Here is a 122,037-nt window from a genome sequence, read left to right as displayed (position 1 = left end):
ATGGGTTGCCCTCCATTTTTTTGGTCACTTAAAAAGAGAACTAGAACTTTTAATTTTCGTTTGAATGAGCCCTACCGCGATATCCTAGGACCACTGGGTCGATACGATCACCCCTGGAAAAAAAAAACACGCTTCCGTGATCTTTCTTCTGGCAAAACATGCAAAATTCCACATTTTGGCAGATAGGAGTTTGAAACCGCTACAGTAGGGTTCTCTGATACGCTGAATCTGATGATATGATTTTCATTAAGATTATATGATTTTTAGGGGACGTTTTCTCCTTTTTTCAAAAATAAGGCAAATTTTCTCAGGCGCGTAACTTTGGATGGGTAAGACTAAAATTTATATATTTAAAATCAGCATAAAAATTTGATTCTTTTAATGTATCTATTGGTATCAAAATTTCGTTTTTTAGAGTTTCAGTTACTATTTTTTTTATATTTATTTATTTATTACCCGTCAAAATAAGGTACAAAAGACGGAGTACCGCTAAAAAAGAAAAAACACACGCAAAAAACAAATTACAACACATTACACATAAAGACGAGAAACAAAAACTCAATGATACACTGCATTGCAGGTACGTAAGAAATTTTACTTTTTAAACTCCCAAGTACTGAAGAAACATAAGCAATGTAATTGATAACTTCAATTCAACTAACCTAACCTACAGCAAAATACTTGATAACTTCGATTCAAAATCAAGAGACTCAATCAACTAGTCTAAATATGAAGAGACGGTAAAAAGACTAAATATGACAAGAGATGTGCAAACAAAATTAATGGACAGCGATTTACTGTCTTAGCAAACGTTACCTAGGGTGGGAAGAAACTTTCTCGTTGTACCGTTTAATTTGTTCAATTATAGCTGCCGTCGTGTCCGCAATTTTAAAATTTTTAACAAGGTGCGAATTTCTTGTCCACGGCGGGAGCCGCAACAAGAACTTCGCATACTTAAAAAAGGCGGATCTGAGCTTTCTTTTCTCTGGCTCGGGAAAAATTCTCCAAATTCCCTCGGTAGGACAGCATCACGTCTGGTGTATATTCAGTGAGGGCTCGACCATGGCCAGGAAGTAAGAGTTCAGCCTGTAGGTGGTCGCACATGTCTTTAATGGGTAGTAGGATGTCCTTCTGTACACCTCTCTTTCCCATATGAGTTGGTCATAGGGAAGTAAGTCGTAGATACGGCAGATGTCATTTAGACCTATAACTATGGACTCCTTTGATTCATCAGCGTCAATCAAGACTGAAGCCAAAGATGAAATGGCGTGGCCGCAATAAAAACCCCTCTGATACCCAAACTGGGAAAAGGGAGTCCAGCATTTTTCCTGGATTCCATCAATGACCAAAAGTTCGAAGATTTTGCAAAGCGTTGGTGCTACTGTGATCGGTCTGAACGCAGCATATTCCGAAGTACATTTCCTTTCTTCGGGACTGGCCTAAGCGACCCAGTACTGAATGCCGATGATACGATTACAGTGGTGAAGATCTTCTAAAAGAGAAGAGTTAGGTGTCCCATGAAAGTTGGGCTGCAATGGCTAAGGTGAAGGGCGGATACACGGTCAATGCCAGCCGACTTCTTCTTTTTCAACCGCCGGATCGCGGACGCCACCTATGATTGGGTAACTAGGAAATCTGTATCTGGAATTGATGAGAGGAGGGATGAAAGCTTTTCTTGAACAGAAATGTTAAGATCCTTTTTTGGGGCTAAAAACTCATCAAGGTAAAAGTTTATCTATGTTAAAGATGTTAAACATTTTCCATAACAGATTAGGATTTTTAATTACTTTTTCAGAAAGCTCGGATTTCAACTGCGCACGGTGACGAGCAAGTTCCTTTCCAAACCAAACCTACGATGCAACTCTAATCTCTTTAACTACTCCTGACTGTGATCTACCACATTCTTACTATGTCCCGTACCAGAAGGTAGCTCAGTCGCATGCTAATTGTAACAAAGGGTTAGAAGACCATCCCTTTTCTTGAGTTTTTTGTCTGGCACGAGACTTGGGCAATCCCTGAGATTTGGCAAACAGAAGACCATGGGTCAGTTCGGCGTAATAAATATTAAGACGTAGCCGCGCATCTCTTTCATCACGATGAGAGAATTTCATAAGTAGGTCAAATGGTACGCAAATTTTTGACAGAACAAAATCACAAGAATCTTGAAACTTTTCTTTATCATTTGTACGCCAAACCGGAACCTCTTGCAATTTTTGAGTAAATACCGACAAATTGTTCGCAGCGGAAAACGAGGTGGGTCTACTGATAATGCATTGAAATTGGAAATGATCCAAAGTTAAATTATTTGCAAGAACAAGAACCTCCCGTACTGGCAAAGAACAAGAACTAACAATGTGGTCTAGATTGGACGTAGAACCAGATTGGTGGATATACGAAAAGTCCTGGTTCTTCCGGTGAATAGTAAAGCGGTTCTCAAGTACCCCTATTAGAATGCAACAACGACTATTTTGGGCACTAATATCAGTTTCTAAATTACAGTTGAAGTTACCCACTATTATGCACTCAAGGGACTCGCGCTCGGCTTTTTTAAGGCAGCGGGCTAGTTTGGCAGCACTTATAGCAAAAGCACTATCAGATTTGTCGTCACGGTAATTAGTTGGAAGGTACACATTTATAACTAGCAGGTTATCCAGTCTAGTTGAAAGAAAATTGTCACTGTTTTCGTATACTTCGCACGCGAGACGATTGCTAACCAACGTGGCAATACTGCTAGACGGACGGCCCCGCAGAGATGAATGTTTTGCATGCGCGAAGTACGCTGAGTAGGATGACCTGAGATTTAGTAGTTTTAGGCCGGCCTCTGTAATAAAATGTTCTTGCAGGCATATCATATTGTAATTATTCACAAGCTGGTCAACCCCAAGAGACCGCTTGGAAAAGTTTCCGTTTATATTCCAAGAAAGTAGTGAAATGTTAGAGATTTCATTGTTCATCATGTTAATGAGTTGCCTTTTGCTGGTTTTCCGGAAACTTCACGCTATAGCAGGTATGACCCGCTTTCTTGCAGGAAACGCAAAACATAGCACGAGCCCATTTTTCTGCATCGTCCTTTTTGGAGACGTGGTTAGGCGCACCACATCTAGAACCGATAATGATATTGATGTCCTCAGCCGCTAGGTTACCTTGGTTAGGCCGCGGGTTGCAGCGATAAGGTAAGAAGCGGAATTCTTCAGTGGTAAATTTTTCGAAATAGATCTTCACAAAGTCCTTAAGAAATTTATCCCAATCCAATCGACAGCTGAAAAATACTTTGAACGTACGGGAACTGCTAAGCTGTTCAGGCTTCGTAGCTCTGGGGATCAATGCAGTTAGCTCATCCGATGATGCATCAGAGAGGACTCGTTTCACTGCACCAATATAGTTAGGGCTCTTTATGGCAGCAGAAATCTGCGGCTGGTTGGTCTTGATTGACTCAACAATGGATTCAGGTGTGTTTTTCGAACGAATCACTAGTTTCCAGTCCGATTTGACTTTCCGCAATTCAGATATGTCACTAGTATCCGCACATACTGAATTTACTAACCTCTTCCTAGCACTCGGGGTATCAAGCGACTCGGGCAGATTTTTCAGTACGATTGCATAGGAGGGCTTATCAGGCTGGTTTTAAGCGCTTGGTCATTCGATCGGTTTGTTGGGATTAATAGCAAAATGGTTCTTAATAACTCGAGACAATTCATTCACCTTAATAGCTACGGTCGCTACAGTAGCTTCACTAGTAGCTGAGACTGAGCAGGGAGAATCAGTAACAAAGGTCGGCAATTTGGTCTTCTTGGCTTGAGCTTGGTCAATCCATCTGCAAATGTCCGTAAAATTCTCTTCATCCTTTGCGTGAGTTTTAAAGCGTGTTGTAAACTGCATTAGTTGATGGAGCGATTCTTTTGCTTTCAGAATTTCTTCTGGTGTGAAAAAGCCGACGCCTGTATCAATTATTCCCTCCAGTTTTTCTCCTCTTTCCATACTACGGCTCACGAAGTTCAACACAGTATTCAAGAATAATTTGTCCTCCATTTCCGTCGACATCCCGAAAACAACGCGGTACTGTCGAAGCACCTTGAGAAAAGGTTGATAATTGCTTACAAGATTTGTGTAATAAAATCTTCTATTGGCAGCCTCCAATCGGCAACACTGAGCTAAAATAATTGTTCCCAGGGGAAATCACAGTGGTCAAAATAAACAAACCATAGATAAGCCGATTATAAAAAGTCTTCAAATAAGTGTCCACTGGGAAATTACTCACAGTGTAAAACAGGGTTTTATCCAAAAAAGAGTTCTTTACACCATAAGCTCTAGATCAAGACTGAACCGACTCGCTCCTTACTTACAGTTCGTTACCAGGAACTGCATAAAAAGGACATATTTTGCAAATTTATGACATAAAATAGAATATTTTCACGCTGGATATATTTTTTGTAAAAAAAAATGTCATTTTTCATCAAATCAGTATTAAAACTAGCCTACTTGTCTAGCACTAAATTTATTTAAATACTTATTTTCTACTAAATTCGTACAAAAGTCATTTTTTTCACAAACTTTATTATTTTTCGGATTTGCTTGCTCTTTACTATAGACAATAATCTGCAAATACTCTTGAAATTCTTTAAAAGTTTGTATTCTTTAATCCATAAACGATTTAATTTCTCCTTGCTATTACGTTACAGTCAAGATAATAGACAAGCAGGCACCTTTTTAGTTAAAAATCACTTCTGGGTTCCAATAGTCAAGCAAACACATATATCTATTTATCAAGTATTACTAACTGAAAATGAAAAGTTAGCAAAAAGAAAAAAAAATTAGATTCTTGATGATCTGGAATCAATTTTGATATCAATAGAAATACCAAAAAATTAACTTATTGTGCTGATTCCAAATATATAATATTTTTTAAGTATAGTGTTACCCATTAGTGGGCCTTTGGAGATTTGCGAAATTTTCGAAAAAGGTGAAAAACACCCCATAAAAGTAAAAAAAAAATTAATGGAAATCACGCCATCAGATTCAGCGTATCAGAGAACCCCACTGTAGAGGTTCCAAGCTCTTTTCTTTAAAAATAAAATTTTATAATGTTTGCCAGAAGAAGCATCACGGATTCGTGTTTATTTGTTGTTGTTGCTTTATCCAGAGGTGATCATCTCAAACCAATGGTACTAGAATTTCGTAAGAGGGCTTGTTCAAACGAAAATAAAAGATCTAGTATCCTTTTTAAGTGACCAACAAATTGGAGGACAACTAGCCTGATCAAAATTTTGAGATAGCCATTTTGTTCATTATGGTTGAAAGGTACAATAGATATGTCTTTGGAGATGAAATGACCCCTCGGAACCACCAGAGGAAGGGCCGCAAGGTATGCAATTTGCCATTGTTTACATATAGTATTTGTTATAGGGAAGTATACCAACATTTTCCAAGGGAGGAAGGAGATCTTTTGGGGGTGGATTTTCTATAGGGAGAATTTCCCATTGGGATAGAAGTTTCCGGAGGGGGAAACTTTACATGGGGGGTATTTACCAGAATTTGTATACAGAATGTTTGTTATTTGTCTTTTTTCTCGTTGTTGATCCCATTGTACGTGTAAAGACACTCTGAAGGAACTCTCAGGGGGAAGTTTTCAGCGGAGTTGGAATTCTCTTGGGTTTTTTTTTGGCGGGGGGGATTTTCCACAGGAGAAATTTTCATGGGGGAATTATCACCAGGAGAAATTCCTCCATGGAAAATTTCTGGGGGATAAACTTTCCAGGGGGGGGGTGTTTTCCAAACAGGGATATTTCCCAATGACCTTAACAGGTATCAGAAACTAAATGAATACAAGTTTTTCTTCAAATAAAAGTATGGCAAGGAGTATTTTTCAGGCAGAATCGTAAGCAAAAAATTTTCAGGGAAGGATTCGCAGTAGGGATGGAATTGTCCGGGTGTAATTTTCTGTCAGAAGAATTTTACATGGGAAGCACTTTCTACAGAAAAATGTTTCGTGAGGAATTTTTCCACAGAGGGGATGGATTTCCTGGGATTATCTAAAAAACGATCAGAAATAAATACAAAAACTAGTTTTTTCTACCGAAAATAAGGAGTGACATTAAAACTTAAAACGTACAGAAGTTATTCCGTATATGACGGGGGCCACTCGTTCCTCAATACCCCCCTCTCTACGCTAATGCCTGACCTTTTATCTAATTTTTAAAGAGCGATTCTTGAAATATAAGGGCTGTTCCACCCTTGGAGTAAGTCTCTCAACTCCTCCCTTGACGGAGAGGGGTGGAGCCACCCCCTCCACACACGTATTCTTTCCCTAGATGCATCTAACATAAATTTTGTGAAAGATGGTCCAAAGAACATATGACAATGCCCTCAGCGTTTACGCAACCCATAAGAGCCCTGGGACAAGGGTTGTAAGTTATGCCCCAGGGTCATATAAGGTTTTATGGAATGGGTAGTCGTATAAACTCCAGATGGGGCTCATTTAATTGAAGTTTAGTGCCCTTTATAAAAGTCAAAACTGATTTGAGGGCACCCCCCCTTGTCTATCAGTTCCAAAAACCAGCATTCAATCGGAATTTGTAGACATCTATTTTGTTCAGCATTGTCCAAAGGTCGAGTAATTATGCCTTTGGGGATGTAACCCCCCTGATTGAAGGGCAACCCAGCTTACCTAGGACTCCGCAACGTGGCTTGATTCCTGGATTGTACCTTATGACCTGCGTAAGAAATACTCTGAATGGCAAAAAGCTACCATAAGAAGTGAAAATGCTGACCCTCATGTCAAACATACCTGTTAAGTGGAACTCTCGAAGGAAGATGAGTCTTAAGCTCCGACAATTAGTTTTTTTACTGTTTACATGTTTTTATGACTTTTGTGCTTTCACACCAGTTCATTTTTTATGGTTGAACTAAATGAATCTTTTATTTTTCATTATATTCGATGTTAACTGACCACTTTGAAAGAGGTTTACAAGTCGTAAAAAACTAGTATCTGAGATTTCAAGATGGACATATTATGGACATATTATAGACAAAATATGGACATAATTTGGCTGAAAAGGACACATTTTTGTATTCTCAAGGGACATGTTCATTGACCTAAAAGTTGGCAACTCTGATAACTGTTGAAAAATTGAAACATTAGCAGTAAATTTAAAATTTAGGAACGTTGCTAGTGGGCTAGCAAAGTTAGTTTAAAAAGATCTGCCTAAAACGATTTGTTAAGATGCAAAAGAAAAAAGTTTTACTGATGGGAAAAAGTGGCTCAGGAAAAACTAGTATGAGGTCAATAATATTTGCAAACTACATTGCCAGAGATACCAGAAGACTTGGAGCAACAAGTAAGTTTATACTGGCTAGTGCATTCAAAACTTTTATAGAAGATTGTTATGATAAAATTGTAGACAAGCTACTTTTTTCTATCTTGGAAAGGGTTTAGGTTAGGAAAATATATTTTTCAGTTACAAATCCAAGACCAAAAACATAGGCTACTCCAGGAAGGTATTGTCAAGCTACTATGTTAACCCTCTTCTGCTTCCTATGTTGTGTTAAATTTGGCTACTTGACAGGTATGTAGCCAAGCCTAAAGAATACCTTTAGTTTTCATCTGCAGCCCAAAATAAAGGCTTAAATGGGGTTTTAGCCTAGAATAGGCCTACTTCCTAACCATGGCCTAGGACAAGATGCCAAGTAATGTTGACAGCCAATCAATGTCTCAACAGTTAGGGTAAGACACCCAGTAGTCGGCCACCTGCCTATTCTCGGACAGAATCTTTTATACTAGGCTATTTTAATAACTAATTTACAATGAGATGTTTGTATGTCCAAGTTTAGGCAGAATTGTCACTTGTTAGTAAATTCAAAAATAGGAGGAACTGTACAAGTGAAACTATTTGAATTAGTAACCTACTTGTTCAGAAATTCTTCAGAAATTTTTTGATACAAAAATTAAGTTTCTAGGTGGTATAATACAGTAATTAGAGTAGTTTAAATGTCAAAAAGTTTTCAGAGTGATTAAAGTGTCCAACTACTGGGTGTCTTACCCTAAATCACTGTAGAAAACATCACACAATGCCTTTTCTTATTCTCTTTCATAGTTCAATAATCATTTCTGAGGGAAATTCTATTTTGAGTCCTTAATGGGGCCCCAGAAGACAAAATAGGCCATAGTAGGCTAACCAAAAGTAAAAAAAAAATTTCAAAAAAATAGCTAGTGAAAAAAAATTGCCAGGTAAATTTCTAGGTGGCACTATAATTTAGCTAGGATGAAAGTGAAACATCATTTGATGTCCTTTTTTATGCTCTTACATAATAAAATAATTTATTATGTTGTAAATAACATATTGAGACCTTGAAGGGGCTCCAAAGGTATCTTATATTAATTATGAAAGAGCATAAAAACATCAAATGATGTTTTCACTTTCATCATAGCTAAATTATATGGCCCATTACAAATTTACCATGAACCCCTCACATCTTGTTACCAAAGAGGAATAAAGCATAACACATATTAAATATGTAGCCTAACCTAGGTACCTTTCCCTCCCCCTTAAACTCCAATAAACAACAGTTTAAATATTGTAAACACAATAACAAATTTCAAACTCTTGAAATTATTAGTTTATTGACTTACCTACAGGGACGTCTTTTTGGAAATACCAATTATCCTGTTTTTATGTATATATTCTTTCATTTTTATTCACATTTTAACAGAAAGCTGATTGTCTTCTGATTCTAAAATTGCAACTTTTATTGATTAATATTTATTTTGTACAAATATCAAATATACTTTTTTTCTTTCCAATTGCTTGTCAAAACAGAGACCATATTTTGAATTTATGATGACAAATTAATCCCATTGGGCTGGCTCCAGTGAGAGATGATTAGGTCTACACTTAGGTGATTGGGTCTTTACAGGTCTGTAGTAAAATAGGGGCAGTCCAAAAGCCCATCTCTATTTTTTTGGAATGCCAAAGAAAAGAGGTCTTTCCAAAAATGAAGTCTTTTACCCTAATTGTCTCCAAATACAGAGAGCTAATCTGGTTTTTGTCAGATCATACAGAGCAAACTTCTCAAGTGTGTTCTGTATAATACATAAGTACAAGACAATACTAAATTGTTCAGAGTAGGCTATATATTACCATCACAAGAGAGGGGATGGGAAATAGAAATTTTCAGTGGAAACAAATGTTATATTATGATTCAGGATGAAAATATACTTCTCAAAGACAATTCTATTTATTAGCTATCTCAATTATCTGTGAATCCAAAATTTACCCAAAATTCTGAATTTTCAGGGTCACTTCCAGCATAGCCCCATCCAGTTATCTAACCCAGCACTATAGACTGTACAAGGAAACCAGACATAGAGACCCATCAAACGGGTATTTGCTATCTAAATTAATTGCAAAGCATGATTTCTCAGTGTGTTTACAATACTTAAACTGTTGTTTTTTGAGGTTTAGGGGGGGAAGGTACCTAGGAGAGGTAAGGTTACATATTTAATATATGCTATGGTATACCCCCACCCCCCAATGTGCAAATATATATCCAAAAATTGTTTATAAAATATTATATGTTAATAATATTTTATTTCATTATAATTAAAAAAATTTTAATTATTTTGTGTATATTGACGGTTTATATATAATGCACCAGTACCCTTCATCCCTTACTTATCCCCTTAATTATTTTATATAAACCTCGTCTTTTTTTTTTTTAAATTTAATTTGATTATTTTTTATTATGAAAAATATTCTACTGAGAAACAAGGAAAATATAATAATTAAAACAAACAAATGACATTTTTGGATACAGCTTAGGTGTATATCCAGATATTAGCACATAAAGAGAGTTATACTAGATACAGTATACAACACATAAAGTTAGGATACAGTTATACTGGAAACAACTGTGACAATGCAATAACTAGAAATCTTCTAAATGTAATGTAGGCTAATTAAGTAGGATTTGTTTTATTATTGGACTAGCTTTTTGTTCATAAAAGAAATCTTAAACCAAAACTATCCACTGATAAGAAGTGGTGGCACTAAGATTGTTTACACCCCTGTGCACTAGATAATATTCTGCCACTTTTTTTTCAATTTGCCCCTAGAACTCTTTTCCCCTCATCCATAGTTTTAGGCACAAGTGAACCCATATCTGCTTTGTTGAGGCAGAGAAAAAAGAAGCAAAATCTTACCCTAATTCCTCTGTATTAAATTATTCCTTCCCTTGTCGTCGGATAAAAAACATTGGAGTTCTACTTTGAAGTCGGTCATTTTTTGGCTCAATCTGAGATAACAGAGAAATTGGCGATGACAAAATTTTGTCAACCAATCTCTCAAAACTGGCAGCTGGAAAACAAATGCAAACCAGTTTTTCACAACACCAGACTTCATTATGCCAAATTTGAGGGGGAGATTGCTTTCAGTGTTGCCAACAGGGTACAATTGTACTATTTTTGATACAATTTAGAGGTCCTGGTACAATGCAGTACATTGGGACTTTTTCAGTACAATCAAATTTTCTGTTATATATTGGTTTTGCTTGCTTCTTTTTTACTCAGATATGTGTTCCAAGTTTTATTTCATCAATATCTTTATCTTGTCATGGGAAGTTTTTTACCTGCTGTTCAGATGGTACAAAGTAGTCTCTTGTGGTAAAATTTTAGTCAGAGAACTGGTATAGTTTATTTCAAAGCATTGGCAATGCTGATTTCTTCTCTTTTTGTTGCGCTTGGTTAAGCTTACTGAGATGTAAACATCTTCTGATTCTGAACATCTTCTTTTGTTCTGAGCCACATGAAATATCATATTTGTCCTTTGAAAATAATTAAATAAAAGAAGTTTTTCAACTGAAAGTAAGGATCAACAGTAAAACTTAATACAAACATAAATTATTATATATATGACAGGGGTTGCCCCCTCCTCAGTACCTCGCTCTTTACGCTAAAGTTCAACTTTTTGTTCTGATTATTTAAGAATGACTCCTGATACACTAAGACCGTTTAATTAGAATAATAACCTTTTTACAAATTAGTTCATTACCACAAACTGTTTGATATCAACTTCTTACGGAATATTAAGAGGGACATCATTTTAATTTTTGTTTTGGGGCAGGATAGGGGGCGTTTCCCCCCAATATTCTCCCCTAGATTTTGGAAAATACCTTATTCTGGTATTTACATTGAAAACTGGCTGTTTTTGATATTTGCATTAAAATAATTGAAAAAAGCAACAAAATTGCCCTCTCCCTGCTATCTTTTGAAATGGCACCACTGAAAGTAGATAAAGTATATGAACTATGAAAAGAAAGTAAAATTAGCAACTACAACTCTTAAAGTAAGTTAGGATATACATAAAAAACTCTTCCTTTTGGCAGCTTTATAAAAAAATGGCAAGGCATACAGAAAAAGTAAGGGATATTGTACATATTTCAAGATTTGGGGGAATAGAGAGAGGGTTCCACCATCTAGGCAGTGGCGGCTATACCCTCTCTTGCTCACAGGGCAAAATAGCCTATTGATTACCCCCCCCCCCCTGTCTCTCAGAATTTTCAAGGCAAATGTTAAAAAAGAATTTCCTTAATTAAAAAAAAAATTTAATTTATTTAAATTTGACTTTTCTTACTTTAGCCTCTGCAAAATTATTAATTTCGACATCTAGTAAAATATAAACAGATTGAATACAAAATATTAAAAAAAAAACATTAAAATTAATCAAATTCGGTCTACTTACTTTTATTTTCAAGGAATGGTGGTGAAGATAATCAATGGTAAAAAAAATGAAAATTTTCGATTCAATTTATTTGTACTTTCTGCCAACTCTGCCCTCTACTTTATTTTAAATAAGTAAAATTTCAAAATTACAAAATGACTATAACCGTCACATTATGTATTAGAAATTTTGCATCCCTGAAATTTCTGACCCTGGAGCAAGTTCCCCCTCTGTCCCCCTAAAACCACCTCTGTATCTAGGCAACCCATGCTGCTATGATAGCGACTGGAAAAAAAACTGTTTGCCTAAACCATTGTGGCGAATTGCACTAAAATCTCAACTTAGAAGTTGAAAATGTAATATCGAACCATTCTCCTATTTCTAGATTCTTACAAAAAGATATAAAAAAAAGGATTTTTGTTCAAAAGTTTTAGAAACGTTTCAATTTTCCCAAATCAAGTGAAAATGACAGTGAAAACTAAAAAATGGGTGATATAGTGCCATAAGGGTAAAGATATACTAAAGAAAACTGACCTGTTTCCGCGGATGCTTGAATTGTCCCATATCAAATTACGCCCCTGGTTTTAGTCAAAATATAGATAGGAAATACAAATATTTTTTCTTCTAGATATGAATTGAATAATACGAAATTGTTTTCACAGTTTTCAGATGAAGAATCCAATCCATTAAATCACAATTTTTTATACCCAATAACAAGGCCACACCCAGTATTTTTTGGAGGGGGTTTTACTCAATTTTTTTTTTTGGGGGGGGGGGATGGGGGCTTACACAAAAAAAATAAAAAAAAGCATACATAATTTTTTTATGTCCATTTTTGTTACGTTAAAACACGTCAGACAAACATTTCGAGGGGGGTTCAAACCAAAAGATGAAATATAAAAAACGGCCGCATTATATTAAATACCTAACCAAAGTACCAACTCTACTAGGTCAACTATATATTAAATTACACCTTATTTTCCACTGACCCTAAGCTAGGAAAAAAAAAAAGTATTCAATTGAGCAAAATTATGTAAAACTCAAACCTCTACATCTTGTTACCAAAAAGGAATCGAGAAGGATTGTATATGTCAATGAATAGCTAAAAATCTAAGCTATGCATCAATATGGTTATTATTAAAATTATTTAAGATCAAACACTTGGAATTATTAGTTTATTGACTTACCTACAGGGACCTCTTTTTGGAAATACCAGTTATCCTATTTTGATATATATATATCCTTTTAGTGTTTTAGTTTTATTCACATATTAACAGAAAGCTGAGTTTCTTCTGATTCTAGAAATGTAACTTTTGTTGCTTGATATGTAATCCATAAATCACAAATGTTAAATATTATTTTTGTTTTCAATTGCTTTTCAACACAGAGACTGCATTTTTAATTTATGCTGACAAATTATTGGTGAAAATTTGACCAAGAAGGCAGGTTCTAATTACTTCCCTCACATTCCATCATGCTTTAGTAAAAAGGGGTGGTCCAAAAACCCATTGCTATTTTTCTGGAATGCCAAAGAACAGTGGTCTTTCCCAAAAAGAGGTCTTTTACTCTATGAAAATGAAATACTTTTGGGGCTCCTGTAAGGGCTCAAGAAGGAATATGCATCAGAAGTAATTATTTTATTATGAAAGAGCATAAAAAAGGCATCAAATGACATTTAATAGTAAAATGTTGTTTTGAAAACAAATTTTTAGGAGTTTTCTAAAAGACTCTGAAAACCCTCATAAATGGCATCAGGGTAAAACTTATGTATTTTAAGTAAGAAATTGGATTATCAATGCTTCTTGACTACTGAGGTCCTTGCATCAGCCCTGTAGTGTGTTGCTACAGCTGGATTTAATCTCTACCAAGCTGAGGTCAAACCTGCTGCAGTACCATAGGACCAGTAACCTCTTATGTATTTTTGAGAGGTCTCTAGCTCTTTTTGAAAATTCTTGCAAATTTGTTTTAAAAATAACATTTTAATATTAAGGCTAAGGAAAATAATAAGGCAGTTTTTTCTCACTATCCAGTTTTCATTATAAACATGTTTTTAAACTTTTGGTCATTTTAACTATTAACTCTTTTAGGGCTCAAAATGTAATTTAAACAGAAGCAATTATGAAATTATGAAAGAGCATTAAAAAAAGGCATTAAGTAAGAATTATGAAAGAGCATTAAGTAATGTACCGTAAACTGAGTAGACTTTGTACCACTTTCTGGGGTTTTTAGCTCACAAATTCTCTAATTTTGGACAGAAACAGCTAAAACTTTCAGAAAAGATGCAACTAAGTCTCTAGAAAACATGAAGTAATGAAAAAAAAAATTTTTGATTTTTTTTCTATCTTTTTTTTTTAATTGTTTATGGTCCAATCTCACCCCAATGGTCGGGGTGACATTGCACCAGCGTATCTTGCTAATGAGAAACCAAAGACGTGTGTAAACAGGGTTTACTTTGGTCCACAAACTTCATTTAAAAAAAAATTAGCATAAATTTGGCATTGATTCTGGAACTTTGGGATTAAAGTAACTTCTCATCTTCACATATAAAAATAGCATAAATTTGGCATTGATTCTGGAACTTTGGGATTAAAGTAACTTCTCATCTTCACATATAAAAACGCAAACTAAGCTAAATAAAATTTGACTGAAGAACAGAAACAATCTCAGAAGTCCACAAATATAAATCTGGTCAGCCTAGTTGAAGACACACCAGGAGCTGGCTCTGGCTCTTTGAGTATTTTCAGAATGTCGGTCACTGGGTATTCTTCAATATTGTCACGGTCAGGCCATTTCCAAATATTGGGTCTGACCATTTGCATTGACATGATTTTGAAACTTCTGTTCTTTTCTTCAATGATCATGCCAGGGAATTTCTCCCCTTCATAAACAAACTGAACATAATTTCCCACTTTCAGTTGAAGATTCTGGTTCAGACTATTAGTTGTATCACTGGTGCTCTTCCGCTTTTTTGCACAACTTTCCTTGCCCTGTTTTTCTAATATTCTGAGAAGCTCTTCTTCATCAGAGCTATCACCAGACTGTTCATTGGACATCCCGCCTGTACCGGTAATATCTTCAACCGAATAGCTTCTTCCAGCAGGGACGTTTACCTTTTTTCGTTTCGTAGTCTTTGCTGACTCATGTACGTGCCTTAGCTCCTTCAGATATTCTATCACAGTATTGTTCAAGACTCGAGTTGTGTTGATTGTTTATGCATTAAAGCATGAGGGAAGGGGCTGAAGAACTTTGTTTCTGTTCAGAGGATATATTCCACACTTTTTAAGACCACTTGTCATATTGTCTGTTCCATTTCCTTCTTCTAGACACTGTAGCACTTTTTTCAGCAATTTCGGAAAATCAGCCTTTCGTATGCCAACTGACGATCCATTCTTTTTGGTTTTGTACCTCAAAAGTATTTGTCACCATTTTATTTTCATTGGTCGAAAATATGCAAGATCTAAGGGTTGCATCAGATGCATTGAATTAGGCAGGAGTGAGATAAATGCAATGTTGTTCTCTTTGCAAGCCTTGAGAACATCAATGCTGATGCGGGATGAAAGGTTGTCAGAGATGACAACTTTTCTGCCTGGCTTTTTCTTTAAGACTGGCATGAGTAACCGAAGAAAGTAGTCTTCAAAGCAAGTCAGGTCAATCCAACCAGACTTGGTGCGATTATATCGAGAACCAGCTGGTCCTCCTTCGACCCAGGATGTCCACATCCCCTCACTTTTGTAAATCACATAAGGTGGCAGCAGTTCACCAGCAGCTGTCCCTGTTATCATGATCGTCGTTGAGGCTTTTGACGAATTTAGCACCCACTCTGGGTACTTTGAACCTCTTTTTGTCAGAATTTTTTTGAGCCTGGGTCGTTGGTTAAGTTTGTTTTGTCAAAATTGATTATATTACCTGGTGGAATGCTATCTAATTCCTTTTCAAGGTGGTCAAAGTAATTGTTGAGCACTTCAGGTCCAATCTGCACTCTTGTGTGCTTTATATTGCTTGCAAATCGTTCAGTTAAGTCATCATGTCTGAATATGAAACTCTTGGTCCACTCTTCTCCCGGCAGATTGTCTTTAAATTGCCTCACTTTCTTCCCAGTCCTGTCCAAATATGCCTTCACTAGATAGCAGAGGTCACTGCGGTCAAGAGGAAAGCTTGCCTCTGACATGGTGATCACAGTATGGACAAAATAACTTTCTTCTTGGGCAGACAGCTCGGTTGGGCCGCCAATTTTACCAGTATGCTGCTTATGAAGTTTGTTCATCAGGGTGGTTCGGGGTATTTTGTACTTTTTAGCTGCATGGCGTGTCGTCATACGGTTGTGCTGTATATCGCGTAATGCTTTTTCAAGTGTTTCTGTACTATAGTCAACATACCTCCGACTTCCTGGCTGTCTTTTGTGCTTGCGTGGCATCTTCAGCTCTTAACCTACAAAGAAAAGGCAAATGTTAGGTAAAGGTTGTGTTAGTACAAAGTTATACCATTTTGACTTCTGGAAATAACCATTTCCAGATTTTCTTCTCTCACTGGTCCTCATTCAGTGATAGGATTGATTTCTTTGAGTTTTTTTGCTGACAGCATGTCCAGGAACACGCTGACCTGAAAAAAAATAACACCATTCAATTGATAAGTCCAGAGCTGATGCAATTTGTAAAAGAAAGTAAAGTTTGCAAAAACTTCAATTGTAACACATTTTTTTTTAAGCCAAACAACTTAAGCAAATTCAAAAATAACTGGTGTAAGACTTTACCTTATGAACTTTCTTGCTTTAGAAAGAAAACTGGAACTCCAACTTATCAGATTTTGGAGCCCAAGCCATTTATATCTTTTTTTTTCAGCTTTGGTCCAAAGTTACCTCCTTGGTCCAAAGTGTACTCAGTTTACGGTATTCAGTTCATCCTAGCTAAATCATATGTAAACTACAAATTTCCCTGTAGGTTTATGTCATTTCTTTGAATTGGTATATCTTAAACTATTTCAGCCTCAATGGTAAAGGTCAGGACTAGTTGCTCTTCAGAATTAGACATCCTAGAACAAGAAGAGACACATTTATGATGGTGCTTTTAGTCTCATCTTTATAATTTTATTTGTATTTTTGGCAATACATCCCCAACCCCCTTCTAATGGTCTTATACAAAAAGATAACTAACCAAAACATGAAGGAATTCTTACTTTATAATATGTAGCAAGTACCAATAAATCACATTTCCTTGTGCTCCCCACTTTTATTTGTTTTTGAATCAGTTGTCATCAATTATTATGTTTTTTTTTCATATAGCCTAAGGCTATATGGGACCATTAGAGTTGGATAAGGATGAATTGTCTAAAATGTAAACAAAACTATGTAAATAAGCCTAAATTATCAATCTAAAAATATGTCTCTTTTTGTTCTAGGATGTCTCCTTCAGAAGAGCTGCTATTCTGGACCTTTACTGCCACATTTGATGCTAACAATCTTAAATGCTTTGATATTTAATAGTTGAGCCCATCACAAAAACCCACTAGTTTGACCCAATTTGACATATTCATTTGGTTTCCATTTATTTCTATATTCTGTAGGTTTAGTAATTTTTTTACTCTTATAATAATAATAATAATTTACTTTTTGACCCGCTAACATCAGTGGCGTAAATTCAGAAAAATTCTGGGGGGGGGGCAAGATTTTTGCCACCTCACGGAAGAAAATTTGCAAATTTTCACTTTTACTTTGTGAGGAAAGTAAAAAACTATGCTGATTATATTATGTTAAAAAAAAAGAAAAAGTTTGAATTGGTGAAAGTTTCTAATTCAGAGCGAGTGGATGGCTTGGAAAGAGCATTTCCTGCCGCGAAGTAGCGGATATTTTTGAAATATTATTAAAAACTGTATTATCCCTTATATTGGACCTCTTAGACTCCTTTTTAGGGAAGCAAATTACTTAAAAACATATATTGTTCTGTGAAGGATCTAAGCCAAAAAAGAAAATTTAGAATTAGGAAATGTCATTTTGTTTTGTTAAGAATTGAATTGAGTGAAGGCCTAGAACAGGGTTTTCTGGCGCGAAGCGCACTGGCGGAAATGAAAAAAAAACCTGGGGAGGGGCAAATTCAATGTCTCAATAGGCAGCCTCAAGTGGGTTGAATTAGCAAAAATCCAAGGGAGGGGGAAATCGAGCCAAATTAAGCGGTAGCCAACTTAAAATTATTTGGATAAAGTTTAGAACACAATTAGATATACAAAAATTCAAGTACATAAACACAATTAAGCAAATAAATCATAAATTTGTTTGCATCACCACTGAAGTGTCCAGAGAGAGCCACTATTCTAATGGGAAACGTCGTTGCTTCAGGGAAGCAAACTTGTCGACGGCAATGTTATAATCTATCTTTTTCGCTTTTTCCGGCTGGGTTGCTATAACTAACAACTCGCTATGTCGCTCATCAGTCATGGTTGTTCTGAAATATTTCTTAACCCTCTTAATCGTTGAAAAAAATCTCTCGTTAGAGGCAGTTGAAAGGGGGAGCGTCAAAGCAATTTCGAAAGCTTCCGAGATGACAGCAAAGGCGTCTTTTTTCATGTAGAGGTAGGCAAGAGCTTTTGATGGGCATTCTTGTTTCATCCTTTGTAAATAAGATTTTGCCAAGGCTATCTCCAACCCAAACTTCAACTCACTTACTAATAATGTAGAAAAGTCACGTACAAAGTCTTGTATTAGACATGCATCCAGGAACTTCGGGGAACTTGGCTCAAACGCTTCTAAGCCTTGGATTACTGAGGAGTTTTCACCAAACCTTTGTCTCAGCTCCGAAGTTACCCGGTTGACTATGAAGTTAAAAATGTCCGACCTATAAGTTTGAAAAATGTCACGATCCTCTTCTGTTCGATTTCTTGCTCTGGCACCGACAATGGTTTCGACATAAAAATCGAGAAGGCGTCTGCTTATAGCAACCGAGCGTCTAGGCTTTTCTATTTGGATTGAGAACTGCTTGCATAAGCTTTTCGTTGCTTCGACCATCTTAAACCAACGCTCTTCAGATCGGAGCTCTAGAAACTGTTGTTGAACTGCTTGAAGCCGAGAATTTACGCCTGAAAGAACGAGGCTCTTGGACTGGAGTTGTCTGGATGCAATATCTATCGGACCGAGGATCTGCTCATTATTTCAAGAATGAGCAAGAATTTGGCATCAATTGTTGCCAGCAATCCAGAAGCTTCAGAACGGTCCTCTGTTGAATTGGCTTCATCCGAAATAACCCTTAATGTTTCGAGAATAGCACCTAAACGTGTCCAGATCTTCTGAATTGAGCAAAACCAATAGCACCATCGAGTGTCGGCTAGCCGCTCGAGCTCAATCTTTTTTTCTCCGCGTTCTATTTGGGTTCGAAGGAAAAGTTCGTGACGTGGCGCACTTCCGCTGAGAAACACATATAATGCCTGAATGCAAGAAAAGAAGTTTCTAACCTCCGGACAAGAAGCTATTGACTGCACAAGCACAATATTTACGTGATGGGCGTGAAAATGAATATACCTAGCTTGTAGTGCAAATCCTTTAAGAAAAGCCTGAACACCATTACATGTACCGCTCATGACACTCACACCATCATAGCATTCAGCAACACAAGTACTCCAATCCAGCTTGTGCTTTTCAACAAGATCCTTGATTGCATTAGCAAGGGATGCAGCATCTAATTGTTCAAGATGTGTACTTCCGACAGATCTTTCGTTTCATCTGCGCAGATTGCCCAATATTTCTTAATAGAGCATCTTGTTTGTTCTCGCAAGAGGTCAGCCAGTATGCTTATGAGACTATTTTGGTAGTCGGGACTCAAATAGCTTCATACCAACGTTTTAGTTTTTTCTGAAGATCCGGGTTTCCCTCTGTCATAATTTATAGTATTTCTATAAAATTACCTCGATTGTGTGAGTCGTCGTGTTCATCATGAACTCGAAATGGGAGCCCATGGCGTGCTAGGGCACATGCCACTTTCGCCAGTGTGACTAAATACAGATGATTTTCTGCTATGGCTTCCTTCCGATTTGAATAGAGAGTTGTAGCTATGGACTCAGATGTGCCACACTCAATTGCTTTATATTTGGTCCAGCTACGATTTGCTTCGTTATGAGCTTTCTGAAGCCTCATGCTTTCCAATCCTTTCGAATAGCTTTTTCCAGTTATTCATTCCTGTGTCGACAAACACTACATTATCAGAAGTATTTCCATGATTTCTTGTTAAGGAAAAGTGCCGAGAGCAAAAGCAGTAAATGGCGTCTTCTTTAATAGAGTATTCTACCCATGGTTTTTTCTCATAGGCTTTAGCAGAAAAACGGCGACCGTTTGTTTTGGGGTAGTCGGCTAGCTTTGGCTGGTTGGGTGCCTCCCTTTTATGGTGGGAGATGTCAAGATTGCCTCTCAATATTGTGTCCGATGCATCGGCTACACTTCCACCCTAGAAAAAAATCCAGTGCTTTCGCTTTTAAACGTTTTAACTTTATTCAGAGGCCGATAGCTCTGAAAGAGTTGTTCCCTTAAATAGGTGTCTAGGAGACATAAGGAATAATAGACTTTCTTAGTAAATATTTCTAGAATTTCCAACGCTCCGCAGCAAAAAATACTGTTTTCAAGCCATTTATTTCCTTTTATACAGAAACTTTCGCCACTCTAAACCTTTTTTCCGTCTGTACAGTTTTGGTTTTGTTGTAAAACTCTCGTCGTGCTCGCCCCCCCCCCCCCCCTAAAAAAAAGTGATAGTGACGCCCCTGCTCCTAGCTTCTAATTAGCTTTTCTGCTACCGTTTAGTGTTACGTATTGGAATTTTGCCCTTAATAGTTTTCGTTTTTGTTATTTCATGATTAATAACGGGGTGGTCTATTAAATAGGGTGCTTTTTCTCTCATTTATAATAATAGCTTTATTTCCACCAAAATTGACGATAGCATACAAATATCTTTCGATTGATCATTTAATACGCTCTAGCATCTTCTGCATGTTTAAGCGCCTCCAAATGCTCAAATTCTCAGATTTTAGAATTCGGTAAAATAGTATAAGATAGTCAACTGAAATTTAAAAGGGTTAAAACATATATATCGTTTTTTGTCAGTTTAACTACGAGTAGAATTTCGTAAATTAAACGGTAACATAATCCGAATAAGAAACTTAGCAACTCAATACAACAAAGTTCTCGTACTTACCTAGCTTATCAGCAAAATCTAGGAGGGCAAGTCGTAAATTTTGTTTTGGATGAAGCACGCTGACGTGAAGCGAATGCCTCTCAATAACAGCCGATTTAAATTTAAAAAGTAGAATTTTGTCACGAAGCTGCAATTTTTATTTATACTAAAACTGTCAATTCAAATGTATTTTAGCTCTTTTTCATTCCCTTTTTGTGCCATACCCAGTTTCTAGGATGAGAATATAATAAGAGGTATAAATAATGGTGAGCGGCCGCCTAGCAAAAATGGCTGGGCCTTAGGAAAGCATTTACTGCTCTTTCATTCTCTTAAGCTCTTCCAAAACTCTTTGTCATAAATTATGTCTGATAACTCAGGCTGTTGTCCCAGTAGTCATCTCTGACTAGATGACCAGTATTGATTCAGAGTTCAAAGTGTACGCATCTGCTATTAAATTGGATATTTTTAACCAGTACGCTTTTCAGTGAATTCTAATCTCAGTGAAGCTAGTTTAGATTTGGCAATGTTTTCAGGTTTCGTCAAAGGATTATGATTCCGAATGAATTGCCTAGCGTATCTTGACTACCTGAGTTAACAAAAAAAAGGAGTTATTGACTCGTAACAAAAAAAGAAAATAGGCCAAATTACTTGGTTAGATTGCGCAATTAACTTTTCGTGAAAAAATCCAGCTGATTTAAATACGAGGGATTGCTCACTCCATACCACCATTGGTGTTAACACGCTGCATCCTGAGCGTTGATTTGCCTAAATTAGGACCAACTTGATAACTATAGTGCCGGAGCATATGGCTGGCACATTCTAAGGTAGGCCTTTGCAATTTTAGTAGGCATTTAGAAATAGAACTTTGAACTATATATCTATCAATTGAGTGATTCCTTAGTACCTGGAACAGTAAGGAAAGACTCTCTGTGTATCTGACCCAATAAGTGAAACATGGAAACACCTATGCTGCTGGGCATCACTGCTTTTAAGCAAGTTATCAAAATGAACCCAAGCGAGTAAGACCTTTTTATGCTCGGGGAACCTGTTTTGTGGATTAACGAGTTTAGCAGTGGCGAGCGAGAGCATCTTTTTATTAGCAAGGGTCTGACTGCGTTAAATTGATCCGTAACCAAACAGAACATATTTTTTTTTTTTTTTATACGCAATGGGCATAAATATAATAGTTCTTCTAAAATATGGGTATATGCAAGAGATTAATTTGTATTTGTCTCAGGAATCTACAGAATCTAGCAATGAGAGACACGAATTAAAAAGTCAATAAGATAATTTCAGCAAAATCTTGGAGATTGTTACTGCAAATAGCTCTAAATTGGATGTATTAACAACTGGGTTCAGAGGCCTTGAGGATCGTGTTAAAAGCCTAGAAACTACAGTAACTGACTCGATATCGATAGTTTCAGCGCTAGAACCGAAAGTTGCTGCAATTGAGAATGAGAATAAAAATATGACAAATCAAGTGAAAGTCCTCGTTGATGAAAATCAGCTTTTGAGATCCGAGTTGACTAGTATCTCGACACGAATGATGAATTTAGAAAGCAAGCCTTCAGAAAACAATATTTTGATTTGGAATATTAAAGCAAAGGATGAAATTGAAGGTGCTACAATTTTCAAGGAGATTGTTGTGCAGGGTCTGGGTTTAGATGATGTTCCGTCATTTAAGATTTTGGACTTTAAACCAGATAAGAAATTCTTGAAAGTTGACTTATTTTCGAAAAGCTCTAAATTACTACTGCTGAAGAACGCGAGGAAACTGCAAGGAAAGTCTATTTGTGGTTTTCAGAATATTTATATATCAGATGATGCTCCGCAATGTGTTCGAGAAGCACGAAAAAAGCTGATCTTGACTCGCATGAAGCTACGTGAACGCGGCATAGATAGTTGGGTCTCTAAGTCCGTGCCCCCCTGCTTGTTCATAAGGCGTCCAGATGGCTCAGTTACAAAGTACAATGCTGGAGAATTTGTACAGGAGCTTATTAATCCCCAAGATGGTGAAATGGCGACTAGCAGTGAGCGTATCCAAGCTGGTCGGAGAGGCGCTAGAGGTAGTGGAGTGGCGTTCTGAAATGATATTAGATGAAATTTCCCTTAGTCTGTTTGCTAGTGAAATATAATAAGTGAATATTATTTTATGATGAAGTTAATAATCAGGGTCCCTGAAGTTAACATACCAGAGTATTAAAAAGTATGTGTTTTGACAATAAGCATGTTTTCGTTGTATCTTTTCGTTATTTTAGTTTTTTCTATGGTTCTTTTGTTTTTTTTATATTACTTTCGTTCCGTTATATGATTGAATATTTGGGATTTCTGTTGCTGAGTACAAGTTCTGCCCTACAATGTGCGTTGAAATTTGATAATGGTATTAAATAATGAGAGACTGGCGCTGCTTGAGAATAGTCACGTAAAGTTTGCGGATCGAATGAATGAGACGTTAAATCGAGAGTTTGATGGAGATGGGAATAATCAGTTTTGTTTGGAAAATTCTAAGTATGTATTTGCAAGTGATCTTAAGGATTATGTGACGCGGCGGGGGCCACAAACTCTGCATATATTACATCTAAACTGCCGGGGGTTAAATAGTTCTCTACATTATATTTCAGATTTGTGTTCGGATCCGAATTTTGATGTGGTGGCGTTGACTGAGACATGGCTTCGGAACGATAATTCATCTTTGTTAGATATTAATGGTTATGAATTTATTAATAGGAATAGGGAGACTCGACAGCATGGAGGATTAGCAGTTTATATTAAATCAGGTTTTGCAGTTAAGACTAGACAGGATATTTGCATTTATCGCGAAATGATTTTTGAGTCAATGGTGTTGGAAATAAGTAGAAATGGATCCAAGTTTTTGGTTCTTATTTTGTATAAGCCGCCTTCTGCTTCAGAGATAGAGTTTTTAGAGTTATTGGAGCAGCAATTGGAAATGTTGAATGTATCAGGTTGCCCAAGTTTCATAGCGGGTGATTTTAACATAGATATGATGGTACTTAGTAATCGTGCAACTACTAGTTTGTTAAATTTAATGTCTAGTTTCGGATTGTTCCCAGGTATAAATATTTGTACAAGGATTTGTAACACGTCAGCTAGTTTAATTGATAATATATTCACGAACGTGAATTTTTGGAAACCAGGAGTGCTGGTAAATGATGTTTCAGACCACTGTGGAGTGTTTCTTTCTGCTGAAGTGGACCATAATTATACAGCTGGGAGTTTTTGTAGCCCAATTGTACCGACTGTGGACGCGGATTCTCTTGTACGTTTTAAGAATGAATTAGAGTGTATGGATTGGGAGTTTTTGAATGCAATAAGTGATCCGGATCTTAAATTTTGTAAGTGGTATGATCAATTGTGTAGTAGTCTAAGAGAAAATTGCCGGATGCGTAAAAAAAAAACAAGAGTAAATATGATTCTGCAAGAAAACCGTGGATTACCAGTAGTCTTCTTAGATCTATGAAAAGGCGCCATGAATTATATAAAAAGAGTATAATTGAGGCAAGCGTACTAAACCAGCAAATTTATCGTAAGTATAATGTTGCTTTAAATAAATTATTGAGGAAGGCTAGAATTGAGTATTTAGCTAAAGAATTTAAGAAGAGTGAGGGTAACCCGGCAAAGACGTGGAGTCTCCTCAGGCCTCTTATTGGCAAGAGAAGAGTTACGTTGCCAAATCTTCAGTCAGATCAAACTCCAGTTCAACTTTCCAATCAGATGTGTGATTATTTTTCTAGTGTAGGTAATAATGTTGCCGGATCTATTTATTGTGATAGGAGTGATGGTACTTTTGATCAATATCTTCCTCCCAGTTGTGATACTTATATTTTAATGACTAAAGTGACGGAAAGTGAAATAACAGAAGTAATAATGGCTATGAAAAATAAAGCTTCAGGTGTTGATCTAATATCTATAAGAGTGCTAAAGTTTGTTCTTCAATGTGTTATTAAACAACTGGTTTCACTAATAAATGGTTGTTTTAAAAGTGGTGTGTTTCCAAAGTGTTTGAAACGAGCGAAGATTGTTCCAATATTTAAGGGGGGTGATAAAAATGATATAAGTAATTACCGTCCCATTTCGCTGCTACCAGTTATTGCTAGAATTTTCGAGAAGCTAGTGTATATAAGGCTAGAAAAGTATCTTGAAAAGAATTTGTTTTTTTTATCAAAATCAATTTGGTTTCAGAAAAGGTTATTCTAGTGAGCATGCAATGTTGTTTTTGACTACATATGTTAATGATGCATTAGACAATAACCTTAAAGTTGCATCAATTTTTCTGGATATTGCGAAAGCGTTCGACACTGTATCTTATGATATTTTGTTAATGAAGTTAGAAAATTGTGGTATTAGGGGAAATGCTTTGAAGTTGTTAGAATCATTCTTAAATTCAAGGTCAATGTTTGTGGAGGTTAATGATGCACGTTCTGACAGTAGATTTATAAATTGTGGAGTTCCCCAGGGATCACCCCTAGGCCCACTTTTGTTTTCTATTTATATAAATGATTTGTCAAGTGCAGTTGATGGGTTGTATACTATTATTAAACCTCCTCTAGAGGCACTTAAACCTAGTAAAGCCCTAGTTATGTTTGCTGACGACACGAATTTAACCGTATGTGGTAGGACTGAGAATGAATTGATGTCGCAATTACGAGAAGGTTTTAAGAATATAGAAAGGTGGATGAGAAGTAATGGGTTAAAACTTAATTGTAATAAGTCTAGTTTATTGATATATAGCAGATCTCCAAGTTATTACCCATGGGTGAATAATTTAAGTAATGGTACATCAATGATTCCACGAAGGAGGAGTGTTAGATATTTGGGGATTATTATTGATGAAACTTTAAGTTTTGTAGATCATATTGATTGTGTGTCTATGAAACTTGCACGTAATGTTGGAATTATGCGTAAATTGAAAAATTTTCTCCCAACTAGTATATTAAGATTATTGTATTTTTCAATTGTACATCCATATCTATTATATTGTTCTTCAGTATGGTCGTCTACTTTCGGAACGCATCTTCTGCCCCTGCGTGTACTACAAAATTCGGCAATAAGGCTTTTGATTGGTAAGGATAATAGAGGATCATCTGTTCGTAATGAGTTTATGACGCTGAAGATTCTACCGGTATCGGGTCTTTTTAAATTTTATAAAACACAGTTCATGTTTAAGTATCTTTATGGTAGTGTTCCTGTTTGTTTTAAGGGAATGTTTGTGAATGGGGGTGATGTTCATGAGCATGGAACTAGAAATTTGGAAGAATTTCGAAGACCGATTCCGCAAGCGACAAGATCATTTTTTTCTATCCGTCATGCCGGTCCGAGTGCTTGGAATAGTCTACCAGTGGAACTTAAATGTGTGGATGACCTGCTGCTGTTCCGTAGTTTATTGAGATCGTATTGTTTAGTAATTTATTATTTTTAATGAATTGGCTAAAAAGGGGGGGGGGGGTACGTGATTATTGAAAATTGGTTACGTATAGTATGTTATTACTAGTTTTTTAGTTGTAGGGCAGAACTTGTATTTGTATTAATATTAATTGAAAAGAGTTATTATTTTGGATCTTATTTTGTTATTATGATTTTTTATGCGTCTAGAAGGGATTACCCCCGCACAAGCTTGCTTCTGGGGGTATTTTGTTTGTTTGTTTTTTATGTATATAGTAAAATAAATCCCAGTTATAAATTGAAATTGAAATTGAAGTCCTAGCCTGCCCCCCCCCCTCCTTGAATGACACCTCTATATATAAAAGTGTTTGTTATATGCTAGGTTATATTATTCTCCCCGCAAAAATTGCGATTTATAAATTAATACAAAGTTGTAGCACGAAATCAAGATTTTACTTCTGTAGGCTAAGCTTTAGTTCGCATGGAATTTATTGCATGAAGCAAAGGCTATAAGTTTATATTAGTCAGACCATAAATGTGAAAATTACAAGCCTCACTTGGGCCAGCTTCTGTTGCTGCTACACTATCCACCAACTTAGCTTTTTTAGCTGGTTGACTGGATTTAAAAATATCGATTATTTATGTCTGACTATCGCACACTTATTCAACAAATTAATTCACAATGCCACAATGCAATGCTTTTAACAATGCTAGAAAAAACACGAGGCTCCGGGTTACGCGTCATTTCGTATAAGATTTTGTATTCGATAAAATTTGTATTTTTTATTTGGATGAAGGATAAATAAGGGTATAATCTAAAAAATCTGGGGGGGGGCAAAATCAGGTCTGGGGGGGGGGGGGCAAAACGAGGTCTGGGGGGGGACAACTGCCCCCCCTGCCCCATAGCAATTTACGCCCCTGGCTAACATTATAAAAAAGTGGAGTAACAAAAGAAAATAGTAGGAAAAGACATACAAAACAAACACATTCAAAACAATATCAATATAAAGAACTACAAATGCAAATCAGAACAATCACACAAGAGGATGAAAAAAACCCAACTGCTTGTAGGCCTATCTTTTAACTTGGAGTCCAACTTATTATATGATGTCAATATGTCAGTTGCATTAAATATTCAAATAATCTTATGTTTTCTATACCAACAAGGCAGATACAAAAGATATTTACAATAACAGAAGTACAATACTCTAATATTCTGTATGTCACTAGTATTAAAAAATGGGTGCAAACCTGGTAGAAAAAGAATGGAATGGTTGCAATATGTTGAATAGTTTTTAGCCAAGGCCTTTCAAGAATGTTAGACACGATTTGGGACAATGTTAGCATAACCTGCTTTAAGCTTATTCTGAATATCTGCAAGTGCACTAACATGGATAGCTGAAACAGAAGATCAGATACTAATTCTGAGGAACCAGCTTAACTGAAAAAGAACTACAACTCAAATCACTATTTGGGTTTTTAGCATTGAAAACTCACATTTTTCAGCATTAAGCATGAGGCCAATTTTTTTCAAAAGCTTACAAACAAACTGGTTAGACTTAGGGTGAATTTTGAATGGCTAATAAGTAATAAATTATCTGCATAAGCAATATAAGATAAATTAGTTAGACCTGTAAAACATAACAGAAAAATATGAGAAAGCACAAGGTATAGAGAAGCATTAAAAAGGTATGGTGCCCGACCCCCCCCCCCCCCTGCCTAAGTCCAGACGAAATAGGAAAAAAGACCTCTCCTGACCAAAGTCAAACATATGAATTTGCATACCAAAAATGAAGGACACATAATAGATGAATTCACTCCAAGCTGGGTAAGAGAATATCATAGTTGGCTGTGACAAACCAAGTCAAAAGCTTTTGAAATATCTAGCGCACATAAATGGATTTCAGATCCATCTTTTTGTGCTTGAATTAATAAAGAAGTAAGAAATTGATGCACATTTTGGCATCCTATATTTGGTTTAAACCCAATTTGATTGGACACATAATCAACTTTTGGAAGAATCTCAGGAAGTAAGACATATTCAAAAACTTTGCTCAGCAAACAGGCTATCGTAATATGTCTATAGATGCGCATTTAGTCGGGTCTTTCCCATGTTTAAGAAATGAAGTGACAGTCCCACACAAAAAAAGCATCAGGCACCAAAGATGTACATAAACAAATTTGAAATAATGACTGAAAATGGTAAATCAATTCTTTCAAATCAATATGAAGGTGAAAAGCACTAATGCCATCAATATCACACGATTTAGATTTTAAATTCTTAACACAACAAATCACATGGTCAGCAGAAATGGGAGGCACATGGTCTTGGTAAATTCTCACAGGTAATACATAAGAACAGAGGCTAGCAAACTGAGAGTGAACCGCATTATTTGTAATATTAAAAATCTTATTATAATGATTAATCCAAGAGGCATTAGGGATCCGATCAGCATTAGGAAGTGAATCAAATTTCTTAATATTAATCACTTGTTTCCATTGACTAGAGGTCTTCAGAAATTCCACACCATTGTACCTTACTTTACGAAGATAACATTTAAATTCCAACTTCGTTTTCTGTTTAATGTCAAAACGGTGACCCCTTAAAGGGTGGCCACAGGCTACTCAAATTCTAAGCCACAATTTTGCACGATTTTTCACAACTTCTAAATCATGGTCAGATTTCCGTATTGAAACTCTAGTTTTAAGCTTAAAACGACAAAGCAGAACAGCCACTTCTCCGGCTTTTTTCAGGCAGAATGCAATCTGGCTGTAATACATTTTGAGCTGAACTCGAGCATGTGGGGATATAACACTGTTACAGAGTAAATTAAATGGAACTTTAATCGTAGACAAAAGAAGAGCAAGGGTTGATAGATATAGACGCCAATCCACTTTATTCCAGACTTTTTTGGCTATCCACTTTTGGTAATTAGTACATAAGGTCTGTTCAGCCCGAGTTGTATTGATGGTGATAGTGCCTAAAAGGGGCAGATGGTCATAATCACGTTCATCCTGGTCAATGTGAATATTGCTAATAGAAACACCAGAAGAAACAACACAGTGATCAATATCAGTCAATGAACCGCTATTACGTATGTATGAATGGGAGAAATCCCATAGCCACTAGGTAGCAAATCCAAAAATAAATCAGTCCGTGTTGAGGTAGAGTTTATGTCGCAGTTCATATCGCTTAACAGGGTCCAAATTACTCTCAACACTAACAAGAAGGGTCTTTAGTGATGCACATGCTTTAGTATACTTTGTTAGAGAGGAAAAAGATCTTTGGTCGCAAGGGAGGTATACCTTAACGAGAACTAGGCTAGCAAAACGGATTGCAATGAAATAATCACATTCACGGTAACGCACATGGGATAGTGGGACTAGTTTCTGTTTTGATAAACAGGCCAGCCCGCCTGAAGGTTGTTCGAAATTTTTTTGGGCACTTCTAGCGAACATCAAGTGTTCTTTACTCCTGCGAAGGGAATTCAAACTCACCAAGAGCAAGAGGGGTTCTTATAGAAACAAAATGTCGAAATTAGATAGTTTCTGGTTCAAAGAATCATCCTTATCCTTTGTTCCTTTAATGTTGAATGAACATATAGAAAATTCGATTTTAATAGTCATTTATGTAGCTGACTAGAACGCTTAGCTACTGCATTGAGAAGGATTCGGCATTTTAGAGAAAATGAAACATGATTGCCATGACAATTAGCAGATTTAGGGGTAGCTTGGTACTGGGAATTGCGTGACGATTCATGCTCTTCTGCACAGCGGGAGCAACGTTTAGGGTTATTACAAGTGGCCTTCAGACGATTAGGCGACTGGCAATTATAACAGCACCTCAGTGGACGCTGGAACTCATGAACACGGAAAATCTCATAAACCAACTTTCACACCAAGCTTCAGTGCATTAGCAAGAGCAATTGCATTTTCGAAAAACACTTTAGCAGCAAAGGAATTTCCAATTCGTTTTGCATCCTTAATATTGCTGCAGCCAATTAGCATGTCCACGTCAAAGGCATTTGATAAGCCTTTCATAATACTGATATTATTTGTTTCATTTACTTTGACGTCACAGTTGCTCATTACAGAGGGAACAGAATTGCAAGTCCTTAGCAGCAGCCTGATCAATCCGCACCACCAATTTATCGCTGGAGGGCTTTATGCTATGAATACATTCATGACCAGGTATTAGGTCAATCGCTTCACGGTGTTTTGCCGCATTATTAAGGTGAGATGGAACTTTTGAAATGACAATAATGGCATGCTTGTCAATGATTGGTTGGGGCCTGGGGTCACTAAGAGGAGGGAAATTTAGATCATAAGACACAATTTTCTCACGGATTTGCTTGAGTTTGGAGTCAATGTTAAGAAGCCTTGATGCGAGGCTTGACTATGTAATGGCTGGAATGACAGGAACCTCGGTAGGCAAAATAATCACATAAGTAGGCAAAATAAAATCATCAGACTCACATTTCTGAAACGTCTCAATTATATCCTTTATGTGACGGTAATTAGCTAGATCACCTTGCCGTCAAGGCACACGTTCGCCCACGAACACTCGAGACCATACGTCAGTTTTAGCTATCATAATAGACTTATCATCAAAAAAGTCAGCTGCATTTTTGGCAATAATTCCATTGTCCCCTCCTTCATGAAAATTTGACTGCACGAAGTTTAGCAGCGCAGAATGCACAAGCTCCATCATAAACATGAATATATTGAATATATACCACATTCATCCATGTAAGTAATAAATAAGTTCAAGTCTAAACTAGTTAGATTTGATTAGCACCCATCTCTATTCAATAATTGGACAAATATTCACATACAATTTACTGTCCCAAGAGAATTTAAAATAGCCAGCAAAACGGTAATCCGCTTATAAAAATAAATCCAAAATGAAAGTCCACAGGGAAATTTCACAGCCTTAGCAAGGTTATATATATAAAAAAAACTATGGTGTTAACACAATGAAGTCTGAATACCAGCTAGTGTGTTATCCCACACTAGCTCTTACATTTGCAAATTGGAAATCTAACATAAAAGTCATTGGACTCCTTGCATAATTCATTAAGCATTTCAAAGTGTTGTTACCTAAAAACTACCTTAGATTACACATGCCAGTGACAGAATGATCCTATAGTTGCTGGTCAGTAAGATACTATCTTGGCAGGTGAGTCCAAAACTGTTGACCAGAGCCAGTTACTCCACTTTTGCAAACTGGTCATTTGAATGAATCAATGGTAACAGAAGAACCTTTATCTGGTCTAAAAAGCTCCACAAATTCACCACTTGGTGAATTTGGGTACTAACATATTACATCACTAGCAGAAGTGGCAGTATGGCACCTGTGCCAATAGAAAACAATCTTGCTTTTCACATAGCTGTTCCTCTGTTTTGGTGGCACCCAGGGTCCCACTAATTACAGCCCTCCCCCCCCCTTTCTCAAATGTAAGCAAAAAAGCCAAATCAAAGTAAAAAATTTGCTCAAAGTATCCAGATTAAAATCTGCAGTGCCTCCCAGTTGCAGCACCCCAGGGCAGCTGACCCCTCCTCTTATGAACAGCTCTACATGTAGTTATCTTTTGGATTCCTTGTTACCTTATTGTTTGCTGATTTGATGTTGTTTTTTGACCTATGATAATTTAGTTTTTAATTTGTAGTAAATTTTGGAATTTACAAATTTGTAGCTACCTACAATTTGCAAAGGATAAAGCCATTGTATGCTGTAGTACTAAAAAATTGTCCACAAAACATCAGGAATGCTCATGACCGTAAACAGTTTATTGCCAGCATATGCAAAGAGGCTTCAAATGATAAACCAGATCTTAAATGATTGAAGAATGACTGGAAAATTATTGTGCACTCCAAATCAGCAGTTAACAAATAGTTGAGAGTGTGAAAGCTGCTCAGCCATCTATAACTGCTTCTATGAAAGAACAAGTCTTTGCAGCCTTTGTTTAGCAAGTCCCCCAATCCTTAGACAGTTCTGACCTTATGCAACTAATCCCCAAAAGCACAAAGATAAGCCAGTGTGGTGCTTCTTGCACCTTTAAAGTGCAGTTCAACACTTGTAGTGACCTTGACTTTTTCCTAAAAGAATCAGTGTGCATCGGTTATAAACTTCTACCTCTTCAGGAGTTTCTCTTCCTTCCCTGTTGATGCTTTAAATGTCACAAGGTAGGTCACACAGCAATGAATTGCCAATCAGGTGCTATTTAAGGTCAATGTGGTTCTACCAATCATGTATCTAATCGTTTAAACGTGTGCACTGCTAATATGTTCTTTGTGTTATGCAAGGCTGCTGACCACACCTATTACTGCGGGAAATGTCCAAATAACCGTCCAGACAAGATTCAGCTTAATATACGTGGCCAAAGTGCCAACAGTCAGTCATAATATCGATATGAGGTGCTTACCTCTAAATATTAAAGATGGGTCTATCCAAAATCTTCAGTTCTTGATTAGCTTGTGTCAAAACATGATGTGATTTGCTTAAAATAGCATCCTTAAAGTCAGTTCAGCGCTAGTCTTTTGGATGCTAGAGATAAATTTTACTTGCTATACATCTCCTGCAAAGCAAAAAAGAGCTGGTGGTAGACTGTTGGGCAGTCTTGTGACTTACATGAATTCCACTTTACATTTGCTGCTTGTAGAATCCTGTGATTACTTTCTTGCTGTTAAAGTTGATAATATTTTCATCTATAATGTTTATTTGCCAACTGATTACCATAATGATAACTCTAAACACCTTTTTGCTTTTGCCTCTGAAAACTTATGTAGTAGCATTTCAAGTATTATTTCTAGTAATTCTGCATGTCTAATTGTTGGAGATTTTAATTGTAACCAAACTGCTCCATCTGCCTTCTCTTCTCTGATTGGTGAAATATTTGATAATCATTTTTATGTTGTTGATAAAGATCAAGACTTCACATACATTCACTATTGCTCATCCACATCCAACATAGAACACGTTATTGCTTCTCCCTCCTTAGGTGTCTCTCAACCAAAGGTTCTTTGTGATTGCTTAATATCTAATCACCTGCCTGTATCATTTTCTTTCTCACCTAATCAAATTTCTCAGATACAAATCAAACTTCTCAAATCCATTGTATATACGTAATTGGGCATTAATCAACCCAGAACTATATTTGGATAGTGTTTATACAGTCCTTTCTAAGATTAAGTTATTGTTAGTCCTGCTAATCAAGCATTCACAGCTGCCCACTGAGGAAAAACGTATTCTCTTTGATATTTATTGTGCAGAGATATGCCATGCTTTACAATCTGCAGAATCTTGTGCTGTTCCATTGAAGCATTGCCATCCAAGAACAGTTCCCAAGTTACATGAAAATCAAAGTCTTTCCCAGTCCTTGGATTCAGCAAAGTTTTGGCTACATCTATGGATTGAATACGGATTCAAAACCCCCATAAGAAAATCACAGAACTCTCAGCACAAAAATCAAAGATAACCCTCATTTCCTTTAGTCAATACTCTGTTCAAGGATCCCCAAAACTTCCCTTTCTGCTGCTGATGTTGATGAGGCTGAATCCTCTCCACCAGACCCCCAACTTGAACACAAATATTCTGAAGAGCCTGACCAATTTTTGTATGCATTCTGTGGCTCTGATTTTATAGTGTCTGTTATGTCCGTGGCTGATGCTATGATGCACCTTAAGCCAAAAATGTCACAAGGCATAGTTGGAATTCACACTCTACATATCGAAAATGGGGGTCCTTTGCTTTTAGAACATCTCACGTTATTGCTGCAAATGATTTTTACACAAGGTTTTGTTCTGTCAACATTCTACATAGGAGATCTTTCTCCTATTCCAAAAAGCGAAAATCCTCCAATCAATGCTCATCTTTCAGGCCCATAGTTGTTTCAACCAGTTTATGCAAGCCTTATGAACTACTGTTTATAAAGAGCTTGAAGAAAAATGTTACACGCCTCCACATCAATTTGGCTTTCAACATGGCATTTGATGTGCAGACGCCCTTGCAGTTCTTGCTAATGCTCTGCTTGATGCTTTTTGTACAGGTAGTTCACTCGTCTTGACAACTCATGATGTTTGCCATGCCTTTGACTCCCTGATCCACCCCCTTATACTTTTAAGGGCTGATAAAAGAGGAGTAAATCTGGCTATCATTAGATCCCAAAGGCATATGTATGCTAAGCTACGAGTCTGTCTTAAAATCCCTCTTAAGCAAGATGAAAATGCAAGGCCACTGGATAGAATTTTACCAGTTAAGAGAGGAGCCAGGCAAGGTGCGATTACCTCACCTTGTTATTTCAATAATTATGTCCTCAAAGCTTAGGAGCAGTGTGAGACGTCTTGCATTCTCTCTGGCCTCAATATCTCCTTAGTAACTTATGCTGATGACATTTATAGTATTAGACGAATTTCTGGCCAAATTTCTGAAACTTTCCAAAAACATCAACTAGAATATTTAAAGTCTGGTCTTGAATTTATCGCTGCAAAGTCTGACATAGTGCTTTTTAAATGGAAATGCCAACTTCCTCATGAAATTGTACTTGAGAATCCAAAAATCTGCCCGTCTGACCAAATCGTTTATCTTGGTATTCCCATTGAAATCCAGCTTGCTATGCTTCCTTAGTCTCTGCTAAGCTTCTTTTCAATTGCCAATATCTCGCAACGCTGTACAACCCTGTTGCTCTCTCCCACATCCTCTACATTGCACCCTTCTGGAAGATTCTTATACATGTTGATGAATTGAAAATCTGCTCCCCTTTTTTCCATTTTGCAAAATACCAACTTGGACACGCAATTCAAAACTCATCAACAGTCTTCACATAGCAGATCATACTATAACTGTTGCTAAACGTATGGAGAAACACAACCACAAGATTTCAAGACATGCTTGGAGCCAACTTCTTCAACTATTATTACCTTGTCATAGATGTATAGTGATATTTTGCGTTTTTTCTTTTGTTTCTTTTTTCTTAGTAGTGCGCCATCATTTTCTTTTTGTACCAAGACGGGTTTTCAATAAACAATAATAATAATATATATATATATATATATATATATATATATATATATATATATATATATATATATATATATATATATATATATATATATATATATATATATATATATATATATATATATATATATATATATATATATATATATATATATATATATATATATATATATATATATATATATATATATATATATATATATATATATTAAGGTCAAGGTGCATGTATACTGTAATGCGCATTTACTAGTATGTCTTGGGAAGGACTGTGCTCAGTTTCAGCTATGTAGCTAACCTGTATGGTTCTGTTCTGTGGTTTCGAAATGTTTAAGGCTATCAAATTGCCTGCCACATGAGAGGTTTGCTCAGTGATACTATTATAATAATAATAATAATATAATGCGAAAACATGCTTGTGCCTCTATTTACAAAAATTTAAATAATCAAATGCTTTTTCACTATAATAATTGTCAACTTTGTTGTTAAATGCATTGACTGAATCTGAGTTGACAGTGTCTGATGGTAGTGCGTTCCATTCGGAGACACTGCGGTTGCTGAATGCCCATCTACCAACATCTCTTCTGAAACGTTCTTTGATTAGCTTAAACTCGTGACCTCTCAGGTTATTATTCTTGAATGTTATTATCTCTTCTAGAGGGATGTTGTAGTAGTATCTATTGCATCTTTTATATACTTCAATAAGATCTCTCAAAAATCGGTATGAGAGACTTGAGAGCGATAATTTTTTCAAATGGTCTTGATATGATAAGTCTCTAAATGACGGAACAAATTTAGTAGCCCTCCTTTGGATTTTTTCTACTGCATTGCTTTCTTTTTGAAAAAATGGTGTGGTTTTTGTATGGCTGTATTCGATCATTCGTCTCACTAACGATTTGAAGAGTGTAGAAAACAGTGTTGAGTCAGTAAGAGAGAAATTTCTTCGAATAATTCCCAAGACTTGTGCTGACCTATAGATGATTGACTCGTAGTGCTTGGTAAAAGTCATGTCACTGTATATTGTCACTCCCAAGTCTTGCTCTTCTTCTTGTATAGATATCTGTTATCCTTCAAAGCAGTAGTGCCGAGAAATGTGTTTTGGGCCTAGCCGAACATGACACCTTTTTTCTGTATTTACTTCAATGCTCCATTTTTTCATCCATTGTGCTATTTTGTTTGAGTCTTGCTGGAGTATTTCTGTATCTTCAAAGCTTGTTATTGCACGAAAGATTTTCGTGTCGCCTGCATAAAGCAGTATCACAGAATCAATGTTATTTGGGAGATCACTTATGTAAATATTGGATAGTAAAGGCCCCAGAACACTACCTTGAACTACTCTGCTCGTGACTTTTGTCTCATTGCTGCTTAGACATCCCTCCAGTCTCACTCGCTGAGATCTTCCTTTCAGAAAGTTGAGAACCCACTTTAGAATAGTATCGCCAACACCGATAGACTGTAGTTTTCGAAGAAGTTGACTTTGTGAGACTTCATTTCTGAGAGGCTTTTCTGAGGTCTAAGTATAAAATTTCTTCCTGCATCCCACTATCGATATATTTTCTCAAGGCGTTTGTAGCGACAAGTAGCTGGCTTTCTGCTGGTCTTTTCTTGAGCAATCCAAACTGTGCGGGTGAAATGAGGCTTCTTTCTAGTAGGTACTGTAATATACCATCGTGGAGTAAAGATTCTAGTATTTTGCCTGTGATACAGGTTAAACTGATAGGTCTGTAGTTACTTGGATCTGATTTGCTTCCTTTTCTGAAGAGGGGTATCATTATTGCTTGCTTCCATGTATCAGGCAGGTTCCCTGTTTGTAGTGACTTTACAAAAATGTAGTGCAATGGCGCTGCAACTTCCTGTGCCAGCTCTTTGAGTACTCTGGGGTGTAGGCCATCTGGACCTTCTAATTTGTAAGGGTTTAAATTTTTTTTTTTTTTTTGTAGACCATTTGTATTTTCAGTTCTATTTCTTCAAATTTGTCTGTGACTAGTGGCTGTAATTCTTATTTACTTTCATATTTTTCACTCTCTGTTGTGAAAGATGTGGAAAACTGCTGATTTAGTAGGTTGGCTTTAGCTATTTGGTCACTGATTGTTAAATTTGTTGCTGAGTTTCTAAGATTGGGAATAACCGGCTGTTCTTTTCGTTTCGAATTCACGAAGTTCCAAAACGCCTTGGGGTTGATCTTTGAGTTTTCGGCTACTTTCCTCTCCTTTTCCTACAGTCCTGATCTTGTGCTGAGTAATTACCATCTGTTCAGATGATAATCAGAGCTGGTGGCAAGTCTTTATGAAGAGAGTATTTTAAAATTGGCTGAGAGGTATGATAAGTGTTGAAACAAACTTGGCAACTATGTCAAATATAGAGTAAAGTTTGTACTTTCTGAAAATAAATTTACTTTTTTGAAATAACCTGTTGTTGTGTACTTATGTTCAAATAGACCTTATTTTAAAAACATCCCTGTGGATGCTGAAAAACATGTGGAAAACAGGACGCTGATACTGCTTGTCATGCCCTATCAACTTGCATACTCTATCCAAAATTGGCATTTTGTGGTGGTGTCTACTTTAAACCAGAGAAGAATGATCTCTAGATCATACATATGTATGGTCACTGTTACCACGTGATATTAAATTGTATCTACCCAGCATTCTTCTAGTCAGAAGGTCTGTCACTGGGCTGTAAACACAGTGACAACCCTCTTTTTTTTATTTGTGTAAAGTGTTTAAATAGTTGCCAACTCAACAACAAAACTAAACAGATCCAACATAGGAACTTGTTTTGCTCCAAAGCGCAAATTATGGTAATATACCAGCGTAGGTAATTTTAATTTCTCAAGCTGGGAGGGGTAAGAGAAGTTGCAAGAATCTTTTATGCATTTTGTTGTATGGCTCTTAACTGATTCTAGGGTTGTTTCGTCAGATTTTTCAATTTTCTTGGCAATACACATATCAAACTCTGGTTCTGGCCAAATTAATTATTTAAAAAGCTTGATAGCAACTGAGCAGAAACATCAACTGAAAGCTCTTTTAATTTTACCAAAAGTTTCACTAGTCTTTGCAACTGTAGTCTGAGCATATAGGTAATTTTTGCACAAACATTTCAGTCAATCTTTTTTTTGGTGATTTTGTTTTTGCAAAATTATGAAGGCAGCAAAGTTCTAAATTTTTATCACTTTTCAGCTGAAGATTTTACAAATGAACATTAGATTGTCTTTTTTCATAAGTCTATTTGTTAAAAAAAAAAAATTTCGTAAGCAAATATCTTTTAAAAAAAAGAATATTGTGCAATGAAGACACCAAATCTAATTCTGGTTTAATTATTTATTGATTTCCTCCATAACCATTCAGCATTTTTTGGTAGAAAATATGACCAACAAACATTTGGAAAGGAGAAACAAAGGCCAAGAGGGGGGAGGAGTAAGTGAGGGTCTGTAGAGCACAACTGTTTCCTGACTCCTTGTGATTTATGCTTTTGTTGTTTCTTTCAGACTGTCGTTTGCCTTTTATGATGCTTTTTCTTTATTTTTTTATTTTATTATTGAGAAATTTCCAGGAGAAGTTTTTTTTGTTGCTTTGTATTTTTTTATTAAAAAAATACCAAGTTACTGTGGAGGTCTGTTTTGGTTTAAAATATTTTATTGATGCTTATGTATTTAAAAAAACTGACTGTATTTAAGGGGATGCTGGGACCCAATTGACACTGCAGTGATTACCATATTTGAAAGATTATTCCTAGTTTTAAGAAATTAGAGGTGAGCAATATCATTTGTGTCTTGAAGGTTTGGTATCCCATTCCTTGTTTAGTCTCCTTTTGAAAGCTCCAGCCGAGGAGCTCTGACTGAATACCTTCCAGGCCAGGGGTTTTCTGAGTCTTCAGGGATTTTATGGCAGAGGATACTTTGTCTCTTAGTGGAGGAGGGCTTGGGTCAGTTGGGTGCTGTGGTAGTGGGAAAGACTATAGAATACTGGGGTTAGGTGTTATTGTGAGGATTTGTGTGGACTTTCTTGCAAATAAAGGAGTTTTCACCTTTCTGGAATGTTTCTTCACATTGGTGGCAGTTTTCCATGATGTACTGTTTCAGTCCTTTTGATTTCATCAGCCTCTTGTATTTGTTGTTACTTTGTCTTTCACCTTTGTTAGCATGAGCAGACTTCTATCCACAAAGATCCAAGATTTTGGGGGTGTTGCATGGCTTATCCAAGCGAATTTGAATTTTCAGGATTCCCCTACCCATTTCTCTGATGACAGTTGCACTTTTGTCAACCAATTGGCTGTTTGTCATTTTCTGATGAGCCATTTCTCTGATGACAGCTACGCTTTTTTCAACTAATTGGCTGTTTGTCATTTCTTGTAGGAGCTCAATAGTGCTGTTTTAAACATAGGATAGCTCAAACTTAGAAATTTCAATAACTCAAACTTGAATTCATTAATTTCACAAAAACAATTTTTTTTTTAGTTGATGTTGAACACTCTCATGTCAGATTCCTTGGAAATTTGGTATTAAACCTTTGGGATTGTGGAGGGTAAGTGTGTATTTTAAGTCAATTATGGATTGAAAATATAGTGTTAAGCTCTTAAATTCAGTACCTCGTTTTCAAGCAATCTGAGGTCAGCTTGCTAATGTAACAATGTCATAAGGTAGGCTGCATAAACTTATGACATATCATTTTATTTTATAATTCCAATATAAAATATTGCCAACTAAACAATCAATAATCAGACAAATTGTAATATAAAGCCTAGGGGAGAGAGGGGCGATACCGCACGGGGGCGACTCCGTACGTTTGATCTGTTGTCCTAAGTTTTTGAGCTAATCCTTGCAAAAAATTCCCGCTAGATGCCCTTCATGTAACGCTCATTTGGCGCAAGTTTTAAATTTTGGAGAAAAGAGACAACCGAGAAAAGAGGTAAGGAAGTTTTTATATGCTTGCTGGAAATCCTGACACATGTAGAATATGTCAAATATTTTCTAAGTTTTCGTAGCTCTTGCGCTGTGAGTTAGAAGGATCAGACAAGGTATAACCTTGCTATTTGCACGGTAATTATCATCAGTAAATATCAGGCCGTTATCTACGAAAAAAATATATTTCAAAATGGCACCAACATGGGGTAACTCCGGACAGTTTTGTGGGGGTGATTCTGGACATTTTTTGTGGTGTCCGGTTTCGCCCTGTACTGACGGAAGTCTTTCATAGGTTGGAAAATGGAACTATGTGTAGCTGGAAGCAGAATATTGGTAAAATTGACTATATTCCTGTCGTCCTATAGAGAAACTGAAGTGATTTGTTTTGACTATCAAACTTTGTTTTCAACATTTACACTTAGACAAAAGTTATCCCTTGTCTTACAGCCTAGCCTATTTAAACACAACTACTCTGTGTAACAATCTTTGTCCTGAATCAAAGTTGTCCAAGATTAAGTCTGCCTATTATTTAGATACTTTGTTCCAACTTTAAGATCCTATGTTCAAGATTGGACAGCATTTTCTATGATTTGGCTAAGCTTAGCCTTTAATTTCTATCCGAAATTAAGGTGTACTTTTGACTGTCTATTCGTTTGAAATAGTCCCGGCATATCACTGTCTATGGAAAAAATATTCAAGCTAATCTTAATAGAATATTCTTCAATACTTTCTAACTGGTGTAACAAAAACCTTACCCCCCCCCCACCCCTCCTTGTTTAAAATACATACTCTAAATTGTATACATTCAATGGATTATTGTCTTATATATTATAATGTTTAGTTTTATATTGCATATGATTTGAACTTATAATTAGACAGTGATCATTCAAAAGGAGTCATGTGAGATTTATATAAGCTTAGATTTACAGTACATCTTCACAGCTATGCAGATCAGTTCAATTCATTTTCACCCATCATATTTAAAAAAAATACTTATTATTAAATGATTTACTATTATGTTGAACAATAAACATTTATTCAATGCCTACTTATAAAAGAAAGATAAATAGTAACGTCTAAGGCTATATCCAAGGGGGTAGAGGGTTTGAAACCCCCCGAAATGTTTGTCCGACTTGTAGAAACGTAAGAAAAATTAACATAAACAAATGATTGATGTGGTTTTTAAAGTTTTTTTGTTTAATGTTTTGTATTATAATGTAAAACTAAACATTACGCTGCCTGCATGCATCTTTCCATTCTATGCCTCAAAGCACACCTCAAAGCATGGCGTAACCTGTGTTAATTTCCATGTTGTTCTCTTGAGGTTCTGACAATTATAATTTTCTTTTACAGATGGTTTGCACCTACATTCCAAAGGGGAGTGGTCCTCCTGATCCAGAATTAATCAGGCGTGCTGTTATTCAATTTTATACATGGGAAGTTGTCTTTCCGAGCAACCGCAGAAGAATTTTCCCTGAAGAAGAGTACCCTTGTGGATGTCGTGAAATGATACAAGGCAAAAATGCAAATTCTCGAGCAGAGTGGTGCTAGTGGTAGCAATTTTAACAATGACATTGTTCAGGAGAGCACCTAAGTTTGTTTTTACTTCCAAACAAGAGAAAGAGATTGCTGCATACCTCGAAAAATGCTCACTACTTAACCATGGGCTGACTCCCTATGCAACAAGAAAGTTAGCCTACCAATGGGCAATAACATTGAAGATAAAATTCCCATCAAGCTGGAAATTGAATGAGAGAGCAGGAGTGGATTGGCTAAGAGGTTTCATCAAGCGGAACACCAGTTTGTCCATCAGAAAACCCGAAAATACAAGCCGGGCTCGTGCTGCCGGCTTTAATGCTGTTGTAATTGTTGCCTTCTTTAGAAATCTTCAGGAGTTATATTGCAGGTATCATTTTCCTCCTGGTCGAATTTGGAACTGTGATGAAACAGGAGTACCCACAGTTGTTCAGGCATCAAAGGTGATTGATAAAAGGGAAACGATATAGGAGACACAGACTGTGTCAACAGAAAGAGGGGAAAATACCATACTGCTATGCTTTATATCTGCAATTGGTCAGACAACTTTACCGGTGTTTGTTTTTTCAAGAGTCAAAGCTCCAGAGAGAATGTATTGAGATGGACCACCAGGATGCATTGGCTTAGCCCATCGCAGTGGATGGATGACTTTGGACAAGTCCCTTTGTTCCATGGAACACTTTCTAAAAGAGGTCAAACCCAGCAAAATAACCATGTTTTATTCTTGTTTGACAATCATGAAAGCCATATTTCAGTAGAATTAGTTTCCTTCTGTAAAGATAACGGCATCCCCCTCCTAACCTGTCCGCCCCATCGCTCCCCTTATCTCCAATCCCTTGATGTTACAATGTATGCACCATTGAAGCATGCAATCAGGGAGTCGTTTGATAATTGGATGCAATTAAATCCAGCCCAGAGAATTTTGATACATGACATAGAGAAAATGTGCATGCATGCCTTTCTGAAAAAGCTGAATCCTCAAAATATTACAGCTGGTTTTGAGAAGGCAGGAATTTGGCCTTTAAATCCAAATGTGTTCACAGAAGTCGATTTTCTGCCAGCTGAGGTGACAAACTGCCCAGATCCAGCTGAACAGAATGCCCCAGAAACTTCAAATATGGATGATCCTCACCCTGGTTTATTTTGTGATTCATCTCCTGTCATGATGGGTAAACAGCAGTCAAACTTGCCTACGGCAGTAACTCCTGAAAACATCAGACCATATCCACAGGCAAAAATGCAAGTGTGGCCGTCCAAAAAACGTAAAAAAGTCAAAAGTAGAATTCTGACTAGAAACACCAGAAAAAAGAGCACTAGAAGCACACACTGAGGAAAAGCTTACTAAGAAAAAAAAAAAGTCGCTGAAAAAGTCAGAGGTTTCGATCATTGCTGACAAAATTAGAGACAGCATTTCAGGCATAGATATAGAGTTCAATGACTAGTCAGATTACAAGCCTTTACATTTTGGAAGTATCAGTGAGTTTGAGACAGATGAAGAATATCTTGTGGAAAATTTGTGCTTGTGAGGTTAATGGTTGGAAAGAAGCAAAACTCTGCTGTTTACTATGTTGGTGAAATTGAAGAAATAAGTGGCAGGGTAGCAAAAATAAACTACCTGCGCAAGTCTGGTAGGAAGTTCATCTTCCCTGAATGTCAAGATTGTGCAGAAACTGATTTTCAAGACGTTATTATGAAGCTTCCCGCACTGGTATCAGTAGGAGGAACTGGGCGAACAGCCAAAGCTCTTGTATTTGGCTGTGATTTGGCCCAATTTCCTATACAATAAATTTAATGTTACATTTAACTTGTATATTATCTGAATTAAATGTTAATAATATCTGAATCAATAATTACAAGCATTAATTATTGAATCTACGGAAAAACCCCATGTGTGTCCGAAGTCACCCCCTGGTTGAGGTGACTTTGAACAATTGAATAGGTGAAACATTTTTGGGTCTCACCAAGAAACAACTTGATGGATGTCATTGAAAAAAATCACCAAGAAAAGTGAATAATTGAGCTATCTATTCATGTAAAATGGAAGTTTGTATCCTTAGAAATACGCTTTTTAGGGGTCAAAATCCTCAAAATGTACGGTTTCACCCCTCTCTCCCCTAATTCTTATTTTGACTTGAAGTTGTTGTTAAGTGACAGTAAATAATGTATATTAACGTATTGTAACTAAGTAATGCCATGTTAAAAATCAAAGTTACTTTTTTCCTACTAAAATCAAACACCCAGTATGGTCTGAAACTACCAAAAGTGTGTTAAGGTGTTTTCTGTGTAAATTTCTCATATACTCTGAGGATGTTCTCTTGGGAAATCTTGAAGGGGGATTTCTGTCCCATACCACCTCTCTGTTAAGGTGTATTCACAGTAATCATATATATTCGCCCCTTTTCCTAACCATATTAATATAAACCTTTAGCAATGTCTTGATAAGAATACTGCTCTTGATGTCATCCCCGAATGGTGCTTGGTCTGCAGCAAATACCTTCTGGTGCATCTCAGAGAAGCAGGAGCTGGCTTGGGAAGGTCTGGCTCGTGCCATATCTACATTAAACTGCAGTTCAATTAAACTTCCCTGAAATTTAAGGCAGTTCTGAGCATACCTGCTAACAGGGTTGCCATCTCTAGTGACTTATCACTATTTCCAGTGATTTTTTATATTACCTAAAAAAATCACCAAATAAGCACATAAATCACTTGATTATTGAAGAAAATCACCAAATCCACCAAAAAATCACTAACATATTGTCATTTATTTTTCACCAGGTGGGCAACCCTGTCTGCTAAAGAAGCTCTTTATTTTAACAATTGGCTTCAGTTCATTTTTTTTTTTTTTTTACTTCCCAGTTCCTATGAGTCATCAGGCTGCTTAATTTTAAATACCCACATTTGTAAAAATTGTTTGTTGAAATTCTTATTTAATTTAATTTCTCTAGTTGTTCGTCTTTATATTCGTTAGTTTTTATTTTTTTTTTTTCTGTCATTTTCTACCCTGCGGTAGCACAGTTAATTATGTAATAGTAGGCTTGATATCACGAGCCCAAATTTTTATTTTCGATTAACAAATGGGTTACAAAAAACACAAGAGTCAAAACTACATATAATACTAACATAACAAAAATAAGCATTACCACATTACGTTCACAATAAGTCCTGACGCAAAATAGCGTGAAGATGGGTCGAATTTGTACTTCAGACACAGTAAAAAAAAATAAAAAAAATGAATTCAGTCTTTTGACTAAAAATTACAAAACTTAATTTAGTAAAAAGGAAAAAATATTAAAAAGAAAGTCCAGAGTTTGTAAGGTAAACATAACACAATCAGTACCAAACCGAGAGTGGGGAGGGGGAGGGCAAATGACCTATTTAATATATTAACTATGTACAGGAAAAAGATCTTCTAGAATACAACTTCGAGTGGAAAATGCTATTGGGACAAAAATAGGGATTGTTGTTAAAACAAAACAAGAAAGGCTAGGTCGAAGGGGTGAAAATTGACTTGGGAAAAGTAAATTCGTCCAGAAGCTATGGAGGGCAGTGTTGGTGAAATGCAAGGAAATATTTGTCCTACTTTCATTGAGGCTAATTAGATTGGCTCTCTAAAGAAGGGAGATACAAGGAACCTTACCTTCATTGAAGATAATTTTTGGGTACCTCGTCTCGACTGGCTGTAATCTGTCCAGCAATTAATTGGAGATACCATGATGCAAAAAGGACAGGCGTACTCGAAGATTCGATTACAACTGAGAGGAAAATTCTGATACAGTGCGATTTGGGAAATTTAAACTTTTTAAGGTATTTAAGGGGTAAAAGTTTGGTATTAATACTGCTACTAATAATAACTCACTGCAGCACTAAGCCGACTGAGGCCAGCACAGCTACACACGTTCCTCCTCCATCCCAATCTATTCAAAGCTCTTTAAACCCTCCAAAGAAGTTCCCATTTCCCTTAAATTGTTCCTGGATCCTCCCACCCCATTCGGGACGACCTGATTGTTGTCTAGTCCTTGACGGTTGGTCGACAATTTTTGGCAATCTCTCATCCTGCATCCGCAGAACGTGTCCTAGCCATTTCTAAGTGTTAAAAAACACCCTGGGCCTTGGCTATTCTACTTTTAATATCTTCACTGTACTTGCCGTCTTTACTAATAATACAAGGTAAGTGAAGCCGTCCACTTGATCGATCTTCTCGCTCCCCACATCACGTCTTCACCTTCACTTATTCCTAGTTTTAGTGACTTAGTCTTCTTGACATTCTGTTGCACCCTGAACTCGCAAAACCTCTAAAAGTTCATTCATTTTGCTAACATTTTCATATAGGATGCTTAAATCATCAGCATAACCTAAGTCTTGGAGATTTTTACTTCCCTATTTGAGTCCATGTTCTCCCGTTTCCCTGCTGTGCTGCTTTAGATGAAGTCCATCAAAGTGATCCATTGCTGCGTTCTTAATATCATTAAAATGGTAATCCCATTTTAAATCGCTCGAGACGGTAACACCCTGTAATTTCATAATACTGACCGACATTTGAGGGGGTTAGGTGAGTGAAAGAATAGGAACTGTTAAGGAAATCAATTTCTAAGATTGCTGACTTTAAAAGATTGAAAATTGGCAATATGACAGTAGGCCTATGCGTATTTAGGATGGCTAGAATACCTAGTGCAGTGAAGATGAACAGACATCAGTTTCATTCTGTTAGCAAGCATAGCAGATTACCGAGCCACGCTCGAAAAAATATCGCGCACCAAAATAATAGCCCATTTTTTGCATATCAGTGTGCTAAAGTGTTACCTCTCAGGCCATTTTCATACAAACATCTTTCTTCATTTTACTTTGATCAGGTATAAGAACTTTGATGAGATTGTCATCAAAGATTTCTCTTCAGTATTGTATTTGACAGTGAGGTGCAAGATCTTAGCACTTGGATGAAGCAAAAAACGATAGTCTATGACATTTAAGATTTTAGTATTTTGATGAAGTAAAAATTGATAATCTGAGCAAAAAAAAAGTGTAAAATCTTACCACTTTCAAAAGTCAAAAACCAGACTTAAAATGTCAGCTGAACAATCTAGCTTTATTGTCTCTCTGTCTACCCATTATAAATTCTACGGATTGTGTAATTGATAGTTTCGTAAGCATTTTCGACCTGATGTTGACAAAATCCCAAGGAGAAATATTATGGTGACAGGAAGGAACCTTAGAATGCAAGGAATGGATAAAATTTCCCCCGCCCCCAATTCTTTTTTTTTCAAAATTTCAATTTGTCTTCTTTTTTTTTTTTTTTTTTTTTTTTTTTTTTTTTTTTTTTTACCTACCCATACAATTCTCTTGTAGCAATTCCTTGCAAGCTCGTTGATATTTTTTATTTGCACCCTCCTTGCAAGATTGTTTTTTTGGGGGGGAGGGGGGGGCTTGCGCACCGTCACAATACTCTTGTTTAGTAGCACTCCCTTGCAAGCATAATTTTTTTGTATCTCCACCCTCATTGCGACCCTCAATTTTAGTAGCACATCGTTGCTAGCTAGATTTTTTGTGTTCGATTTGTAATAAATATTATATTGGTATTATTGTTTCATAATATCTTCATTATTATTGTTATTATTATTTTATTTATAACCCACCAATAACAACAATGTAAACAGCGGAGTAATACGTATAAAAAAATATTATAACTTTATAACCGTAAAAAAACATTATAACTTAAATGATTATGATTTCGTTATTTTCTTTTAAATCACAATACTCAATTCCAGGCATGAAGCTTTCATGGAGAATGGAGAATTTTATTTATAACCCAGTGACAACAACTATGTAAATAGCGGAATAAAGCATATAAAAAGATATTGTAATTTAAATGATTATGTTTTCTTTTTTTAATCACATTACTCAATTTCAGGAAGCTTTCATGGAGAATGGAGAATTTATTATTATTATTATTGTCTTATTTATTACCCACTAATAACAGCAATGTAAATAGCGGAGTAAAACATATGAAAAATATTATAACTTTATAACCATAAAAAAGATTATAACTTAAATGATTATGTTTTCGGTTTTGTTTAACATTTCTCAATTCCAGACAGGAAGCTTTCATGGAGAATTACTTTGCCAGTCAACGTGATAACATTTTTAAGAATGTAGAAGTATTGATTTATGTTTTTGATGTCGAATCTCGAGAGTTGGATCGTGATATGCACTACTATCAATCTTGCTTAGAGGCAATAATTCAAAATTCTTCTAACGCAAAAATATTTTGTTTAATACACAAGATGGACTTGGTATCAGAGGATCAAAGGGAATCGGTACAAATTGTCTTTTTCGTCTATTTTCTCTTTTTTCTTCTTGTTTCTTATTTGTTCCTCTTCCTGTTTATTCTTTCCTATCTCTATTTTTTCATGCTAGTTTTAGACTGTATTATGCTTATCTATATAAAGATGCTTTATTAACCAAAAATAGAAAATGTTAAGCGCAGGTACGCTATGTATACAAAATCAAATACCTTCCAAAGCTTTATCATTAAATTGCTCTGTAGAACACGGGACAAATGATTTATTGATATTTTTTGCCATTAGAAACTGGGCAAATCATTAGTTGTGGACGATTCTTTTTGATTTGTCGGAGTCTTGTGTTCAGTCCATGAATAGGATGGTTTTCAAGGTCAGGTTGTAAACCAGGATGGGTTGGAGAGCTCTAACAATTTAATCCAAATCGATATGTCAACTCATATCTACGATTATCAAGAGAATTCAAGTTGAGTTGTTTCATTGCATTGTCGTGTCTTGAGTAGTTGTGTTCGAGTATAATTTTTACAGCTTTTTCGTACCATCTCAAGTCTGTCTGATCGGTCCTTTGTCAGTCTCTTATATGCAGTTGAGACTTGACCAATGAAGGCGCTTCATCTCCATGGTATGGAAGTCTTTGTCCTCTGCTGTTTACGAAAAATCCTGAGGATTAGATACTCCGACAGAATCTCAAATGCTGCTGTGCGTCAACGCTGCTGTAACGTCGAGCCCACGGCCACGATTGTCAAACAAAGAAAACTGCGCTGGCTTGGCCATGTCCTAAGGATACCCAGTGACCGCATCATCAAGCAATTGCTTCTAGTTGCTCCTTTGCCAGATTGGCGCAGGCGTCCTGGCGAGCAATTGAAGCATGGGTGGGCAACTGTCGAAAACGACCTCAATACCATTGGTTGATTTCGAAAGTTTGGCAAAAAGTGGGAGTGCTGCTGGCTCCGGTTTTCTGATGAGCTGGCACAAGATCGTGACAAATGGGAGTCAACCAGACGGAGTCTTCTGAATGCCGGGTGAGGTGTCCACGCCTGGTCCTGCAATAAATACAAGTAAGCCTCAGATCCCAAGGTGAGCATACATATTCAAGAACAGGTCTAACATAACTGCAGGTTACAGAATTAAACCTCAGTTGGCGTAAGAAGCATCTTTAGGTTTGAAAAACAACGTAAGAGCACCTTCTTTAGTCAGATAGTCAACACGCGAATACTATCTTAAGTCTTCGTCCAAAAGCACACCAAGTATTTTAACTGTTTTTTTTTTTTTGTCGGTAGTAGGAAATTATAGGAAGTGTGGCTGGCAATCATTAGAAAGGAAAAAAGTTATAGAATAACTCTTAGGCTCACTGACCGTCAGTTTTACTGTCCTAATTCAGCTTTTAATTCACTAATAATTCTCCTCAAGTCAGTCTATTCTGTAGTCGAAGGGTTTAGTCTCGGTAGTAAGGCAGTCAAGTCATAAGCAAATTTAAAACGTTCATTGATTGTTAATAAAATACGGTTAAAACCAATAGAAAATGAAAGTGGGCCTAATTTAGTTCCTTGTGCCAAGCCCCAAAAATATCTAAAAAAAAAATCAGCTCGCTCCTGATCAGCGAATTGGACCCACTGAGATCTATAAATAAGGAAACTAGCAAATATAATCAAGGAATGGACGGGGCCTATAGCCTTAGCTTCTTCTGCTACTACATGATGGTCAAGACTTTCGAAAGCTTTAACTATTTCTCTGAATTATATCTATATTTGGTGTAATTATCCAGAAAAGTACGTGTTTTTTCGCGTTTATTCAGTACCCTATCATAAAAGAGAAGGATTCTTTCTTTGTATTTTTCTATCTGTCCTTTGTCTTTTTTTCTGCTAATTTCGGATTTTTGCTGTTTACTCAGTGCAGTATTCTAGGGAAAAATGATTTCGTCGATTCTTTCCTGTTTCATATTTTTATTTTTATTTTTTCTCATACTATTTTTTGTTAGCTCTCGTTATGTATATTCAGTGCAGTTTTCAAGAAAATATAAAATGTAGTATGTTCATTTCTAGCCAGAACGATTGTAGGGAAAGGATAGGGCACTAGACCCTTAAGGTTCAAACAAGCGGTGCTAATCTCCATTTCAAGGCCCTTCAGCCAGGAAGTGCAATGGGGGGATGGGGGCCAGCCATCCTGTGCTTTCGCATACCCTTTCTGCTTACCTTCCCCAGATTTCTCCAGGTACCCATTTAGAACTGGGTCGACTCTGGCTGAGCTTACAGAGTCACACCACTGACCCCCGTCCCAAATCGATTTTAGAAAGCGGTTATAGCATAATACTATATAAAATATTTCCTTAAAAGAAAAAAAACAGGTTCTAAGTTAAAATTTTTATATTGTTATGAAAACCTGATTTGTCCCTGATTTTAAATAACATAACAAATATTGTAACTTAATACGATACGTTGTAATGGATTATAGAATTGATATAATTGTGTAATGTGTAACAGTATAAAAAGCCTGAAGCTTCGACACATATTTCAAGCTTGCAAATATGATATTTCTTGTTAGACAATAGAATTTATCGTGGTAAAAATGTTATAAATTATACAGCTAATGAAATTTATTGTCATAGCCCAAATTTTTACAACATCTAAGAAATTTAACAACGAAAAAACAATTGGAAATGTGAGTTTTGTACGACTCTCTTCCTGGGCACGACATTATTTTAATTTACTTAATTTACTTTATGTGTAGCTGTTTTGGCGTCAGGCGGTTTGGGGCTACAATGAGTTGCTAGTAGTAACGCTATTCGTAGTATTAAGACCACTTCTCCATCTTGAATTAAAGGCAGCTAAAAAAAAACAACATTCAATCCTTTTTCGGATGATGATAATGGTCTCGAAAATTGCCACATTGCCACATAGCATCTCTTCATAAAATTATAAATATTTTATAATTAACTGTTTCAGTAATATCAATAATGCATCACAAGTTGATTTGACTGTATATTTAAAAAAGAAGAATAAGGGTAAAGATCCTCCAGAGCCATTGCTGGCGTATAGGGCTTCTAATCAACGTTTTAGTTCCCGAGTCTTTTTACAGGGACAAAAAGCAAGCTTAGCCTATTGCCCAACCTTGATGCAGCAGGGATGGAGCCCTGGGCCCCCTATTGCCAAGAAGAGCGTCAATCCACTGTGCTACCACAGAGTAATCCTATTCAAAGGGATATCGAATTTTTATGTTGATTTATGTTGCATTATTGAAAGCACGCCCCTTGAAAAATTTACAATGGTCCCTATATCTGGCATCTGTCAATCATCTCTTAGTGATTTTTGTTTCTTTTCTACTTGAAATGCTGCAAGAAATGACTTTTTTTCAAAATTTTCTTACTCGGTTTAGTGATAATGTATAGCGTGAGAAATAAAATTTCTCGCTCTCTTAGAACTATTCATGTTTTATTGAGAGGCTACTAAACATAGACACCAGGTAGTAGGCCTATGTGACCTAATTTTTTTTTTTTTTTTTTTGAATATAACTCCAAATCTAACCTATAGATGATAATTTATTGCTTGGTAATATTACATGGTTAAAGCAACTCTGCGGTGTCCAGCAAGAAATGAGTTCTTACAGGCAGGCGTGCAAAAAGTGGGGTAGCATGGTAGCCATGCTACTTGGCAGTTTTCATGGTGTTGTGAAATTTGTCGGCAGATTTTGTCTGAAATTGCCAGTGCTTTCACTATCCCAATTTCTGTTGGCAACTTTTGGAATTTTGCCGAGTTCTGCTACTCACTGCTTTGTAACTTTTTGGCTGCTTTGTAACTTTTTGGAACATATTTAAAGGGATACCCTCCCTGGCTCTTAAAAATTCTTATTTCTTGAGTGGTTTGACGCTATTTTACATAAATTGATTTAAATTATAATCTCTAATAGCCTAATAATCCGAATTTTAAAACTGTTACTATATTTGGCATCTCTACGTCTTTAATATCAAATTCAGGGCAATACTAAATATAAAAATGGCTGCTGCTCCCCTTAACTCTCTGCTCTTAACATTAAATTTTAACTTCTGTTTATTGATGCTTCGTGAATAGGGGCTTGTTTAGGTGCAATCGCTTACTCAATAACACAGAACTATCCTAGATATAAGGATGCCCCCTCCCATTTATCACCCTTTTATTTACGGCTTTAATTTGGCTTTTTGTCGTAATGCTTTGGTATTTAAAAACCAATCTTTCTCAGTAAAAACTACCACTCTCGGTAAAATGTCTGAGGGTAAGAGGAGGGGGAATTTTTCGGATATAATTTTCTGAAGCTCCTCTGATTTGTTTTTGTTTATTCATATTTGACTCAGATGACACTCAGATGAGAAGAAGTCAAAGAAGAGTAAACTCATAAGTTATAAGGAAGAAAGAAAGGTGATTGAATCTAAAGGGGAAAAGGTTCGATTTCCTCCCGAAATTTAGAGTGATTTCGAAGCTAAACCTGAATGTGATCTCAAAAAGCATAGCATATATTAAATACATAACCTAACCTAGGTACCTTTTTTTTTACCCACAACCCCAAAAAACTAAAGTTTAAAACCCCCTGAATACGGCCTAGGCAAGTATATAGCCCAAATAATAAGTTTTCCATGCATTTTGCCATAGGTCACTCTTATACACAATACTCTATTCCACATTTTTGCAGATAGGAGGTTGAAAACTCTACAGTAGGGTTCTCTGATACGCTGAATTTGACGGTGTGATTTTCATTGGGATTCTATGAGTTTTAGGGGGTGTTTTCCCCTTTTTCCAAAATCAGGCAAATTTTCTCAGGCGCGTAACTTTTGATGGAAAACTTGTATATTTGAAATCAGCATAAAAATATGATTCCTTTGATGTATCTATTGTTATCAAAATTTCGTTTTTTAGAGTTTCGGTTACTATTGAGCCGGGTAGCTCATTACTTACAGTTCGTTACCATGAACTGTTTGATATTCAAATTTGCGTAGTGTAGTAGTGTAATATAGTAGTGTATAAATATTAATAGACATATTGCATTCTTAGTCCAAACATCCCTCCAGATGATGGGCAGTCAGAGGCTAGATCCTCCTCTACATTTATATCAAGGATCTCTCATGGATATTTATGCACTTTAGGCCTAAATATTCACTGTTGAGGTTTAAGCTACCCCCCCCCCCTTTATAAACAGTATTTTTTCCCTTCCTTAATATTCGGTGTGCTGCTATACAACAACGCACAGTTACAGTTACTACAATAGTAGTTTTTATTACTGAGTAAACGTTTTAAATAATCCGTCATTTTGTGAATATACCAGCGGGGGACAGATACTGGGAATTATAAGATTAGTGTTTTCTTCTTTTTTTTTTCTTTCAAAGAGATACTGAGAGCTCTAGCGCACTTTTTCGGTTCTAAGCTGATTGGCTGTCTCAATATTTTGGCTATTCCTCTTGGGAAAAATGTCAGATTTCGTATTGGTGTAGGTGTGCGAAATACCCTCTTTTCTAAATTACACTCTTTTTTCGTTGGCTGCTTTTTTCTAAAATCACACAAATTTTCTTAAGCTAGTAACTTTCTGATTGTTTGTAAAACATTTTAAATACTTTGACCGGCATAAAAAGTAGATCCTTTTGATTTGTGTATTGTTGTCAAATTTCCGTTTTTTAGAGATTCAATTGACAAAAATCACTCTTTAACCACCATTCATTACCATGAATGGTGGTTATGGTAAGTTGAAAATATTATTAAAAGAAAATATGACTATGGTATTAATGGCTGATCTTTTCCCCTTAGGTATTCCGAGACAGAGAACAAGATATAATCAGGTTGTCAAAGCCTCTTGATGTCACTTGCTTTAATACGTCAATTTGGAATGAAACCTTATATAGGGTAATTATTCCTTACATATTTTGTTTATGTGTTTGCAAAATTCACCTACATTTGTTTTTAAATTATTTTATATGTAGATTAGCCATTAGTAATAATAATTATTTATTTATGACCCTCTACACATATGAAAGCACTGTAGAGGGGTAAAGAAAACAAAAATGACACGGTAAAAAGAAAATCAGAACTTTAAGCGTTATAAAAATTTTAATCTATTAATCCAATGTTTTAATCAAGAACTAGTTATACTAAAGAAGACAAACCAACGATAAACTAACATTTTCTGACAGCAAGCCTACAAGATGAATCATTCATTTTATGGGAAATATCAAACGCCGTCTTGGTTTGAATTGTGCCTATCATAGGGTGTCATAGGTTATGATAAGGTACCTATCATAGGGTATGATAAGCTACCTATCATAGGGTCGCATAGGGTATGATAAGGTGCCTATCATAGGATACTAAGAAAACGCTTGCAAGACGTGAAAAATAACGGTTAAATTTGCTTTTCATTAGAGGCTGAGAGGAAATTCTGAACATGTATCAAAAAGGAAGCATACAGTGCAAAGGACGTGGTATCTAGTAGATTAAACGGTTTACTAGCAAAGGGGCCGAATTTTTGCTTACGATCATACAGATATAAAATCCTTGCATAATTCCAGTTTTAACATGATACAACGTGCCCTTTTTTGGACTAAAACGCGTCTGCGAAGAATGGCCATTTACCCCTACCCCTGGTGAGTTTATTCCTGAAGATTTATTTTAAATTTTTGAATTTTTTAAGTGATATGGCTATCACACTATTTCTTACACCTTCTCTTCAACGTCTCAAGAGAAAGATTTTCAGGGGATACCCCTACTGGGAGGCCATTCCACGTGGCGAGCGTGACTCGTCTTCAAGTAGTTTTAATCTGTGACGGGATTCCATGTCCGATAGCCTTTTTTTATTCACAGTGCAGGTGCATATCCATACCAAATTCTGGTGCAATGCGTACCCCAACCAAAGTGTAGTACAAAGTGAAGCCCCGCCAAGTTCTTCACGTACGCCTTGTGATTGGCTTTACAACACTTTGGAAAATATTGGTTTAGATTAACATTAATCTTCTTTCAGGCTTGGTCTTCAATTGTGTATCAGCTGATACCCAACGTTCATGAGCTTGAATCGAATTTGCAAGAGTTTGCACAAATTCTGGATGCTGATGAGGTGTTGCTTTTTGAAAGGGCTACATTCCTTGTGATTGCCCACGCTGAGTCTGTTAAGCACAGAGATCCATATCGATTCGAGAAAGTCTCCAATATCATCAAACAGTTTAAATTAAGCTGCAGGTTTGAGTTTTCATTCCAGTTTTTTCTTAGAATTTTTATATTTTTTTCGAAAATTTATTTCATCTTGAATTCTCCATTTTTTGCTGTTTCGGTACAATTTCCCAATAATTTAATCCAACATCGAACTGATTTTTTAAAACATTCTCTAACAGAGTTAGTAACAATTTTTATATTGGGCTCCTGGAAACGCAATTGCTAATACAATTGTTTGCTCACAAATTATTGTTAGGAGGGGAGGGGAATTTAGGACCTCGTTGGTTTATATGTAGCTTTTGAATAGTTCTCGATCAGTTGGCTACGTAAGAGTCAGCATTTCGGACCTAGAAATTGTTGTTCTGTGGCAGAAAATAATACTTTGTTCCAACGCAATAGAACTTTTAATTATCCTTAAAATGAGCCTTCAAAAAGACCAAATGGTGTCTGAGTAACATTATTTGCAGTGTTAATCGTAGGTCTCTCTCTTTCGCTCTCTCTCTCTCTCTCTCTCTCTCTCTCTCTCTCTCTCTCTCTCTCTCTCTCTCTCTCTCTCTCTCTCTCTCTCTCTCTCTCTCTCTCTCTCTCTCTCTCTCTCTCTCTCCTCTCTCTCTCTCTCTCTCTCTCTCTCTCTCTCTCTCTCTCTCTCTCTCTCTCTCTCTCTCTCTCTCTCTCTCTCTCTCTCTCTCTCTCTCTCTCTCTCTCTCTCTCTCTCTCTCTCTCTCTCTCTCTCTCTCTCTCTCTCTCTCTCTCTCTCTCTCTCTCTCTCTCTCTCTCTTTCAGTCTCTTTTTGTCCCTTTCATCTTTCTGTTTCCGTATACCGATATGTCCTAATGTCTTGTAATTGTTTCATGCAATCTTTGAAATGCATGAACTGTCTGTCAGTTCATGCCAAATGCAATAAATTTTAGAAAGAACTTACAAAAAGCTCATATAGGGGTAAGTCCTTTTGCTAGACAGTTAAAAACAGATACTAAGGCTCTGGACACTTCGACCATGTACATCAATGATCGTCATCAGCAGATAAACTAAAAGAACTTGGTTAGACACGACAGTCCTACTACCTATAACTCACAAATAATCTTCAGGAGTAAAGCAAGGCGACCTCTTAAACCCCATCCTTTTAATTGCGTAATTGACTGGATCATAGAGAGTTGTCATCATACACGAAGCAGCCGCGATTAGGAAAGATGTTCATGTCACTGACTTGGAATATGCTGATGATATAATATCTGCTAATTCCCAGAGGCCCCCTTCTTTATCCATTGATGGCAATAGCATTGAGAAAGATAGTGAATTAGTCTACCCTGGATCCTTTGTAGATTCATAGGGGGGATCCGACAACGTAAAAAAATTTCAAATTCCGATTTTCCTAGGAGTTCCACCTGCTCGTTGTTTATTTTATTGGATATGTTCATGATCAATAAGTCCTGCCTTTTGATTTTTCTTCCATTTAGGAGCAGAGACATGGGCTTTTGCAGTCGTTTTATTTGCAGGCGTTCTTACCTATTTATGTGTCATGAGGCTTAAAGGAACGTCTTCCTCTGAACTAGAAAGATTAGCTCCTTCTTCCCTAGTGTTTGAACCTGCTACTTGGAATTCCAAAGTACCAGCGCTTGAACCCTCCAGGTTTTTAAGATCGTCCTCATACCCTTGCTCCTCGTCGCTAACAGGTTCTGGGTTGGATGGAATCACAGCAACGTCAATACTTTTACCGTCACTCTCCGCATCAGAAAGTTGATCTAAGACAGCAAGGGCTTCTTTTACAGAGGGACAGGTTGTATTCTTCATCTAGAAAGAAACGTGTCATCAACATCGTACCAAGGACAAGTCCCTAAACATCACTAAATAAGTTGTTGGACTGCACTTTAACTCATATAACTAGCATTCGGGTAGATTACAAAATATGAACGCCCCGAAGCCGAACAGCAGTGCAGGTAGACAGGTTCTGACCAATGGTCCCATTTGGGAACAAAAAGAAGTAGCGCTAACTAATACTATCAAAACTATCTCTTTTCTGTCGTTGCGCTCCATAGAAGTGAAAAATGAGATCAGAGCTACCTAAAAAACAAAATACCTTTACCATCCTTTTTGTTTTTGATGATTAAAATACACCCCTTACCAGCCTTACTAAAACTGAAAAAAATTGCCTTTTTTCGACAAAATACAAAAAATTACCTACATTAGAATATTGGAAATGAGCAAAATTGTGTCATCACTTTTGCCATCGGGAAAAACTATGGTGAGCAAAAATTCACTTTTCTACTGACTGTGCAACCAGAAAAAAAAATCCTGACTTCTCTGTCTGGTCGTTAATGGGTTAAAGATAAAAATTTCAGGACCCTTAAACTATGCTGAGCAAAATGGCTATCTCAAAGTTCGGATTAGATGTGTTTGGGTAAATGATGGGCGTGGGGGGAGTGGGCTGGTTGTCCTCCAATCACTTTTGACTATTAAAGTGGGCACTAGAACTTTCAATTTCCAATTGAATGAGCCCTTTTGAATTTTCCATGACAACTTTTTCTATACGAAGTGCCCTGGAATAAAAAAAAAAACATTGTGGCCACATCGCTCTTTACTTAGGCAACACTATTGTGCTGTCTATGATTAATATAGGCGACTTATATTTTAAACGATACTAAACGACGACCCAGAATCTTTCAGATATGCACAAAGTGCAAGTTTTCTCAGGAAGAAAAAAATTATCAACCCTCGGGGGAAAACCCTCGGAGCCGCTAATGCTTTTAAATTTTAATCAACGATAGCAGCAACTGATAGTACGGATACTTGTTGCTGAAAATTCTTTATAGACGTTTTACTTTATAGTTCGACTGGGCATGCTTTGTAGTTGTCTGTGCTACTAGCAGTTTTGTTCCTATTACAGCTATGTTCAGCTGGGCAGTGCTATGGTTATTCTCATTAATTCAGCTGGGCAATGCTATGGTAATTATGGGCAATTCAGCTGGGCAGTGCTATGATGTCTGTGGTGTTAATGGTTTTAGATCCTTTTACAGCTGTGTTTAAAACTGCAAAGATTTGCTTTTGCTAACTTTTCTATTTTCTTTGGGTTATACAGATTCTACCTCAATAATGTGAAGGCCGTGTTTAGATTAACTGCATACTTTACCGGTCGAGGGATGCTTGGAACTGGAATAGATAACTCGATAACTCAGAACTGGTGCTCGGACTGGATGCGCGGAACGTCGCATACAAAATCATGGGAAAATCGAAGGTTACGGTAGCCAGCTTAAGATATTTATGAATTTGAGTAACCGTATCTTTTCATTGTATCCTGTAGTTGCAGGGAGACAATTGCCCCCACTATATTTCGAAAAGTTTTATTTTTTGCATTTTTATTTTAAAATCAGAAAAAAATATCTGCCCCTTCCTTCACATTCTTATGAATTAGTGCTACTGAAACGGGTACTTCAATCTAAAATTGAGATTTCTCTCCATCTATAAAATATCACATTATCCTTTTATTTACTGAGCAAACAGTATACAGTATAAACCGCCAAAGAATAGTCTGTCGTAAACACGCCTAAAGATGGTTACTTCATTTTCATTTCGAAACATTTTCAAATTTTAGATGGTTAACCCTAACTAACACTTCTTCAAATTGGTGAAAAAAAACAGGATTTTTTAAAGTTTTTTTTTCAATAAACTCAATCTCCAAACTGCGCTAAACGGATTGAAGGTTAAAACAAGCCAGCACAGCTGCACCTTTGCCTCCTCCACTCCATACTTTTCAGAGCTTCGCTCTTTACTTTCTTCGGTGAAGTTCCTTCTTCTCTTATATCCTTTCTTATTATCTCTTCCCGTTATACTTGCGGAAGTCTTGCTCTTCATTATGATCTAACTGGATGATTAGAAACGCATCATACTTCAACTTTAAAAACGAAGAAAATTGATCATCTTAACAACATTTGAAATACTTTAATTTTTTTTTCAGTAAACTTGCAGCCCAATTTCAATCCATGGAAGTGAGGAATTCAACTTTTGCCGCATTTATTGACTGTTTTACCGCTAATACATATGTAATGGTGGTCTCTTCAGACCCTTCCATACGTAAGTTTTTTGACGGAATTATATTTGTATGTTTGCAATAGCTGTCCATTATGAATTTATATAATAGCCATCCTAGCAGAGTGGTTGGCAAACTAGACTTGACCCTTTGTCTTTAAGGACAGAAGTTTGAGTCCTTGTGTTGCTGGTTATTCGGTTTGTAACAGGGGTCAGAGAAGTGACTGTAGCCTCAGCCAGAGTTGACCCAGCTCTAAATGGGTACCTGTAGAAATCTGGGGAAGGGTGTGCGAAAGCACTGGAGGGCTGGCCACAAACCCCATTGCACTTCCTGGCTGAAGGGCAATGGAACGGAGGTCAGCATCGCCGTTTGGGATTGTAAATCCAATGCTGTTTCCTTATCTTTATGATGTTCGTTTCTTGATTAGTTTATCTTTTTTCTCGACTGACATAAAAAAAAAAAATAATAATTATCCTCATCAAAAGACCTTCATTGGTCATACGATAAGTTTCACACAAAAGGGTGAACTAATATCTGAAGCAGAAAAAGGATGTAGGAAAAAAAAGTCATTAGGTAAAATAAAATCTTGATTTTTTTGCATTTCAAATTTTGTAAAAATTACCGTCCCCCAACCTATGTTGCTATGAAACTGATCAGCGCTTCCTGACAATGCAAAGCCAAAAATAACAATTCAAGTTTCTAACGTATAATTTGCCTTTTATTGTTTTCCTTTTTAGTTCTTTTTTTGTGCCTTTGCCATTTGATTTATTGATTGTTTCAATGCTAATAACTATGTCATGGTTGTCTCTCCGGATCCTTCAATGCGTAAATTGCTTGACAGACTTCTCATATTTTCGTTTCAACAAAAAAATTTTTATTCTCATAGATTAAATAATAATTTGCGTTAATATTTAAAAATTCAAAGTGATATTTATGCTCTCAGAGAGGCAAAGCCAAGAATGGTGCACAACAAAGCCAAGAACACCAATGGCAAGCATAGCGAGTTACTGATAAGTAAAAAGTAAAAATATAAATACGGCAAACGGGTCTATGGCCAGTAAATGAAACGGGTCTGAGGCAGTAACGGGTGTTATTTTATTGTTATATTTTTTAAGTTTTAGTTTATTTTTTTCTCTACGCTGAAGACGCCTTGTGTGATACGGACGAAATATTCGTTTTTGTTTTTTTCTTCGTTTTCATCGTTTTTGTATATTTTTTCTGTCATGGCTGGCCAGTTCAGCTTTAGATCTTTATAAGTAAAAATTATAAGAGAGTACTAAATGTTGACGGCCCTCCTAGGCCTGAAAAGTGCAGTTTAAGAAACCGTAACTTTAGTGAATGAGTATTTTAATGAAGACTGATGTACCGCATCCAGCGGCGTCAATTCACGAGAATTAGTGTATTAGAACTATCCTTCCCCCATCCAAAAAAATCTTGACATCCCTGGGAATGCGCGATCTACCAAGCGTGAATTATCACAAATCAGTATTGATAAATAAATGAAACCCAAAACGAACAGAAATTACAATAAATAACCGAGTCAAACTCAAAACGAGCATAAATTAACATAAGTTAGGGTCAAAGCCCCTATGTCTTCCCAAGGCCAAAACAAAGTTTGCACTTTACTGAAAAAAATATAAATGTTTTTACTTTTATAACTTTAATAAATCAAATAATATTAACGTTTTGATTGCTAAATATCAGTATATGTGCAAATTTTGTTCTGGCCTTGGGAAGGCATAATTCAATCGAATTAGCCCTTTTGAGTTTCTACGACAACGATTTCTATACACACCTTATATCCCCCAGGGCATAAATTACAACCCTTGCCCTGAGGGCTGTGAGGGGGTTGTCATCATCAAAGACTTAATTACCAGAACTTTCAACTGCGTTAAACAAAATGCCTATCTCAAAATCTTGATTGGATATGTTTGGGGAAATGGTGGGTGTGACAGGGGCGTTAGCTGCTCTCCAATCACTTTCAACTATTAAAAAAGGAACTAGCCCTTTCAATTTCCAATCGAATGAGTTCTTTTGAAGTTTCTACGACAACGCTTTCAATAAACATCTTATATGCCCTCAGGGCATAACTTACAACCCTTTCCCTGAGGGCTTGGGGGGTGTCATCCTAATTTCCAGAACTTTCAACTACGTTGAAGAAAATTGCTATCTCAAAATTTTGATTGGATGTGTTTGGGGAAATGGTGGGCATGAGAGGGGAGTTAGTTGCCCTCCAGACACTTCCAACTATTAAAAAGGGCACTAACCCTTTCAATTTCCAATCGAATGAGCCCTTTTTGAAGTTTCTACGACAACGTTTTCTACAAAAACCTTATATGCCCCAGGGCATAACTTACAACCCTTGCCCTGAGGGCTCTGAGGGTTGTCATCCTCAAAGACATAATTTCCGGTCCTTACAACTACGTTGAACAAAATGATTATCTCAAAATTTTGATTGGATGTGTTTGGGGAAATGGTGGGCTTGAGACGGGGGTTACTTGCCCCCCCCCCCCCAATCACTTTTGACTATTAAAAAGGGCACTAGCCGTTTCAATTTCCAAACGAATTATTCCTTTTTGAATTTTCTACGACAACGCTTTCTATAAAAAAAAAACGTTATATAACCCAGGGTATAACTTACAACCCATGCCCTGAGGGCTGTTGGGGGAGTGTCATCCTCAAAAACATAATTTCCGGTTTTTTTAACTAATTCGAACAAAATGGCTATTAAAAATTTTGATTGGATTTGTTTGGGTAAATGGTGGGTGTGGGAGGGGTGTTAGTTATCCTCCAATCATTTTCAACTATTAAAAAGGGTTCAAGCCCTTCTAATTTCCAATCGAATGAGCGTTTTTTGAAGTTTCTACAACATCACTATCTGTAAAAACCTTATTTGCCCCCCAGGGCCTAACTTACAACCCTTGCCCCGAGAGCTCTGAGGCGGTTATCATCCTCAAAGACCTAATTTCTAAAACTTTTAACTACGTTGAACAAAATGGCTATCTAAAAATTTTGATTGGATGTGTTTGGGGAAAAAGTGAGTGTGAGAGGGCACTAGCCCTTTGAATTTCCAATCGAATGAGCCATTTTTCAAGTTTCTACGACAAAGCTTTCATTTAAAACCTTATATGCCCCCAGGGTAAAAATGCACTAGCCATTTCAATTTCCAATCGAATGAGCCCTTTTTGAAGTTTCTACGACAACGCTTTCTGTAAAACCCTTATATGCCCCCAGGGCATAACTTACAACCCTTGCCCTGAGGGCTGCCATCTTCAAAGACCTAATTTCCAGAACTTTCATCTACTTTGAACAAAATGGATATCTCAAAATTTTAATTGGATCTATTTGGGAAAAAGGTGGACGAGAGAGGGGGTTAATTGCCCTCCAATCACGTTCGACTATTAAAAAGGGCCTTAGTCATTTGAATTTCCAATCAAATGAGCCCTTTTTGAAGTTTTTACGACAAAGCTTTCTATAAAAACCTTATAAGCCCCCAAGGCATAACTTACAGCCCTTGCCCTGAGGGCTGTGGGGGACTGTCCTCCTCAAAAACATAATTTCTCTGTGAAAATCAACTACGATGAACAAAATGGCTATCTCAAAAATTTGATTGGATGTGTTTGGTTAACTGGTGGGTGTGGAAGGGACGTTAGTTGCCTTCCAATCACTTTCGACTATTAAAAAGGGCACAAGCCACTCCAATTTACAATCGAATGAGCCCTTTTCGAAGTTTCTACGACAACTTCTTCGATACGAAGTGCCGTTGTCTAAGGAAACAACAAAATAATAATACATTGTGCCAACATCGTTCTTTACTTAGGCAGCGTGATTGCGCTGCCTATGATCATCGATCAAGCTGTCGTTGGACTTATATGAAACAACCATTCATTAGAATGGTAGCCCAAGTATTAACTTGGGCTACGATTTACAACAAGCTTGTAGCTGCCTTGTCGAATCCAAAGCTTTTTCTAAAAATAGTCAAGTTTTTTGAGGGGTTAGAATTCCCCTTTATTTTTTATTCTTTTATTGACGGAGTTTGTATGGACGTCCTTGCGGGGATTTTCTTTGTATGGTCGAAGATACAGGGCTGCATTCAGGTTTTTGTTTTCGGGGGTGTTTAACGCAAGAATTTGGGAAGGGGGCGGGGGGGCTACAGAAAAAACGCATAAAAATTTGTTTATATCCATTTTTGTTACGTTTTTACGAGTTGGACAAACATTTGGGGAGGGGGGGGTAAGCCCCCTTATCCTCCCCCCTGGATACGGCCTTGCCAAAACATTAGATTATTTTTCTTAGTTTTCGCTCTATTAACTCTACGTAGCCTCTGTATCCTCTTTTGAAGAAAATTGATTATATATCACTAAATATTGTAACTGTCAGTATGTCTAAAGGGTACTGTATTTGTGCATGTGTTTATAAAAACTATTCTTTTTGTTTTCTTTGCAGCAAAATCAGTGAAGTTATCCGTCTCTTGATTATTTGAATTTGTTTTCTGTCAAAAAGGGAATGGGTTGTTCCCCCTCCCTCCCCCCTTGCCCGCTCGTTGAAGCTTTCTTGTAATTTCTTGTATTTTCTATGTTCTTTGCTTAGTTTTCACACTTTTTTCTGGAAAAATGTCTTTTTTCTTTTTGTATCGAGTTGTTTTGTTTCTTTTTGTCAATTTACTTTCTAAAACGAATGTTTCTATTTCAGCATCAGCGGCTACAACGTTGAATATCAAAAATGCAAAAAGGCACTTCGAGAAAATAGAAAAAGCCAGTCAGCAATATATGCGATAATTTTACCCTGGATTTCTCAGTTTTAGTTTTATTATTGACGTTGTTATTATTATTTTAATTTTTTGGTTGGGATTCAGTAGCCCTACTATTTCAAGGTGTTTGCACTGTGAACCTGTTCAAAGTATTACGATCTGCATTTTGTATATCCTTCCTTAAATTTGGATGATCAAGCCATAATTTTGTGTTGATATTTTCTGATGAAAGCTTAACAATGTTCATGATCATTAACAGATAACTTTTTAGTAGATGTACTGTCGATTAGGCTTTTCTGCTTACAACCCCATCTAACCAAAAATAACCCATTCATTAAAAATTTGTGGCTGGTTTGGTTTCTGTAATCCCGGGATGTTCATAAATGCGGTTTCAGCGTCAAAATGCACGGTTTCAAATATGTATTAACAGGCAACTTTGGTTAGCCATTGTATTTGGTTTAGCAGTTTTATTGCCAGTTACACATTTCTGGATCTAATTTCGCGAAATCGAAAAACGATCTGAGTGGAATTCCACCAAACCGTGGGTTCCCACATATACGATTTTTTTTCTGCGAAATATCGTATTAAAAAATCGAAAACGAAATTTGCGTGCTAACGCGATAAATATAATAGGGAGTCACACTACACAATTTATTATCGTCTGATTTTCAGTGGCAAAAATCTCAAAAAGAAAATAGTGTTTCTAAGTTCTAGAAAAAAGAAACTTATAGCCTTGTACCTTCTTAATGAACAGGTAAAATATCAGAACTTTACAGCACGGGGAAATCATAGATGGTTTTTTTGTTTTACATTGATTTGAAGTTGACTTTGAAATCAACCTTTGCTGAATTTGAAAAAAAGATCCATTGAATTCTCAATATCCATTTTTGTTTTTCTTGATACGATTTATTTATCAAAATTATCGCAGTAGTTGAGATCTGTGAACTTGTTCGATATCTTAGAAAATCGGATAGATTTTAAACAAAATTCTCAAACAGCTGCGATATTTGCATATCTGACCGAATACTCATGTTCGCTTGCGAACAATCGTATATGTGGGAATCCAGGATGAGTGAAATAATGAATAATGAATTGAATGAAAAACATTCATTTCATTAGAATTTGTACCTTCTTTGGTGTCTCAAAACCAGTGGCTCCCAAGTAAGATTGGGTCATACCCCACCTAGGTATTTATAAAATCCTGGTGCCCCCCTCGTGACACTGGCCATTAACTTTGGATCTTCTTTCGGTCGTCCTCTGGGCATATTTAATACTAATGAAAAATATTGAATCAATACAACACCTCTTATACAACGTGTAACGTCAGTGCAATACTATCCATGTGTCTTTTTTTCTGTTTAAATGCATATGAATGGGACTTATGTTCTAAAATAACATTTTTTTTTTTCAAATTAAGGCCCTAAATTATATACAGCCGAAGATGCAGTTTTTTTCCATGACCCATCAAAATATTGCCATACTCCACCAATGGGGCCACGTTGGGAACCATCGACTCTAAACCTAAAGTTTTCATAAATGTGTTTTCTCTTGAAACACGCAACTTAGATCATTTTTCTTAATAGCCTCCCCATTGTTTTTCTATCATTCCTGGAAAATCTGACCAGAGAAAATGAGAATAAAAATCCTCTTTAATTTTGCCCTGTAGTTGCTGTAAATGATCTTTGAAGCTCTGAAAGTCCTCCCTCCACTTAGGCTGGCGCTGCAGAATACTGAAAGGATCAGGATGATGCCATTCTTTCCGTGTTGGTGAATGAGTTTTCTCCCTCTTATTATTTTCTTAAAAGTTTCACCTCTCCGCTTTACCTATATGTGTTGGTGATGGTAGCAATATAGAAGAAGTATCCATACATTTTGAGCATACTTCAGGAGCTAAGGCTCAGAGTCACCAGTAAAATGCAGCTTAAGGTCTCTGAGATCTGAGGCGTAGCTTCGGATTTCAGTGGCCGGGGACAAATTCGGCTCTCCCTTCCCCCCACCATCATTACCACAATATAGGTTAGTCATAGTATTGACGAAAAAACTCAGCTTATCGCCCAATCAGAGACCGCGTCTGGAGCAGCTGCCTCCCCCCCCCCCTCTCCCACTAGCTACGCCAGTGTCCAAGATTACAAACTACTAAATATTTTGAGTTTAGATACAAAATCTTCTGGTTTTAGTCAAGAATTTTTCATGGAGATGATGGCAATGATACATTATTTTATCCATCTTATTATTTTCTTGAAACTTTCACCTCTCCCCTGTCCCTGTAAACGGTGTTTTTGGTAAAAATGCAGACAATCCGGTCATACAACGTGAGCATAGGTGTCAACTTCTTGGGCTAGGGGACTCGGCCTTCTAACTATCGAAATTCTTGACCTTAACACTAATTCTGATTTCACAAAGTCAAACGTGACAACCTTTCTGCTAAAAATAATAACAAAAATAAAACATAGCAATATTTGATTCGCAAGCGAGCTTTACATCAATTGTAATTTTAAAATTTTACAAAAAAAGTACGGACAAAACAGATTAAATTAAAAGTTTATCAGGTTATTTTGTATACTGTATGAAGCCCCATACTATATGGGGTTCTTGACTTGTCATTTCTTCCTTCCCTCCTGGTCCTCAAAATTCTGCTTCATTATTAACTTGGCAGTTATGGCCTCTAAAAATATGTTTTTAATAATCGAAACAAGTATTTACTAAGTACTATTTTTGTTTATTTTGTGTATTTTTTTTATTTTTGCTTATTGTTTTGCCCTACCTTCGTATATCTCTGGCATTTATTTAGTAAATTAAAAAAATGCGGGAAAATTAGTAAAATTAAATTAACTGAATTAATTGTAAAGAAGGAGGGGGGAAGAGGAGGAGCAAATTCGCTTGTATAATACATAAATTATGTAAGGGGAAAAGTTCTGCTATATCTTTCCGCAGAAAGTTTTATTTGGGTAGAAATGGTGATTTTTGTTAAAGGAGAATCGGAGAGACGTGGTCTAAGAGGGAGAACATGACTAGGAAAAGTGAATTTGTCCAGGAGTTTTGGAAAGCACTACTGGAAAAGCTAAGAAAATATTTGTTCTTGTTTCCTCTTGGGTACCCTGATCGGCTCTGCAGAGAAGGGATATATAAGGGGCATCTGGGGATAATAATTCTTAGACCTGTTTTTAAGGATGTCTCTATTCTGTCTGATAATTCTTTGAAAATGCTAGGATGTAAAATAGGGTAGGTGTATTCCAGGATTGCGTATGCAAGTCAGAGGAAACTTCTCAAACAGTATACGTGCTTGAGAATTCTCAAACCGGGAACGGGTATTCTCCTATAAATATTTACTTAAAACTTTTAAATTTTTTCTTTTTTGCAATATTTACATTTTATGAAGGCAGTATTCTAGATCTTGGGGTTGAGGGATATGGTGCTTGACTATGGGGCTGGGGGCTGAAAGTTTTGAAGCTCTAAGAAAGCACATTTTTTTTTCTTTGCATAAAGTTTACTATAGATCAAATGATTTATAAAATTGGAGTAGGGAGTCGTATGAACCCTCTTACAGCCCTGTGTCGACAATTACGTAGTTGTTTACTTTGGAGAAAGAGGCAAATGCAGAAAAAAAGGGAACGCTTATGAACGATATTGGAAATTCGTCTAAAATCGCAAACATCCTGGGACTTTGGAAAGGACCGAGCTCAGAATATTCCTTACCCTCTACACGTGTTTCCATAATTGATTTACAGTTTTTTTTTGTTTTTTTTTTTATTTTTTTTTAGATGATGAACAAAACTACTGATTCCAATTGATTGTTATTTACATTTTATAGCGTGATTTCGTTGTTTCCTAATAAATTATCTTTTTTGCATTGTTCCAGGCGTTGCTTAGCAAATATTAGGAGTCTAATGGGGGTTCTAGAAAAATCATTGGAACTTATATTTTTTATTTGTCATAAAATTTGGAAAGAAATATATTTCATAGATTTAAATATGGTCGGTACCAGAATTAAACCACCTAAATAAAATTTAATATATCCTCGGCTCTTAATATGGCATTGGAGTAAAAAAGTGAAAACTTGAATAGATCAGCGTGATGGAGGATTGTGCGCAGATGCGTCGGCCTCAACCGTCTTAATGCAACAGTGAGTTGCTAGTAATAATTTATTCTGCATAAGATATTTTAGAGGTTTACCACAAGAAAAGGGATTCAAGAACTGGAACACGATATCTTGAAAGTGCAGGTTCCTGAAGATGTCGTTAAGGAAGGATTTGAGAGAGAGAAGCGAAAATGCATCGTTCAGTTAAGTAGTTGTGGACGGGGATATCTATTTAATAATCATAATTATAACTTCAATCCTATTTAAATCGTGATTACAAAATATTTGTATTTTTTAAGTAACATTGGGTTTATTTAAAAGTAAAGTATACATCATCGATTCCCTGAAGCAAGCTTGTACGGGAAAAGCTTGTATTGCTGCAGTAGCTGGAGGGGGCAAGTTTTGGCTTAAGGTAGTCGAACCGCTCACCAAGGACAGTGACTTCTCAAGGTGGCACAGCACCTTGGCGAAGCTATTGATTGCCAGGGAGAGCTAACGCTTGTGTCCTGTCTTAAGTACAAGTAACGAAGTAGTTTAGTTCCTTTTACTTCAACCTTACCTGTTATACCTCTAAATCTTCTTTACTTCTAAAGTTTCTTTACCTCTTAAGCACTTCCCTCTTAATCTTACTCCTGGCTTAAGGATTGTCCGTTTATTTTTAACCAGTAGTTAATAAATTGAGAATTCTCGGAAATAGTTTTTAGGTTGCGACTTTTTTATTTTTGCATATATCTGCTAGCTACCAGGTAAGTAATAGAACCTGTTTCTTTCGTATGAATGTTTGAATTCACAGTTGCGAAGAAAATTTTGAATATTTATCTAGATTTTTCTGTTACAATTTGTATTTTACTTTGTAACCTCACATTCATTTAATTAGTATTTAAGAAAGCTCTCTCTTATTTTCTGAATTTTTGTTGTTATTTTTTTGTTTTGTTTTTGGGAGAGGGGGGGAGCTGTGGCTTCTGTAATTTTGCGCTTTTAATGCTTAAATTTAATTCGCCTTATTATAAACGATAAAGTGAAATTAGAGCGATTGTACGGAAGCATATGAAAATTTTGTCTCATATATGTTTCATATTAGCATAGAAAAACAGGGGGGTAAAATACGCCTACTATTCAGGTGTTTAATTTGCTATGGGTAGCCCCCCCCCCCAGACCCAAGCTTGTCCCCCCATCTGAAATTTAGCGTCTTCATAAATCTAGCCAAAACTATAATAGCCTGCACAATTCAAGCATCCACAGGAACAGATCAGTTTTCATTAGCCTTTTTGCCTCTACATGGCTTATTTTCCACTGGCATTTTCACTTGACTTGGAGAATCGGATCCACCCCCCCCCCTCCAGGATTTTGACGAAAATACGCCCCAGCTACTATTTAATGCAAGTTCTGCAAGTTTCAGGTTTAACGTTACTATATTGCTTCTCGTTTTGGCATATTCATTGACTTTGATTAGAAAACCCCTCTTTTATTTAAATATTCGTCCGCTTTTAAATGAAAACCGTATTTGACTTCCTTGAGGGGGTCACCCTTCCCCCAAACATGGCAGCTTTTATTGCGATCTCTTTTGCTACTAAAAAAGCCTGCAGAAGTAAAAATATTTATTGTGAGGACACCACTCCAAATTCTTTACGATCAGTGGTTCAATAAGATCACCCATGGGAAAAAATGAAATAAACCCACATTTTTAATGATAAATTAAAAGAAAACGGTAGACCATCATAAAATTTAATAATAAAATAACCGCTATAATGTAGGTATAAAATTTTGATATGTTAGATATGCTTCTGTATATCTAAATTTTCATAACTAAACTAATTTTTTTTTACCTCTAATTAAATTATAGCAGTCGCTAAGGTACGATTATTCTTGGTCTCTAATACGCTTTTCAAGTTTCTGTCATACCATCCTCCTCTGATAGGGGTGGAGAGGGAGGTTTATTTGACTTATAATTCGGGGAAGTCCTGGGGCATGGGATAAAGGATAGTCAGGGGAGGCAAAAATAAGCCCTTTTTTGCGTATAGATTCGCTTTATTGTTCTTTATAAGGAGTAGTGGAGATTCAGGAGTTCCAGCAGACCTAAAATAGACCCTCAGTTAAAACTTCAGGTCCAGTAAACCTGAAATAGACCTCAGGAAATTTCAATAAGATTCATCCTATAGTATTTTGAATTTTCATGGTCCCTAGGTAAACCTCTAGCATAAAATCTATCGAATAACCAAATAAAATTTAAAGGTACAAGTTCTCAAACATTTACCTTTTTTGTTTCAAGTAAAAAAGGATCTGTAACTCTTAGTTTTTTGTCTAGTAGGCTAGAAAACATATATTTGCTGGATCTAATCCTCTTAAGTGTATATCTCCGTTAACAAATTCTAAAATATTTTCAAAAAATTTAAAATGAATTTTCTTATTTCTGAAGTTAGAAACAGTTTTTTTTTTTTTTTGAGGTCTTATTGCCTATAAGTTTCTGGGAAAATGTTCAAATAAACTTGGAATCACTAAGTTTGGAATTACTTTCTGAAAGGCTTTCCTCTGTACAATTAGTCGAACTCTATGAACCAAATTTATTTATGTGCATATTCTTGTCCGAATCATAGTTATTTTTCAACTGATGACGTTATTATAGTTTTGTTTTTGGAATGTTTAGGAGAAAATATTTGCTGATGTGATTCTAGGCTCTGTCATGCATGTATTTTTACACTAGTATACCATCAATTACTACACTACTAACATGTATTAAATTAATGTCTACCATCACTGGTAAGTGGTTTCAATAGGGGGAGGGGGTAGCCCCCCCCCCCACAGATTCCCCTAAATTTTGAAAATACATTTTTTGGAGATATTTTCATCGAAAAATACCTTTTTGTATATTACTTATTGAACAAACATAAATTTGCACCCCTCCCCTATATTTTGAGAAATACATTCCTCCATTCCTCTAAATTATTATTAATTTAAGACTCTGTCACTTGTATCAGTAGATCAGCTATTTTTCATTAATTAGAAATTTTTTTAAATGACAAAATTGCTTTTGCTAATTGTGCCTTGCAGGTGTTACACTATTATATTTTTATTACTTATGTTTATTTTGTAAATTCTTACCGCATTTTTATCGCTATTATGTATATTGTATTTCGTGTTATTACCACCTGCAAGATGGACATGCCTAGTAGTGTATGGAAAACCTTGCTGCAGTCCCTGCTTTGCCACAATAGTCGCTATGATATTGCACACTTTACTTCTGTGTTTATTGGTAAGTTCAAATTTTTTTGAGAACAATTCATTTAGCCCCTGTGGTAAGAGTTTTACAAATTAGAATCTCTTATCATGGGGCAACGGTATAAGCCGATTGCAAATTATAAAAATCGCGATATACATTTTTAGAAGAAAGCGTTTTAAATTTTGTCAAAATTTACGTTAAATTACGTCAAAATTTTATTTCTGGTGTAAATGGTATGAAAATTTAAACTTTACCTCCACCCCCCTAACGTGCAAATATATACCCTAAATTGGTATATATAGGGGTGGAGGTAAAATTCATTTCCGACAAAAATGATTTTTATATTTGGAAAGAGCATAAAAAAAGGTATCGAGTGGTATAGTCACTTTATTCGTAAGTCAATAATATGACTTGGTAAATATTTGCCAAAACTTTATATGCCCCCAGGGCATAACTTACAACCCTTGTCCTGAGGACTGTGAGGGGGTTGTCATCCTCAAAAACCTGATTTACAGAACTTAAAACTACGTTGAACAAAATGGCTATCTCAAAATTTTGATTGGATGTGTTTGGGGAAAAGGTGGGCGTGAGAGGGGGGTTAGTTACCATCCAATCACTTTCAACTATTAAAAAGGGCACTAGCCCTTTGAATTTCCAATAGAATGAGCCTTTTTTGAAGTTTCTACGACAACACCTTCTATAAAAACATTACATGCCCCCAGGGCATAACTTACAACCCTTGCCCCGAGGACTGTGGGGGAGTGTCCTCCTCAAAAGCATATTTTCTATCTGGAATTAACTACGCTGAATAAAATGGCTATCTCAAAATATTGATTGGATGTGTTTGAGGGAATGATGGGCGTGGAGGAGGGGGGCTAGTTGCCCTCCAATCACTTTCGACTATTAAAAAGGTAACTAGTCCTTTGAATTTCCAATCGAATGAGCCTTTCTTGAAGTTTCTGCGACAACGCCTTCTATAAAAACCTTATATACCCCCAGGGCATACCTTACAACCCTTGCCCCGAGGGTTGTAGGGAAGTGTCCTCCTCAAAAAGATATTTTCTATGAGTAAACCAACTACGCTGAACAAAATGACTGTCTCACAGTTTTGACTAGTTGTGTTGGGGGGAATGCTGGAGATGGGGCGGGGGGGCTAGCGGCCCTCCAATCACTTTCGACTATTAAAAAGGGCACTAGCCCTTTGAATTTCCAATCGAATGAGACTTTTTTTGAAGTTTCTATGTCAACGCCTTCTATATAAACCTTATATGCCCCCAGGACATAACTCAAAACCCTTGCCCCGAGGGTTTTGGGGGAGTGTCCTCCTCAAAAAGATATTTTGTATGTGGAAATCAACTACGCTGAACAAAATGGCTATCTCAAAATTTGGTTGGGTGTGTTTGAGGGAATGATGGGGGTGGGGGGGGGCTAGTTGCCCTCCAATCACTTTCGACTATTAAAAAGTGCACTATCTCTTTGAATTTCCAATCGAATGAGCCTTTTTTGAAGTTTCTACGACAACGCTTTCTATAAAAAACCTTATATGCCCCCAGGGCATAACTTAAAACCCTGGCCCCGAGGGTTTTGGGGGAGTGTCCTCCTCAAAAAGATACTTACTACCTGGAAATCAACTACGCTGAACAAAATGGCTATCTAAAAATTTTGATTGGATGTGTTTGGGGGAATGATGGGCGTGGGGGCTGGGGGGAGCTAGTTGCCCACCAATCACTTAAGACTATTAAAATGGGCACTAGCCACTATGGTAATTGATTCATAATATCAAATAAAACCAATCTGAAAAAAACAAATAAAAGCTTTTTACATATATCCTAGGACTGTGTACTATATGAGTATGATTTGTAATAGCGTAAACCTCATGGCTTGTCGCGTAAATGGTAAACACAAACTTAAACTTAGAAAAAAGGGTGGAACTTTACCGCAATGGCTGCCATTCCTTAAGATTTTTTCCACGATCTTAGAATATTAGTTCTGAACCTGGGATGTTGGTAATAGTACTGTATTTTGCAATTTTGGGATATCAGCGAATTTTTCTTGGGAGGCGGAGGCAAAACAAAGAAAATGTTATTTTACGCCATTAGTTTTTAGTGTTAATACAGAAAGGGGTTTCAGACGGACCTATTGAAGAAAAACTTGTGTCAGCTTTTTTGTGGAATAATAAAAAACAGTTTTTTGCAACAGTCGAGCTAGATATATAGTTTGCCTGCGCTTTGTTTTTTCTAATGCATTTTCGTAAATATTAATTATAAAGGAAAATTCTTAATTTAATAATTCTATTTTTACCATCAGTAATTTTTTTTTTCCTTAAAAATAAAATAAAAAAAAATAAGAAATACAATTAAAAAACTCCAAAATACAGTATATTTCAAAAATTAGACTTCCCCCCCCCCCCAATTGAGCCCATTGCTCAATTGATGAAATTTTTTTTCATCAAAGATGAAAATTTTTTCAACTTTAGTCCGAAAGCTTTAACATGAAACTTTGTGCGTTATTTTTTCTTCGATTTTCGTGTCCCCCCCCTCAAACCTAAAGAAAATGGCAGCTTTTATTGTTATTGTGTTATTGAAAAAAAAATGGTATTGCTATTGTTCTTTAAGAATTGGTCAACTAGCGTTATTGTTATTGTAGTTGTATTTTAGCTAAATAGATCAACTATTTTTAATGTTATTGTGTTATTGTAGAATATGATATTGTTATTGTTCTTTAAGAATTGGTCAACTTGCACATTATTTTTGTATAGCAACGTGTGATTTGACGATTTCCACAGTTACTAGTTTATCAAAAGTTGTGGTGTCATCATTAGCAGCAGCAGCAAGGCTGATTTGAATGATATGCGTCTTTATATTTATACTATTCTAGGCTGTTGCTTACCCAGTCAATGGGGATGATTCAAAGTCTATAGAGATATTGCCATCGATAAATCACATAGTCAAAATGGACCACACAAATAAGCCACAAAGTGAAGCAGATGTAGTAGACAAGACATTTGGAGATATGCTGTTTTTCAAAAAAATCAATGGGGATTATTCAAAGTCTACAAAGATAGTGCCATCAGTAAATGAGATAGTCGAAATGGACCACACAAGAAAAGCACCAAGTGAACCACTTGTAGTAGACATGACACTTGGAGATACACTGTTTCCAAAAGAAATTAAAGAAGCTGATTCACGATCTTCACACATCTCTCCATTTCCAAATAACGAAGCTAAAAAAGAAGACGACCAAAATTCGTCTTCTGAACCAGACATGGTATATAAGAAACTTGGAGACATGCTTTTCACCAAAGAAAGCTGGGAAGAATGGAATAGTGTCCATGGTATTAAAATGGGAGACATGAGGGTATCATTGAGGCCACAGCAGAAGAAAAGAAATATTAGATGGCCAAAAGATAAACAAGGTAATGTTATTGTGCCCTTTACGATCGATTATGAGTACTATAAGAAACTTGGTGTTACTAATTTTCAGTTTCTGTATGACGGATTTAAACAATGGGAAAAGGGAACTTGTGTCAAAGCAGTGCCCTTTAAAAAAGTTAAGAACAATCCACACTTTAAGAATGGCAAGGGAATATTATTTGTCAACGCCCGTAGAGATGAGTGTTCATCTTATGTTGGAAGGCTAACAAACTACCGTCAGAACTTAACTCTGGGTATTGGTTGTTTGGAACCTAATATAGTAGCCCATGAGTTTGCACATGCTTTAGGTCTCGGCCATGAACATCAGCGAACAGACAGGGACAAGTATTTAGCTGTGTTCCCATATAATATGGATGCGAACGCCCATCTAGATATGAACATCGAGCCATGGGACAACTTTAACGTAAGTTTTGACTATTTGTCAAACCTACATTATGAATGGAAAACTGCTGCTAAGAACCCTTATTCATTTGCCCCAACAATGCTTCCGAGGGACCCAACCTTACAATATCTTATTTCTGGCCTTCACTCGGTTACTCACTTTGATAGACTAATCCTTAACAAAGCATATGAGTGCACTGATAAGTATGCAAAAGACTGTGGCTTTCGTTTGGATTGCCTGAACTTTGGTTATTTCGGGCCTGATTGTACTTGTATATGTCCTGAAGGCACAGGTGGGATGTACTGCGAAACACGACTTTCTGCAAGACTACCCATTTATCCTCCACCAGAATGTGGTGGCCACATTACTGAAGAAGGAATTTTTGCCACACCTGACGTTCTGAATGCTTCTATTACCTGCATCTATTGGATAAGGCCACCAATTTGTCAAGTGGCTAAAGTAACTATCGAAAGCTCCACCATTAAAAAGAATTATCATTCAGAATGTGACCCTGAACATCTTGCAGTAAGAACAGGAAATATCTATGAAGCTGATCATGGTTTCTTATGTGGGAGAAAAACTGCCCCTGGCACCGAGTTTCATGGCAAGCCTGATCTGGTTTTGGAATATGGCGCCAGTGATGTTGGTCACGTTAAATCCAGTCTAAGTTTTTCTGTTGATTTTTACCCAGACGCTTTTTGCAAGCCCCCACCAAGAAACAATAAGAACGAATGTATTATTTATGATAACGTAGATGGTTCTTATATATTGTATTCGTCAGAATCAATGGATGAAGAATGCCATGCGGAGATATCTTTTCCCAGAGCAAGCTATATTCGTATTGTATCAAGAATATTTGATGTACCATCGAGAGACGAAAAATGCATGGATGGGGGTATTTATTTTCATGCTCAACATCAAGGGAAAATCAGTCACTGTAACGAAGAATTTGTCAATGATGTTATTTCAGGCAACACGGTGCGCATCCATTTTGTTCCGAGTCTGTCACTCTGGTCCAGAAACGGATTCAAGCTTGTTGTTTTACCCCTTTTTGAAGCCCCAAGTAATATTCAGTAGAATGTTCTCTTTGAGTGATGTTGGATCCTTCTTGAAACCACTAATATTGGATGTCACTGCACAGATTTTGTTTGTATATGCAACAAAATATGTAAATATTAGAAATTAAAATTATTCAACAGATTCTTGGAAAAAGTTTTGCAAATTAGGTGAAGGAGCAGTAATTTTATTATCATTATCAATGGGCATGTTTGTGCCTTTTTTTTAGATAGCTGTGGCTTATCGTTTTCAACTTGATTAGATTCAAGGAATGTATTTACATTACGATTTTATTAATATAAATTCCAGGTTTTTTGAGCACCTTAGCAGCGTCTTTGAGGCAAGGGCTGTAAGCTATGCAAATTGCCCATTGTTAACATATAAGGTTTTTTTTGGAAGGGGTGCTTGTATACACTTTGGAAGAGGTTCATTCGACAGGAGACCGAAAGTTATAGTTCCCTTTTTAACAGTCGAAAGTGACCGGAGGGTAACCAGCTCCCCTCCCTTCACCCCTTTTCCCCAAATGCATCCGATCAATAACTGTGCCTATATAACAGGGTCAAATAACTGGTCAATAACAGGTCAAATAACTATGCATCCAGGTTTACCAAACCCCCTCCCCCCAGCTCTTGGGATAAGGGCAGGAAGTTATGCCAGTTGCTCATTATTAACTTATAAGATTTTTATGGAAAGTATGTTCGTTTAAACTTTGGAGGGGGCTTATTTAATTGGAAATCGAAAGTTCCGGCGCCCATTTTCATGGTCATAAGTGATCGGAAGGTGACCATTCCCTTCCCCATGCCCTTTTCCCCCAAATTCATCACATCCAAATTTTGAGAAAACCATTTTGTCCGAAATAATCCCAAGGTCAAATAAGTGTGCCTCTGGGGTGGGGTTGACATCCCCCCGACCCAGGTGCAAGGGCTATAAGTTATGAAAGTTGCTCATTTTTAGCATATAAGGTTTCATTATTAAAAGAGGGCATGTTTGATCATGGGTCTTCAATAAAGCTTAGGGCATTAGGGTGAAACTTTAAGGAAATGTTGAGAGGGATGCCGAACATAATCAAAACACACTATGTGCTTGCTGGCTGTGAAAAGGAATATCAGCAATCTGAGGAACGGCTGAAGGTGTTAGGCTGTAACTTTCAAGGTATGTTGAGGGGAAGTTGAAGAGAGATTGGAGGGCAACCAGACCTTCTGCGCTTTTTATATGCCCCCTTTCCTCAACAATGATCAAAATTTTGTAATTATCATTTTGTTTAAACAAGTCAAAAGGTCTAATAGCTACGTTTCCAGGGATGCCATGCCCCCCTCCTCACAGCCCAGGGGCAAGGACTGTAAATTATGCAATTTATCTATTGTTTACATGCAAAGTTTATCATTAGGAACAGGGGGAATTTTTTATTCTGGGTGTATCCGGAAAGGCGAAGGGTAATTTGAAATAGACATCACGTTCAAAATAGTCTAAAGTGCACATAAATATACCTATCGGGATGACATAGCCCTCCACAGCTTTGGAGAGGAATGTTGATTTATATTATTACATACAACAAGTAATAATATAAATTAATAAATATATCTTAAAGCGAGTAATGCTTAGATTGGAAATGAAAATCAAGCTTAAAACGAAAACAAATATTTTGCTATTGAAGTATAAATGAAACTTAAAACGAACCGAGATTAAATAAACAAGCAATGTGAACAAACATACAATATATATTAAAGTAAATGAATAAATAAATCTCAAAACGAGTGAAACTTAAATTGAATATGCAAATCAAGTTTGAATCGAATAAAAATAACTACAAACAAGAGTTTGGGTATCGCCTCACTGCAGAAGCCTAAAACCTACTACGTCACTGGTGCTTTACAGAAAACGAATTGTATTACAAATGTTTTCTTTTGTACTTAATATTGAAAATAAATATTAAAATTACAGTAAAATTTTGAACTGATGAGCTTTCAGCAATTAATATCATTATACATCAAATATTTAGTTTAATTTATTAGTTCTTTTCAAGATTGGTCAAGACTTGACTTGCTTTATTTAATACTAATTACAAAATAAACTATATACAAGCAACCGCCCGGGGAAGGTTCAAAAAGCCTGATGAAAGACGGCTGCAATCCTCTACTTCTCAACCTTTTACAAATTTCATTTAAAAAAAAAAAAATAGAAAAAAAAGACCTGAACACTCTCTCAATTAAACAATAATACCAAAAACTATGAAAAAAAAATAAAAAATTAAGACATTAATAATGACAATAATAATAAATTACCTCCCCTCTCCCAATAAATGTTTTTTTATTTTTACTTCAGACGACCCAATGTGTTTAGCTTCCCAAACGCCAACTGGAATATCATTCCAAATAGCCGGAGCCAAATACCGAATTCCGAAACCTGCACGTGTGGTGTCTCGATACCCAACCGTAAAATTTTCCGCCTCTCTAGTCGCATACCTATGGAGTGAACTATTTACGCGAAAAAATTTTTGTAAAAACTGGAGGACATACATCATTCCAACATCTATAGGCAAAAATAGCAGCTTGGTAATCGCGAATATGACCAATGTTAAGCACTCTTAATTTTTTAAAACATGACGCGGTATCATTCACATTTTCTATATAATTCCCAAGAAGACGTACCGTTTTATTTTGTAAAATCTGCACTCTTTTGAAATTTGCATAAAAATTGCTAGACCAAATGACACGACCATAAGAAATATAAGGCGCAACAATACTATGATACAATAATAAAAGAACCGATAATGGTAAAAAATGCTTCAAACGACGCAAAATACTCAGACCTCTAGCAACTTTAGCTGCAACAAGATCACTATGATGCTTCCAAGACAAATTACAATCAAGCTGGAAGCCCAAATAACGCACCTCATGCACCTGTGACAAAGGCTTACCATTAAAAAATATCTCTCCATCAACACTCGGAGGCTTACCAACTCTCCTAAAAATCATAAAATTAGTTTTTTTAACATTCACTGACAAAACGCTGAAACTTGTAAATACATAAAATGACTTTAAAACCCTATTTACTTTCAACAATAGATCATCAATCATTCGACTAGACATAGTCAAAGCAGTATCATCCGCGAAAGTCGTGATAAAACACTCATCATCAATCATTCGACTAGACATAGTCAAAGCAGTATCATCCGCAAAAGTCGTGATAAAACACTCCGGTAAGTAAAAACGCATTGAATCAACATACACAAGGTACAGAAGTGGTCCCAAGACAGATCCCTGAGGTACACCACACTTAACTTGATAGGGAGAAGAAAATGCATCATTTAAAACAACTTGAATAGATCTTCCATTTAAAAAACTATCAAACCATTTCAGATAATTACCACGAACTGCATGGGACTGTAGACGTCTGAGTAAAATTTTAAAATCCACTGTATCAAACGCCTTTCTAAAATCAATAAAAACAGTCAAAGGGATTTCACCACGTTCAAAGCATCTATTTACAATATCACAGAGAGAATGCACGGCGTCTGACGTCGAGAGACCTTTCCTAAAGCCAAACTGAGTTTCACTTAACATCCCTGTTTTCGAAAGGTAATCATATAGCCTTTTATGCACAATTTTTTCAAATATTTTTGAAAACAGGGGAAGGATTGATATAGGTCTATAATTTTTTATATCTAGTTTAGACCCACCTTTATGGAGAGGAATGACTTTTGCCCTTTTAAGCGCATCGGGGAATACCCCAGTTTCCAGGGAAAGATTGATTATGTGGACGAGACATGGTATTAAATAACACATCACTGATTTAAAAGCCTTCAAATTAATTCCATCTGTCCCTGCTGAATTAGATATGATTGTTTTCACAACCTTCAGAATTTCATCCCCAGTACACGGTTGAAACTCAATTTCATTTCCAATTCCTCTTTCATCCAAAAATTCGTCCTCCAAGGAATCATTATTAAAATTCACTAACCCTTCTGCCTGCACATTTTGACCAGTACTTGAAAAGAACTCAGCAAATTTATTAGTAATAATCGTTTCATCACTCACTGCTTCTCCTTGAATCAGCAGCGAATTGGGTGGAGCTTCTTTCCTCTTTCCCAATAGGTCATTTAAAACCTTCCAAGTTCCTCTCGCATTATCCTTATTTAAACTCAGTTGGTTAGCAAAATATTCTTTTTTAGCTTTCCTTCTCATTGAGTTCACTTTATTGCGTATTATTTTTAACTCTTTCAATTTCTCGACACACTTAATATTTAAATAGTCTGCTTACACTTGACTTCTTAAATCTGCCGTTTCAAGAATTTTTTTAGTTATTCAAGGCTTCCTGGTTTGAATCCTTATGCATTTTCACAAATTTAACTGGGCAAGTCTTGTCATAAATTGGCTGTATGATCCCCATCATGCAATCATATGCCCCAGAAGCGTCATCTTTTATCTCCAAAATCTCTCCAAGATCAGTGCTGCTTAACTCATCACCAAACCTCTGTAAGTTCTCTTTTTTTAACGATCGAGTCTTCACTTTTTTTCGTTCATTTCTTTTTATTCGGACACAAGGTACCGTTCCAAGAACTGAAAAATGGTCAGAACAAGGGTGCAGAACCACATCAGCATAACTACGGTTCAGATACTTCGAACCAACAAAAATATTGTCAATGAGAGTAGCTGAATGACTCGTAACCCGTGTTGGAATATTAGCTAGGGGAAAAAGATCATTAGCAACCATCAAATTAAAAAAATCAAGATTCACTCCATTCAGCGATAGCAGATCAAAGTTAAAATCATCCATACAAATAAAATCTAAACCTGTCCGAGACACCGCATCCGTAAGTTGATCAAATCTACGCTCAAAATCTTCCCAGCTTGCGCTCGGTAGCTTATACACAATACTAATCAAAAATTTACTACTACCCAAATTTAAATCTATACTAAAACTTTCAAACTTACCCTCTATCCAAACATCAATATTATTTCTTACTTGGCATGTCAATGACTTTGAAATCAAACATTCAATTCCCCCTCTGTGAAGTGACGTCCGGTTTTTAGCCTCCAAATTATAATTTGGAAAAGAATACAGCGAGAAAGAGTGTTCCTGACTAAAAAAAACTTTCAGATATACCAATAGAACTAATTTTTCCTTGAGAATCAGAAAGAAATTGCAACACATCTTCATAGCCAGTAGTGAGGTGACAATTCCAGGCACATAAACGCAACGAATCGGCTTCCCCGGGGCATAACTTCAATCTTTGGACATAATCACTATTTTTTAACGGTTGAAATATAACTTGGTTCATACACGGTTCAGCATCTCTTGCTATTGGTGCCGATAAAACCTCTTCTAGACGAAAAGATCGGCTCATTAAATCATCAAGTGAAGAACCAACGAAAGTAAATAAATAAACATATAACATATCTCTCTAAATGAAAAAAAAGAAAAAAAAGTAAGAAATGAAAAATAGGAGACCAAGACATTTTTTGCAAATAATAATAGAAAGTCTAAAACCAAAAACGAAACTAAACGGATCCATCAAAATAAAAGAAAAAGAAGAATAAATTAAACGGGAGACCAAAACAGTTTATGTGAATAATAATAAGAATGAAAAAATCGCGAAAAAGAAAGAGAACGAAAAAAGGCAACAAAGCTGTACAGAGAAGAAAAAACGACAGAAAACAACACAAATATTAATTCAAACGCATTCAGCAAGGGATCTTATTTTCCGGGCAGACGGTTCACCAGGCAGCTTCACTAGTATGTTGCCCCGGTCGGTCCATACATTTTAACACCAAAGCCATCTCTTGCGGTATTTAGCAGGTTGCGACGTCGCTTTGTAAGGGATTCTGACAAAAAGATTTCAGACCCAGCTAGCTTAGACTTCTGTAAGAACACTTTTCGAGCAACTTCTTTACTAACAAATCGCACTAAAACTGGGGCAACTTTGTCACTGGTGGTATGAGACCCGTTCATTCTAAGCCGGAAAACACTTGATAATTCACAAGAAGATCTGATAGTACCACCCATCCGTTTCCAAAGGCCACTGAGCTTAGTCGTTTTAAGTTTAGAAACAGACGTTTTCATAATAACCGTTAAAAAAAGAAAGTCCAAACAATTTTCTTGTTCAATATTGTCTATTTTGACTTAGATTTTTTCAATTCGATTCTCCAAATTACGGGTTTGCATTCTATGCATTTTCAACTCACGCTCGATTCGGTCTAATATGGGGTTGAACTCTAGTGACACAGAGTTATATAACTCGCTAATTATAGTCTCAGCTGTATCTTTAAGACCAGATTTCGCATTCGAGCCACACTTGGCAGAAACCTGACGAGTTATCTCTGTAACTATAGATTCCCTAGTTTTCTCTAGCTCCTGTTCTGTAGCGGAAATTCGTGCAAATAAAACAGACTGTGAACCGGGCAGCGCGGCAGCTTGATCCGGTACTTTTAATGCCGCAAACGCTTTTGAAATAGACCTGTAAATGTCGGGAAAACGCTCAAGTTTCTCAAATGCGTGTTTCACATTCTTCGCAGTTTTAGTAGAAGCCTCTTGAATATTATCCTTGTATGATACAAGATTATTCTCAGAAACACTTTGCTCGTTATGATCCCCGTAACAAAAGATCAAATAGTTAGTTCGCTTTCCATAATTTTTCGTAATCTTCAGAATTCGTACAGGCCACAATGGATAGCCTGCAAATTTTGCCAGTGCAAGATCGAATTGCTTGAAAAGATCAAATAGTTAGTTCGCTTTCCATAATTTTTCGTAATCTTCAGAATTCGAATCCCATTGCCTTTCCTGTGCTCCTTAAAACAAAGTCCATCAAAATGATCCATATAAAAGGGGATAGAACACAACTCTGCTGAACTCCTGATTTAATACAAAACCAGCTGCTAACCTCATATCCTACCTTAACCGCAGCAGTGTAATTCTTGTCCATAGCACTACTAACCTTAATGCATTTGCCTGGTAGACCATGCAAGGATAAGACCTTTGTTAAAGCTCTTTTATCAACAAGAATCGAACACTTGCTCATAATCTATAATACTGAGGACCAAAGGTGTTTGACAATTCAGGCACTTCTCAATTATTGTCCTAAGGGTAAAAATTTGGTCGACATACCCTCTACCTTTCCTAAAAACTGCACTGTTCTTCTCTTAAAACTTTCCCTACAGCATCTCTCAGTCTAAAAAGTATCTTCGAACCAAATTCGAAAATATCAATATTTTTCAATAATATCCGTCCAATCCTTCGGCATTGCTCAATAAAACCTAATTTTAGGAGTTCCTATTTTATCTTTCATAAGTACGCTATTGTTTTGTGGATTTTTTTTTGTAATTAGTTTACTTTTTCATGTTTGTGTACTTCTACTTTTCCTGATATACTTTTTCAATTATCTTTCAAAAAATGTTCGTCTATATGCTTTGTTACGCATCAGAAATCAAACAGGGGTCGTTGAAATATTGATCGTTTTTCTTAGTTTTAATAACAAACCTATTTAGAAAGTACTTTGCTTTTAATAATTGCATAGTCTCAAGGCGTTAAATGTATCGGTGTTTGGTAATCAAATTCGAAAAATTCAATATTATTCAATAATATCTGTCCAATCCTTTAGCATTGTTCAATAAAACTGAATTCTAGGAAATTTTAACACCCAGGTCGGTAAAAATAGGGATAGATGGTATCCTAGCCTAGGTAAATTTGGTGTAGGAAAAGAAAACAGTAATGGCTACAGACTGCTGCAATTTTGTAAGTTTAACAATTTAGTCAAACTCTATACCGTACTGGGCCAGAATATGACCCATAAATTAATATGGTATTTATCTGATGGTAAGACAGCTAACCTCATTGATTAAGTTATTGTTAACCGAAGACTGGCTAGATCGGTACAAAATACTAGGGTATGTAGAAGTGCTGTTATTGATGTTGAAAGTAAAGATCACCATTTACTAGTTTCTAGGGTTAATTCAAAACTGAAATTTCGGAAGGGTAACTACGTCCCGGGAAGCTATGACGTTTTAGAATCAAGGATTAAATTTGAGAGGAACTTTCAAGGAACAGTTGAATACTAAACTGGGATATTTTAAATCATGGTTGCAGCGAAAACTGCCTAGTGAAAAAATGACATCTGACACTGATTCAGGAATGGTAACTTTTATTTCGGTTCGTCTTAAAAGTAAAAGTTTATTGCGAAAAGAAATTTATGGTGATTTCTGAAAAAAGCCTAAAATCTCTCGAAAATGACATGAGATCAAATTGAAACGTGTACCATTGCAATTAGCAAAGTCGAAAACCTCGCACAGGAAAATTATATTCCTTCTCGTGGGACAACAAGGAAAATTACTTTTTTGCATTGGTAACACTGATCTGTACCCTTTTTTCTTTTTTTTCAGCAGGCCTAGCGGGTTACTATAACATCATAGAGAGATGCTTAATGGCTCATTCAAAAGCTATTTCTTATATCTGCGGTCTTTTTATTAATTCCGCCATCTGCAAGGTCCTTATTGCACTAAAATGGGTTTGTATGATTTTTTGTGCCATTCTTCAAGGGGTGGCGCTAGCAGGCTACCAGAATATCGTAGACAGATTTTTTTTTATAGCTCATATAAAAGATATTGCTCTTATCTACGTTCTTCCTATAAATTTCACCATCTGCAAGTTCCAAATGACACTAAACCGGCACTGTTGGTGCCATGTCTCAAGTGGAAATGCTGCGACTATTGGGCTAGAAGAACTTTTAAGAGTTATGTTTAATGGCTCGTTTGAAAGCTATTGCTCATATCTACGTACTTTTTATTAATTCTACCCTTCGTAAGTGCGATACAGCACTGAAAACATCACTCTTGGTGCCACTTCCTAAGTGGAAAGGCTCTGAAGTACAAAACAAATACTGTTGTAATAGTTATGTTCCAGAACCCTTAACTGGAGGTTTACAAGAATCCCTCCTGTGCACTCCCCCTCCCAGCCCCCGTAGTAAGTTTCATAAAACGTCTGCTCACCAGTAAGCTACTGCAACGTTAGCAGGCTACCACACCATAGTAGATACAAGTTTAATGGCTCAATTAAAAGCTATTGCTTATATTTACTAGGTTTTTACAAATTCTACCGTCTATTAGATTTCACAGATGTCAATGTTAGCTAGTTTCTTGGGACAATTTCCAGTGAACTCTTTGTCATGGTTGAAGCATTAGTTGCAACCAAGTAAAGAGCGAACCACAGCCTATAGTAACTAAAAGTTAAAAAATGTTAAAACGGTCCTTTTTCCAGGCCTAGAACATCATGGAGAGGTGCTTAAGAGCTCATTCAAAATATATACATGGTTTATATAACTTCAACCATCTGCAAGTGCCATATGGCACAAAAAGGCACTTTGTAAGCCATTTCTCATGGGGTGGGGCTAGCGGGCTACCAGAACATCGTAGATAGATTTTTGATAGCTCATATAAAAAATATTGCTCATATCTACGTTTTTCCTATAAATTTCACCATCTGCAAGTTTCGAATGGCATTAAAAGCGGCACTTTTGGTGCCATGTCTCAAGTGGAAAAGCTGGGGCAAGTGGGTTACCAGAACTTTTTAGAGTCATGATTAATAGCTCATTTCAAAGCTTTTACTCACAACTAGGTGTTTTTTTTTATCAATTCTACCATCCGTAACTGAGATATAGCACTGGAAACAACAATTTTGGTGCTACTTCTTAAGTTGAAAATCTTGGAAGCATAAAACAGTATCATTGTAATAGCTAGAGTCCAAAACCCTTAACTGGAAGTTTGCAAGAACACCTCCCGCATGTTTCTCCTCCAGACCCCCTCAATAATCTACGCAATTAGAATCCTACAAAAACTCCATTAAATCAAAAATGAGCAAAAAATAAAAACAAATAATATACCAAGCGTGAAACTATCACAAATTTGCATCTATAAATAAATAAAACCCAAAACGAACAGAAATTACAAGAAATAACCGATTCAAACTCGAAACGGGAAGAAATTCACATGAGTAGGGCTCAAAACCCCTATGCCTTCCCAAGGCCAGAACATAATTTGCACTTTACTGTAAAAAATATAAATGTTTTACTTCTATAACTTTAATAAATCAAATAATACTAACATTTTGATTACTAAATTTAAGTATATGTAAATTAAACTGACAATGCACATTCATTTGTATTTTTTTTCAGTAAAGCGCAAATTATGTTCTGGTTTTGGGAAGCCATAGGGGGTTTTCAGCCCTACTCATGTTAATTTCTGCTCGTTTTGAGTTTGAATCGGTTATTTATTGTAATTTCTGTTCTATTTGGGTTTCATTTATTTATCGATGCTGATTTGTGGTAGTTTCACGCTTAGTAGATTATTTTATTTTATTTTTGCTTTTTGGTTTAATGAAATTCTTTACTTTTCTTTGAAAAACTTATTTTATGGAAAAAGTTTTTTTTAATTAATTTCTGTTCGTTCTTTTCAGGGAAAAAGAAAATAATACTTTGAATCTTTTCGTTTTTTTTAAGACTTTATATTTTGGCCTGCTATTTGTATGCTGGAGAAAAATTTTCAGCAATTTTTAACAACATACACCGTTTTAAAAATCTGGACACAAATAGTAGTGTTTAATTTAGCTTCATACCTCCTCTAGTTGACCTGAAATACATATTTAATACCATTCGCAAAAAAATCTGTTTACTTTCTTTGATAGCTTGAACACACTTACCCTAATTTGATTTGGTTAAATTTTAAGAGCAGAAGTAGCCCCGAAAAATTGAACATAATACCCTCAGTCGTTCTTAATGTACTGCTGAGATGCCTTGTTGGGAATTAGCATTAACACAGTGCATTTTGATTTAATTTTAAGGCAACATATAGTTTTTAAACATAATGGGCCAATGGGAGGGTGGACGTAGAAGGGGGACTAGTTGCCCTCCAATCTCTTTTAACTATTAAAAAGGGCATTAGCCCTTTCTATTGTCAATCGAATGAGCCCTTTTCAAAGTTCATACGACAACACCTTCGATACGAAGTGCCCTGGTCTAAAAAACATAATAATAATAATACACTGCACCCACATCGATCTTTACTATAAAAATGTGAAGCCTTCCAATCACTGTCGACTATTAAAAAGAGCAGTAGCCCTTTCAATTTTCAATCGAATGAGCCCTTTTGAAGTTTCTACGACAACGCTTTCAATAAAAACCGTATATGCCCCAAGGGCATAACTTCCAACCTTTCCCTGAGGGCTGGGAGGGGTGTTATCCTCGAAGATCTAATTTCCAGAACTTTACTTTGAAGAAAATTGCTATCTGAAAATTTTGATTGGATGTGTTTGGGGAAATTGTGGACGTGAGAGGGGGGTTAGTTGCCCTCCAATCACTTCCGACTATTAAAAAGGGCACTAGCTTTTTCAATTTCCAATCGCATGAGCCGTTTTTGAAGTTTCTACGACAATGCTTTCTATAAAAACCTTATAGGCCCCAAGGCATAACTTACAACCCATGCCCTGAGGGCTGTGAGGGCGGATGTCATCCTCAAAGACATAATTTCCGTACTTTTTAACTATGCTTAACAAAATGGTCATCTCAAAATTTTGATTGGATGTGTTTGGGGAAATGGTGGGCGTGAGAGGGGGGTGGCTTGCCCTCCAATTTCTTTCGACTATTAAAAAGGGCACTATCCGTTTCAATTTCCAATCGAATGATTCCTTTTTGAATTTTCTACGACAATGCTTTCTATAAAAAAAAACTTATATGCCCCCAGGGCATAACTTACAACCCCTGACCTGAGGGATGTGGGGGAAGTCTCATCCTCAAAAACATAATTTACTAACTTTTTAACTACGTTGAACAAAATGGCTATCTCAAAATTTTGATTCGATAAGTTTGGGGAAATTGTGGGTGTGAGAGGGGTGTTGGTTATCCTCCAATCACTTTCGACTATCAAAACGGCACAAGCCCTTATAATTTCCAATCGAATGAGCCCTTTTTTGAATTTTTACAGTATCATTATCTATAAAAACCTTATATGCCCCCAGGGCGTAACTTGCAATCCTTGCCCAGAGAAGTCTGAGGAGTTTATCATCCTCAAAGATCTAATTTCTAAGACTTTTAACTACGTTGAACAAAATGGCTATCTAAAAATTTTGATTGGACGTGTTTGGGGAAAAGGTGGGCGTGACAGGGGGCTAGTTGCCCTCCAATCCCTTTTTATTATTAAAAAGGGCACTAGCCCTTCGAATTTCCATTTTAATGAGCTCTTTTCAAGTTTCTACGACAAAGCTTTCAATAAAAACCTTATATGCCCCCAGGGCATAACTTAAAACCCTTACCATAAAGGCTGTGGGGGGAGCGTCATTCTCGGATATAACTTCTGGATCTTTCAACCACTTTGAACAAAATGGGTATTTCAAAATTTTGATTGGATGTATTTGGATAAATGGTGGGCGTGGAAAGGGTGTTAGTTGCCTTCCAATCACTTTCGACTATCAAAAAGGGACTAGCCATTTAAATGTCCAATCAAATGAGCCTTTTTTGAAGTTTCTACGACAACGTTTCTATAAAAACCTTATGTAACCCCAGGGCATATCTCACAACCCTTACCCTGAGGGCTACAGGGGGGGGGGCTCATCCTCAAAGACCTAATTTCAAAACCTAATTTCTAAGACTTTTAACTACGTTGAACAAAATGGCTATCTAAAAATTTTGATTGGACGTGTTTGGGGAAAAGGTGGGCGTGACAGGGGGCTAGTTGCCCTCCAATCCCTTTTTATTATTAAAAAGGGCACTAGCCCTTCGAATTTCCATTTTAATGAGCCTTTTTAAGTTTCTACGACAAAGCTTTCAATAAAAACCTTATATGCCCCCAGGGCATAACTTAAAACCCTTACCATGAAGGTTGTGGGGGGGAGTGTCATTCTCAGATATAACTTCTGGATCTTTCAACTACTTTGAACAAAATGGGTATTTCAAAATTTTGATTGGACGTAATTGGATAAATGGTGGGCGTGGAAAGGGTGCTAGTTGCCTTCCAATCACTTTCGACTATCAAAAAGGAACTAGCCATTCAAATGTCCAATCAAATGAGCCTTTTTTGAAGTTTCTACGACAATGCTTTCTACAAAAAACCTTAAATGCCCCCAGGGTATATCTCGCAACTCTTGCCCTGAGGGCTGCGGAAGGGGGGGGTGTTGTCATCCTCAAAGACCTAATTTCAAGAACTTTCAACTACGTTGAACAAAATGGTCTATTCCAAAATTTTGATTCGATGTGTTTGTGGAATAGGTGGGCATAAGAGATAGACTATTAAAAAGGGCACTAGCCCTTTGAATTTCCAATCGAATGAGCATTTTTTGAAGTTTCTACGACAGCACTTTCTATACAAACCTTATATGCCCACAGGGCATAGCTTAAAACCCTTACTCTGAGGGCTGTGGGGGGTTTCTATCGGGAAATCAACTACACTGGACAAAATGGCTATCTCAAAATTTTGATTGGATATGTTTGGGGAAATGGTGGGTGTGGAATGGATGTTAGTTACCTTCCAATCACTTTCGACCATTAGAAAGGGCACTAGCCACTCCAATTTTAAATCGAATGAGCCCTTTTCCAAGTTTATACGACAACTCTTTCGACATGAAGTGCCCTGGTCTAAAGAAATAAAACAATGTGCCAACATCTTTCTTTACTTAGGCAGCGCGATTGCGCTGCCTATGATTTACTGTAGAGATAATTCACTATTTTTGCAAATGTGATGCACTCATTTTTTAAAGCATATCCCGGGAAGGCTAATTTTCAACCTATTACTCAAATCTACGTGCTTTTTATCTATTTTACTATCCATATGTGGTATATAGCACTAAAAAAGGCACTTTTGGCACACTTCTTAAGTGGAAGAGTTTGGAAGCATAAAACATTATCATTGCAATAATTATGGTCCAAAGCCCTTAACTGGACGTTTATACGAACCACTCAAGAATAATCCCCCTCCAAACCCTCTTAGTAAGTTGCATAAATCGCCTAATAATCTTAAAAGTAAAAGATAATTGTGAAAACAAATTAACTAAAACTAAAAACTTTTCAACTAAAAATCTACCAAATATTAAGCTTGAATGATCAACAGTTTTGAATTGAACCTTCAAACTTCACTCTGCAATGAAGCCTGTGTGCTACTTCTAACGATGGTAATTGAGGGGAAGGGACGCCCTTTCTAGAGTTCTTTCTGCAGTATTTTCTAGAGGTTTCTTATCTCCCCTAGATCGGTGATGATCAGAAATTATATTAAAAAATAAGTTTTCAACTGAAACTAAGGAGTTACACTAAAATTAAGGAGAAACTAAGGAGTTACACTAAATGAATAGAAATGATTCCGTATAAATAAAAAAAGATGATGGCGGCGTTGTTTCTACATCAAATTTTAATCAAAAATGAGCAAAGATTAATTTAAAAAAAAACAAAGTTTTCTGAGGGAAGTAAAGAGCGAAGTTGAAACTTAAGACGGATACAAATTATTACTTCACAGTCTATCAGTCAGCGTGCTAGCGCTGCCTAAGTAAAGAACGATGTGGGTACAATGTGTTGTTTTTTGGTTCTCCATACCCGGGCACTTTGTATCGAAAGAGTTGTCGTAGAAAGTTCGGAATGGGCTTATTCGATTGCAAATTGGAGTGGCTAATGCCCCCCCCCCCACGCTCATCATTCCCCCAAACACATCCAATCAAAATTTTGAGACAGCCATTTTGTTCAGCGTAGTTGATTTCTCGATAGAAAATATTTTTTTGAGGAGGAAACTCCCCCACAACCCTTGGGGCAAGGGTTGTAAGCTATGCACTGGGGGCATGTAAGGTTTTTATAGAAGGTGCTGTCATAGAAACTTCAAAAAAGGCTTATTCGATTAGAAATTCAAAGGGATAGTGCCCTTTTTAATAGTCGAAAGTGATTGGAGGGGAACTAGCCCCCCCCACGCCCATCATTCTCCCAAACACATCCAATCAAAATTTTGAGATAGCAATTTTGTTCAGCGTAGTTGATTTCCAGACAAAAAATATCTTTTTGAGGAGGACACTCCCCCACAACCCTAGGGGCAAGGGTTTTAAGTTATGCCCCGGGGGCTTATAAGGCTATTATAGAAAGTGTTGTCGTAGAAATTTCAATACAGGTTTATTTAATTATAAATTCAAAGAATCATTACTCTTTTTAATATTCGAAAGCGTTTGGAGGGCCACTAACCCCCCTCTCACGCCCACCAGTCCCTCAAGCCCAGCCAATCCAAATTTTGTGATAGTCATTTTCTTCAACGGAGTTTACTTCCACATAGAAATTATGTTTTTGAGGAGGACGCCCCCCCCCAACCCTCGGGACAAGGCTTATAAGCTATGCCCTGGGGGCATATAAGGTTTTTATAGAAGGCGTTGTCATAGAAACTTCAAAAAAGGCTCATTTGATTGGAAATTCAAAGGGCTAGTGCCCTTCTTAATAGTTGGAAGTGACTCGACGGTAACTAACTCCCCTCTCACGCCCACCTTTTCCCCAAACAAATCCAATCAAAATTTTGACATAGCCATTTTGTTCAACGTAGTTTAAAGTTCTGGAAATTGGGTCTTTGAGGATGACAACCCCCTCAGAGCCCTCAGGACAAGGGTTGTAAGGTATGCCCTGGGAGCATATAAAAATTATATAGAAAGTGTTGTCTTAGGAACTTCAAAAAGGACTCATTCGATTGGAAATTCAAAGGGCTAGTGCCCTTTTTAATAGTCAAAAGTGATTGGAGGGCAACTAGCCCCCCCCACGCCCACCATTCCCTCAAACACATCCAATCAAAATTTTGAGTAGCCATTTTGTTCAGCGTAGTTGATATCCAGATAGAAAATATGTTTTTGAGGAGGACGCCCCCCCCCACCCCTCGGGGCAAGGGTTGTAAGCTATGCCCTGGGGGTATTTAAGGATTTTAGAGAAGGCGGTGTCATAGAAACTTCAAAAAAGGCTCATTCGATTGAAAATTCAAAGGGCTAGGGTCATTCTTAACAGTTGAAAGTGATTGGACGGTAACTAACCCCCCTCTCACGCCCACCTTTTCCCCAAACAAATCCAATCAAAATTTTGACATAGCCATTTTGTTCAACGTAGTTTAAAGTTCTGGAAATTGGGTCTTTGAGGATGACAACCCCCTCAGAGCCCTCAGGACAAGGATTGTAAGTTATGCCCTGGGGACTTATACAGTTTTTGTAGAAAGCATTGTCGTAGAAACTTAAAAAAGGGCCCATTCAATTGGAAATTGAAAGTTCTAGTGCCCTTTTAAATAGGCAAAAGTGATTTGAGGGCAACTAACACCCCTACCACGCCCACCATTTCCCCAAACACATCCAATCAAAATTTTGAAATAGCCATTTTGTTCCACGCAGTTAAAGTTCAGGGAATTATACCTTTGAGCCGGACACTCCGCTCACAGTCTTCAGAGCAAGGGTTATGAGTTTTTATTGAAATATTTGTCGTAGAAACTTGAAAAAAGGCTCATTCGATTTGAAATTCAAAGGTCTAGTGCCCTTTTTAATAGTCTAAAGTGATTTGAGGGCAACTAGCCCCCCTCTCTCTTCCTCAAACACAGGATGTGTTTTCCTCAAACACATCCAATCAAAATTTTTAGATAGCCATTTTTTTCAGTGTTTTGGATTTCCAGATAGAAATTATGTTTTTGAGGAGGACACTCCCCCACAACCCTCAGGGCAAGGGTTTTAAGTTATGCCCTGGGGGCATATAAGGTTTTTACTGAACACGTCATCGTAGAAACTTTAAAAAGGGCTCATTTGATTGGAAATTGAAATGGCTAGTGCCCTTTTTAATAGTCAAAAGTGATTGGAAGGCAACTAACACCCCTTCCACGCCCACCATTTTCCCAAACATATCCAATCAAAATTTTTAGTCATTTTTTCCATGTAGTTTAACGTTCAGGAAATTATACCTTTGCGCAGGACATTCCCCCCACAGTCTTCAGGGCAAGGGTTATAAGTTATGTCCTGGGGAAATATAAGGTTTTTATGGAAATGTTTGTCGTAGAAACTTGAAAAAGGGCTCATTCGATTTGAAATTCAAAGGGCTAGTGCACTTTTGAATATTCGAAAATTATTTGAGGGCAACTAGCCCCCCTCTCACGCCCACTTTTTCCCCAAACACATCCAATCAAAATTTTTAGATAGCCATTTTATTCAACGCAGTTGAAAGTTTTGGACATTAGGTCTTTAAGGATGACAATCCATCCCCCCCCCACAGCCCTCAGGGCAGGGGTTTTAAGTTATGCCCTGGGAGCATGTAAGGTCTTTATTGAAATTGATGTTGTAAAAACATCCAAAAGGGCTCATTCAATTGAAAATTGAAAGGGTTATTGCCCTTTTAATAGTCGAAAGTGATTGAAGGGCAACTAACCCCCCTCTCACGCCCATTTTTTCCCCAAACACATCCAATAAAAATTTTGAGATATCCATTTTGTTCAAGGTATTCGAAAGTTCAGGAAATTAGGTCTTTTAGGATGATAACCCTATCAGAGTTTTCAGTACAAGGGTTTTAAGTTATACCCTGGGGACATATAAGGTTTATATAGAAATTTGTTGTAGAAATTTGAGAAGGGGCTCTTTTCATTGGAAATTAAAATTGCCCTTTTTAATAGTCGAAAGTAAGTGAAGAGTAATTAACCCCCCCCTCTTACGCCCTCCATATCCCCGAACACATTCAATCAAAATTTAGAGACAGCCATTTTGTTCATCGTAGTTGAAAGTTCTGGAAATTATGTATTTAAGGATGACAAACCCCCCAGAGTCCCAGGGCGAAGGTTGTAAGTTATGCCCTGGGGGCTTATAAGGTTTTTAATGATAGAGTTGTCGTAAAAACTTCAAAAGGGGCTCATTCAATTGGAAATTGAAAGGGCTAGTGCCCTTTTTAATAGTTGAAAGTGATTGGACGGTAACTAACCCATCTCTCACACCCACCATACCCCCAAACACATCCAATCAAAATTTTAAGACAGCCATTTTGTTCAATGTAGTAGAAAGTTCTGGAAATTAGTTCTGTAAGCATAACAACCCCCCCAGCCCTCAGGGCGAGGGTTGTAAGTTATCCCCTGGGGGCATATAAGGTTTTTATTGAAAGCGTTGTCGTAGAAACTTCAACATGGCTCATTTGATTGGAAATTGAAAGGTCTAGTGCCTTTTTTAATAATTGAAAGTGATTGGAGAAAGACTAATGCCCCTCTCACACCTACCATTTGCCCAAACACATTCAATTAAAATTTTGAGCTAGCCATTTTGTTTAACGTAGTTGAAAGTTCTGGAAATTAGGTCTTTGGGGTGGGCAATCACCTTTATAGCCCTTAGGATAAGGGTGTTACTGTCGGTTTTGGGGGCATACTAGGTTAGCAGATAAATCTTTGATGTAGGAGTTCAAACAGTAATCATTCGGCTTAAGGTTCAGAAGTTTAGGTTCTGTAGTAAAGGACGAAATCAAATGGACGGCTTAACATGCTAAATGTAAATACCGACGTGGGTATGATAGATTATTTTTGTTGTTGTTGTTGTTGTTTAGACCAGGGAACTTTATATCGAAGGAGTTGTCGTAGAAACTTCGAAAAAGGATCATTTGATTGAAAACAGAAGGGCTGATACCCTTTTTAATAGTCGAAAGTGATTGGAGGAAAACTAATCCCCCTCCCACACCCACCCTCCCATTTGACTTCATGTTTTAAAAATTAAATGTTGCCATAAGATTAAATCAATATGCACTGTGTTAATGCTAATTCCCAATAAGGCATCTCAGCAGTATCCCAAGAACTACTGAGAGTTTAATGTTCAAACTTTTGGGGCTGCTTCTGCTCTTAAAATTTAACCAAATCAAAATAGCGTAAGTGTATCCAAGCTATCCAAGAAAGTAAACCGATTTTCTTGCGAATGGTATCAAGTTTTCCATTCCAAGACAGGTAGCCGAGGCATGAAACTAGGTTTAATGCTTTTACTTGTCTACAGGTTATTAAGACCGATTATAGGGTAAAAAATTGCTGAAAATGTTTCTCTGGTGCACCAATGTCAGGTTGAACCATATCTCCTTAAAAAAACGAAAAGATTTAAAGTATTGTTTTCTTTTTCCCTGAAAAGACTAGGTCAATATAAAAAGAACAGAAATTAATTTAAAAAAAAAATTCCACAAAATAAGTTTTTCAAAGAAAAGTAAAGAGCTCCATTAAACAAAAATGAGCAAAAATAAAATCAAATAATCTACCAAGCGTGAAACCCCCTATGCCTTCCCAAGCCCAGAACATAATTTGCACTTTACTGAAAAAAATAAAAATGAATGCACATTGTCAGTTTTATATACATATACTGATATTCAGTAATCAAAATCTTAATACTATTTGATTTATTAAAGTTATAAAGGTAAAAACATTTATATTTTTCAGTAAAGTGCAATTTCTGTTCTGGCCTTGGGAGGGCATAGGCATAGGGCATAGGCATAGGAGGGCATAGGCTTTGAGCCCAACTTATGTTAATTGCTGTTAGTTTTGGGTTTGATTTAATTAATGATTGTATTTTTGTTTTGCTGTGGGTTTCTTTTATCTATTGCTGTCGAGTTACGGTAGCTTAATGCTTGATATAATATTTGAATATTTTTTTGCTCATGTTTGGTTTAATTGAGTTCTTTACTTTTATTTGATAAACTTATTCTGTGAAAGTTTTTTTAATTAATCTAACATATATCAATAAAACTAGTACAAATAAACCAACTAATTAGGTTTCCCCATGTTTCTAGGATTATAGAAAACTAGCGCTTTACTGAAAACACAAAATAATATAGGAGATTTTGCACAGTAAAAGCAAACCAATTAAGGACACTTTTTATGGAATAAAAATAAAGTATTTTAGGATTGCTGCTTTATTTTTTTTTCGTCTTATTTGGTATCACTTCTGCACAATGGCTCAGTTCAATGACTGTCTCTCGTTTTGGTTCTGAAAAGGACATGTCATGATTATTTTGTACACAAGTTCGAAGTAAGGCCATCTTGATAGTATTAGGACTGTACACTAGCTTTAGAATTTGTATCGTAGCTTGAAATTCACTGTTGTATAGAGAGAAATAACCGGATTTCCAGAGTTCACATTATATCTTATATTCATTTCATTTCAAGTAATACTTAAGCATATTTCTTACAATTTAAGATTGTATATTTCTCACTATTAGTATCCTAGCTGGTGGGACAAAAATCCTACCTGATAAATCAATCCAATATTTCTGTATACTGATGTCACGCTAGTTTTCGATAATCCTAAAAACATAGAGAAACATAATTAGTTGGCTTATTTGTACTAGTTTTATTGATATATGTTAGATAGACTGTGAAGTAATATTTTTTGTCCGTTTTAAGTTTCAACTTTGCTCTTTACTACTACTACTACTACTACTAACAACAACTCACCGCAGCACCAAGCCGCCTGAGGCCAACACAGCTACGCACGCTCCTCCGCCACCCCAATCTATTCAAAGCCTCCCTTTTTACACCCGCCCACGAAGTTCCCATTTCTTGTAAATCTTTCCTTATGACGTCCTCCCACCCCAGACGGGGACAACCTGCTTTCCGTTTAGCCCTAGATGGTTGGCCGAAAAGAGCAATCTTCGACAATCTGTCATCCTTCATCCGCACAACGTGCCCTAGCCTCCTCAACCTTTCTTTCATTATAGCCCTAGAGAGCGGTATTGAACCACATTTTTGCATAACCTATTGTTTGAAATAGGGTCAGTCAGCCGTGTGCCCAAAACAATCCTTCAGCAATTTCTCTGGAAAACATCTAGCAAATCTTCATCCTCTTTTCGGAGCGTCCATGCTCCAGAACCATATTTCACCACTGGCATCACTGTAGCCTCCAATATTCTAATCTTGGTTTGCAGACTTATCTTCCTACTCTTCCAGACTATTTTTAACTGTGAAAAAAAAACATGAGCCTTGGCTATTCTACTTTTAACATCTTCACTGCTCCCACCATCTTTACTAATAATACTACCAAGGTAAGTGAAGCTGTCCACCTGATCAATCTTTTCATTACCCAACATCACCTTTTCATTTTCACTTATTCCTAGCCTTAGTGACTTAATCTTCCTAACATTAATTTTCAAACCAATACTAGCACCCTGACCTCGCAAAACCTCTAAGACTGCATTCATTTTGCTCACACTTTCATCTAGGATGCTTAAATCATCAGCATAATCTAAGCCCAGGAGACTTTTCCTTCCCCATCTGATACCATAGTCTCACTTTACCTTTCTTGTGTTCCTTAAGACAAAGTCCATCAAAATAATCAATATAAAGGGGGATAGAACACAACCCTGCTTAACTCCTAATTTAATACGAAACCAGCTGCTAACCTCATTTCCTATCTTAACCGCAGCAGCGTTATTCTCGTACATAGCACTAATCACTTTAATGTATTTGTCTGGTATACCGTACAAGGATAAAACCTTTACTAAAGCTCTTCTATCAACAGAATCGAACGCTTGCTCATAAACTATAAAACTGAGGACCAAAGGTGTTTGACAACTCAGGCATTTCTCAATTATTACCCTATGAGTGACAATTTGGTCGACACATCCTCTACCTTTTCTAAAACTGCACTGCTCTTCTCTTAAAACTTTGTCTACGACATCTCTCAGTCTAAAAAGTATCATATTACTAAGTAGTTTGCTACCTACAGAGACCAGACTTATGCCCCGATAATTACCACACTCACTTTTATCACCTTTCTTATGAAGTGGCTTAATTAAGGTTTTCCTAAAATCGTTTGGTACCTCCCCTTTTTCAAAAATCATGTTCATAACCTTCAATAACTTATTTCTAACCTCAGAGCCACCATATTTAAGACACACATTTACTACCCTATCAGCACCTGGAGACTTATTATTCTTTAATCCTTTTAGTACTGTTGCTTATTCCTCATCACAAAACAAATCTTCCTTCACATCCAAGGTATCATAAACTTTTTCATTTTCCTCTATATCTTTTCCTGCAACTCTATCTCTGTTAAGCAAGTTCTCAAAATGTTCGGCCCATCTCTCATTAGTTTTTTCCTTATCGCTAATTGCGACCCCATTCCTATCTTTAACTGGGACAAGTCCGGATTGACTACTCCCTCTCAATTTGTTAACGTGCCAGTACAAAATTTTACTATTCTTGTACAAGTCTTTTTTCCTTTCTATTAAACATAAATCTTTTTCACTAATATTCTTAGCTGCAGTTCTAGCTTTCTTCCCTAATATATCTTCAGCAAATTTACAAATTATTTTTCTAAAATTATTCCAACCATCTTTCATATTATCAAATTTTAAACTCTCAAGTTTAGTATTCAACTGTTCCTGGAAATTTTCTCTCAAATTCTCATCCTGGAGTCTACCAACATAATAACGTCCCAAAAGGTAGTTACCTTTCCGATATTTCAGCTTTAAATTAACCCTTGACACTACTAGATGGTGATCTTTACTTTTAACATCAATAGCAGTACTCCTATGTACCCTAGTATCTTATAATGATCCTACCAGTCTTTGGTTTACTGTAATATAATCAATAAGGTTTGCTGTCTTACCATCACGTGAATACCATGTTAACTTATGAGCCTTTTCTTTTCCTACACCAAATCTACCTAGTCTGGGATACCATCTATCCCTATTTCTACCAACCTGGGCATTAAAATCTCTCAGTAATAACATCATATTTCTACCTGGGAACCTGTCTATTTTCTCCTGTAACTGTAAGTAAAATTCATCTGACTCACTAGTATCTCCGTCAGTTGGTTCTACAGGGGCATATGCTACTATAACTGATATTATGAACTTTTTAGTCATAAAATCAGCAATTAGCATTATTCTATTATTAATACTTCCCAGCCTAAATAAGACTTAACAGCTTCCTTATTCGTCATGAGCACTACCCCTTGTCTATGTACCCAATCTTTCCTGCCTGAGTAAGCAAATTCTATATCACCTAATTTTATGCTTCCTACCCCTGGGATATGAGTTTATGAAACTCCTAATAAATCCAGTACGAATCGCTTGAATTCGTCAGTCAAAATGTCGATACGATAGCCATTTTTTAATGTCGTAAAATTCCAAGTTCCAATTTTCATGTTCTTTAAATCATTGAAATTATTTTCGCCTCAGGAAAAGTAATGATCCCGAATACCAGTGCAGGACAGGGATCACATATCTTCTTAAGTCTACACCAAAATGCTTAAGTCGGAGTAAAGAAGCGGAGAGATAAGTTACGGAGACCTTAATGAATGGAAGCCGCGCTCTATCCTTGGCCCATCTTGGCCACAACAAGGTATTTGGTATCTGGTGAATCCCCATTATCTACAAAATCTGAAGCCAGATACAGACCGTCTCAAGTCCATGGTCCTTGACTTATTATTTAACCCAATTAGAGGGTGCAATGTAACAACAGAAAGGCAGCCCAAATTAGATAATTAGCTAGGAAGAGGTTTTTCAGCCCGAAGACACCCATCAAAACATACCAAGCCCATAAGAATTGTCCATTAGTCAAAATCCCGTGCGAATGCTGTGTCGTTTACTAGGCTATAATTTCCTCGAGGGTCGCCACTCCTAAAGTGGGGATAGAGTTGACCGCAAGGTCCCCAGTCTTGGAGATACCTGAAAAAGGTCAAGGCAGCCCTTTGCAGAGGCCGTTGTCCATAGATCTGGATCTTACGCCCAGCCACAGTTGTCCTCCTATAGAGGATCCTCCCGCGATGGTGTTCTAGCATCACCATGCAATTTAACCCATTACTGGGAGAAGGTTTGCAACTCATGGGACTTGTGGACAAACCAGTGGACCCTTTTGAGTGTACATTTGAGGGGCCTTCTTCCTCCTCCGCCTGTATTTGACCCGGGCGAGGGTGCCCCAGATTCTATTATGGACCCCCAGGGACAAGGTCCCCCTTGGCACGTGCCTCCTATGGAGTTACTCTACATATCTGTAGATCGTTCTCGTGTCGCCACCTTGGGATACGCTGAATGGCCTGGGGAAGGCCAGATAAAATTACAGATCTCCTAAAACTTAGACTACATTTTTAACACAAGCCTGGGCCAGAATTCGGTTTGTATGGTTGCCAAACATCTACTTATTGTGGGATCGAATCCTATTAATTCCCAAAACTACCTGGATTTTGAACATAATCCAAAGTTTCAGTATTTTGTTACTTACGTTAAGAATGAATCAACCTACATTCAATCATGATTCTATCTCATCATGAGTCTATTTACTTTAGCAATTAAAGCAATTAAAATATTCAGTAAAATAATAGTTTTACAGCAATTATAGTTAAATAATAATAGTAAATAATAGCTAAATAATAGTAAGGTAATATGTGGACTTTCCAAAATCCATAAGTCAATACTACCATTATGACCAATTTTGTCAAGTAAAAGATCACCGACAAGTGTTTTGAGCAAGTGGTTAGTGTCAATCTGTAAACTACTTTGGTTTACACAAATTTCGTACATTAAGTTCTTCGAATTTGGTTGAAAAACTAAAAAAATTGGAAATTTCTTCAAGTTCTTTGCTTTCAAGCTTCAGCATTCCATCAATGTACACAAATACTAATGTAGAAGCAGCCAAAACTCTTTTAGAAAGAAAACTATTAAGAAATTTACACTTGATTAGTGGTAAAACAGATTTAATGTTTCTATAGCTATGTATTTAGTAAGGTTGTGTAATAAGTTCTCTTTTTTTCAATTCAGAAATGAATTTTTTAAACAAGTAAATTATTTACCAATGGGGACCCGTTTATCTCCATTATTAACTAATATTTTTGGTGAAAATATAATTTACAACTGCGTTAGATTCATATTTTTTTCAACATAATTTTTAGGGTCGATATATGGATGACATAGTTTCAGTCTCGTATTAGGGAGGAGGAATTAAAATAATTTTTGGAATATCTTAATTGTTTGGGGGGTGTTTTCAAATTTACTGTTTAATTAGAAGAGGACGGGAAACTTCATTTCCCTGATGTTATTGTTTAAAAAAAATGAAAATAGTCTTGATTTTAAAATTTATGGAAAACCGACAAAGGGCAATAGAATTTAGACGTTTAGCTCAGGTCACGCTCACCAAGTAAAAATTTATTTGATCATTTCTTTAATTGAATGAATCTTTAGTATTTGCTCTCCGAAGTTTTTTGAGGAGTTATCTTTTCTAAGAAAATTATTTTTTGCTCTTTGCTCTTTACTTCCTTAGGAAAACTTTGTTGTTTTTTTAAATTTTTGACTAGATGCAACTAGACGGCAAAATAATAAAACTTTGTACTGGCATGTTAATAAATTGAGAGGGGTAGTCAATCTAGACTTGTCCCAGCTAAAGGTAGGAGCGGGGCTACAACTAGTGATAAGGAAAGAGTTAAAGAAGTATAGACAGAACATTTTGAGAATGTGCTAAACCGTAATAGAGTTACATAAAAATATATAGAGGAGAATGAAAGGAAGAATTAGTGACAGCACTAAAAGGTTAAAAAATAATAAGGCCATGGCTGTTGAAATTTTTGTAAATGAGTTTGTTAAATGAGGTTAGAAATAAGCCACTGAAGAGTAAGATTTATGAAAAAGAGGAAATACCTAGAAATTTTAGGAAACCCCTTTATAAAAAAGGTGATAAGAGTGAGTTGGGCAATTATAGAGGCATTAGCCTGGCTTCTGTAGGTAGCAAATTACTTATTACGGTTATACTTTTTTTTTTACTTGAGATGCTGTAGACAAAATTTTAAGAGAAAAACAGTGCAGTTTCAGGAAGAGTAGATGTGTCCATCAAACTTTAATATTTGAGAAGTAGCTGAGTCATCAAACTCCTTCAATCCTCAGTTTTTATAGATTGTGAGCAGGTGTTAGATTCGGCTGACAGAAGAGTTTATCCTTGCATGGCATACCAAAAAAATACATTAAAGTGATTAGTGCTATGCACGAGAATAACACTGCTGCGGCTAAGGTAGGAAATTGGATTAGCAGCTGGTTTCGTATTAAAAAAGGAGTTAGCAGAATTGTGTTCTATTCCTATTTATATGGATCATTTCGATAGACTTTATCTGAAGGAAGACATCAAAGACAATGGGTGAACACGGAATCAAATAGGTAAGTAAAACTTACCTGGACTTAGATTATGCTAATCGTTTAAGCATCCTAGATGAAAGTTGAGCAAAATGAATGAACTTTTAGAGGTTTTGTGAGTTCAAGGTGCTAGAATGGCTTTGAAAATTAATGTTAAGAAAACTAAGTCGCTAAGGCTAGGGATATTTGAAGCTACAATGATGACAGCGGTCAAGTATGGTTCCGAAGCATGGGCGCTCTGAAAAACGGAGGAAGAATTGCTAGATGTTTTCAGTGAAATTGCTTACGAATTATTTTGGGTATCCAATTGACTGACCGTAATTCAAACAGTAGGCTGTTCAAAAATTGTGGTTCAATCCAGGTTTCTAAGGCTATAACGAGAGAAGAGTTGAAATGGTTAGGGCAGGTTCTGCGGATGAATGATGACACATTACCAAAGATTGTCCTTTTCGGCCAACCGTCTAGGGCTAAACTGAAAGTAGGTCATCCTCGGTTGGCGTGGGAGGATATTGTAAGGAAAGATATAAGGTAAATTAAAACTTCATGGGAGGGTGTACAGAGGAAAGCTTTGAATAGATTGAGATGGAGGAGAGGCGTGCGAAGCTGTGTTGACCTCAGGTGGCTTGGTACTGTGGTAAGTTGTTATTAGTAGTAGTAGTAAATGTGGCAGGGATAGTAGTATTAGCAGTAGCGTACGCATACTGCCTTTTGGTCAGGTGATCTTCTCCTTTAAGCATTTTCTGAAAACTCCGACTTGATACCCAAATCAATACTTGAGATACGCTCCTTTGACAATTTGAATACATAGTGTCTTTTGTTTTGAATCAAATTTCGCCTAAATATTGTAATGGAGCAGTGTGGTAGTAGTTGTAGCAGTAGTAGTGGTGGTAGTTGCAGTAGTACTAATAGCATGCAAATATTGCCTTTTTGATCTTACAATCCGTATACACAATCTGTTTTGATTAAGTTCAACGCTCCCCTCAACATTCTTTTGAAAGGCTGACCTGAATACCCTGCGACTTTTTGGAAAGTAAAGTTCAAACATCCATGCCTTTCTTAATAGCATATACTATATGCAAACAGTAAACGAAGTTAATTTTTAATTTTAATATTTTATGCTTTTTAATTTTAATATTTCGTAATTTTTAATTTTTGCTTTTGAACTAATTAAGGCACAGTGGTGTCATTTAGGGGTGGCAGTTTCCCTCCAGTAAATTTGAAAAAATCATGATATAGCCCTTGCCCTTTGACTCTCTGGATGTGGACCTTTTTTGCCCTCTCAAGAAAAATGCTGGAGCTACGCCCCCGTTAAGGAACAAATGCTAAATACTAACAAAATCATTTTCTTCTCAAAAAAAAAGTTTTCTTCAAAATTTTAAATGATGTCTCAGGATTCTTCCCGGGGGGGGGGGGGCCCAGGATGTAAAAATGGAACTGTTTGCTCAAATATTTTAATTTTTTCCTGGAGTAGAATTTCTTAGGCTAATTTTAAGAGAATAATTATTCTATAATCAGTATTATGAATCAGCATTAATTCAGAATTCAAAACAGTAAACACCTGATACAATGATGGCACGAAACTATAGCATATTATTATTTTTTAAATAGGTTTTAAATAGATTTATTCACAATCCATTAAACATTACTGACCCATATACCCAATACTGACACATTACTGACCCAAATACAATAAATTCATGGTATTAATCTCGACAAAGAGGGTTTGTTGCTTAAATAGATAACTAATAGTTTTTGTTCATTTTTTCAAATTGCGGCCTTAGTAGGATATTCTATCTATTATCAAGTAAGAATTTCTTTTTTTTAACATATTTCCTTCCCAACTGACCTAATTGTACGCTCATACCAGTAATTAAGCACTTTCTTGGTAAAAATGCAGCTACATGATAAGCGAGAGAGCTGTGGATCCTTTCCTTTCGTTTTTTATTTTTTGAAAACTCAAGCGTGGATTTAGAGCAAAATCTTGGGGGAGGCCCAATGTGACAAGGGCGCAAATGAGCAAAATGTTGAGGGGGGCAATGTGGTAAAGGTACCAATAATTGACCAAATTGACAAATTTATGCTAAAAAAAGGATAAGAGGGTTCCAGAAAAAATCTTTGGGGGAAGTGGGGTAACCCCAGCCCCCTGGATCCGCCAGTGAAAATCTCCACCTCATCTGTTTCCAACTATACAGCAGAAATATTAAAAGTGCTGATAATTTATAGACTAGACACGATAAACAATAGAAAATTTCCCTGGGAGGAGGGCATGTGCTAACTGGAGCTTTGTTTTTGTCAGTTTTACGGTAAGATCATGTCTCATTTTTCACATTCTAAAAAAGTTTTTAATGGCTTCATATTTCATTCTTGTTTCCTGGGGTTACAGGGGCTTCATTTCGGGGGAGCAATTGCCCCCGAAACGAAAATTTGCATAATTTGGAACTTCATACCAAGCTAATACGTTCCTTAAAATTGATAGCAAACAATGTTTAGTCGATAACAAGGCTGTATCCAGGAGGTTTAGGCGGTTTGCCCCCCCCCCCCCACGAAATGTTTGTCTGACTAGTAAAAACGTAACAAAAATAGTTATAAACAAATTTTTTATACGTTTTTTAGGTTTTTGTGTAAAAAAAACCCCGAAAAAAAATCCTGGATACGGCCCTGGTGGGTAACACTTGTTTTTAGGCGCTAACACAGAAAAGTAAGTAAAAATTATAGTTAACAGGAAAAAGCCTTGGAAAAAAACTTGAAAAACTTGAAAAAAGACCAGTTACAAGACTTTAAGGCACTTAAATGTTCTAAGCACAATTTTAAGCAAGACGATATTGTAGCCCTTCATGCATGTTTTCCTCTCCCCAAAGCTGAAGTCTCGTGGCAGGCTCTGCAGATTTAGGAATTGAGCACATTAAGCCCTATAAATACAAATTTAAGTTAGCAACTGTGGTAATATGAATCAATAGTATTCAATTTCAATTATTTAAAATTGAATTTCAATTCATTTTTTGTTTCATATTTTTCTAATTCTCCATTCCTCTCTTCCCCCAACCCTGGGAAGAACCCTCCGACATCATTTAAATTTTTGAAGATATATATTTTGAGGAAGAAGATACTTTTCTTAGTAAACGCCGGTGCCGCGCCAATAAGGAAAGGCCAGCGGCGATGGAGCAAGAATAGCAGCAGCGGTGTGCCGCTGTTGCACCGCCAACAATTTTTCCGAGCCACCACCGGTGAGATTTCGGTGTCACGCCGCCATTGAAATCATTGTCGACCGCAAACATTTACTTTTGATAATTCTTTCTCAAAGCCGAGCTTTTATTTACAACAGATTTGGGCATATTCATGAGTTAGAAACTTCGCAAGTCGCTGGCTGTTATCCGCAATTTTCCTCAAAACCTAATATTATGTATTTTCTTCTTCGATCATTATTTAATTAACACCAGACTTATATAGGAGATCCTTTCGGACGTTGTTCCCAAGAAATCTCAAAGTGTTTATACTTTTCTAAGTCTAACCACATATTAATACGATTTTACATTTTTCAAATGCTGCCCCACCCACCCATACAAGTCTGACGTCCATGCTTGGCTGCAGCCTAGTCCTTCAAAGGTTGAAATGCCTGGTAATGGATTCTTTTACGAACAGACAAACCAACTTTTATAACGATGATGCACTATGTAATTTCATGTATGTTAAAAACATTTGGAAACTTGAAAGTATGGATTTTTTTTCAATAAGAGGGTATCTTTGCAACACTTTGCTAGGAATAGCAAGTGTTATCTTCATTGGTGGATCAAAAAGGGACACAAAATTGGACGGAAATTGACACCCTCCCACGCTCATTTTTTCACAAAGTCATCCGATCAAAATTTTGAACTAGCCATTTTGTTCAGCATAGTCGAAAAATCTAATAACTTTGTCTTTTAGGATGGCTTGGTCCTCCAAAGTCCCCGAGGAAAGGCTGCAAGTTATGGACTTTGCCTATTGTTTACATATATTATTGGTTATTGGGAAGTATACAGACGTTTCAAGGGGGGATTTTTTATGGTTGTGGGGGGTGGGGTCGGGAGAGGGTGCTACAAGGGAGGACCTTTCCATAGCGGAAGTTTTTATGGGGGAAGGGACATTTCTATGAAGAGGGTGACGGATTTCCAAGCATTATTTAAAAAAACAATCAGAAATTAAATAAAAAAAAGGTTTTTTCAACTAAAAGTAGGGAACAACATTAAAACTTAAAACGAACAGAAATTCTTATTGTACGTATAAGAGGGGATTCGCCCCCTAGTCAATACCTCACTCTTTATGCTAATGTTTTTTTTGTATTTGCAAAAGAGCTATTTATTCTAATTAAATGGCCTTTGCGATTCACGAGTCATTCTTAAAGAATTGGAACAAAATTCGAACTTTAGCGCAAAGACCGAGGTATTGACTAGGAGGCGAACCCCCTCATATACTTAGTAACTTCTGTTGGTTTTCAGGGAAAGCATAGATGTTTCTAATAAAAACAGGGAGAAAATTCCCATCTTTACAACAGGATTTTCCATGCATCATAGGCAGCGCGATCGCGCTGCCTAAGTAGAGAACGATGTTGGCACAATGTTTTTTTTCATACCAGGGAACTTCGTATCGAAGGAAATGTCGTAGAAAATTCGAAAAGAGCTCATTCGATTGGAAATTGGAGTGGATAGTACCCTGTTTAATAGTCGAAAGTGATTGGAGGGCAACTAGCCCCTCCCCCCCCGCCCATCCGTCCCCCAAACACATCCAATAAAAATTTTGAGATAGCCATTTTGTTCAGCGTAGTTGATTTCCAGACAGAAAATATATTTTTGAGGAGGACAGTACCCCACCACCCCCCAGGAGAGGGTTTTAAGTTATGCCCTGGGGGCATATAAGATTTTTTATAGAAGGCGCTGTCGCAGACACTTCAAAAAAGGCTCATTCGATTGGAAATTCAAAGGGCTAGTGCCCTTTTTAATAGTCGAAAGTGATTGGTGGGCAACTAGCCCCCCTCTCACGCCCACCTTTTCCCCAAACACATCTAATCAAAATTTTGAGATAGACATTTTATTGAACGTACTCCCCCACTGCCCTCAGAGTTGTCGTAAAATATCAAAGGGGGCTCATACAATTTGAAATTGAGAGGGTTAGTGCCCTTTTTAATAGTCTAAAGTGATTGGAGGGTAACTAACTTCCCTCTCACGCCCACCATTCCTCCAAACACATCCAATCAAAATTTTCAAAAATCTATTTTGTTCAACGTAGTAGAAATTAGGTCTTTGAGAATGACAACCCCCCCAGCACTCAGGGCAAGGGTTGTAAGTTATGCCCTAAGGCATATAAAGTTTTTTACAGAAGGCGTTGTCGTAGAAACTTCAAAAATGGCTCATAAGATTGGAAATTCAAAAGGCTAGTGCCTTTTGTACTAGTCAAAAGTGTTTGGAGGGCAACTAAACCCCCTCTCACGCCCACCTTTCCCCTAAACACATCTAATCAAAAGTTTGAGATAGCCATTTTAATCATTGAGGATGACAGCCCCTCCACATCCCTCAAGGCAAGGGTTGTAATTTATGCCGCGGGGGCATATAAGGTTTTTGTAGAACATGTTGTCGCGGATACTTCAAAAAGGGCTCATTCGATTGGAAATTGAAATGGCTAGTGCCCCTTTTAATAGTCGAAAGTGATTGGAAGGCAACTAACACCCCTTCCACGCCTACCATTTCCTCAAACACATCCATTTCAGGTTCAAAGTTCAGGAAATTATGTCTTTGAGCAGGACCCTCCCCCCACAGTCTTCAGGGCAAGGGTTATAAGTTATGCCCTGGGGGCATTTAAGGTTTTTATTGAAATCTTTGTCGTAGAAACTCGAAAAAGGGCTCATTCGATTGGAAATTCAAAGGGCTAGTGCCCTTTTTAATAGTCAAAAGTGATTTGAGGGCAACTAACCCTCCTCTCACGCCCACCTTCTCCCCAAACACATCCAATCAAAATTTTTGGATAGCCATTTTATTCAACGTAGTGGAAATTTTTGGAAAATAGGTCTTTAAGGATTACAACCCTTCCCCCCACAGCCCTCAGAGCAAGGGTTGTAAGTTATGCTCTGGGGGCATCTGAGGTTTTTATTGAAAGCCTTGTCGTAGAAACTTCAAAAGGGCTCATTCAATTGGAAATTGAAAGGGCTAGTGCCTCTTGTAATAGTTGAAAGTGATTTGAGATTGTCTAACACCCTTCTCACGCCCACCATTTTCTCAAACACATCCAATCAAAATTTTGAGACATCCATTTTGTTCAACGTAGTTGAAAGTTCTTGAAATTAGGTCTTTTATGCGACAAGCCTATGGCTTCCTCCTTTATTGAATAAAATAAAATAAATGAATAAAATAAATAACCCCATCAGAGCCCTCAATGCAAGGGTTGTAAGTTATTCCCTGGGGGCATATAAAGTTTGTATAGAAAGTTGTTTGTGAAATTTCAAAAACGGCTCATTTGATTGAAAATTGAAATTGCCCTTTTTAATAGTCGAAAGTGAGTGGAGAGTAATTAACCCACGCCTTTACGTAACCAATCCCCACCACATTAACCATCCACTTTTACGCCCACCTTTTCCTCAGATAAATCTAATCAAAACTTTGAGATAGCCATTTTATTCAACGTAGTTTTAAGTTCTGGAAATTAGGTCTTTGAGGATGACAAACCCCCCAGAGCCCCAAGGACAAAGGTTATTAGTTCTTCCCTGGGGGCATATAAGGTTTTTATACATAGAGTTGTCGTAAAACTTCAAAAGGGGCTCATTCAATTGGAAACTGAGAGGGCTCGTGCCCTTTTTAACAGTCGAAAGTGATTGGAGGGTAACTAACCCCCCTCTCACGCCCACAATTCCTCCAAACACACCCAATCAAAATTTTCAGATAGCTATTTTGTTCAACGTAGTAGAAATTTCTGGAAATTAGGTCTTTGAGAATGACCCCCCCCCCCCAGCCCTCAGGGCAAGGGTTGTAGGTTATGCCCTGGGGGCATATAAGGTTTTTATAGAAGGCATTGTCGTATAAACTTCAAAAAAGGCTCATTCGGTTAGAAATTCAAAGGGCTGGCAACTAACCCCCCCCCCCTCTCACGCCAACCTTTTCCCCAAACATATCTAATCAAAATTTTGAGATAGCCATTTTATTCAACGTAGTTTTAAGTTCTGGAGATTAGGTCTTTGAGGATCACAACCGCCTTCCCCCCACAGCCCTCAGGGCAAGGGTTGTCATTTATGCCCTGGGGACATATAAGTTTTTTTAGAAGCGTTGTTGTATATACTTCAAAAAGGGCTCATTCGATTGGATATTGAAATGGCTAGTGCCCTATTTAATACTCGAAAGCGGTTGGAAGGCAGCTAACACCCCTTCCACGCCCATTTTTTCCCCAAACATATCCAATAAAAATTTTGAGATAGCCTTTTTGTTCCGAGCAATTTAAAGTTCAGGAAATTATACCTTTGAGCAGGACACAACCCCCACAGTCTTCAGGGCAAGGGTTATAAGTTATGCCCTAGGGGCATATAAGGTTTTTATTGAAATCTTTGTCATAGAAACTTGAAAAAGGGCTCATTCGAGTGGAAACTTACAAGGGTTGTAAGTTATGCCCTTGGGGCATATAAAGTTTATATAGAAAGTTTTTGTAGAAATTTCAAAAAGGGCTCATTTGATTGCAAATTGAAACTGCCCTTTTCAATAGTTGAAAGTGAGTGGAGAGTAATTAACCCCCCTCTTACGCCCACCATTTCTCCAAATATATTCAATCAAAGTTAAGAGATAGCCATTTTGTTCAATGTAGTGGAAAGTTCTGGAAATTATGTATTTAAGGATGACAAGCACCCCAGAGCCCCAAGGGCAAAGGTTGTAAGTTCTGCCCTGGGGGTATATAATATTTTTATAGATAGAGTTGTTGTAAAAATTCAAAAGGGGCTCATTCAATTGGAAATTGAGAGGGCTAGTGCCCTTTTTAATAGTCGAATGTGATTAGAGGGTTCCCCCATTCCTCCAAAGACATTCAATAAAAATTTTCAGATGACCATTTTGCTCAATGTAGTAGAAAGTTCTGCAGATTAGGTCTTTGAGAATGAAACCCCCCCCAGCACTCAGGGCAAGGGTTTTAAGTTATGCCCTGGGGGCATATCAGATTTTTATTGAAAGTTTTGTCGTAAAAACTTCAAAAGAACTCATTTAATTTGAAAATGAAAAGGCTAGTGCCATTTTAATAGTTGAAAGTATATAGAGAACGACTACCGCCCCGCTCACGCCCACCCTTTCCCCAAGCACATCCAATCAAAATTTTGAGATATCCATTTTGTTTAACGTAGTTGAAAGTTCTGGAAATTAGGTGTTAGAGGATGACAACCACCTTAACATCCCTTAGGGTAGGGGTTGCAATTTATGCCCTGCGGGGAATATAAGGTGTTTATAGAAAGCGTTGTCGTTTCAAAAACGGATCATTCGATTGGAAATCGAAATGAGTAGGGAGGCATCTCTAATTCCGATACGTAGTGACGTTACAGCCAATCAGAGGGCTAGAAATACTTGACGAAGTGACATCACGAGATTTAATGTCCTTGGTAAAAGCCTTTTTTCTAGGTCAATTACAGAGCTATTAACACACTACCGGGACGAGGTGACATCGGACCAGATTTCTGGGAATTATTAGCTTGAATTTGCGCAATAGGATGTTATGTAAGTTAACCAGACAGGAATTACGTCGAACGTATAGGGCTTCGATTGTGTAAGAATTCATGACAGAAAAATCAATAGGCTTCATGAGAATTTAAATATATCTGTGTATAGTTGTCGATACACAAAGAAGCCTAAAGTATTTACTTCTAGAGGATTATTTTGGCGAAACAGATTGTTATATTTTAGGGGTGCTTTGTACAGGAAAAAGTTAGAATTTCTAGGGTGTGGTCGCTTTAATACATAAGTCCTAATTTTCAATATAAAGCTCCATTAAGAGTTATAAATGTGTAAGAAAAAAGTTATCAGAACGTCATATCAGACCTCATCTTTCGGGAGCTAGACAATTGAACGGATTGAACATTCAATTCTGTCACTTTCTTGCTGAATATTTTCTTTTTAAAAGTTCCCCATGACCTAAATGATTCCTGATTACGACTTTTAAGAATTATTAGCCTTAGACAGTTCCACTTCAATTGTTCATGCAGACTTCCAACAATAAAGTTAATATTAAAAGAAAATTAAGGAAAGAGTTAGAATTTCTAGGTTGTGGTTGCTATAATACATAAGTTTCAATTTTCAATATAGAGGCTCTATTAAGAGTTTCAAATGTGCAGGAAAAAAGTTATCAGAACGTCATATCAGACCTCATCTTTCGGTAGTTAGACAAGTGAACGGATTGAACATTACGTCGGTTAGCATTATCAAAATCTAAGTATCAGAGTGATTAAATTTTATATCAAAATCTTTTCTCAGATACATAGGATAAAATCAACATAATCTAACTAATAGAGTGAATAAAGGTTTTCTATTGACATCTGAGTGAATTACATCGGATAAAATTGACAAAATTAAACAATCAGATTGAATAAATTCTTTATCACCATCTTTTATCGGATACGTCGGATAACATTGTCAAAATCGAAGTATCAGAGTGAATAAATTCCTTTATCATCTTCCTTTGTCGGTTACATCAGACAACATTCACAAAATCTATCAGAGTATCAGAGTGAATAAAGTATCATAGTGAATAAATTCTTTATCATCGTCCCTTTGAGATACGCTTGTTAAAATTGAGAAAATCTAAGCATCAGAGTGAATAAATTCCTTATCAAGGTCCTTTGACGGATACGTTTGATATCAATGTACAAAATCTAAGTATTAGAGTGAATACATTCTTTATTAACATTCTTTATCAACATCATTTCTTGGATACGTCGGATAAAATTGACAAATTCTAAGTATCAGGGTGAATAAATTCTTTACCAGCATATTTTGTCAGATACATCGTATAAAATTGGCAAAGTCTAAGTAAAAGATTTAATAAATTCTTTATTAACATCCTTTCTCGGATACATACGATAACATTAACAAAATATAAGGATCAGCTTGAATAACTTTTATCATAATGTTTTTTGTCAGATACATCGAATAGAATTGATAAAATCTAAGCAGCAGATTGAATAAATTCTTTATTGACATCCATTGTTGGGTAGGTATGATAACATTGACAAAATCTAAGCACCAGAGTGTATCAGAGTGATTAAACTCCTTAGCAACAACTATTGACGGATACATAAGATAACATTGAGAAAATCTAAGTATCAGAGAGAATAAATTTTTTATCAACATCTTTGTCAGATACAACGTATAAAATTTACAAAATCTAAGTACCAGAATGAATGAATGCTTTATCAACATATTTTGTCGGATATTTCGGATAAAATGGACAAAATCTAACTATCGGAGTGAATAAATTGTTTATCAACATCCTATGCCGGATACATTGGTTATCCGAACAAAATTGAAAAAATCTAAGTATCAGATTGAATAAATTCTTTATCAGCATCTTTTGTCAGATATGATAATACAGAATTTGTTCACTTTGATATTTAAATTTTGCCACTGTTATCAAACGTATCTGTCAAAAGAGATTGATAAAGAATTAATTCACCCTGAAGCTTAAATTTTCTCAATTTCATTAAGAATATCTTACAAAAGACGATGAAAAAGAATTTATTCACTCTGATACTATCAAACGTATCTGTCAAAGGATATTGATAAAGAATTTATTCACTATGATACTTAGATTTTGTGAATGTTATCTGATGTAACAGACAAAAGAAGTTGATAATGAATTTATAACTTCTAATACTTAGATTTTGATAATTTTACCCGATATATCCGACAAAAGATGTTGATAAAGAATTTATTCAAGCTGATACTTAGATTTTGTCAATTTTATCCTATGTATCTGACAAAGATGCTTATAAGAAATCTATTTCACTCTGATACTTTGATTTTGTCATTGTTATCCCATGTGTTTTACAATAGAGTCTGATACAGAATTTAATCACTCTGACACTTAGGTTTTGATAATGTTAACCGAAATATCCGACAGAGGATGCTGATAAAGAATCTATTCGCTCTGATGCTTAGATTTTATCAGTTTTATCCCAACCTATCTGACAAAGGATGTCGATAAATAATTTATTCAATCTGATACTTAGATTTTGTCAATTCTATACGATGTATCTGACAAAGGATGCTGATAAAGAATTTATTCACTCTGATACATAAATTTTGTCAGTGTTATCAAATGCATCTGTCAAAAGACACTGATAAAGAATTCATTCACTCTGATACTTAAATTTTGTGAATGTTATCTGATGTATCCAACAAAAGAAGTTGATAAGGAATTTATTCACTGTGATACTTCGATTTTGTGAGTGTTATCAAACGTACCTGTCAAAACACAATGATAAAGAATTTATTCACTCTGATACTTATATTTTTTTAATTTTATCAAGCATATGAGACAAAAGACGATGGTAAAGAAGTTATTCACTCTGATACTTAGATTTTGTGAATTTTATCTGATGTATCAGACAAAGGAAGTTGATGAGGAGTTTTGTGCAGTCTAATAGTTATATTTTGACAATGTTATCCGACGTATCCGACAAAAGATGTTGATAAAGAATTTATTCAATCTGATACTTAGATTTTGTCAATTTTATCCGATGTATCTGACAAAGATGTTGATAGAAAAAAAAATTATTCAATATGATAATTAGATTTTGTCAATGTTATCCCTTGTTTCTGACTATAGATGTTGATTCAGAATTTAATCACTCTGAGACTTAGGTTTTGATAGTGTTAACCGACATATTCAGCAAAAGATGTTGATAAAGCATTAATTCATTCTGATACTTAGATTATGTGTATGTTAACCTATCTATCCGACATATGATACATGAAAATTCCTTTTCTTACATCTCCGAAATTTTTTTAGACATTCTAAACGTTTGATATGCTAGCATACTCTAAAAATAAAAAACACATAACAAGGAAGTGCATAATGTATTTTTAATGAAATAATGACATGTAGAATATTAATACAAAAATATATTATTATACATTACTATTATCATTGAACAACTTTGGAAATTTTGAATCTGTTCCATAAAATAGTTCACCATGTTCTCTCTTGATACTGTAGCTATTGTCTTCTCATAGTTCCTAATCAGTATAATAATCATTAATCCATTTTGAGTCATGCACAATTTTCGTTGGGTATCATATACAGGTTCAATATGCGTTTCATCTTTGATATTAATGGGTTCATCGACTATATGATCAATAGTAGCAATAATATTCACCTGCGCATTATTTTTCACCAATTTATCTTTATATTCAACATTATATTCCATCAATTTATCTTTATATTCATTAGTGATATTGATATAGTTTGCTAATACCATTTTGATTTTATTAGCAATATCACTGTCTATTCTCAGATTGTGTTTACACAGATAACAGTTCTGGCATGTAGACAAGATATGATTTATGATATTAGTGCAACAGTTGGCCTTTTTTTCCTCCTCGCTTTCATTTGAATATTAATACTGGATCGATGACAATAGGATCTATCAATAGGTAATGTATTACCAAAACCATTAGCGAGAAGATGCCCATCTTCAACAACTATTATTTTTATGTTGGCGTTCTCTTTTAACACTTCTCTCTGGAGATCTCACTCTTCTATATCCACCATGAGTGATGTTGAATGGTTTCGATAGTCCAAAGAAATTTAGCTTTTCGCTGTCATGACAACGCACACATACATTTCCAATAAGATCTCCATTTATGCTTGTTTCATAGTTCAAATATCGATCTTTGTTCAGCATTCAATACAACGATGATTTTATCATGTGTTCACAATTTCTCCGAATAATGCATTTTCACTGTTTAAACAAAAAAAATGATGCAGATGTCAATCCTTCCAATGTAGAAAAATTACTGATTTAGTACGTACAATAAACTAGGTAGTGTCGATAACCTGCCATAGAGTACCACTGGGAAAGCCGTGTCGTGTCTATGAGCAAGCATAGAGTATGATTAGTACAGCCGCAAGCATATTTCATGTCATTTTAAGTTATATATAAAAAATAGAATATTTTTCTAAGTAAAAAAAACATCAGTCCATAAAAAACATTATTTTTTTAATAGTAAAAGTTACGACTAACATTTCTATATCATCCTCATTTTGATTTTTGAAAATATTAAATGTGATTTTCTTATGTTTTAAGTCTGTTTTATGTCATTCTAGGACATGTAAAAAAGTTGAAATAAAATTATCATGTTAAAAAAATCTTCAAAAAAATAAACTCCAAAAAAAGTATAAAAAAATGGGGGGATGGGCCCAAAAAATTTGATGGGAGGGAGCCCCTTGGAGGTTCGGGAGAGGGGACCCTTGGTGGTTAGGGTCATTGGTGGTTGCGGTCCTTGATGGTTCAAATCCATAACCATCTCACTAGTTTATTTCTATGGATTTCTAAGGATTGTTCCGAATTTCTATATTGAAATTTTTTTTCTTGGCATCTATAACTTTATTACTTTCAACTTTTTAGCATGCTCCAATGCTAGACAATAGATTTTATATCGCCAACATCCCACATTATGTACATGTCTATTATAGCGACCACGTCCAAGAAGTGAGAGCTAAGTCAAGTCACGTGATCTTTTCACGGCACCTACGACCCTATAACTTTCAACTTTTTAGCACACTTCAATGCTAAACAATATTTTATAACATCCACATCCCACATTGTGTACTTGTCTATGATAGCGACCAAAACCGAGCAGTGAGAGCTATATCATGTCAAGTGATCTTTTCTTGGCCCCTACGGTTCTATTGCCTTCAAATTTTTAGCCTACTCCAATACTAAACAATATTTTATATCACCCACATCCCACATTATTTACTTGTCTATCATAGCGACCATGTCCAAGAAGTAAAGCTGGGTTAAGTTATGTGATCTTTTCTTGGCACCTAAGACCCTATTACTTTCAACTTTTTAGCACACCCCAATGCTGAACAATATTTTATATCACCCACATCCAACATTATGTACTTGTCTACTATAGGAACCACAGCTGACTGTGCACTGATACATTTAAATTTTCATGAAGCCTATTGATTTTTCTTTCATGATTTGTCAAACAGTCGAAGTTCTATAAGTTTAATGTAACTCATGTCTGTATCAGTTAAGCAACATTCTATTACATACGGTTGGAATTGTGACAAAATATATAATGCTTATCTTGATTTCGACAACATCCTGTTACACTTCTCCTACTTCCAATTTGTCCATTTTTAATATCCAGGATTTATCATTGGAAAGGGGGAGGGGGGTGTTTGATCCTCATTGTGTCCAAAAACGCTAAGGGTGCTGTGGTAAAATTTCGGAGAATACTGAGGGGTATATTGAGCTAAATCAAAAGACACTATGTATCCAAGTTATCAACAAAGCGTATCTGCAATATCTTAGGAACGGGTAAAGATATTAACTTGAAACTTTTAGGGCCACTACTAGTACTGCAGCTGCAAATGCGACTGTGATAGTAACTGCTTCCCACTGGTAATACAGTCACTTGTGACTGCTTTTAGGGAATTTTAGGGGATGTTGAACCAAATAAAAACACACTATGTGCGTGCTGATTGGCAAAAGCGCGCATCAGCAATATCTCAAGAACTGCTGAGTGTATTAGATTGGAATTTTCAGGGCAAGTCGAACAGCGCTTGAACCTTCAGAGAACGCTGAGGGGTTTTTAAACTAGTCAAAAGACATTAGGTTCATCCAGGTTATCAAAAGGGTATAAGTGCAATTTCTTACGAGCCGCGAAGGGTCAGAATGTTCCATCAAAAGATAGTGCGTGCATTTAGGTTGTTATAAGGAACGACTAATGGCATTTCAGGGAATGTTGAGGGAGGTGTTGAAATATATCAAAAGCCATGAATTAGAACTCTTAAATTAGAATCGATACTTTAATTCTAACGCCAGAGACATGAAAAACTGGAGAAATATCCGTTATATTAACCAAAAACAAAACATCTACTATCAAAAACGAACAGAAATTAATTAAAGAAAAACTTTCCGAAAAGAAATTTTCCAAAGAAAAGTAAAGAATAAAGGTCTTAAAGTTAAGATCAGCAGAAATAAAGTCCTACAATAATTGCAGCTGAAAACGACCAGTAATTACTGTTAAAGAATAATTGAAACCCAAAACGAACAGAAATTAAAATTAACGATCACAGAAAACTTAGAGATAGCAGGTACTAATGAATAAATAAATCTTAAATTGTGTAAAAACTGAATTGAAAAATTGAATGAAATAGAAGTTTCCAGAAATTAATACGATTATATATTTAGTATTCAATTTGTTTTTGTTAGTTCTTTCCAGTCATCGTGATTATTATAGTGGTCTTATGTTTATTTTTCGTCGGTACTTTGAAAAACAAAAGCATAGTGTTCAAGATATATATAGAACGCAAATGACGCAGCAAGCTTCATACTTTTACGGTTAAGGAAGAAGGAAAAGGGCAGAGGGCAAACTCCTATTTGTAGCTAACTTTGTTCGTTGTAAGTTTGACTTAAACATTCAAATTGATTTTGCCTGTTTTGAGGTTTATTTATTCATCTATATTAATGTTTGTTATCTCAATGTTTTCTATGATCGTTAATTTTAACTTATATTCGTTTTGGTTCTCATTTATTCTTTAATAATAATTTCTGATCGTTTTGAGTTTGAATTATTTTAGGGATTTATTTCTGCTCGTCTTGAGTTTAACATGACACTCAAAATTCATCTCAGTTAAAAACCTTATTTGTTAACAATGGGCAACATGCATAACTTACAGTCCTTGCCCCAAAGGCTATGGGAGTATTGCCAATCCCGTAGGCATAGCTATTTGACTTGGGGACTATTTTGAACAAATTGGCTATATCAGAGTTTTGATCAGATACATTTGGGGAGAAAAGAATGTGGGAAGGGGCCTGGTTGCCCTACAATCACTCTTGACTCTTAAATAAGGCACTAAAATTTTAAAAATTTTATTAGAAAGATGGACAATCATCATTCTGGTCCTTTTGTTAACTCCTGGGACATCTGATGGACATTTCGACGTACCCATTTTGTAATTTCTCTGTGGCTGCTTTATTTTGTACTTGGGGGAATTTTCTAGGGAAATTTTCCACGGGGAGGGATTTTCCTGGGTAGGAATTTTCGGAGGAGTTTTTCGTGTGAGGAATTTTCCGTGAGGGAATTTTCTGAAGGAGACGCCTTGCACAAAAGGCAACTTTATATTGTTGCCTCTGCTGATGTATATGGTTGCGCAAGCAACCACTTCATTAATTCAAATAATCAAATTCCATGTTCTGCCCTTGATACTTTAAGTAAGTTAAGGGGTATACCTCCCTATATATTTTAAATTTTTTTATAAATGGGTTATGTCCAAGGTGATATGGATGTGTATGTTATTAATACTACTGAACATGCACAAACCAGGGGCGTCAATGGGGGAGGGAATATTTGTCCCTAAGGTTTTTTGTTCCATTTTGATTTTGAAAAATACTTTTTATGGGGGTATTTCCACTGGAACTTGCCTCTTTTGGCATTGTTATTGAAAAAAAAAACTGAAAAAGATAACAAAAATTTGGGCCCCTATATATTTTGTAAATTTTTGTCCCCCTCCCTTACATTAAAGTGAACTGATTCCCCTGACACAAACGAAAGCATGTACATTATAACGATTCTAACGTATTCCTGGCTAAGTTATCTATTATGGGCTGCCTCCCCATAGTAGAATAATTTTTGTAGGCATGAATATATAATGCGTTGGAGGTAATAGGCTTGAGATTGCTTTTGCATTATTTAGACCCAAAAAAGCATTGTCAAGTGTGTAAAACGTTTTTGTGACCAAGATAGGTTGAGGATTGCACAAATCCTCTATTCATATTGAAGATCCCAGGGAATTCTTGCTTTCTGGTTCTAAGCAGGCTTAAGAGCTTCGTGTAGACTTGAAAAGATGTGCTGGTCCTCGCCCTGCACTGGTTTGGGAACCATAGCTTTTCCTGAGGCAATAATAATTTTGATTATTTAAACAAAGCAAAAACTGCAACTCGCAATGACACAACGTTGAAAAACAACTACCGTATTGACATATTGACATTTTCACTGACGAATTCAGAAATTTGAACTGGACTTGTAAGGAGTTTCAGAAGCCCATTTCCCAGAGGTGGGAAACATGAAATTAGGTGATATAGAATTTATTTACTCAGGCAGGAAGGATGGTTGCATAAGCAGGAAGTGGGGCTCATGATGATTAAGGAAGCTGCCAAGTCTTGCTTTTGTTGGGAAGGTATTACTAATAGAATGCTAGCTGCTTATTTTGCAACTAAAAAGCACAAGATATTAGTCATAATAATATATGCTCCTGTAGAACGGACAGGAACAAATAGACAGGTAGGTATGTGGTACTTTTCATACGTGATTTCAATGCCCAGGCTGGTAGAAATGGGGATGGATGATATCCTAGCCTAGGTAAATTTGATGTAGGAAAAGAAAATAATAACGGCTATAGACTGCTGCAATTTTGTAGGTTTAACAATCTGATTATAACCAATACAGAATTTGATCATAAAATTACCCATAAGTTAACATGGCAGTCACGTGAGGCTAAGACAGCCAGCCTTACTGATTATGTCGTTGTAAACAGAAGACTGGCATCATTGACACAAGATACTACAGTATATAAGAGTCTGTTATTGGTGTTAAAAGTAAAGATCACTTATTGGTGTTAAAAATAGTATCTTTCTAAAGGTGAAATCTAGGAAGTATAATTATCTAACGGGAAGTCATGAGGCTGATAGACTCCAGGATGATAATTTGAGAGGAACTTTCCAGGAACAGTGGAACATCAAACCAAAGAGTCTAAAATTGGACAACGTAGATGATAGATGGAATAATTTTAGGCAAATAGTTTGTGAAGCAGCAGATGGTGCCACAGGAAGGAAAGTTAGAAACGCAGGTAGGAATATTAGCGAAAATGTTTTAAATTTTGTAGAGAAGAGTAGGGGCCTATTGTGTTGAAATGAGTTTTTTTTTAATATTGTGGTTGGAAGCTAGAGATAAATTGGTGAAGATTATGAATATGATTTTTAAACTATAAATAACAGCTCGAATAGGGATAAATCCTTGTAATAGACAGTGGAAAAACAACCACAAAAAGTTGTAGATATTTTAATCACATGTACATTGATTGCCATCAGTAGAAATCAAGTAGGACTTATCCCTGTTCAAAACTGTTTTTTATCATCATGGAAAGGCAATGTGGTCTTCGAATTTATCTATGATTTTTGAAAAAGGGGAGGTACCTAGCGAATTTTGGAAAACTTTAACTAAACACCTCTATAAGAAAGGTGATAAGAGTGAGTGTGGTAATTTGAATTAGAAATTGTGTAGATAAAGTTTTAAGAGAAGAATAGTCCGGTTCTAGGGAGGGGTGAGGATGTATCGACCAAAATTTTACTCTTAGATTAATAATTGGGAAGTACCTAAGTCATCAGACTCCTTTTAGTCCTTAGTTTTGTAGATTGTGAACAAGCGTTTGATTCAGCCAATAAAAGAACTTTGACAAAGGTCCTATCCTTGTATGGTATACCAGATAGATACATTAATGGATTAGTGTTGTGTACTAGAATAACACTACAACGGTTAAGGTAGGAAATGAGTTGCTAGTTTCGTATTGAATCAGGAGTTAAATAGGGTTGCGTTTATCCCAACTTAAATAAATAATTTTTATGGGTTTTATCTTAAGGAACACAGCAAAGGCTGCGAAAGAGCATGAAATCAAAAAGGAAGTAAACTCTCCTAGACTTACATTATGTTGATGATTTCAGCGTCCTTTATTACAATTTTTGGAAAATGAATGATTTTTGGGTAGTTTTCAGGGCTCAGGGCGCAAAAATAGGCTTGGAAATTAATGTTAGGAAGGCCGAGTCATTTAGACTGGAAATAAGTGAAGGTGAAGAGATGATGTTGGGTAACGAGAAGATCGATCAAGTAAATAGGTTCACTTGCCAAGGTGGTAGTATTCGTAAAGAGGGGGGATGCAGTGAAGATATTAAAAGTAGAATAACAAAGAACTAGGTTGTTTTTTCACATTAAGAAAAAGCTTGGAAGAATGGAATGATAAGTCTATGAACCAAGATTAGAATATTAGAACCTACAGTGATGATAGTGGTAGATTTGGTTCTGAAACGTGGGCGCTCCGAAAGACGGATGAGGATGTTTTTTTTAGCATTTGCTATGGATTATTGTGGGTACCCGTCTGGCTGACCGTATTTCAAACAGTAAGCTGTACGAAAAATGTGGTTCTGTCCGGCTTTCTAAGGCTATAATGAGATGACAGATTGCCAAAGATGGTCCTTTTCAGCCAATCATCTAGGGCCTAACGAAAAGTATTTTCCCCAGATTTTGTGGGAGGACTTAAGGGAAATGGGAACTTCTTGGGAAGCGGTTTTAAGAGGAAGGCTTTAAGTAAACTGGGATGAAAGAGAGGCATGCGTAGCTGTGTTGGCCTCAGGTAGCTTTGCGCTACAGTGGTTTTGAGTAGTAATAGTAGTAGTTGTAGTAGTAGGTTTATTCTCAACACAAAAAGCACGAAAATTTAAAGTCTTGTCTTTGTTTAAAGCATATAAATTTAAAACAAAAAAATTTTTCTCATGAAGCATATCTGTTTAGAACAATGCAAATTCTTGAAAATTAAGTTTTGTTTATTCCAATAATTATCCATGCTTATTGCATATATTGT

At 36.4% G+C, this 122,037-nt stretch overlaps 2 protein-coding genes across 2 annotated transcripts; both read left to right on the top strand.

Annotated features, from left to right (window-relative positions):
• Positions 1-7,157: 7,157 nt before the first annotated feature.
• RagA-B (Ras-related GTP binding A/B) lies at positions 7,158-64,033 on the top strand. The gene is made up of 7 exons (XM_089089388.1): positions 7,158-7,334; positions 39,727-39,793; positions 47,798-48,020; positions 53,768-53,863; positions 54,972-55,186; positions 59,112-59,227; positions 63,876-64,033. The coding sequence occupies exons 1-7, from the start codon at positions 7,220-7,222 to the stop codon at positions 63,959-63,961; spliced, it is 918 nt and encodes a 305-aa protein (XP_088945514.1). The 5' UTR covers positions 7,158-7,219; the 3' UTR covers positions 63,962-64,033.
• A 7,195-nt stretch (positions 64,034-71,228) lies between these two features.
• Positions 71,229-76,121, top strand: LOC148951900 (uncharacterized). Its single transcript, XM_089089100.1, has 2 exons — positions 71,229-71,261; positions 74,106-76,121. Exons 1-2 carry the CDS (start codon positions 71,229-71,231, stop codon positions 76,119-76,121), a joined length of 2,049 nt encoding a protein of 682 aa, XP_088945226.1.
• Positions 76,122-122,037: the final 45,916 nt, after the last annotated feature.

Source organism: Artemia sp. Qi Xiang Cuo, chromosome 5 (genome assembly GCF_049724085.1).
Source record: "Artemia sp. Qi Xiang Cuo chromosome 5, ASM4972408v1, whole genome shotgun sequence".
NCBI classification, from domain to species: Eukaryota; Metazoa; Arthropoda; class Branchiopoda; order Anostraca; family Artemiidae; genus Artemia; species Artemia sp. Qi Xiang Cuo.
Note: the sequence above shows the minus strand (reverse complement) of the source record. Positions and strands in the feature narration are given on the sequence as shown.

What these genes read in the sequence shown, in the direction of transcription:
- RagA-B (XM_089089388.1), top strand. Translation starts at nt 7,220, where the DNA reads ATGCAAAAGAAAAAAGTTTTACTGATGGGAAAAAGTGGCTCAGGAAAA. An exon ending in AACCTTTGGGATTGTGGAGG is followed by an intron (nt 39,794 to 47,797) that starts GTAAGTGTGTAT and finishes TCTCAATTCCAG; the next exon opens with ACAGGAAGCTTTCATGGAGA. An exon ending in CAGTTTAAATTAAGCTGCAG is followed by an intron (nt 55,187 to 59,111) that starts GTTTGAGTTTTC and finishes TTTTTTTTTCAG; the next exon opens with TAAACTTGCAGCCCAATTTC.
- LOC148951900 (XM_089089100.1), top strand. Translation starts at nt 71,229, where the DNA reads ATGATATTGCACACTTTACTTCTGTGTTTATTG. An exon ending in CTTTACTTCTGTGTTTATTG is followed by an intron (nt 71,262 to 74,105) that starts GTAAGTTCAAAT and finishes ATACTATTCTAG; the next exon opens with GCTGTTGCTTACCCAGTCAA.